At 42.2% G+C, this 111651-nt stretch overlaps 1 protein-coding gene and 1 non-coding gene across 4 annotated transcripts; one reads left to right on the forward strand and one right to left on the reverse strand.

Annotated features, from left to right (window-relative positions):
* Positions 1 to 13986: 13986 nt before the first annotated feature.
* Positions 13987 to 14178, reverse strand: LOC145356713 (U2 spliceosomal RNA). The gene has a single exon (XR_013889190.1). It is a non-coding gene; the product is annotated as a U2 spliceosomal RNA (small nuclear RNA).
* Positions 14179 to 24023: 9845 nt separating this feature from the next.
* On the forward strand, positions 24024 to 97535 carry LOC145356463 (platelet-derived growth factor subunit A-like). 3 transcript variants are annotated; one of them, XM_080209198.1, is made up of 7 exons: positions 24024 to 24556; positions 44286 to 44406; positions 65058 to 65090; positions 80076 to 80216; positions 85400 to 85587; positions 89374 to 89483; positions 97020 to 97535. In XM_080209198.1, the coding sequence occupies exons 1-7, from the start codon at positions 24464 to 24466 to the stop codon at positions 97057 to 97059; spliced, it is 726 nt and encodes a 241-aa protein (XP_080065324.1). In that variant the 5' UTR covers positions 24024 to 24463; the 3' UTR covers positions 97060 to 97535. The 3 variants fall into 3 exon arrangements, with proteins under 3 accessions (XP_080065324.1, XP_080065325.1, XP_080065326.1); XM_080209199.1 differs by lacking the exon at positions 65058 to 65090; XM_080209200.1 differs by lacking the exon at positions 80076 to 80216 and having other exon boundaries at positions 24165 to 24556.
* Positions 97536 to 111651: the final 14116 nt, after the last annotated feature.

Here is a 111651-nt window from a genome sequence, read left to right on the forward strand (position 1 = left end):
GACTGTAATGAATGTTAATAGCTAAGTCTATGCCCAGGAGGGTGGAAAAAATTCAAGCTCTGATCCTTTGCTCCACTGCAGAGGTCACATTTGGACATAAGTGTGAACTTTTGCACTGCTTGTGGTGCTACTGCTTCCATATTACTGTTAGGAAATTTTCGAACATTGCCCAGTGATGACAGAATGACAAACTGTGATGCAATAAGGATGGTATCCAACTTGGAAGCAATATTCCACCTGGGATTTATCTTTGTTTCACTTATGCTTCAATTAATTTTCTTTCTTTATAAAGACGTTTGGTATGTCAGTAATTTATTAATAAGTTAAAGGACTATATGGAGCTCATTGTACTGTTTCTAGTTAGATTATCAGCTGAATGAGGAGCTTATTGTTCACTGCAGATGTACATACACTAAGAAGTACAACACACTCTTATGGGAAAAGAAAACTCCAGTTGGTCCTGTTACAATTCTAATTCTTAACATGGCTTTTTCTCCCATAAGATATGTCTCCTAATAACGCACAATATAAATGTGTATTTGAAATGTTTTATATTATAAATATATATAGAATTGTGAGAATTTTTCAAATAGTATCTTGGGCGTGAGTCCCATCTGGCCCTGCTGATTTCTATGCATTCCATGGCTTCATTTCTCACTATCGAGGAAAATGAATTTGGCTGCTAACAGCTGCAAATGTGAATGGGCCATGATTTATCTTGAGTTGAATCAGCAAATTCAAGGGAAAGCATTTTCACAACAGAAAAAAATCCCTTGCAAGCCAATTTTTTTCTCCGAGCAAGGTTGTGTTTAAAAATAAAAATGCCTCATGGAATAGTAAATCAAGTTAGTGTTTAATGATTAGCTCCGATCTGTTGAGATGAATCTTCTCACCCATATTTTCCCTCAGTGTTTTCTGACATGATGAATATTTTGACCTACCTTGCATTAAATTGATCTCTCTACAACCTGGCTATGACTGTAACACTACATTCTGCACCCTCTCCTTTCCTTGTCTATGAATGGTATGCTTTGTCTGAATAGTATGCAAGAAACAATACTTTTCACTGTATGCTAATACACGTGACAATAATCAAATGAGTTAATTTCTTGAATAGAGCATTGCAGGTGAATTTGACCACCTTGCTTTTTGTGATGGTGTTTCTTTTAAATAGATTACTACTTAGATGGTTGTTTGCCCCCCGCCACCCCAATCATCAAATGCAGCAATAGCTCAAGGACATATACGTATATTCTAGCTGCAGGATATTCACACAGGCCATTTAGACATCTGTTTTAGTGTTGCAGAGTCACCTTCAACTAACTGTAACCTTGTCCTTTTTCAGTACAGGTCTTCTGCATAGTTGGTATCTTTTTCCCCTGATGATCCAGTTGCTTATGACTAATGATGTGCAATTTTTGCTTGAAATACAGTTTTACATAGCACCTTGAATCTAGATAACCACCTTAAGCTGTTTTACAAGTATTAGCAATCAAGATTTGACATTGAGCCACATGAGATATGAGGACACATGACCAAAAGTTTTAAGGAGCGCCTTAAAGGAATAGTGAGTGGCGTAGAGGCTTAGGGAAAGAATTCCAGAGGCTAAGGCCAAGGCAACTGAAAAAACGGCCACCGGTGGCAAAGTGATGAAAATCTGGGATGTTTAAAGAGGCCATGATTTGAGTGGTACACAGTACAGAGTAAATGAATGGCATTAGTTTTAAAATTGTCATGTAGGTTCATAAATAGTAATTCAAGATGTTACTGAATTGGCATTAGAGAAATGGAAAAATGCCACAATTTGGCAGTGCTTTCATGTATACTTAAAGCTGCATAATTGCTTAGAACTCCTTGCAGAAAAAATACCTGATGAATTATTTAAAGACCTGTAAATTACCTCAAGTAAGCGTAGAACTGAGTGCGTAATTGTTTGAAAAATAAATTGTAAAGAAATGTAGATTTCACAGATTCGTTAAGTTGCATGTACTTGATGGGCATTCAAGTGAGTTTTCTTAATGAATGCTCTTGCATTCCTGTGTCCATAACCACATTTAAAAGACTACAACTTTCCAAAACAGCTGGGAACTCTTACTCAAAAACATGTGAAGGATCTGCTGAATTATGCGCCCTAACTTCCCAGCTTATTTTTGTACTTAAACTGTATTAAGATTACAAACAAAGTTCAATACGGACAATCCAAGTTATGCCAATTGAAAAGTAAAAAGTTAGGCACAAGTGATCAATGTTGGGGGAGGAGTGGGTATAATAAGCCAGGTTGGAATGCAGGAAGTAACTATATTGCTTGATGCAGCACTTAGCTGTGAAAGGCCACCGCACACAGTATATATGGTACTGGAGTAAATTGTCAAGTCTGTTGTATCAGAATCTTTAGAAGTTGTTCTTAAATGTCAGTTGTTAGCACTGCTGCCTCACAGTGACAGGGACCCAGGTTCGATTCCTGGTTTGGTCACTGTGCGAAGTCTACACATTCTCCCTGTATCTGCGTGGGTTTCCTCTGGGTGCTTTGGTTTCTGCCCACAGTCCAAAAGACATGCTGGTTAGGTGCGTTGACTGTGCTAAATTCAGTGTACCTGGAACAGGTGCCTTAGTGTGGTGATACGGGATTTTCACAGTAATGTCATTGCAGTGTTAAGGTAAGCCTACTTGAGACACTAATAAATAAATGCTACAATGTTCTGATCAGGCCACATCTGGCTATTGTGGTTATGCACAATTTTAGTTGTTGTGGCTGAAGTGTTCTAGGCCCAAGAGGTAATTCAGAATACAACATCAATGGGGTTAGCTTTGATTAATTTAAGGATGGGCTGGAGCTTTTAAAGCCTGGAAGAAAAATTTTGCAGAGGGAACATAAGTAGACAGATGAAAGAAAGGTATGTACTGGAAAAGGGAGGGTGAATCCAAGTTATGTTTACAGATGTTGCAAGGATAGTGAAAACTGAAGGCAAACGTTCAAGTTTATGAAGGATAAATTTAGGACAAATCTAAAGAAGTTGGTAGAGACTGTCAGCAAGAAAGAGTGAAATCCTGATGTTAGATTTTTAAAATTAACAAATAGATGCTGTAGGGATGTAATGGGGAAATATTATGGTTGGCTTTCTGGGTGGATGAGGTCTAATTGGTCCACCAGCCTCATGATTTGTGTATCTAAAACAACCTGGATTTATCAAATGAATTGACTGGATCATAGACTGACATTGAATACAGATGTGGAAGCTCTCAAGATTTTTCTCAGAGGTATTTATCAAGTTCTGTGTCACATTTAATGGCATTAAGTCATGTAAATTAAACACAGGTCTCACTGCCACAAATTGAAGTCAATTCTTGTCTTTGTCCCTCTTTGCTTGAAGCCCAAGCTGTAGAAATTTGCAATCACTGGACATATGGCCAAAAGTGTAGGCCCTCATTACTTGTTCCTATTCTTGTCCAATTGATCACCTTTATATCATTAAGAAAATAATGAATCAACAACAATGGTGTCAGGAATTATTTACTCCTGTGTTGCTGTTGCTGAGAATATTTGAACCGTCTTGAAGCCAATTTCCCAGCCTACACTACCTCAGCTGTTATAGTCGATCCATAAAGATACTGATTCTGTTCTTCACTATTTGAGATGGCATTACTAGTTATATTAAAGATCAATATCTTATGAATGATCTCTATGTACAGTTGTCATCTATTATTTCACTGAAAAGTGGATGATTTAATTACTTTCATTCTCTTTGATATAGGTAAGAAGACAACAATATGAATCTGTAGGTTTTTTGTACCAGTATATCATTTTTCAAACCTTTTTAAATGGGTCATCTTTCCACTTTCAGGATTTGTCCCTGGAAAAACTTTGCCCAAAGTCCAAACGACATTTACAAATTCTCACCTGTCTACTTTTGGCTTCATTTGTCACTATTTCTGCTGTCCATCTGCTCAACCATTCCTTCATCTCACCTTTGCCCTTATCCCTAGCAAAATTCTTGCCCTCTCCCACCTTGGTTTACTCCCTCAAATTGAAAGGTGCAAACTTGACCATATTGGGCTCACAACTAGTTCCACATTGTCTTGCTAGAACACAGAATCAGAATGGTTACAGCACAGAAGGAGACCATTTGGCCCATCATGTCCATGCTAGCTCTTGGCAGGAACAATTCACCTACTGCCTCTCTTCTGTCCTTTCCTCGTTGCCCTGCACATTTTTCTTTTTCAAATAATGATCAAATTCCCTTTTGAAATTCTCAATGAAATCTGCCTCCACCACATTCTCAGGCAGTACAGTATGTTCCAGATTTTAACCATTCGCTGTGTACATTTTTTTCTCAAGTTACCATTGCTTCTGATGCCAACTAATTAGGATGTGCCCAGTGGTTCTTGATTCCTCCACCAGTTGGAACAGTTTCTCCCTATCCACTCTGACCAGACACCTCATGATTTTTAATTCCTGTATCAAATCTCGACCTTCTCTAAGGAAAACAGTCTCAACTTCTCCAATCTATCCATGTAACTGATGTTCCTCATCCCATGAAACTATTCTCATGATTTTTCCCCCCCCTTTAATGCTTCACATCCTTCTAAAGTGCAACATACAAAACTGGAGGCAATGCAAGTTGAGGCCAAGCCAATGTTTTAGGGCTCATGTATAAAGCCCAGGATACATGTGACAATAATAAATCAAATTGTCACAAATTTTGTGCCCCTCTCCAGACAAAGTCTCAAATTAACCAATAAAAATAGAAAACGTTGGAAATTCTCATCAGGTCTGTCAGCATCCGTAGAGAGAGAATAAAGCCAACGTTTCAAATTTGGATCACCTTAGAGCTCCTTCCAGACTCTCAATGACGGCTCTGTTGTCTCTACAGATGCTATCAGGCTGCTGAGATTTTCCAGCTTTTTCTGTTTTTCATATTCCAGTGTCTGCAGTAACTTGAGTCTTGTATCAAATTGACCAGACTATTTGTAACCTCAGCATCCCGTTGGACCCAGAGCCAAGTATCTGATTCCATATCTTCCACTCTACTTCTACTTTGCCCTTTATGTTGCCCTTTTCCTACCTGGGAGCTGAACAGAGACAGAGGTTAGGAGAGGCATAAATAGATCTGAGGGATTGGAGCGTGGCCTTTTCTACCTGCAAACTAATTAAGAAAGTAATTAACTAAATAACACAGGTAACACTGGCAGTACAGTGCAATGTTGCAGCTGTGGAACGTGGGGGCTTTTGCACGCCAAAGCAATTCAAGGCAAACACGTCTGCAGAAAATATGTGTAGAGGAACTCCAGATTGGGATTATTGATCAGGAAGCTGAATTGCACAACATGAGAGAGGGCGAAATACCAGGACACATTGTTCCTCTTAGCATAGGGTTGGCTGTTTTGGCCAGCAGTGATGTGCCTGTGGGTGTGATAGGTAAAGGGACTAAGCAAACAGGAGTGGAGGAGCCTCAGACTTTGCAATTGTCAGACAGATTTGAGGTTCTCAAAAAATATATGGCCGAAAGTGAGACCTGCAAGGCAGGTAAGCAGGCTGGCATAGCACCATGATACAGGAAGCTGTTAGTGCTGATTGTCCCTTTACGGACAATACATGATCCTTACTCTGCTGTCATGCCATTAAAAGGACAATTACCACTGCCTCTTAAGGGGCAACACACTGTTCAAGCAGGGCAAACAAAAAGAAATGTAGTGGCAGTAAGGGATGTTATAGTGAGGGGAATTGATGCATCTCTGCACCAAAGAGTGAAAGTCCTGATGTCTGTATTGCTTGCTAGGGTTCAGACATCCACTCAGGTTTGGAGAGGATCTTGGAATGGGAAGATTGGGTTAAGTTTTAAGTTTAAGTTTTATTTAAGTTTATTTGTGTCAGGCTTATGTTAACATTGCAATGAAATTACTGTGAAAATCCCCTAATCGCTGCACTCCTGTGCTTGTTCGGGTACACTGAGGGAGAATTTAGCATAGCCAATTAACCTAACCAGCATGATCCAGTTGTTGTGGTCCATGTAGGTACCAATGACATGGGCAGGATGAGCAAAGGGGTTCTGTATAGTTAGTATGAAGAGTTGGGTACTAAAGAAAAAATTAGAATCTCAAAGAAAATAATTTTTGGATTATTACTGAGCTAGGTGCAAATTGGTATAGGACAAATAATATTAAAGTGGCTCAAAAACTGGTGTGGAAGAAATTAGTTCTTGTTTATGGATTATTGGCATTGGGGAAAGTGAAGGCTGTATTGTTGGAACGGTTCACGCAGGTTGGGACAAGTGTTCTAGCAAACTAATTAGGGGTTTTAAGCTAAACGAAGGGGTGAGGGATCAAGCTTGAGTAAATGTTGCAAATCAAGCAGTAGAGTCAAGGCAAGAGGGCAAGAGAGCAAAACAGCAATATGGGAAATGAGGATCAGAGTGTGGCAGGAAAGGATTTAGAAAAATACCTAAGAATTTACCAACAGTCAAAACTAAATGTCCTAAAATAACTAAAAGGCAAAACTAAAAGCTCTGTATCTGAATGTGCATAGTATTGATAACAAAGTAAATTGATAGCGCACATTGAAGTAAATTAATACAATCTGAGAGATTAGAGTGACATGGCAACATGATGACAAGGATTGGATCCTGAATATTGAGGGATATATTGTCACTGTACTATTAATCACAATGTATGGCAATTACATTAAGGGAATTATTAGTTAAACATGTGACATTTATTGTCCTATTAATAGAGACAGTTGGAACACTTTGGTGAGGAGGGATTCTTGTAGCACTGAGAAAGTCTTACAATAAACCAGCTTGAACCTAAAAGACCAGTTTGGGTTGATTCTTCCATCACAGCCACATGTTGTGATTAACATATATAACATTCAAGAAGAATAAGGAGCTGGGTAAAGGTGGAGGAGTAGCACCTTGTTTATCAAGGATTGCGTTGGTACGATAGTTAAGAGATGACGTTGGTTCAGGAGATCAGGATATAGAATTGGTTTGGGTGGAGATGAGGAACGATTGGGGAAAGGGGTCACTAGTGGGAGTAGTCTATAGACTGTCTAACAGTAACCACAATGTAGGACAAAGCTTACAAGAAGAAATATTGGGTGCTTGTGATGAAGGGATGGCAATAATAATGAATGATTTTAACCTACATAGGAACTGAAAAAATCAGCCTGGCAGTAATAGCTTGGATGAGAAGTTCATAGAATGTTTTCAAAGTAATTTCTCAGAGCAGCACATTCTGGAACCAACCAGGAAGTAGGTTATATTAGACTTGGTATCATGTAATGTGACAGGTAACTTCAGAGTAAAGGCACTCCGAGGTAGCAGTAACCAGCATATGATTAAATTTTACATGCGGTTTGAAAAGGAGGATAGTGGGTCTAAGACTTGTGTTTTAAACTTAAATAAGAGCAACTATGTGGGTGTGTCAGTTGAGCTGGCTGAAATGAACTGGGATACTAAGTTAGAGGATAGATCAATAGAGGAACAGTGGCAAAAAATTAAGGGGATATTTCAGAATATTCAGAATAAGTATATTTCTAATAAAAAGAAAAAGTCCTAAAGGAAGGACTTACCATCTATGGTTAAATAAAGGTAAGGAAAACACCAATGTAAGGAAAAAGGTTAATGGCAGGACAGAGGATTGATCAGAATATAAGGAAGAGCAGAGAATGACTGAAATGTTATTCTTTAAAGTTTAAAGTTTATTTATTAGTGTCACAAGTAGGCTTAAATTAACATTGCAATTAAGTTACTGTGAAAATCCCCTTGTTGCCACACTCCAGTGCCTGTTTGGGTACACTGAGGGAGAATTTAGCACGGCCAATGCACAGATCCAGCATGTCTTTTGGACTTTGGGAGGGAACTGGAGTACCTGGAGGAAACCCATGCAGACATGCAGGAGGAAGAACAGTACAAGAGGGGAATGTGAAAATGGATAACAAATGTTTCTACAGGTATTTAAATAGGAAGAAAGTAGGTAAAGCGAATGTTGGTCCTGTAGAGAATGACAGTAGGGAGTTAATTGTAGACAATAAGGAAAAGGCAGATGAAATGAACAAATATTTTGCTCCTGTCTTCACTATAGAAGGTACAAAAACATCCAGTAATAGCTGTCAATCAGGAGGTGGAAAGGAAAGAGGAACTTGGTGAAATTATAATCAATAGGAAAACGGTATTGAACAAACTGATGGAGCTGCAGCCTGACAAGTCTCTGGATTCAGATAAATTTCATTGTAGGGTCCTACTGAGGTAGTAGATGTCTTGGTGTTTTTCCAAAATTTGCTGGATTCTGGATATGTGCCATCAGATTGGGAGGCAGCATAAGGTGGCTCCTTTATTCAAGAAGGGAGGAAGGGCATAAACTATAGGTCAAGATAGCTTGACTTTTGTCTTGGGGGGGAAAGTGTTACAGTCAATCATTAACATCCATGTGGTCAAACTGTATAATAATATGGGGAGAAAGCAGGATTAGGCTGTTGAGTTGGTCAAACAGCCATGATCATGAATGGTGGAGCAGGCTCAAAGGGTTGAATGGCCTCCTCCTGCCCCAATCTTCTATGTTTCATGAGTGTATTATGCTGTTCTGGCTACCCTTCCATCTTCCACCCTTTATATACTTTAGCTCATCAAAAACCCGACTGCTTATATTCCATCTTGCACCAGGTCTGCTCACCTGTCACCCTAATGCTTTCTGACTTATGTTGACTCCTGGAAAATCAAAGCTCAAACTGAACATTCTCATATCTGTGCTCAAATCCTTTCACGGCCTCTTTTCTTCGTATCTTTGGAATATTCTCCCAGCCCTCTCAGAACTCGATTTCTCCAACTCTCATCCAGCTTCTAGTACTTCTGCTCTTTGATTACTTTGTTCAGGAGGTCACTGCTATTCAGCCTGATCATTTCCTTGCCAGGGACTTATTCGGTTCCAATGGGAATAATGAATAAATTCCGAGGGTGGGAATCTGGATTGACTTCTTCACTAACGAGGACAATTTGAACAACTATAACAACCCTGTTGCTGTTGTGACTAAAATCAGAAGGTGAACCTGGAACTTTGATACTACAGATGAAAGCAAACTGGGGAGAGAGCTGGTCATCTGGTCCAAGGTTGAAGTTTTTTAAGTTTGAAGTTTTTTTCTTAGTGTCACAAGTAGGCTTACATTAACACTGCAATGAAGCTACTGTGAAAATCCCCTAGTAGCCACACTCGGGCACCTGTTTGGGTAACACTGAGGGAGAATTTAGCATAGCCAATACACCTGGCCGACATGTCTTTCGGACTGTGGGAGGAAACTGGAGGACCCGGAGAAAATCCATGCAGATATGGGGAGAATGTGCAGACTCCGCACAGACAGTGACCCAACCCAGGAATCAAACCTGGGTCCCTGGTGCTGTGAGGCAGCAGTGCTAACCACTGTGCTACTGTGGCTGATGGAACTGCTGCTGAGCTGTCAGCTGAATGATCAACCTGAATAAACTGGCCATCTTTATTCTCGTACGTAATTACCGAGGAAACAAGGAGAGCGGTTATTGATAATGGAGGGAGGAAATCTCTTAGCACAAGTTGCCAAAAATTTCAGAACACCTTCAGGAATGTTTTTATCAATTTGTTTAGTAGCCATGATTATAATTATGTAAATAACATCATAAATCACCAATGAATGCAACTGTTCAGCAAGGCAGATTTTACAGTGTTCTACAATTGTGGCATGTTTACCTTGTGTCACAGAGAACATTCACAAGTTTATGATATTGGAAGTTTTACTTTTTTAAGAACATAAGAACATAAGAAATAGGAGCAGGAGTAGGCCATCTAGCCCTTCGAGCCTGCCCCGCCATTCAATAAGATCATGGCTGATCTGTTGTGGCTCAGTTCCACTTTCCCGCCCTCTCCCCATAACCCTTAATCCCCTCTCTTATCAAGAACCCATCAACCCGCTTCTTAAAAATATTTAGCGAGGCAGCCTCCACCACTTCAACGGGCAGAGAATTCCAGAGATTCACCACCCTTTGAGTGAAGAAGTTCCTCCTCAACTCCGTTCTAAACCGCCTCCCCTTTATCTTTTTTGGCTATTAACCTTTTCAAAGAATGCAATCAGACTACAATGAAGCAAACTGAACAGTTTATGTATCAGCGGGAAGGTGAGGAATTTGTTTCACTTAGAGTTCTATGAGACTATAAGGTATGGGAGCAGAATTAGACCATTTGGCCTATCAAATCTGCTCCATCATTCAATCACGGCTGATAGGTTTCTCAACCCCATTCTCCTGCTTTTTCCCTGTAATCCTTAATCCCTTTACCAATCAAGAACCTGTCTCTCTTTTATATATGCTCAATGACCTGGCCTCCACAGCCTTCTGTGGCAATGAATTCCATAGATTCACCACCCTCTGGGTGAAGAAATTCTGTCTCATTTCAGTTCTAAAGGGTCGTCCCTTTACTTTGAGGCTGGAATCTCCGCTACTAATGGAAACTTCTTCCCTGCGTCCACTCTATCCAGGCCTTTCAGTATTCTGTAAGTTTCAATGACATCCCACCTCCCCGCCCCCCCCATCCCCCCGCATCCTTCTAAAGTCCATCAAGTGCAGACCCAGAGTCCTCAGACGCTCCTCATATGTCAATGTTCATGCACATCTGTATCATATGACTGACATCTGTGGTTTGTTAATATGCATTTTGTACATCACACTGTTCAGAATGTTCTTGTTTATTAGCCAATGTATTCTATTAATGATCCGGAGTTGAGGGGGTTGAGCTATGAGGAGAGGCTGAATAAACTAGGCTTGTACTTGTTAGAGTTTAGAAGAATGAGGGGAGATCTCATTGAGACATATAAGATGATGAATGGGATGGATAGAATAGAGGTGGAGAGGCTCTTCCCGCTCAGAAAGGACAGTAGGACTAGAGGGCACAGCCTCAAGATAAAGGGGGGGCAGTTTAGAACAGAGGAGGAACTTCTTCACTCAAAGGGTGGTGAATCTCTGGAATTCTCTGCCCGTTGAAGTGGTGGAGGCTACCTCGCTAAATATTTTTAAGACGCGGGTTGATGGGTTTTTGATAGGCAAGGGGATTAAGGGTTATGGGGAGAGGGCGGGAATGTGGAACTAAGCCACGACAGATCAGCCATGATCTTATTGAATGGCGGGGCAGGCTCGAGGGGCTAGATGGCCTACTCCTGCTCCTATTTCTTATGTTCTTATGTAAAAGTTTGGTGACTGGAACAGTGGAATAATTTTGTATGCTACGTCCATGTCCCTACTCCGCTTCTCCTGCTCAATCACCCCATCATTGCCCTAGGAAGCCAGAAGTTATTAGCAAATGGTTTCCAGGTGCAGCCAGATCCAATGATTCAGATTGGCAACATTGAAGAGTTATGTTGATCCCTTTCACAATTGGAGAGACTCTTTGCAATGAATGGCTGGGAGGGTACAAAACTATCCCATTCAGCTTTTAAGTGGGTATCTACTCGCTTTTCCTACATGCAAGAAAGTCTGATAATTGAAGGAGTTATTTTGGTAAGCCTGCCCTTTCTTATTTTGTACCTGGGGTGAAGTACACTGGGGACAAAAGGATCTTTGCACTTATGGTAAATAAATCCAATCCATCTGAGTGGTATTAACGTGTTGATTTAGCTGAATTGGTTTCAGCTTTGCTGAAGGGAACAGCCAAGTGCATAATGTGCTGAGATAATGAATAATTTATCTTTATAGGAAGAGCCCATTTCCAAGTTGCGCTGACTCAAGAATAACATCAATAGAAAACTGATCAAATATAATCTGAATATAATTCAGTTAACCTGGTTCTGGGGATAAATAGATAATTTTGCTGTTGACAAACTTTTATAATTGGGTTTAAGGGAAACCTGCAGGAAATTACCTTACAAAGTTTCTTTACTGAAGTTTACTTCTAGCCTTCTGTCATTTTGCACAAACTAAAAGTTCAACCAATAATTTGATTATCAGGCCAATCCATCCACCCATCTTAGGGAATTCATAAAATTTAAATGATTGTGTTTGTGACAAAATTTAACAATGTATTTGCTCTCTTAAAGCTCAGAATCAGTATGTTTTTGTGGGAAGAAATGTGCCTTTTTCTACTCCCGGAGCTTGTATTCCAATTAAATAATTTAGCAGTAAGCTTTTGTGAGTATAAAATAAAGATGGTTATTTATCCTCACACATTTACCCTGAAATAATGCAACATTGCACACTCAGACCTTTGCAAGCACACACACACAGAGATTGGATACAGGTAGATATTATGCACTTTTACAGATTACAGTTAATTAAGTTTCTGGTGTATGATTTCTGGTCTCATTTGGCAGACCTGTAGTTTCTTGAATGTATTCGTTGATCTAAAGTTGAATTGAGGGTCTTGTAATGTGAAGGAGTAAACTTAGCAGTTTACAAGGCTTCTCAGATTCGCTCTCAGATGAACTTTGAAACTGGAACAGATTGAGCACTGTGGCTGTTTGACTACTTGTTAAGTTTCAGAGCCTGGTTCTCAAACTGGCTGATGCCTGGTTCTGGTAGATCTGCTGGTGTCTGGGGTAATAAGGATGCAGTCACTGGGACAGTCTGTGGTCCACCATTTGCATTCGTTTGTGTCTGATCAATGCTCATTATAACAGCTGTCCATTGGCATCCTGTCAGGACTTCCATTCTTGCATCACGCCAGCGTGAAATTGCCTCTGTCTAAGACCTGATTGTTAAAGAGTGGCATGCAAAAGGCAGTCCTCAGTTCACAAGAGGTTTTGAGATGAGTGCAACAAAGCCTTTCTGCCACAGTGCTGCACTGCTCCTGATGCACTCTTCATCAGTCTGCAGGGGCAGACTGGTCCCTGCCTTCCATTTTCATGCTGAGCTGGTCTACGTGGTCAGCATCGTGCTGATCCTCCTCCTCCAACTTGGATCAGTACCGTGCCTGGGGCTGAGGAATACAGGGATTTCCCAATATCTATCTGGACAGCACTGTGCTGCGGAATTCGGTCATCAAAGGACCAAATTTCTTGACCGGGGTGGGGGAGAGGGTGGAGTGTGAGTTGAAAAGCTTGTTGGTGGGGGGGGTGGAAATGTGGAAGAGGACGGTGCAAGGAAGTGTGGCAGGGTGAGGACTCCTGATGGCAGTGGCAAGGCGATGAATGAAGAGGGTGAACAATGGAAGGCAGAGGAAAGACTGGGAGGGAAACTAGATCCCAACAAGGCTACATTGAAAGCTCCAAAACAAGGGGGGGGGGGTCAAAGGGATGGAACATCCTTTTTTGGAAGGGGATGCACAAAGACTCCAGATGCATGGGAGAAGGTGGGTAAAGGACTAAGTGGGGCCAAGGGGCCTCACAGTGATGGGCTCAAGGGAAGGGTAGTTGAATTGATTTCTTGAGGACGCTAGCCTTTTCCCGCTGGGTTGCTGACATACTGCACCGTCTGGCGAAGACAGCTGTGCTGGAGAGAATGATAAGAGTGTGCTGGACTGGTGTTTCAATACGGCTTCGGGACCTTTGAACCTTGTCTGACAGCGGGTGGACGAATCAGCTGCTGGTTCACCTCTGCATAATTTAATGTCGTCCCAAGTGCAGAATCTGGTGTGGGATCCTGCTATTCTGGCCAGCGGGAAAGGTGCTACCAGAGCTGCCCACCACCACGCTTAGTCTCAAAAACGGAGATTTCCGCCCAATGTTTCCTGTCCCAGCCACTGGGATTTCAGTAAGGTCTGCATGAGACCTCCCATGACGTGACACTTTCTAATGAGCGGATTGTGTAGAAAGATCAATTACTGAACATTTTGACACTTCTTTCACTCATCGGATGTGGGTATTGCTGGCTAGGCCAGCATCTATACTTCATCTCTAATTGGGCAATAATTTTTTTTTTGTTTACTTTATTCCAATCCAATCAAGTCAAATTAAAGCTAATTCAGAGTCCCAACAAGTTGGGACATTCCCGATCCAAGCTGACAAGACAGGGCTCTCACCTCCTGTCTTAGGCTTGATCTACATGATCCAAGCTGATTGGAGTAGGTGTAGCTCCACCTCCAAGGCTTGATCTAATTTGCATCTTAGCCAAAAGGCCGAGATGCCACTTTAAAAAATTGCTTCAAATGAAGCTGAAATGTAACCTAATGACTTCCATCAAGCGCAGCATGTTGATACTACACTTGATCTTAGCCAAAAGGCCAAGAAGCAATAAGCAATAATCGCGCCTCGGTTAAACCTTATCAGCTACGATACTGCCACATTGGGCACTAAATGCTAGTCTAGCCACTGACACCCACATCCCCTAAATGAATTTTTAAAAATCTATGTTGGCCTATATAATGGTCAACCACATTTTTGTGAATCTGAATGTTGTTCCTTTGTTTAAGAAGGGTAGCAAGAATAATCCAGGTAATTACAGGCCGGTGAGCCTTTCATCAGTGGTAGGGAAATTATTGGGAGAACTTCTCGAGCCAGGCTTTATTCCCACTTGGAAATAAGTGGACGTATTAGTGAGAGGCAACATGGTTTTGTGAAGGGGAGGTCGTGTCTCATGAACTTGATTGAGATTTTCGAGGAAGTGACAAAAATGATTGAGGGTAGGGCAGTGGATGTTGTCTACATGGACCTCAGTAAGGCCTTTGACAACGTCCCTCATGGCAGACTGGTGCAGAAGGTGAAGTCGCATGGGATCAGAGGTGAGCTGGCAAGGTGATTACAAAACTGGCTTGGTTAAAGAAGACAAAGTAGCAGTGGAAGGGTGCATTTCTGAATGGAGGGCTATGACAAGTGGTGTTCCTCAGGGACCAGTGCTGGGGCCTTTTCTGTTTGTAATATATATAAATGATTTGGAGGAAAATGTAACTGGATTGATTAGTAAGTTTGTGGACGACACAAAGGTTGGTGGATTTGTGGAGAGCGATGAGGACCATCAAAGGATGCAGCAGGATATAGATCAGTTGGAGACATTGGGGGAGAGATGGCAGATGGAGTTTAATCTGGACAAATGTGAGGTAATGCATTTTGGAAAGTCTAATACAGATAGGAAATATACAGTAAATGGCAGAACCCTTAAGAGTATTGATAGGCAAAGGGATCTGGGTGTACAGGTACGCAGATCACAAAGTGGCAATGCAGGTGGAGAAGGTAATCAAGAAGGCATACAGCATGCTTGCCTTCATTGGCTGGGGTATTGAGTTTAAAAATTGGCAAGTGACGTTGCAGTTTTATAGAACCTTAGTTAGGCTGCACTTGGAATATAGTGTTCAATTCTGGTCGCCACACTACCAGAAAGATGTGGTGGCTTTGGAGAGGGTACAGAAAAGATTTACCAAGATGCTGCCTGGTATGGAGGGCATTATGAGGAGAGGCTGGAGAAACTTTGTTCTCATTGGAGTGACGGCAGTTGAGGGGTGACCTGTTAGAAGTCTACAAGATTATGAGAGGCATGGACAGAAAGGATAGTTAGAAGCTTTTCCCAGGATGGAAGAGTCAATTACCAGGGGGCATAGGTTTAAGGTGCGAGGAGCAAGGTTTAAAGGAGACGTACGAGGCAGACTTTTTACAGAGTAGTGGGTGCTTGGAACTCATTGTTGGGGGAGGTAGTGGAAGCAGATACGGTAATGACTTTTAAGGGACATCTTGACAAGTACATGAATAGGATGAGAATAGAGGGATATGGTCCCCAGAAGGGTAGAAGGTTTTAGTTAAGTTGGGCAGCATGGTCAGTGCAGACTTGGAAGGCTGAAGGGCCTATTCCTGTGCTGTAATTTTCTTTTTTTTTAGACTTATGTGGGGTTATGGAGATAAGGTCTGTGTGGGATTGTGGCTGGTGCAGACTCGATGGGCCAAAAGGCCTCCTTCTGCACTGTAGGGATTCTATGATTCTACATATAGGCCACATTTCTTGCCCTAAAAGGCACTAATGAACCAGATGGGTTTCTCCAATTACTCTTTTATGGTCATCGTTAGACTTTTAATTCCAATTGTTAATGGATCTCTGGATTACTAGTCCTGTGACAACACCATTATGCCGCCCCTCCCCCATTGTTATGTTATCGAAAATGACATTCCATATCTTTAACATTTTTTCCCTCTAGACACCCTATAATGGAAAATGGCTAAGACTGGTATATCACACATTAATGTCTAAACTGCATTCGTGCCATTACTGGGATTTTGTTTTAACCACCTAGCTGGTTGTGAATAAGATCTTGTCAGGGTACAATCATACTGTTGACCTCAACGATGAGCTAACACATCGTGTGGTACTGCTTCCCGGTTGATTTCTCTGAAACATATCAAACATTAACCGATTGGTGTATATGATCTACTGACTTCTGGATCTTGATCTATTGAGAAAATAATCCCATAAACTTGCTTTCGGTTTTCTTAATGTTAACATTCCCTCCAAAATAGATGATGAATTCCAAGAGGCAATGGAAAGTGGCAAAGTAAAAGTTTGAAAATATAAGTAGGAAGTTGTAGAATCGAGGTCACATTTTTTAAATCCATTGATTCATCGGACATGGCATCACTGGCTGGTTAACATTTATTGCCCATCCCTAGTTGCCCTTGGACGGCAGTTGAGTCAATCACATTGCTGTGTAGACCAGACCAAATAAGGACGGCAGATTTCCTTTCCTAAAGGACATTAGTGAACCAGATGGGTTTTTCCAACAATTGACAATGGTTTCATGGTCATTGGTAGATTCTTAGTTCCAAATTTTTTATTGAATTAATTTATTGAATTCAAATTCCACCAACTCTCGAGGTGGGATTTGAACCCAGGTCCCGACAACATTAGCTCGAATTTCTGGATTAATAGTCTAGCGATAATACTGTTACGCCATGGCCTCCTGATAAAATCAAAATGATAGAAGAGAAAGATGGTGAGCAAGAAGTAAGGGTAGGAATAATGAGCGTGACCATAATAAAGAAAGTCTAATGCTGTTTGAATTGCAGGGCATTTTATTTGCAGGGTTTATTGTTACCCCAGAGTGTGGCGACTAGGGGATTTTCACAGTAACTTCATTGCAGTGTTAATGTAAGCCTACTTGTGACTAATAAATAAAAGATAAGTAATAAATTTTATTAAAAAACATTCAGAGCATCTTCTCTGGTGATTTCCCTGAAAGTATTTTAAAAGATTTTATAGCAAAGTAGCCACATGGAGATTAAAAAGCTTATGTACTTTAATTGAAATATTTTGACAAATCTGAAATCAATTTGTTTTTATCCCATTCTAATTGCGTTTTAAATCCATAACCTATTTTTGTAGAAGCCATGTGCAAGCTAGGCCATATGTAGTGTTCAATATCATATATGATGAAATTCTTTGTTTTAATTTTTTCATGGGCATTATCTTTATGGATTTCAATATTAAATCTAAATCTATCTAGAAAGCATTCCATTTTGAAGCTGTTCTATTCTATTTTTTTAAGGAAGATTTAGATGATGGAATCAGTGTGAATCTTCCTGTGAAGTTGTGAAGGGACTATTGCTTTTAGTGAAATCAAAGACTTGAATTCATTGCTGCATCATTTCCAGAACCCCCAACTGTGATCAAAGCTTCATTAAAACTCAATGGAACAATTAGCTCATAACCAGCAGAGCAACAAATGAGATGTTCTGGACTTTGTTAGAATGTTTTCTTTTAACTTTCAGATTAGTAAACTGCCTATTTCATTTTCAAAGTGGTGGTTAGAGCACTGCTGCCTCGCAGCTTCAGGGGCCTGGGTTCAATTCCGGCTTTGGGTGACTGTGCGAAGTTTGCACGTTCTCCCTGTGTCTGCGTGGGTTTCCTCTGGGTGCACTGGTTTCCTTCCACAGTCCAAAGACGTGCGGGTTATGTTGATTATGCTAAATTGCCCCTTAGTGGGAGGGCAAATACATGCAGTTACTGGGATAGGGCCTCGGTAAGATTGTTGTTGATGCAGGCTTGATGGGCTGAGTGGCCTCTTTCTGCACTGTAGGGGTTCTATGGATTCTATTCTATGATTATTCTGAGGACTCACGTTGAACTGTTTGTAGTGCTTAATTCATTAAAGTAATGTATTGTAGACACCTACCCATCTGGGATCTTGGGGGTTAAGTTGCTCCACAGGATTATACAAGTTATATGGCATAGAAACAGGTCAACTACTCCAATCAGTCCATGCCAGTGTTTACGCTGCACTCCACCCTCCTCTCATCATTTCTCATCTAAATCTACCATTGCTCTCCTCTTTCATATGCTTATGTAGCATTCCTTTAAATGAATTGATACAAAGTCCAATGGTGACCATGAAACCATTACTGATTGTCGTAAAAACTCATCTGGTTCACTAATGTCCTTTAGGGAAGGAAATTTTTCCTATCTAGTCCAGCCTACATGTGATCCTGGATCCACAGCAATGTGGTTGACTCTTAAATGCCCTCAGGGATGGGCAATAATAATAATAATAAATACTAGCCCAGCCAATGACTCTCACATCCCATGAATTAATTTTTTAAAAATCACTTCATTCATTCCCTGTGGTGGCTAGTTCCACATTCTCGCCACTCTGTTATCTTCTAAATATTTTATGATATCGATATCCCAAGCTCAATTTTGCACAAACTAATGCTTTAAATATTAGCAAGCAGGTGAAATCCATTACAAGAAGTTTGAAAACTCAGTAAAGATTTGCAAAGGGAGCTGAGTTTTCATGATTCAGGTTAAGATTTGGGAATCAATAGATGTGAGTCATTAAAAAAAGGAAGCAGCTCAGAGAAATCAGCCAACACCATCGAAATGTTGTCTCTTTCCTAAAATAGTCGACTCCACCAATCAGAGTCCAATGCTAATCAGATCATTTGGATGATGTTTCCTGACAGTTAGACAGGGAAAAGGCAGGTGAATCAGAGAATTTAGAGAAAAAGCTTCCAAATAAGCTCTACTCAGAAACTTAAGGAGAAGGTGAACATTCAGAGATTTTTTGTCAGAAATACAGCTGATGAATGACAGTAAAGTTGGTAATGCAGTTAGAGAGGCCAAGGCCAGTCAAAAGCAGAAACTCTTACTGTTTGTTGGGAATAATGAATTGAGATGACTTAAATCAGTACACCCAACACAGAGCTACTGCAGGTACTGATCATCTGGGAAACAGAAAAGTTAGAAAATGTGTTAGTGTGTTTTTATGAATAGGGAGCCATGAAATATTATTGCGCGCTGTGTGTGTGTGTGTGTGTGTGTGTGTGGTTGGTGGGGTGAGAGAGAGGGGTTGTGGTGGAGGTGGGGGTGTGATCACCAACTCTTGTTATATTGTTAGTCGGTCACAGTGGTACGCTGTTGGATTTCGTCTGCCCAGTCTGGACATTAGGATCAAAGGTTATCCAAGATTATTAATAAATACATACAATTATTTTGCGTATCATTGCCAGAGTCATTAACCTGTTTAAAATGAATAAATTACTAAATGTGTAAAAGGAAGATTATGTCCAACGGAATCTAGTCTTCAAAGTAGAATTAATTACATTCCATGTAATGGAGCCTATTACAACAGCCTGATAGACACTCAGAACAGAATCTTAACCTAGATTATGATGGAGAAGTAACTCCAATAATAATCTTTTGTTCCAAATTCTCTAAATTCATGACATTTACTAAAGCAAAGAACTTGCATTTTTGTTGTGCCTTACATGATCACAGGCTTTTAACTACTTTTGATCTGTATATGCTGTTGTTTGCAGAGACTTGTAGAAACCAATTCTCAACCAGCAAGATCTCACAATCAATGGGTTAAGGGATACCACAATAGGTTGATGGATACATAACTTAGACAGTAGACAAATTCGTTTGTTTTCTTCAAATAGTTCTTTCCTATCACCCTGAGAGTGGAGAGGCCTCCGTTTACCATCCCGTCTGGAAGACAGTACCTCTGACCACCTTGCCTTCCCTCAGTGCTACACCAAAACAGCAACTGGGGTTACATGATTAAATGCTGGAGTGGGGTTAGAACCCACAGCTCACTGCACACTATCACTAAACCAGAACTTACACCAATGTAAGTGTTTCTTGTAACTACTTTTTTTTCCCTTATGACTAAGCTCCTCTTTATCACTTGAAGGAAATGTGTCACAATGTACACATCTGTCTGTTGACCTCTGGTGGGATTTTCCAGTCTTGGGGCGAGCATGGCTGGAAAATCCCACCCATACTAGAGTCACATATTGTTTATTACCAGAGTTATTCAATTTCACTGGTTATGAGCAAAATAGTGATGTTCTGGGTTACTGGTCTAATATCATAATGACCAGATTATTGTATCCTTTACCCTGTGGATGACTGTTTTTAAGTTTAAAGTTTATTTATTAGTGTCACAAGTAGGCTTACATTAATGCTGCAATGAAGTTACTGTGAAAATCCCCTAGTCGCCATACTCAGGTGCCTGTTTGGGTACACAGAGAGAATTTAGCATGGCCAATGCACCTACGCAACACATCTTTCGGACTATGGGAGGAAACCAGAACACCCAGAGAGAACGTGCAGACTCTGCACTGCCAATGACCCAAGCCAGGAATCGAACCCGGGACCCTGGCACTGTGAGGCAGCAGCGCTAACCACTATGCCATTTATCTTTAGCGCCCGATGTTCCTCCACTTCTATCCTTTCATTTCTTTAAAGGCGTGTGATTGAAGGAACCACAGAAGGAACTCACTCAGTCCTTTGTACCCATTTGAAAGAGAGATCCCATTAGTTCCACTCCTCCACTCTTTCCCCACAATCATGCAAATGTTTCCTTTTAAGACATGTCAGATTCCCTTTTGAAAGTTACTGTTGGATTATTGAGGCAGAGCATTCCCGATCCCACTATTTAAGAAAGGAGGGAGAAAAAAAACAAAGAACTATAGACTAATTAACTTGGCATCAGTAGCAGGAAAAAATCTAGAATCTATTATACAGGATATGATAATTGATTGCTTAGAAACTAATGGCATGATTGGACAGATTTATGAAAGTAAAATCCTCCTTGATAAACTCTAAGAGTTTTTTTGAGGATGTAACAAAATAGTTAAGGGGGAAATCAGTATATGTGGTGTATTTGGATTTCAGGAAGGTTTTCAATAAGGTCCCACAAAAGAGGCTAGAAAACAAATAGGATTGGGGGTGACACATCAGCATGGATTGAGGTTTGGTTAACGAATCAGTTCTTGGCTCCCAGTTTCTCACAAACTACAACATGGCAACAAAATATAATGGGGGTGATTCCCCCGGCCCACTGTGCTGCTTTTGTAGTGCAGTGGGCTGGCAGACCCCACGGGGCACTCCGGACTCTGTGAGTCTCCGTCAGCCAGAAATTGGCATGGAGCTGCCTGATTTATGGTAATGGTGATTTACATCTACTTTACATTTGATTAGCAGGCCCGGGACAGAAATCTCCAGGCCCGCTAACATCTCCCCCTGCTCCCTGGCAGCAATGGTTCATTCCAGCAGGGTTTACTGTCACTTTGCACTTGCAGGGAGCTGGCAGCCTGACCCTGCTGGAGTGAAAGGGGGGGGAGGGGGCAATCGAGACCTCCCCAGAAGGTTAAATGCGAGGGGTGCCCTCAGGGCATTGTCAGCTTGGCAGTGCTTGCATAGGCACCTTAGCAGTAGCCTCTGGGCATTGTGTAGTGCCAAGGGGGTGAAGCCTAATAGGGGCTGTGCCTAATGGGGTAGGGCCTCTGGGGGTGATCAGTGGGGGTGGGAAAGGGTCCAACTGCCACTCTGCACTTGGGCTAAGTGACAGAGGGAGCGAGGCTAGCGATCAGGGTGGGGATCAGGGCTGCCGGTGGGGGTGGATTGGGAGATTGGGGGCTACAGTGGAGGGGCAGACATTAAGGCAGGCTGAGGGCAGTAGTGGGGGAAGTGGGTAAGGCTGGCACGGACACATCTGGGGAGGGTCAGTGATTGGGCTATGCGGGGGGGGTGGTGCGGTCACACAGCCAGTAATGTGGTGGTCGCAGGGCTGGCCAGCAATGAAGCTAACCAACAATCAGGAGGCTGGCAATGCGGGCTACTGCGCATGTGCCAATCTCCACTCTGACAGATTGGTGCATTTACAATGGCCCACTCAGTGCTATGCTGCTGGCCTCATCAGCGGGCATTGGACTCACCCACTGATTTTTGGAGTGAATCACACTAGGGCACTCTACAGTGCATAGAGTGTGGGAGATTCATTTTGAAACTTTCACTGAAAAAAAATCAGCAGGATTTACTCCAGTTTTTACACATTCGATACTTAGAACTTTTTTGGGAGAATTTAAGAACGTAAGAAATAGGGACAGGAGTAGGCATCTAGCCCTTCGAGCCTGCCCTGCCATTCAACATGATCATGGCTGATCTGAACTGGATCAGTTCCACTTTCCCACTTTCTCCCCATAACCCTCAATTCCCTTGTCTTTCAGAAACCGATCTACCCGTGATTTAAATATATTCAACGGGGTAGCCTCCACCACTTCAATGGGCAGAGAATTCCAGAGATTCACCACCCTTTGAGTGAAGAAGTTCCTCCTCAACTCCATTCTAAACTCCCCCACCCCCACCCCCACCCCCACCCCCACCCCCTTATTTTGAGGCTGTGCCCTCTAGTTCTGTTTTCCTTTCTAAGCAGAAAGAATCTCTCTATCTCTACTCTATCTAGCCCCTTCATTATCTTGTAAGTCTATATAAGATCCCCCCTCAGCCTTCTAAATTCTGACGAGTACAGGCCCAGTCTATTTAATCTCTCCTCATATGCTAACCCCCTCATCTCCAGTATCAGCCTGGTGAACCTTCTCTGTACTCCCTCCAAGGCAAATACATGCTTATGCAAATAAGGGGACCAAAACTGCACACAGTACTCCAGTTGTGGCCTCACCCGTGCCTTGTACAGTTGCAGCAAGACCTCCCTGCTTTTATATTCTATCCCCCTCACCACAAAGGCCAACATCCCATTCACCTACTTGATCACCTGCTGCACCTGCAGACTGAGTTTTTGCGATTCATGCACAAGGACACCCAGGTCCCTCTGCACAGTAGCATGCTGCAGCTTTTCACCCTTTAAATAATATTCCTTCCTACTATTATTTCTACCAAAGTGTATAACCTCACGCTAATATTACACTCCATCTGCCAGGTCCTCGTCCATACTTCCAAGTTTGCGGATGATACAGAATTAGGTGGGAACCTCAGTTGTGAGGAGGATGGACGATGATGATTAAAAGTAGATAATTGCTGCAGTCATGTCTGTAATTAAACCGATTATTTTATTTACGATGAATTTTATTGAAAAATATTGCTTAATTTGGTAGTGTATTGAGTCCTGTCACGCTTCATGAAGGATGGTTTTGCGATCACACTCTATGCTTTTTGAGCTCCTTTTTTAGTACTTTCCCCAAAGTTCTTGGCTGGTACAGGCACATAATTTTACAAAGAGGAGGTGATGGCCTAGTGGTATTATTACTGGACTATTAATCCAGCAATTCAGCCAATATTCTGGGGACCTAGGTTTGAATCCTGTCATGGTAGATGGTGAAATTTGAATTCAATTTAAAAAAAATCTGGAATTAAGAACCTAAGGATGACCATAAAACTATTATCAATTGTTTGGAAAAACCCATCTGGTTCAATAATGTCCTTTAAGGAAGGAAATCTGCTGTCCTTACTGGACTGACCTATATGTCACTCCAGAGCCACAACAATGTGGTTGACTCTCAACTGCCCTCCAAGACCAACTAGGGATGGGCAATAAAGAAATGGTGGCCAGCCAGTGATGTTCATGTCCCATGAATGAATATTTAAAAAATGACACTGATGCTTTGTTGCTCATTTTCATACCTTAATATAGATGCCATGAGGTAAAATATTCCTGACTGGGAGGGGGAAAGAATGTGTAAGGTCCGACACAAATACCCAATCTCGCCCACTGAGCGTCAGAGTTGGGAAAAGGGGTGGGCCATTAGTTATAATGAGGAGCAATTGGGAAAGATAACTCCTCCCTCTCTAGCCAAGAGACGCCAAGGCCAATTGAGGATCTTAGTTGCTGCAGAACACCGGTCTGCGTGGCTCAGTGATACAGTGGGCGGTGTTTTAATCAACTGAGCAATCAAGACAGCCACAGAAATCCTCCTCTTAGTAATTCCGAAAATGTAGTCTTCAAAAGATCTTTTAAAATTTAAATTTGATCTTCAGATCAGTTTAGTCTTATAAGTCTCGATTAGAATAATTCTGTTTTTTCACTAAATCAGATACAAACTGGTAAAAACAGAATTGTTTTAAAAATGCTGCCATGCAGTTTCTGTGATGCGTTGAGTAATGCAAGTTGGCAGTCTGGGGGTTAAAAGGGGAAGTCCTCACTAACGAATTCCACTGGGGTTTTGTGGGCGTGGGTTTAGTGCGGGAGCAGTATGTAAGGATCTCATTTACAAACATTACTGGGTTGCCTAGGAAAAAGGGACTAAATACCTGTAATTATCTAGATTATAATTCAGTTCTTTACCACATACTCGCTGTAAATGGATCTTTTGCAGAAAACAGCTGAAAGCAACATGAAATCCCAGCTCCTTGTTTTCTTATCTCTCTTCTGTTTCTGGACTGTCATCTCTGAGGTAATAAATACTGCTTTGAGACCTAACAGTGTGTAATGTCTAGGAATCTTTGCATGTCTCAGCATCTGCTCTTTCTTGAGTTTATGTACTGTATTGTTAATTGTTATGCAACTCTTAAGTATAGCTGGGATCAACAGCAGATGCAATTGCGATAGAAGCGAAAAGCTTGCAATGCCTTGATCTATGCAAATTATAGTCAGCCTTGCTGTGCGTCAAAGCTGTTCTGAGCAATTTACCAGTACATCCGCGTGTGTTGCAGAGCACACTCTGCGTGCTTTGTTGCTTGTGATGCTCAACATATAACTTGTTTTTATCGAATAGGAGGTGGTTAAGATTTGAATAGATGGTGCTGAGGTTTGGTGAGGGTCAGTATGTGGACAGTTCATGAAGCTGAGAGTACGTGTACGATTCCAAAATCGGTGGGTAATGATGGGTATCTACTTATCTTTTCTTCTACAGAAAAGAGAACTCGCATTAAGGCACATCTCACTACATTGGTGAGAGGGCCCTTTAGTAGAGGACAACTGCAAGAAAGTGGTGGCAATAGTACAATGCAAAGCGAAAGTCAGAAAGGCTTGTGGTTGTACGTAGCATCTTCCATCATCTCAGGACTTCCCAGAGCGCTTTACAGCCAATGAAGTAATTTTGAAGTACAGTCACTTGGTAATGCGAGTGCATGGTTAGAGAAGTTGGTGTTCATGTTCTGATTGGAGCAATTGAAATGTGTGAAAACATACCCTTTTTTAAAAACATACAAAGGTGAAGAATAATTTTTGCTTTGAACCTTTTTATGGGTGAAGAAGTGGAGACTGTAGTTTATATGCTGGCATAATGCTATGTGTAATAATCCATTTGGGGAAAGTATAATCAATGCCAAAAAAAAGCTGCTAATATCAATGCCAATCACGGATGTACAGAAAAGGGAGGTGAGTTGTGATGCTGTACAATGGACAATGTATGACGGAGTAACTGCAGTACTGTGAAAAATAAATTATTTTATAATTTCAGTGCAAACAATGCTGGACTGAGAGGCGGGAGTGATTATAAGTCTTCTGTAGCTCACGAGAGAAATAACATAGTGTTCTAGTGTGTGGGAGACTGTCATTCAAGTCTGTTAGTATTAATGTTTCAGTGAGATCGTGAGTGACTAATATTAGCTGAGCGTTAAGATGCAACATGGAATGGAGGTGAGAATGCTAAGGAAATGCACTACTACCTCTGATCACACCTTTAAATTTCTTACCTACGAGATGACAGAAGATAGAAATGTGCCAAAAATAATTTGCTGCCACTGGCAGCAAGGATGTACAACACATTCATTTGTAGATTTTTTTAAAAAAAATCAGGTTTTGCACAGGAACTTTCTGTAAATTCTGGAGCAAAAAGTATTGTGCTGGCAACACAGCATCTTGGCCCCAAGTGAAGAGGGAACCCACTTGCATATTTCCTTACCCGATCAGATTGTTGTGAATGAGTGGTGCTGAATCTGAACCAAGACGCTTCCATTTGAATAGTGTCAGAGGTGGCTCAGTAGGTAACACACCTGTCTCTCAGTCTCCAGGTTCAAGTCCCACTGAGGGAGTTGAGCACAAAAATTCAGGCTGACTCTTGTGTATGGTACTGAGTGAGTGCCGCATGGCCAGAACTAGTTTATTGGAAGAGGTGTTAAACAGAAGCCCCTTCTGCCCTCTCAAGTGAATCATAGAATCCCTACAGTGCAGAAGGAGGCCATTCGGCCTATCGAGTCTGCACCAACAACAATCACATCCAAGCCCTATTCCTGTGTTTACCCTGCTAGTCCCACTTTCCAATTTCCAATTGGTTTAAAAGATCCTGTGGCACTATTTGAGGAAGAACAGGGAAGCTCTTCCTCATATCCTGCCGAATATTTATCTTTGGATCAACATAACAAAAAGAAGTTATGTTGCTGTTTACGGGAGGGAGGTTGTTGTGTGCAAATTTGAGGCTAGATTTCTTACTTTTCAACAGTGTTATATTTCAAAAGTGCCTAATTGGCTGTAAACACATTAAGGAGGAAATTGCGAGGCATCTTGAAGGGAATTGCTTGATAGAGCAGACGCAGCATGGTTTCATTAAAGGGAAGTCGTGTCTGACAAATTTACTGGAGTTCTATGAGGATGTGTCTAGGGCGGTGGATAGAGGAGAGCTGGTGGATGTGGTCTTTCTAGATTTTCAGAAGGCGTTTGACAAAGTACCTCACAAGAGGTTATTGCAGAAGGTCGAGGGACATGGAGTTGGGGGTAGGGTGTTAGCGTGGATAGAAGATTGGTTGTCAAATAGGAGGCAGAGAGTGGGGGTCAACGGGTGCTATTCAGATTGGCGGATGGTGACTAGTGAAGTGCCCCAGGGGTCGGTGCTGGGGCCTCAGCTTTTTACCATTTATATAGATGATCTGGAGGAGGGAACCGAGTGTAGGGTGTCGAAATTTGCTGATGACACCAAGATTGGGGGAACGGCAAATTGTGCGGAGAGTCTACAGAAGGATCTAGATAGGCTGGGCGAATGGGCCAGGAAATGGCAAATGGAATTTAATGTTGGCAAGTGTGAGGTGGTCCACTTTGGTAGGAAGAATGGTAGGAAGGAATATTACTTACGGGGCGAAAAACTGCAGCAGGCGACGGTGCAGAGGGACCTCGGGGTCCTTGTGCATGAGTCGCAAAAACCCAGCTTGCAGGTGCAGCATGTGGTCAGGAAGGCGAATGGGATGCTGGTCTTCATAGCGAGGGGGATTGAATATAAAAGTAGGGAGGTCTTGCTGCAGCTGTATAGGGCATTGGTGAGGCCGCAGCTGGAGTACTGTGTGCAGTTTTGGGCGCCGCACCTGCGCAAAGATATTTTGGCCTTGGAGGGAGTGCAGAAGAGGTTTACTAGGCTGATACCGGAGTTGAAGGGGTTGAGCTATGAGGAGAGGCTGAATAAACTGGGCTTGTACTCGTTAGAGTTTAGAAGAATGAGGGGAGATCTCATTGAGACGTATAAGATGATGAATGGGATGGATAGGATAGAGGTGGAAAGACTCTTCCCGCTCAAAAAAGACAGTAGGACTAGGGGGCACAGCCTCAAGATAAAGGGGGGGGCGGTTTAGAACGGAGTTGAGGAGGAACTTCTTCACTCAAAGGGTGGTGAATCTCTGGAATTCTCTGCCCGTTGAAGTGGTGGAGGCTGCCTCGCTAAATATTTTTAAGACGCGGGTTGATGGGTTTTTGATAAGAGAGGGGATTAAGGGTTATGGGGAGAGGGCGGGAAAGTGGGACTGAGCAGCGACAGATCAGCCATGATCTTATTGAATGGCGGGGCAGGCTCGAAGGGCTAGATGGCCTACTCCTGCTCCTATTTCTTATGTTCTTATGTTCTTAAAAATGCAAATTTTTTTTACACAATTCTATAACAAATCAAGTATAGAGAGCAAAAAGAGAAGGAAAGAAATATTGGATTGAAAGAAAGGTGAACGAGGCAAAGGAAAAACAACAAAAGTTAAGAAATGAGATTCCCTACTTGTAAATGTTAATTTTCAGTGCTAGAGAGAGTGGTCATCAACAGTTAAAATGTACCATGCTATTAGAAAGGTACCTTGACTGGAATGGACAAATCCCCACCACTTATGGCATATTTAGTAAATATTAATTAGAAATACAATAACTTCATGCCATTGCATTTATTCCCATGGTGAGTCTCTCATTGAGCTGCTGTTACCACAATATTTGGAGGAACAAGGCATCTTGGACAGTAGCTTCCTAATGTATGCATTTACCTAATTTACCTACACTTATGTGGTTGCTAGAAGTTGTTGAATCATTCTACGTAAATAACACGGGTGCTGTTAGCCTCCTCGATCTTTCCATCCAAAAGTGTGGTTCAATAAATTTAACTCACTTAAATCCCAAAAGAGCCTATTCGAACGGATAAATTGTCCTAGCATTCCTTGGGAGTGTTAAAATAAGCAAATCTGTTAATATGAACTCATACATTTCAGAGTTCATCTTGCACAGTCTAATTTTAACTTGCATAGAAAATAGAAGCAGGAGGAGGCCATTCAGCCCTTTGAACCTGCCCCACCATTCATTATGATTACGGCTGATCATCATATTCAATATCCTGATCCCACCACCACCCCCCCCCCCCTTCCCTCCATATCCCTTGATGCCTTTAGCCTCAAGAACTTTATCTCATCCCTTCTTGAAATCGCACAACATTTTGGCTTCAGCTACTTTCTGTGGTAATGTTTTCCGCAGATTCACCATCCTCTGGGTGAAGAAATTTCTCATCACCTCAGTTCTAAAAGTTCTATGACCCTAGTTCTAGACTCCCCCACCATCGGGAATGTTATTTCTGAATCTACCTGTCAAATCCTGTTAGAATTTTATATGTTTCTATGAGATCCCCTCTCGTTCTTTTAACCTCTGATATAATTGTAACGGACTTTGTCTCTCCTCATATAACAGTCTTGCCATCCCAGGAATCAGCCTGGTAAAACTTCACTGCACTCCCTCTATAGCAAGAACATCCTTTCTCAGGTAAGGATACCAAAATTGTGCACAATATTCCAGGTGTTGCCTTACTAATGCCCTAGCAGTTGTAGCAAATCATCCCTATTCCTATACTCAAATCATCTCACTATGATGGCCAACATACCATTTGTCTTCTTTACTGCCTGCTGTATCTGCCTGTTTACTTTCAGCAACTTATGCATGAGGACACCAAGGTCTCACTGAGTATCCACCTCTCAATTTACACGCATTCAAATAATAATCTGCCGTATTTTTGCTACCATTATCCACATTATATTGCATCTGCCATACATATGCCCATTCACTCAGCCTGTCCAAATTGTGCTGAATCATCTCTGCATCCTCCTCGCATCTCATCCTCCCAGCCTATTTTGTATCTAATTTGAAGATAACACATTCAGTTCCCACTTCCAGATCATTAATATATAATGTGAACAATTTGAGGTCCTTGCATTGATCCCTGCAGTACCTCACTAATCACTGCCTTCCAATCAGAAAAAGACTCATTTATTCTTGCTCTTTGCTTCCTGTCTGTTAACCAGCTTTCTATCTATCTCAAGATACTACTCACAATCCCATGTGCTTTAACTTTACATAGTAATCTGCTTTTTGAGATCTTGTCAAAAGCCTTTTGAAAATCTAAATAAACCACATCCACAGATTCTGTCTGGTCAATTCTACTAGTTACATCCTCAAAGAAGTAGCTTTGTCAAACATAATTTCCTTCTGTAAATTCATGCTGACTTTGTCGGATTATTCCCAAATACTGTGCTGTGAAATCCTTGATAATGGAATCCAGCAACTTCCCTACTATTGACATTGAGCTCACAGGGCTATAGTTCCCTGTTTTCTCTCTATCTCCCTTTTTGAATACTGGACTTACATTAGCTGCCCTCCAATCTGTAGGAACCATTCCATAGTCCAAAGAATTTTGGAAAATGACCACCAACAGACCTACTATTTTCAGAGCCAGTTCCTTAAGTACTCTGGGATAAAATTGTCATTTAATTCCAATTGTCTGATAATTCAACTTTTTGACACTGAATTCAAAACTTACTGTTATTTGTTTGATTCAAATAATTGAATAATTCATTCTTAGTGCAAAATTGAATTTTCTGTACGAGACTTTATCCTCACCGGATCCTCACTGTTGATAACCACAGATAATGCAGCCTTAGTTTTTAAAACTTTAAAAAAATTCTTTCCTTTTTCAGGATATAGTTTTGAGTTTTTCTTTACCCTTGCACAAGGTTTGGGAGAACTGTTAATTGATCAAAAGGAGGGGAAAGTTCCCATCTAAAATCATAACATAGTTTGCAAAAACCAATAGTCCAGTATGTGCACAGTTTGTTATTTCTCTATTAGACCATTCTAAATCACAAGAGTACATAGCTTTAGGAAATCTTTCTGATGGAGTAGAAAATATTAAGAGGAAAAAGTAGAGTGGCACAGTGGTTAGCATTGCTGCCTCACAGAGAACAAAGAAAATTACAGCACAGGAACAGGCCCTTTGGCCCTCCAAGCCTGCACCAACCATGATGCCCGACTAAACAAAAACCCCTATCCTTCCAGGACCATATCTCTTCATTCCCATCCTATTCATGTATTTGTCCAGACGCCCCTTAAAACTCACTACGGTGTCTGCTTCCACTTCTCCCCCCGGCAGTTAGTTAGTTTCAGGCACCACCACACTGTGTTTAAAAAAAAAAATGCCTCGTATTTCTCTTTTAAACCTTGCCCCTTGCACCTTAAAGCTATTCCTCTAATAATTGACACTTCCACCCTGGGAAAAAGCTTCTGACTATCCAGTCTGTCCATGCCCCTCATAATCTTGTAAACTTCTATCACGTCGCCCCTCCATCTTCCTCGTTCCAGTGAGAACAAACCAAGTTTCTCCAATCTCTCCTGAAAGCTAATGCCCTCTATACTAGGCAACATCCTGGTAAATCTTTTCTGTACCCTCTCCAAAGCCTCTCATCTTTCTGGTAGTGTGGCGATCAGAATTGAACACTATATTCCAAGTGTGGCCTAACGAAAGCTCTATAAAGCTGCATCACGACTCGTCAAGTTTTAAACTCAATGGCAAGCATGCCGTATGCCGCCTTGGCTATCTTCTTCACCTGCATTGCCACTTTCAGTGACCTGTGTACGTCCAGATCCCTTTGTCTATCAGTACTCTTAAGGGTTCTGCCTGGGACCCGGGGTCGATTCCTGCCTTCAGGGAGTTTGCTTGTTTTCCCTATGTCTGCGTGGGTTTCCTCCCACGTTACAAAGATGTGTAGGTTGGGTGGATTGGCCGTGCTAACTTGCCCTTTAGTATCCCAAGATGTGCAGGTTAGATGGATTAGCCATGGGAAATGTGTGGGATTACAGGGGTAGTGGGGGAGAGGGCCTAGGTAAGGTACTCTGTCAGAGTTGGTACAGACTTTGTGGGCTGAATGGCTTTTTCTGCATTGTAGGGATTCTGTGATTTATGAAATATGAATCCACTCTGGTTTTTTATCAATAGCCCAAAAACTACCCTCTTGACAGAATCTCTGGCAGACATGATGAATCAAATAGTCTCCTTCTGAGCTGTAATAATTGTGTGATATTTACACAAGTAATGTTTGGTGTATGAAAGCCTGCAACAGTTTTCTATCCCTTTGCGTGCTTTCATTAACATAATGATACTTTGTGCATTTTTAAACTATTGAAAAATCTTTGTAAACATGTCAATGACTTTTAATTTCCCCCCAAAGTGGGCCAAATAAGTCTCTTTGGATGATGTTTAAGTTATTGTATAGGCTTGGTCTATTTTAAGTTATTATTGCAGTCTTAGCAGCCACCACATTGTTGTGTAAAATAATACTGGGGAATGTTGTTAAACAGATAGAATTGTTCCATATTTAATAACTAAATTGCTCACAGTTACAGTAATTACCATTTCAGAGCATTTTCTCCAACCCATAAGCAGTTGCTGAAATTTTTACCACAAACTCAAATAGATTTGGAAAATATTATTTCGAGACTTTGCACATATTTGAGCTGCCAAATCACAGTTCAATTGTGAAATTGTCAAAGTATATCCAGATTCAATCTTACTGTGCAATGTACACATGAGCTGCCTTCATCTTCTTGTCCCCAGATCTACAGCGTTTCAATCCCCAACTTTCATTCCTTTTCAATTCTCTGGGAATTGTAATTAAAAAAAAAATCTATTTCTTAATGTGCCATTGGGAAGCTGAATCCATGAAGGAATTAAAGTTTATTTATTAGTGTCACAAGTAGGGTTACATTAACACTTCAGTGAAGTTTCTGTGAACATCCCCTAGTCACCACACTCCAGTGCCTGTTTGGATATGCTGAAGGAGAGTTTAACACAGCCAAAGCAGTTAACCAGTATGTCTTTCGGACTATTAATTTATCACTGACTGATTCTTTCAGTGCCCACTTAGCTGTGATATTGATATAAATTTGTGGCAAAGTTGGTTTATAAATGATTTGTAATGTATTTTTGGACAGTTGTGTCTTTGATTCCACTGCACTCTTTGAGATTAAGGGCACGGTTTCTGGTATTTTCGTTCTATATTTCAGAAACAAGTATATTCATTTCTGATAACTTGCAGCAAACCTTCATGTTGCTTAGAAGCATCACAACAGATGCTGCATGCAGCAAACATACTCCCACGCAGGTCATGTGAATGTGTGCCAACAAGTGACACAATTCACGTAAGATCCCTCTGACTGCTACCCAGGTAACAAACTGCGTTTGCTGTAGAATATTGGATTCTGCATGAAATGATCTCTAAGTGAATTGCTTTTGAACTTTCCTTTACTAATGTGGTTACTTCAGTTAACCAGAAAAATGCTCTTGGATTGCCAAAGTTCTTTGTGTGTACATGTATCTCATTTACATATATCTATTTTGTTTTTCTATTTCCTCTATCAGTTCAATATGTACATGTTCTCCATCACTTTAAGTATAATACTAATTTCTCTATTACATTTCATGCTGTAGCCTCTGCCATTTTTACCCTTGCTTCCTTTAGCAAACTCAGGTGCGTCCTATCCAGACCAGCTAACTTTTCTACTATGAGGGCTGCCAACATTTTAAGCATCTTCTTTATCTATTTTATCATATCTAATATCAATATCTGCCCTAGTGCTGCTACATTGGCAGCATCCTCTTCTCTTGTTCAGTACCTTAACCAAGCTCCTCTACCCTGAGAGAATTTCCCTTATTTCCTTCTATAACTTCTATATTCATCTTGGCCCTTGACTGTATTACAAACCTCACACTTGTCTTTTTTACTTCATATCTTTCATCATCCAGGAGACTCTAACTTTGATTGTTGTTCCTTTACCTTTCATCTGAATTATCTATTTTGAACCCAAACCAACTCCATTTTGAAGGCCTCCCACTAGTTATTTATTTCTTTGCTTACCAAATTTTATCCCAATCTACAGAAGCTGGATTCCTTTCAACTCATTGAAGTTAGTTCCCCCCTATCCAATTACATATTTTAATGCTTGATTGTTTGTTCGTTGGCCTTTTCCATTATGGTCCCAAACCTGATGCAATGATCACCAAGTCTTTCTCATTGAAACGCATTCAGTTTGTTCCATTTCATTCCTCAGAAGTAGACCCAAAAATGTTTCTTTCCTCATGGCTGAGTGCCAAATTCTCCATTCTTGCTGGCAATGGCATGGGGTGTGCGAGACTGAAGAATTCCGGCCATAGAAAATAAAAGCAGGAGTAAGCCATTCAGCTCTTGATCCTCTCACTTAGTCCTTTACACTGTTACTATCCCAGTCCTTGTTAAAGCAACTGAAGCCCCCAATATTACTGTTAGTTATTTCTTACATCTTCTACAACTTGCCTACAAATTTGCATCTTTATCTTTTCCCACAATCTGGTGCTCTATAGTTTACAAACAATAGGATACTGATTCACCAGTTGCTCCTTAATGTATAATGAGAATTTACACTGGAAGTGTCATGCAGTCATAAGAATTTTTACTGCAAGTCTGTGGAATCAAGAGAGTTAACCCCATATTTTAGAATTTTATATATTTTATCTGATACCAGAGTGTGAATTGATTAAATAATATTGCAAGTATGTTGGAGACAACTGGACCGTTGTCAAGGTATAAGATGCATGATTTCATGAGATATCAATCCAATTTAGAAATATGCAACATTTGTTGAAGAACTTATCATTCTGATTTCAATTATAGCTTATTCAGGAAAATCACATTGACTTTAAATGTGGCCTTTTAAAAATAGTTTTCCACCAAAGTTAATGTCAGTTTTGTGGGACCATGGTTTGGCTCAGTTTTTTTGGGCAAGAGAAGAAAAAGGTTCAAGAATATTGGCTGTAACTTTCCTATTTCTCTGTGCCATTTTCTGTCCTTGCAACTTCTCATGTTCTTGTGTTCTACTGTGTTGATCCAAACTGTTCCTTTATGTGAAACATTTGCCTCTGTTTCTCCCCAGCTCACGTTACTTCATCCCTCTTACTTGCAGTTGTCTCTTTGGTACTCCAACACTTTGTCTACTCATTCTGCTCAGTTTCCAAGATGCGTTTTTTTTAAAATGTTTTTTCTTGTACTACAGTCAGTTGCTGGTGTCACAGCTGTGCTTTGTGAGAATTACATAGACTATAAGGCACCTTTGCAGGTCTTTCAGCTTAACTGGTCTATGCTGGTGTTTTGTCCCCACACCAACCTCCCTTCTTACATCATCTAGCCCTTTAACATACACCCATCTCCCTCATGTACTTCTCCATTTTCCACCTAAATGGATCCATGCCAGCGAACTCAACTACATTGTAAGCTGTAAGTTCCACATTCTTCACTCTCTGGGTAAAGATGTTTCTCCTGAATTCTTTATTAAGTTTATTTATTAGTGTCACAGGTAGGCTCACATTGAAAATCCTTACTCTGAAAAATCCTCTAGACGCTGCACTCCAGGGCCTGTTTGGGTTCACTGAGGGAGAATTTAGCACGGCCAATGCACCTAACCAGCACGTCTTTTGGACTGCGAGAGGAAGCCAGATTACCCAGAAGAAACCCATGCAGACGCAGGGAGAACATGCAGACTCTGCACTGACTGTGACTCAAGCTGGGAATCGAACCCGGGTCCTTGGCGCTGTGAGGCAGCAGTGCTAACCACTACACCAGCTGGTGTGACCCGGCTGGTGATTATTTTAAGTATTTTGAAATGTGTGGTAGTCATGAAAGGGAGTACAATGTCCCTGATAGTTATGGAAATAAAAGACAACCGGGGTGTTCAGTAATGTCGCACGCGCGCACACAGACATGCACACACCTGTATGCTTGACCTCTGCCTCTCTGTAATTTGTCCTCTGTTTTTGGATCTGTACTCTAACGGGATTTTACATTATTGTGTTTTGTGTGATCTGTAATAACATAGGGAATGGCAGCAGAAGAGATTCTAGATAAGCTGTTTGCTTCTCTTTCACCTCTTCAGCGTGGATGCTGTTGATTGCTGCACTTACAATATTCAGTTTGGTTTGTTGCCTAGGTACTACAATTTTCCTTTTAAAAATCCCAAATACAGTGAAGGCAGTAACAAATGACTTGGTGCAGGAAACGACTCATCCTAAACATAGGTGAACAGCATCACCAGAAAAATATACAAGCTACTTCTCAGTTTAATAAATATACAAATCGCTCTTGCAGCCTTGTTTGTTCCCCCTTTTTTTTTCTAGTGGTTTCCAGTGGGTGGCCTTGCTCCTACATCCATTAATCCCAGCTTGAGCTAGCAGATGACTGAAATGTATGAACAATCCAGGAATGAGTCTTCTTATTTCTGCCCTTCAATGACTTCTACTTAGCGCCTCCCAACAGTAATGGCTGAGAGTGGGAACTCAAATCTATGGAGGCGGAACATTATTCTCACTACCAATGACATTGTGCATTGGTTCTCCTGTGTTTTACTAACTTTATTTTTAAAGTTGCTGTAATATTTTGTAGGACTGGTTAAGATTGATTATTTAGGGCCTATCATTACAACTTAAACATCAAGAGTATTTTCATTTGTTCAGGTAACCAGTAGGTCATGCAGATTAAAACTTGGCACAGTAATTTGGTTATCGTTTAATATCGTAACCTGCACCCCATGTTCCAGAATTTTGCTGAGTCAAAACAGTCCATTCTACATAAGTTGGTGGTGGGGATGGGGTGCGTCTGGCTTGGCCATGCTAAATAATTGCGCCTTTAGTGTCCAAAAAATATATAAGTAAGGTGGATTAGCAATGGTAAATGCATGGGATCATGGGGATAGATCAGGGGCGGGCCTGGGTTGGATGCTCCTTCAGAGAGTTGGTACAGACTTGATGGGCCAAATGGCCACCTTCTGCACTGTGGTGATTCTATGGCACAGTAAGCTGAAAGTCCATATACATGATCATACCCCTGAATTCCTGGGCTTCCAGGGAGGTGAGGCCTTTCTTCAGGCCGAACAACAGAGATTGGAGCCAATTCTTACACTCGGTGACAGATTGCCTCTGGGGCAAAATTGGCAGTAATCTGGGAGCAGCTGGTTCTGCTATTTGTCTGCTTTCTTTGTAAGAGAACTGCATGGAAGAGGAATTACAGAAAGTGGGGAAAATTACTTTTGGGATTAATGAAAGCACACTTTAAAGATGCAGCATACTGTCTTTCCCATACGTATCCCTAGGAAGCTAGCAGTATCTGACTGTGCAGCAAATTACACACATTCGTAAGCCAGGCATTCGCATTTCCTGGGATAATCATTTTGAGGAAGTATCTGCCTGTGTTCTTGGATGGAAATCAATAGCTGCCACCTTTAGTCAGGGCAATGCTCACCATCTCTGTCCTACTGCTGTTTCTCCAGACTGTACGCTGCCAGTGAGAAGCCTCTTATGGTTAGGAATTCCTATCCCAGAATGATGGCTTCCAATCCCTTGGCCAGCAGCAACTAAAGGCAGAAAGCAGAAGTGGTACTAGAGGGAGAGATGGAAAGCTGAATGTGGTGCCAAGAGGAAAGATGAAGGGAGCGTGACTATAATTAATGGACAGAGGCTAATGGATAGCGTGTTTTTTGTAAATAGGACCAAGAGAGGAAAACTGAAATTCGAGGCTGAGATAGGTAGGTTTTTTAATCGGTATGGAAATCGAGGGATATGGGGATAAAGCTGGAATGTGGTGCTGAGGATTAGTATATCAGATCAGTTATGATCTCATTGAGTCTGCTCTGCCATTCAATGGGCCAAATAGCCTACTTCTGCTCCTATGTCATAAGTTCTTAAAAATCTGGGGAATGTATGTTTAAACTTGGAAATGGCAGTGAGACTGTGGCTGGAATGCTCTAATGTCGTATGCCCTGCCACTGAGAACGGAGAATTTGGCACTCAGCCAAATCTCCATTTATTGGAGAATTCCAGCTGCTAGCGAGGTTGGCGAATCCTTGCTGGTGTATTTGTGAATTGGGCAGAGAGACTAAGATGGGGAGAAATGAAATGGGGGAAGGTTGGACGAGGAGATTTCACTGTATTCCACCCACCCTCAGAATAGCACTGTGACCTTGATGCGGGTGTGTCTGTGACTGAGACTTGGAAGCAAAGAGTAACATTGCTATTGCTGTCCTGGTTAAACTCTGATTTTTATGATATTTCTATTTGTGATTAATTCCCAGCTTTGACATATTTTGTCTAAATTTTCTGCTTATGTACACTTCAACAAAAAATGTTATCATGCTATCGAAAGGGGCAAAACAATTGGTCTTCCTGGTATAAAGTTGCAAAATGTTCCCTCATATTAAATGCTGGGCAGAGCCTGTTGGGACAGATTGCATGTCCATGTTCCGGCTCAGAATTTTCCCAGAGATCCATCTTCATTTCTAGAGGCCCATCTTTCTTCAATATTGGGTCAGTGATATTTGGCAACTTTTCAAATGGCCCTTGGACACAGTGGTGGACTGTGCAGTATCCAGGCTTGGACCATGAAATATCTGGTTACATAATTAACCAGGTTGGGGTTGGGAGATATGGTGTGTCTTCCTGCTAACTTCCACAATAGGACATTGAGTTGTAATTTGGAGAAACAAAGTACACTTTCTGAACCTTTTATCTGTGACGTTTTCTCTGTTTTAGAGTCATGATTACATATTTCACACGAATGAAATACGACTGGTGGCACAGTGGTTAGCACTGCTGCCTCACGGTGCCAGAGGCCCGGGTTCAATTCCTGTGTGGAGTTTGCATGTTCTCCTTGTGTCTGTGTGGGTTTCTTCCAGGTGCTCCAGTTTCCTTCCATGCTTTAAACTTATGCAGGTTAGGTGGATTGGCCGTACTAAGTTGTCGCTGACTGTCAGGGGGACTAACTAGGGTAAATGCATAGGGATAGGGCCTGGGTGGGATTGTGGTTGGTGTGGACTCAATGGGCCAATGGCCTCCTTCTGCACTGTAGGATTCAATGGTTCTATGATCAATTTCTGTTAGTGTACTCTATGCAGCCAGTACTTAATTGTGCAACTGGCTTCAGGGAATTGGTTTGAAGTTTTTACTTTGGTGTGGATCCCTGCTTTGTACCACTAGATGTGACTTAATAGCTTTCAGGGATGAGACCGCTATTTCCTTTGAAAGGCTGATGCTAAGGAAATAGTTCCAAATGCAAGCTGTAGTTGGGGTGTCTCAAGGTCAAATATTTTTTAAAGTAGGGTTTTCTTGTTCTGTAACTCTTACTGTACAGTTCAGCTCCTACTTTGCAGATTCTGTTCATCAGTGCTGTAGAAATGCTCTTTTGACAGTACAAATATGAAAAGACAGCTGTACAACCCAAATGGAGGTTTAAAACATTTCATAGGCAATAGGCCCAAACCCAAGTACAGGGTTGTGCCAGTTAACGGGGTAACCACAATCCTTTCAGCTTATTAGTTTTACAGAGAGGCATTGTAACTGTGAGGCTGACCTTGTCTGTGAGGAGGGAAATTTTCCATTACAAACAAGTTTGAACACAACCAGCTCATCATTAGTCATAGCCTCTACTTATTCATGGAGTGGTGGATGAAGATTGGATGTATGGGGAATGAATGAGGGAGAAGGACCATCAGAGGAAAGTATGGTTGAAGTTGAGCGATTCTCTGAACAGAAGCGTTTATTTGAAAGGGAGTTATTCCAGTTTGGACTTTTCGCCTCCCCCTGTGTAAATCGTTAAACAACCTTTGCCATAAATGGGTTGAAGTTTAGGCTTTGATTCTCTGCAATATTCTCATTGAATTCCTACAGTGCAGGAGGAGGCCATTTGGTCCATCGAGTCTACACCAACTCTCCAACACAGCATCCCACCCAGGCCCTATCCCAGTAACCCTACATATTTACCCCACTAATCCCCCTAACCTACACATCTCGAGACACTTGGGGACAACTTAGCACCTAACCTGCACGTCTTTGGACTGTGGGAGAAAACTGGAGCACCCGGAGGAAACCCACGCAGACGTGGGGAGAAAATGCAAACTCCACACAGACAGTGACCAAGACCAGAATTGAACCTGGGTCCTTGGCGCTGAGGCAGCAGCGCTAACCATTGTGCCACTGCGCTGCCCTAATATTGCATTAATGTAGTGCAGGTGTAAATCTGATTACAGTAAATTGATTGCGAGAAAATATGTAAAATGGTCACGGTATTTCTCATTACCTTAGGTAGCAGAAAATACTACATTTGTCAGATCGTCTCGTACAGGCCAAATGACCCATCTGGATTTAATTACAAGTAAAATGATAGCATGAAGCCTTAGGCCACTGTACAGCACAATGTTTCATTTACTGATAGGAGATGCATTTATAGGATTGATCGGTGCATACAAACTAGGTAGACTGGGTCAGAAATAGTCTGTGGTTTTTCCACATGAACATTACAATTTTTCTTAATGATGAGGCTAAAAACATAAAAGGGTAGAGCCCCAACTGCTATGCTAGAACCTTTTTATAATGGTTCTGCACAAAACCTTTTAGCTAATGCCCAGATTCGTTCGAAAAACCAATGTTCTTAGAATTATGGAATTATCAAATCCCTTAAGTGCAGAAGAGGCCATGTGGGCCCATTGAGTCTGCACCAACTTTGACAGAGTATCTTGCCCAGGCCCTCTCCCCCCACTCTATCCCTATGTCCCACACATTTGCCATCCATGTAACCTACACATCTTGGGACACTAAGGAGCAATTTAGCATGGCCAATGCACCTAACCTGCATATCTTTGAACTTCCTTATCATCCATGTTAAGGAGAGGTGCTGGTCTACTGGTATTATCGATAGACTATGGATCCAGAAATGCAGATAATATTCTGAGAATCGAAGTTTGAGTCTCACTGTGGCAGATGGTAGAATTTCAATTCGATACAATGTATCTGAAATTAAGAATCTACTGATAACCATGAAACCATTGTCAATTGTTGGAAAAACCTATCTGGTTCACTAATGTCCTTTAGGGAAGGAAATCTGTTGTCCTTACCAGGTCTGACCTACATGTGACTCCAGAGCCACAGCAACGTGGTTGATTCTCATATGGCCTAGTAAGCCATTCCTAGGGCAAGTAGGAATAGGCAATTAACGTTGGCCCAGTCAGTGACACCAATGTTCCATGAATGAATAAAAAATATATATTAATAATCTGGTTGAAGGTGCTGTTTGTAGATGACACAAAAATTCATCATAGTTTTTATAACCTTAAAAGAGACAAAAAAATAAAGTTACAGTTAGAATGGGCTCATGTCTGACATATTCATTAAATGTAGTGTTATGCCAAGCATGTGTGTGCCATGAAGGATTCCAACTAAAATCTGTTCAACAGGAGGGAGATTTAGATGTTCTATAATGTACAAGTCTCTGGGGGTTCATGTGCAGTGCTCTGTAGCAATTAGAAATAGAGCATTCGGGTAGAATGATCCTGGACAAAACATTAAAAGCATTGTTATGATCTTTTAAAAAGACCTTGGCTAGGTCTCATGGAGAACAGTGTCCAGCTTTGGTGCAGTCATAAAATTAGCACTGGGAAGATGCTGGAAAACATTTAGAGAATTTAGCTGCTAGTTCAAAGATCTTAAATAGCTTGATAAGGCTGGAGAGTTTGTTCTTTCTACTCTATAGAAGTGTAGTTTTTGGGGAAATTTAGTTGAAGAATTGGGATTTTTAAACATTTTGCAGGATGTGAGAGTTGCTGGAGAGGCTAGTTGCCTGTGAGAAGGTGATGGTGAGCTGCCTTCTTGGACTGCTGCAGTCCCTGAGGTGCAGGTACACCCACGGTGCCGTTAGGAAGGGAATTCCAGGATTTTGACCCAGTAACAGTGATCTGGTTCCAAGTCAGGCCGGTGAGTGACTTCGAAACGTAAAAACTTATAAAATAGGAAGGGAAGCAGCCCATTCGGCCCTTTGAGCTGGCTCCGTCATTCATTATGGCCATAGCTCATCATCCAACCCAGTAACCTGTTCCCACTTTCCCCCCATATATTTTGGTCCCTTTAACCCCGAGAGCTATTTCTATCTCCTCCTCAGAAACAAACAATGTTTTGGACTCAGTTGCTTTCTGTGGTAGAGAATTTCACAGCTCATCACTCTGGGTGAAGAAATTCCACTATCGGAGGGGCATTCTTCCTTTACCCTGTCTTAATCCAGTTAGAATTTTATAGATTTCTGCAAGATCCCTCCTCATTCTTCTAAACTCATTGAGTATAATGCTAACTGACTCAATCTCCCTTCGTTTGTCAGTCCCCCCATCCTGAGAATCAGTCTAGTAAACCGTCACTGCACTCCATCAATAGCAAGAACATCTTTCCTCAGATAAGGAGACCAAAACTGCACACAATATTCCAGGTATGGTCTCACTATGGCCCTGTATAATTGCAGCAAGACATCCCTGCTCTACACTCGAATCCTTTCGCTATGAAGGCCAACATATTATTTGCCTTCTTCATTGTCTGCTGCACCTGCATATTTACCTTCAGTTATTAGTGTACAAGAACACATAGGTCTTACTGCGTATTCCCCTCTCTCAATCTATAACCATTCAGATAATAATCTTTCTTCCTCTTTATGCTACCAAAGTGAATAATCTTACATTTATCCACATTATACTGCATCTGCCATGCATTTGCTAACTCACTCAACTTGTCCAAATCTGAAGTATTTCTGCATCCTTCTCACAGCTCACCCCCCCACCCAGCTTTGTGTCATCTGCCAATTTGAAGATATTACATTTAGTTCCTTCATCTTCCTTGTATATGTTGTGAATAGCTGGCGTCCTAACACTGATCCCTGCAGTATCCCAATAGTCATTGCCTGCCACTTGGAAAAACGATCATTTATTCATAGTCATAGGGGTTTACAGCATAGGACAATTCAACTTGTCCATATCTCCCCTTTTTTTTAACCCCTAAGCTAGTCCCAATTGCTTGCATTTGGCTCATTTCCCTTTGTATCCATCTTACTCGTGTAACTGTCTAAACATTTTTTAAAAAACAAAATTATACCCCCCTCTACTACTACCTCTGGCAGCTTGTTCCAGACATTCACCACTCTCTGTGTGAAAATATTGCCCCTCTGGATCCTTTTGTATCTCTCCCCTCTCACCTCTATTTTAGACTCCCCTACCTTTGGGAAAAGATTTGACTATCTAGCTGATCTACACCCCTCTTTATTTTATAGATGTCTATAAGATCACCCCTCAGCCTCCTACACTCCAGAGAAAAAAGTCCCAGTCTATCCAGCCTCTCCTTATAACTCAAGTCCTGGTAGCATCCTAGTAAATCTCTTCTGCAATCTTTCTAGTTTAATAATATCCTTTTGATAATAGCGTGACTGGAATTATATTCCCACTCCTTGTTTTCTATCCATCTCAATTCACTATCCCCAATCCCACGTGCTTTAATTTTACATGTTAATCTCTTTTGTGGGGCATTGACAAAAGCCTTCTGAAAGTCCAAATAAACCATATCTATTGGCTTCCCCTCCTCAACTCTACTGGTTACACCCTCAAAATTCCAGTAGATTTGTCAAGCATGATTTCCCATTTTTAAATCCATGTTGACTCTGACCTATGCTGCGCTGTTTTCCAAATTCTCTGCTATGAAATCGTTGATAATGGACTAGCATTTTCCCCACCGTTGAGATCAGGCTGACTAGTCTATAGTATCTCTATCTCCCTCTTTAAATGGGATTACATTAGCTCCCCTCCAATCTGTAGGAACTGCTCCAATCAATTGAATCTTGACAGATGTCCACCAATGCATCGACCACTTAGGAAGTGAGCCTGGAAATACTCTGGGAGGGGAGATGGAGGAGAAACTTCAGATGGTAGTGTTCACATTACCATAGAATGAGATTATATGCAAGAGGTGTCTCTTTTTAACGGAGTTGATGACTTTTGGAACAAGTGGTTGTTAGCTCATGCAGTGAATGCATAATTGTTACAAGAATTTGGAAGAGAGCTGACCAACCTCTGGTTGTGGCTCCTGGCATGTTTTAAAAAAAAAAATTTGTAAGATGAGACTGATGTTGTGGTGATCTCCTGAAAGGTTAGAGGAACTTTTTTTTTATTTGTCACCCATCCTTCTGAGTTTTTTTTCTCTCTTTGGTATTACATGTCTGCTGAAATAGAAAATGCTGGATAAACTCAGCAGATTGGGCAGCATCTGTAGAGATAGAAACACAGTTAATGTTTCAAGTCTGTGTGACTTGTTTACAGAACTATCGAAGAGGTTCTGTCTGTGGAAAGTCTGCACGTTCTCCTCGTGTCTGCTCCAGATTTCTCTCTCATATTTTTTAAATTGGGATATAATTGAAATTCAGGGACAATCTATTGCTACCTCCATGTAATTTTTTTTTGTCTCTCGGCATTCATAATTTGGGCGGCATGGTGGCACAGTGGTTAGCACTCATGATGCCAGGGATCTGGGTTCAGTTCTCGGCTTGGGTCACTGTTTGTTTGTGAGGAATCTGCACATACTCCCCGTGTCTGCCTGGGTTTCCTCTGGGTGCTCCGGTTTCCCCCACAGTCCGAAAGGTGTGCAGGTTAGGTGCATCAGCCATGCTAAATTCCACCCCCCACCCCCAATGTATCCGAACAGGCGCTGGAGTGTGGTAACTGGGGAATTTTCACAGTAACTCTATTGCAGTGTTAATGTAAGCCTACTTGTAACACTAATAAACAAATTTTAAACTGTGTTGTGTCTCCAACAGCAAATGCCAAAAAGCATGAATGCAGAAGAAGGTCTCCCAGAGGATGTGTTGAGGATGATCGCTCAAGCAGACATCAGAAGTATCAATGATCTGGAAGACCTCCTGGGTGTTGAGGCCAAAGGTCAGTTGTTTACAAATATTTTACTTTGGACTTTCCAAGATGGTACCACAACTGAGAAGGTACAACAATCAGGAAAACCTGAGTAGGCTGGTGGGGGAACTCTGTTTTTCTGTAGAAAACAGAAGACTGAGAGAGGAGATGAGAGAGGTTTGTAAAATGATGGATGGTTGTGGACTAACAGAAGATATTTCACTCATGGAGGAATCCAAAGCTGGAGGTAGTAGTTACTAATAAATCCAATACGAAACTCAGCCGTAAGTTCTTTACTGAGAGAGGAAGAAAAATGTGGAACTTGCTACCAAGTTGCAAACAGCATTGTGACATTTAAGGGAAAGCGACATGAGGAAGGAAGAAGGGAACAGAAAAATATGTTGATATGGTGAGATTAAGGTGGGAAGAATTTGGTGTGGAAACAAACACCAAATGGCCTGTTTGTGTTATAAGGTTCTGTGTAACTTGTAATGTAATCCATCCGAGGGCATGATTTTGACAGTAAATTTCCAGGAGGGGTGTTTTTGTGGTAGAGTAGAGGAGAATGCCATCTTTTGTTTTTGGAAGTGAAGTCTCAATCTGGCTGGACAAACACAAACCATGGTGGATGCTGGAAATGAAAACAGAAAATGCTGCAAACACTCACCAGGGCAAGAAACATCTGCAGAAAGAGAAACACAATTAAAGATTCACATCGGTAATCTTCCATCAGCTGAGAACCTGCTGTCAAATGAGATCCAACAGTCTCAACATTCTCACTCTACTTTGTGATGGATGAATAGTTGAGAATTGTGCATTGCCATCTTATGACATCCAGATTTTCAGATTCGGAAAAGACTTGACCAGAGATTGGCTGATTTGGAAAGAAGACTGTATGATAGTTAGTGCGTTACTCCCACTTGCAGGTTGACAGTGAACTTAGTTAACAATACATAGGTAAGCTCCTGGCTTTAAAATGGTTTTGGTTGAGTGTGGCTGTTTGTAATTGACAGCACAGTAAGCAGTCTCAACACCAGGTTAAAGCCCAAACAGGTTTATTTGGTATCACAAGCTTTTGGAACACTGCTCCTTCATCTGCTGTGCTCCAGAAGCTTGTGGTACCAAATAAACCTGTTGGACTTTAACTTGGTGTTGCAAGACTTCTTACTGTGACCACCCCAGTCGAATGCCAGCATCTCCACATCATGGGTAATTGAGGAACCCAATGCTGCTGCAGGATTTAAAGGTTTCTGAACAAAGAAGTAGACACTGTTTTGATTGCAGTCTGGTTCTTTGCTTCACGATATCTATAAAGATTGTAGCTGATTTAAACACTGGGTCTTGGATGAGGCTATTGAAATTCATCTGCAGAAAGTCAGCCAGTGGGTTTGGCCATTTTCAGAAATGAGCACTTTTGGACTCCCAGGGGAATTGGTCAGACACAGTGGCATTGGGTGATGGATACAATGAGCACCATATGATGCAGTTGGGAAAAATACTGGACAAAGTCTAATGGCCCAGATTTTGCGGTGGGAAACTGTCAGCATCCAAGCCGTCAGTACTTCTTTGAGGCTAAGAGTAACTTCCAGAGTCTGCACATGTGCCTGGAAATCTTAATGTTGCTGTCATTGATTCAATACTTCTCCAGGCTGTTAGATCTGAGTACTGTGGCATCTCCTCGAGAACTGCTCTACAGTCAGGCATCAGGGAACATGGATTTTTATTCAGTCTCCTCACTCCACACTCCAAACATTGACTTCTCACTCAGGGAAGTTCCCAACTAGCTCACCCCACACCCCAGGTCACCTGAAACATTTCCTTAAAGGAGCCATGTCCCAACATAAATAACACAGTGCACTGTTTAAGTTCTAACAACTTCTAATTGGAAAGATATGAATTGGAGAAATTCCCTCTTAGGCAAAAATGCTTGAAGAAGTTATACCTTATTGAATGTAGTGTAATTCGGGTTTGTAACGGATTAGTAAAGTTATACTTACCAGCCCTACTGGCCCTGAATTAATAATTTTACGTCTGTTGAATGTCAAATTTCTCCATTGTAAGAAATTCCACATTTTTTCAATTTATATAAAAATTGTTTCTAATATTTCATCCTCTATCTTAATCCCCTGCGCATGTCCTAATCATTTGTTTTGCTATCTGTAAAAACTTTAAATTCAGAAGTGAAGGGATTCAGTGGTTTTTGATTTCTTGGAGTGATACGTGAGAATGCTTCATTGTGATTAGCTACTTGTTTGATAACATCACTGCTGCTGGATGCTTGGCAATTCCCATTGTTTTGATGCCTAATGTTTGAAAGAGCAAATCCAAGCAATGTGGAATGGCCAGAGCTGCTTCAGGTCTGTGATGGGCACAATTGCTTTGCCGCTGTCCATAAAATGCAGTCCAATAATTTTACCAGGTCAATGAAGGGAAGAGAAACTTTTTAATAGTGTGTGTGACTTCAGATTGCTTTCAAATCTTGGTTTGCTATGTTATAGTCACATGTATTAACATACAGTGAAAAGTATTGTTTCTTGCCTGCTATACAGACAAAACATACTATTCATAGAGAAGGAAATGAGAGAGCGCAGAATGTAGTGTTACATATGAATGTTCCTGTTACAGTGAACCTGATGAAGGAGCAGCGCTCTGACAACTCATGATTCCGATTTTAACCTGGTGTTGTGAGACTTCTTACTGTGTCCACCCCAGTCCAATGCCGGCACCTCCACATCATGAGTAAAATATGAAGGATCATCATAACACAATCAGAAATATTAGAATTTGTCAATGGGAGCAGAAACTTCCCATAAAACACTAAAAACAAATTCCTTTTTCAATGGATTTCTGCCATTTGTACATGACAGTTACTTTTTAAGTTTTTGTTTAGTTGTCATGTGAGTTATTACAGTGTATTTTGGGTAGTGTAGTTCCACAGAAGCTGAACTACAATTCCCTTGATGTATTTCTTTCATACAGTGATGAAACCACCGACATTAATTATTGCCACCTCGTGTGAGTTCTAATGAAGGAACATCAATCTGAAACATTAACTCTTGTTACTTCCCACAGACGCAGCAGGTTCACACCAAAAAGCACAGAGAGAGAGAGAGAACCGGCAGCTGCTAACTGTTTGAAAAAAAATGACAGTCTTAAAGTGGTAATGCATTTAAAGCAGCAATACATTTAATGTGGCAATGCACTTAAAATGATAGCCACAAGGAGACAAAAACATCAATGGATACGAAAATTGGAGAAGACCCAGATAGAATCAATTCTCAAAAAAGGCCCATAAGTAACAAAAGCCTCAAGGAAGAGGCAACATGCCCTCAAAGGAGGCAATGAAAACCTCAGGAAAGAAGCAATGGAAGATCTCAAAGGAGACCATGAAAAACCCTTGAAAGGAGGACACTGAAAGAATCCAGGAGGGCAATAAAAGACACTAAGTGATCAGATGAAAGGCAATAAGAGAATTGCAGATTGGAAACAAGTTGACACTTTGTCATAGGCAGACTCAACCAACAATTCACCAGTAATTTACCAAAGATCCCTAGACAGCACCTTCCAAACCCATGACCACCTTCATCTAGAAGGACAAAGGCAGTAGATACATAGGAACACCACCACCTGAAAGTTCCCCTCCAAGCCATTCACCTTCCTGACTTGGAAATATATCACCTTTCCTTCCAATCTCTGGGTCAAAATCCTGGAATTCCTCCCTAACACTGTTGTGGGTCAACAATTCAAGAAGGCAGCGCACCACCACCTTCTGAAGGGCGACTAGAGACGGGCAATAAATGCTGGCCAGCCAGCAACATCCATGTCCCAAGGATTAAAAAAAAATTGTGAAGCTAAAAGGGGTTTTGATTGAGGTTAAAACAAGTAGAAAGAAAGATTCCATTTGTGAAATGTATATGTCCTGTAAGAACATGGTGCATTCACCTTGGAAGAAATACAGAAATTAAAAACTTCCAACAAACTTGAACTCGTGAACATAAAGAGGAATCCGTGAAGAGAGTTAAAGTTCTAGAGAAGACATTTAAAGCAATAAAAATAAAATGACTGACAGCAAACTTGGAAAAAAGTTGCAAAAATTCACACAATGAAATTAAGAAGGAGAAGTTAATGAGACGATGGAAAACTAACTGAACTCCATGAAGAACAACCAGAAAAGACCAAGTCCTGTGGAAAAATTGATTCAGGGGAATAAAAGCTTGCAGAAGGAAACTTGGCCATGAGAAATTAACTGAAGAGGTAAAAATGTTGAAATTGACAGCAGAATCAACAATCCAGACAGAAAGAAACTGGGATTAGGTGCTAGAACAAGATTGCTGAAGTGATTATGTGAATGAAAAAGCAGCAAGCCTGTGTGGAAAAGTTCAATACAAGATTATTTGGAACTATGCATGGTTAAAGCCCATCAATGAAAGTGTTTGTTTGGACACACAAGATCTCCATCAATTTACCATCACCACTGCAACAATAAAAAAACTGACTATATGACATGGTTTAATTTGAAACTTCTATAGCGGATCAAATTAGATTCCTGAAATTATTGACCCTGAGATTGGACTCCTGTCATACCCAATAAATATTGAGGGACAGGTCGGATTGTTCAGAAAGATATGGATCATTTGAGGAATAGAGATACTCACCAACAGTTGGTGTTGGCATCAAGAAATATTTTCAAACCTGTAACCACCGAAGTGTCTGATCAACCTATTATGGACAAAACTGATGTCTCTGTGGGAGCAAGTAGTAATGAACTGCCTGTGCCGGAAGAGGTACCTGTTATTTGCAGTTCCTGTTACTGTTGATCCAGTGGAAACATCTCAGAATTATACCTCTCAGCAGAAAGACCCCCTCAAAGACTCAATTTACAATTGTTCAACTTGTGTAGAATGTTTAGTTAGAATTTAGGCTTAAGTAATTTGGTTATTGCACATTTTTTATAAGGGAGTTAAAGGGGCAATCACTACATCCCTCCCCCTTTAAGGGCAACATAGCAGAAGAGGGTAACCTGTTTTGGGGGACCAAATGGGGCCAAGAGTGGATAAACACCCCAGTGGGTGGAGTCCTCTGCCTGGAGAAGACAAGTAGGGACTGGGGCAGCCTGCGAGCTGCTCTGGAGCAGCGAGGGGCTTCTAGCTTCTGTGCAGTTTATTTTCCTTGCTAATAAATACACTTTGATGAAATATGTGCGTGTGCATCATTACAGCAGTATGGACTTGATGGGTTGAATGATCTTTTTATGCTGATATGATACTGTACAAAGCAAGATTGTGTAATTTCACTTGATGGTGGCTCTCACTTGTCTCTCATTTTAATAACTTAAAATTCATTGTTAAAGGTTTCCTGGGAGCAGCTGTTACACTTAAGTAGATGATTAACCTTTGTTCCAGTGACATGCCATTGGAATGGAAATTCATTATATCACTGAAGGAGGATTCTGTATTCATGGAATAGATTTTTATCTTTCTTTTTAATATTAGAGAAGAAACTCCAACGCACCTGAGAAACTATTAATATAGTGTGAAAATATAAGTCACCATTGATTTTGACACAACCACCTTTGAATGTCAACTCTGCAAAGATCTGCACAGTGCTTAACTTTGCAATAAAAGTAGACATAGATCCTGAACACCAGCTGTGATATTTATTTTCTAGACTGCGGCGACATTTAAACCTACTACTAATTCCATGAAGTAATTTTTGCAATCATCATCGGCTGAGGTGCGAGAGTGGAGTGAACAATCTGGGATTGTCAGGGTGATAACTCTTGATGTCTCCCTGCTTATGTGTGAAGTCTGAATATTGTCATTGTAAAATTCTGTGGAATGTACAATGGGGAGCGCAGTGTGTTTTTGCATTGTTTAGGACAGGGTAGCACTAGATATTTTGTTTATCTCCCTGGCGTAGGCTGGAAAATTTCCAGACGCAGTGAAGAGTCTGCATTGTTTTTGAATGTTCATTTTTCTCGTACCAACCTGAAGGATGTAGAAGTATTGACAATCCAAAGTACTTATGTAGCCAGAGAAGCTTGCAAGCAGAAGACTCCAATAACCATCTTCTATCAGCAGCGAGCCTCACCATCATCATTAATCATCAATTTAAACCAACTTGTGAACCTGGCATTCCATTACTCTTCGTTCAAGACTATTTAAATATTGAATAAACTTGCTGCTATCAACAAACAATGAAATATAAATCATGAACCATTCACTGTAAAATCCAAACATGAAATTCCCCAATCAGCATCAAGAAAGTTGCTGCAAATTTGATAAAAGTTAAAAATAGTTTTGAATTTCTCCATAAACAAATACTTAAATGCTGTAATTTTTTTTCCTTAGTCTTTAACTTGAGCCGGCTTTAGACCTGCTGTTACAGTATTTTCACTGCTGTTACAGTATTTTCATGATAGATAAAGTATGGTTCACTGTTGTCATACATGTTAATAATAGTTCTGCTGTACATTGTCACCATTGCCATGAAAGATGCCGCAAATCTCTAACCCAACAGGCTGGTCACCCTGAAGTTTTGAAGTTTATTTATTAGTGTCACAAGTAGGCTTACATTAACACTGCAATAAATCTGTTCGGGTACACGGAAGGAGAATTTAGCATGGCCAATGCATCTAACCAGCACGTCTTTCGGACTGAGGGAGGAAATCTAAGCACTGAGAACAAACCCGTGCAGACATGTGGAGAACATGCAGATTCCACATAGTTGGTAACCCAAGCCGGGAATTGAACCCGGGTTGCTGGCGCTGAGAAGCAGCAGTGCTAACCACTGTACCACCCCCACCTTCACAATCATCCACAAGCCCCTGTCTCATTCCACAATCTACATTCTTATGGAAGACCACAAATACCACAGTTAGCTGACTATTATTCTACTACCCACACAGACAGAGACATTCACATATAGGATTCTTCACACTTAGCATCTTTCCAACATTATTGATCCTTTTGATCTCTTCAGGTAAGAGTGCAAAAAAACCCAACCATGTAATACTTTCGATTCATTCTAATTTCATCTCCGGGAAGGTGATGTCCCAGTGCTATTATTGCTAGACTATTAATCCAGAAACTCAGTTATGTTCTGGGAAGAATGATTCAAATCCTACCACAGCAAATGGTGGAATTTGAATCCAATAAAAAAAATCTGGATTTAAGAATCTACAGATGAACATGAAACCATCGTTGTTTGTTGTGAAAAACCCATCTGGTTCACAAATGTCCTTTAGGGAAGGAAATCTGCCATCCTTACCTGGTCTACGAGTGACTCCAGAGCCACAGCAATGTGGTTAGCTCTCAACTGCCCTCTGAAATAGCCTTTGGAGCCACTCAGTTCAAGGGTGACTAGGGATGGCCAATAAATGCTGGCCAACCATCGACACCCATGTCCCACAAACAAGTAAAAAAAATCCTTCCAAAAGCTTGCAGTATAATTAGAATGCTCAATAATAAGCTGCTGAGTCTGTCATTTTTACTTATGCAGACCACGCATGCCTATGATATTATTCAGTTAGGCGCACATCTGGGATAAATTTTATGATAGCATTTTCAACTTAGAACATTGAGGGTTAAGTGACAAGTCGAATTTATATAACCTTTCATGCTGAATGCTCTGCACACAGCAAAGCTTTTGTGCACTCTATTTGTCATCTGAAATTTATCTTTAACAATAATAACCTGCTTAAGAAACTTTAAAGGCTCAACGAGACCTTTTTAATGTGACTAAATATCTGCCTTTCACAACTGTCAGATTTGTTGCAAATGTTGTTGGGGAATTGTTTCATGATGGCTGAGTGCTTGTGTCAGAATAAGAACTTATTCAATGATTTCATAGAATCCCTACAGTGCAAAAGGAGGCCATTTGGCCCATCGAGTTTGCACCAACTCTCTCTGATAGAGTACCTTATCCAAGCCGTTTCCCCACCCTATCCCCATTACCCCACACATTTGCCATGGCTAATCTATCTAACCTACACATCTTTGAACACTAAGGGACAATTTAGCATGGCCAATCCACCTAACCCATACATCTTTGGACTGTGGGAGGAAACTGGAGCACCTGGAGGAAACCCACACAGACCATCATCAAAGAAAAGACCTTTGTCCTGCTGGTTTGGTTTTGAGTCGATGGACTGAATTTTCTTGCGGATGGACAGGCTGCCTGTCTGTGTGAAAATGTCGACAGAGGCCCGAATCCCAAATTCTCAGCCCTGAACCAGATCTGTGTCATTGTCTCGGGCAGATTCAAAATTACACATCATGGGAGACCAGCTAACCTTTGGGAGGGGTAATGAATTCTTTGGGAGAAGCTAAGAGCCCTCTGGTATTGTTAGAAGTAGACATCAGTGTACTTAAAAAGTGCCAAAACTCATTGAATTTGTCAAAGAACTGTCAAACCATCAAAGAAGTTGTCACTGCTGCCTCACAGTGCCAGAGACCCAGGTTCAATTCCAGCCTTGGGTGACTGAGTTTGTGCATTCTCTTCATGTCTATGTAGGTTTCCTCCTGGTGCTCTGGTTTCCTCCCACAGTCCAAAGATGTGCAGGTGAGGTGGAATGGCATGGTAAATTGCTCCTTAGTGTCTCGAGGTGTGTAGGTTAGAATAATTAGCCATGATAAATGTGTCGGGTTACTGGGATAGGGCAGAGGAGAGTGGCTGGGTAAAATGTTTTGTCAGAGAATCAGTACAGACTTGATGGACCGAGTAGCCTCTTTCTACACTGTAGTGATTCTAACTGTCAAAATCCATTGGAAATGTCAAAGCTAAATGTGGAGTTCAAGAAAGTCAGTGCTGGCTATTTCACTCTTCAGTTTTAATAATTTTGAGTGTTATCACTATAGGATTTGAGCTGTCTGACAGGTCTTATCACCTAACATTCTCACAGTGGGTCATCTGTTAATTGAGCAATTTGATTGATTGCTCCAAGAGGTTATAGGAAAAAGATGTTTGTTCTTATAAGAGATTAAGTACTTAAATCAAATCATTATTTTTACAAGAGATTAGTCAAAGGAATTTCAATTAATGTTTTATTTCTAAATGTTTTACTTCTAAATCCGAGTGTTTTTCTTTAAATAGTGATATAATTAACAAACACAACTTTACTTTAGGTCAGCATGTCCCTTGATGTTTGCTCATTGTGGATACCAGGTGGGTTGGCATAGAGAGGGTAAGGGCAAAAATAGGGAGTGGTGTCATGGGTTGGCATAGAATCTATAAAGGGCCATGGGTGAATGGGGGTGTGGGGGTCCATGGGGTGTGATGAATGGGGGCATGAGGTGTAATGATTGTGCGTGGGGGTGTGAGATGTGTGTGTTGGTACACAGAGGTAGGCCTTCTGCTCAGTTCGCGTTTTCCTCTTTCCCCTGCACTGCAAACCCAACCTGGGAAATGTCCTGACTCTATGCACCTGAACCAGGTGAAAATCCTTGTCTAAGTTCTACAGATTTTACATATCATGTCAGGCCACTATATATTTCTGCTGCCCTTTGAGTTAATGCGTTCAAAGTAATACTCACTGCTAGTTTTACAGTATGACTATTTACTAAAATTGGTGACACAGGCATTTACACATTTTTTTTAGACACAATTTTTAACTTGTGTATAAGAAAAATCTCAGAAGCCGTAACAAACCTAGGCAAGAAGTCAGTCAACTGACTACTTCAATAACTCCCGATGGGATTTCCTCTTGCTGGGAGTTCAACTATTCCCAAGACAAAGGCAATCAAAAATGGTGTTTCTTCAAATCCATGCTGGTCAGTCTTGTGGGGCTCAAGGTTGAACTCCCAGCTATCTCCAGTCCAGAGAAAGGTCTTTTTAGTTTATTTATTATTAGTCATAAGTGCACTGTAATGAAGTTTCTGTGAAAATCCCCTAGCCACCACACTTTGGTGCCTGTTCGGGTACGCTGAGGGAGAAATTAGCATCTTTGGGAGGAAACTGGAATACCCAGAGGAAACCCACGCAGACACAGGGACAACATGCAAACTCCACACAGACAGTGACCCAAGCCAGGAATTGAACCTGGATCCCTGGCAATGTGAGACCGCAGAGCTAACCATTGTGCCACCCTTGGAGAGTAAATAATAATTTGGTGAGTTAAATACTCTTCAGATGTGTGGGGCATCCAGATTCCTGATTCGATTTGACCACTCAGGAGGAAAGAATGAGACAAGGTTGATTTAGCTAGCATGTGAAACACATTGCAGTAAGTTTTAAGAGGTCCTGCTGATGTTTCAGGAATGGGTATGTGGCCTTGCAAACCTGATTTGTAGCACACCCGATTATTGTCCAGTATCTTCAGAACCTGATAATGAGGTTGTGCTACCAGAATTCACAGACTTCCTTACTATGTGGAAGTGAGGTTTGCATCACTCCGTTAGTATCTCAGCCATAGAAACCCTTGTGTATTATTGTTGTTATGATCTAGGCCAGAAATTCCAAGATGTTTTATGAAGATAACCTAAATCCTAAGTTTTTATTTGATTTTGGCATTGGGGTGAGTACAAGGTGTTTCACTCCAGGTATGATTCCTAGTTGCCACACTCAGCACCTGCTTGAGCACAGAGGGAGAATTTAGCATGGCTAATGCACCTAATCAGCATGACTTTCAGACTGTGGGAGGAAACTGGAGAATCCAGAGGAAACCTACGCAAACATGGGAAGATCGTGCAGACGCTGCATTGACAATGGCCCCAACTGGGAATCGAACCCGGGTCCCTGGCACTGTGAGGCAGCAGTGCTAACCAATGTGCCACTGGGAATTGTCTAGCAGATCAGGCATTTTGCAGCTCATATCCAGCCCCACCTCATCTGCTCTTCCACAGTTATCATCCATTAGGACTCCTCCTTTTTTGGTTGGGAGGGCTGCACGTTTCCATCGCTGTCACCATGGCCACTCCTTCATTGGCTGTTAAACACAGCAGGACCTGGAGAGATGGAAATACCACTTTCCCTTGCTGGGTTGCCTTTTTCAAAAGGGCATGCTTGGGAAACAGTGGCGGAAAATGAACTGACGGAACTCACCTTGGAAGTAAGAGGTAGATTCTGCTGAGGGGCCTAATCCTCAGGCTTTAGCTTAAAAACAAATCAAGAGTCAAATATCTTCAATTTGTTTCATTGAAATGTTTCGGTTGTCTGAAGAGGTTCTTCAAGTTTGCTTCAGAAAGCTAATGCTGCCATACGGATCTTATGAGAATATAAACATAACTTGTGGCAGATTTTGTTTCCAGTTCTTTCTATTTTTGTTCTGAAAATGTTTTCTTGCTCTAGCTGGGAATAATTAAAAGAACCTAATTTCAGCCTTACAAAGATGATTGTTTGTTTTTTAAAAAAAGTACAGGCTTCATTTGTTTTACTCCTTAGCCAGTGGAAGTGTTTTATAGCTGACAATATTTGGCTGAGGTTTGAAACAGTCAAGATCTCTTTTTTTTTGCCTCTCTGTTCCCAGGTTACAATAAAGCCCACAGAACTCTAGAGGGATATTGTGTATTTAGGGCTGCAATGTTATTGATGTGAAAAATGAGGTTTGAATGTGTTCAGTGAATGGGGGGAGGGGGTTGGGAGCACAGGGTGACACAATGGTTAGCATTGCCTCCTCTCAGCACCAGGGACCCAGGTTCAACTCCAGCCTTGGGTCAAGGTCTGTGTGGAGTTTGCACATTCTCCCCGTGTCTGTGTGGGTTTTCTCGGGTGCTTTGGTTTCCTCCCACAGTCCAGAGATGTGCGGGTTAGGTGAATTGGCCATGCTAAAATTGACCTTAAGTGTCAGGGGGATTAGCAGGGTGAATATGTGGGAATGGGGCCTGGGTGGGATTGTGGTCAGTGCAGACTCGAAGGGCTGAATGGCCCTCTGCACTGTAGGGATTCTATGAATTTAATAGTTCAGCCCAAATCACGACAGCACTGGCTATCATTCCCTTCCCTGATTTTGAGTCTCTGGCTAACTTGATGTGTGCTCGACTAGCAGGATATCGGCGCAGTGCCCTGCAGAACTTCCTGAAATTCAATGCCCATGTTCTCATCATCCTTCGGGGCTGTCTTTGCTTAACCATCAGACTGGACTTGCGTAACAAACTGAAAATCAAAACCACATTTCCAGCTCCAGGCAAAAGGAAAGTAGCACTATGTTTGATCCAATTAGAAAAGACTGCCACATGTTTACAAGGTCACAAAGATACTTACCGATGAGGGAGGTTAATTCAGTGATCTAGAACAATCTTGAACACATTTCACGGCTGCACTTAATTGGGGTAGAATAGAATAGAAATGTATCCATTTTTACAACCATAAAACCAATGCAATCAGGCCCAATTTTAGTGCGATAAAGTTATCTGGGAAACATCTGACCTGAAGTTTTGTCCTTTTCAGGCATTTTTGGTGCCCATCAGTCATTAGGTCCCTTTAAATATGTAAATGAATAGCCTGATGTCTGCTTTATGTCCCTTCACAGAATTTGGACAGTGAACAGATTTCAAGTCTGTGCCTCTCAAAACTCTTTAGCAGCTGCTGTTGCCACCTAGGCCAGCTTACTCCCCTGGGCAGCAAGGTGACACACTAGTTAGCATCACTGCCTCTCAACGCCAGGGACATGGGTTCAATTCTGGTCTCCGGTCGCTGTCTGAGAGGAGTTTGCACATTCTCCCCATGTCTGCGTGTGTTTCCTGGGTGCTCCGGTTCCCTCTCACAGTCCAAAGCTGTGCGGGTTAGATTAATTGACCATGTTAAATTGCCCCTTAGTGTTAGGGGGATTAGCAGGGTAAATAAGTGGGGTTATGGGAATTGGGCCTGAGTGGGATTGTGGTCAGTGCTGACTCATTGGGCTGAGTGGCCTCCTGCTGCACCTTAGGGATTCTATAATTCACAGGCATCATGATTGCACCTCCCATTTCCAGCTCCAAAGCTCTTCCCAGGCCATTGGGGCGATTTTCCCCCCCCAAAAATTCTAAGTATTGAATTCATGTAAAAATTGGAGTAAATCTGTTCATTTTTCAGCAGGATTTTCAAAATAATTCTCCCACACTGCATCACAGTATGAATCATGCTAAAAATCAATGAGCAGGGCCTATTACCATCGGAGAGGCTGGCAGCATTGCAGAGTGGGTCACTGCACATACACCGATCTGTCAGCACAGAAATTGATGCATACGCAGTAGCCCTGCACTGCCGACTTCCTGCTCGCTGGCCAGCCCTGCAACTCCACCTCGCTGCTCCTCTGACCCCCTCCCCAAAATCTCATTGGCCAGTCCCAATTGCTGGCCACTCTCTATCACCCAGCCACACTGCAGAGTGGCAACAGGATGCCCCAACCCAGTGTGCAGTGCCATTTTGTCCCTTGGGCAGTGCCAAGGTACCAGGTTGGCACTGCCAAGCTGGCTTTGCCCAGGGGACATCCCCATCCTCCCCCCCGGACCTTCTGGGGGGCCTTAATGGCACCCTCTTCACTCCAGCGGGGTTGGGCTGCCAGCTGCCAGCTCCCTGCAAACGGAGAGTTGTTGTAAACCCTGCTGAAGTGAAACCTCTTGTTGTGGGGTGTGGTGGGATGGGGTGGACGCTAGAGGGCTTGGAGACTTCGGTGGGAAAAGTTTCCCTATCGCTCCTGTCAAGGTTTTTTATTGCTAACTGGCTGAATCTGATCACTCCTTCTATATTCCAGAGAATAGCAGCCTAGTTTGTGTAGTTTCTCTTCATAATCTAAACCCCCCCACCCCGCCCCTTCAGGGCCCTAGTATCACTTTGGCAACTCTGTCTTGCTCTCCCCCCAGTGTCAATATATCTTTTGTAAAGTGTGGTGTCCTTGAATATCATTAGCTAACCCACTAATGATATTCAAATTCTATTAAAATTTCTGGTGCTGAGTTGACGCCGTTGGAAATCTGGTGCCCAGAGACTCACGGAGGTTGTGGTACCCAGCAGGAAGCCCATTTCTACAGCGAGACAAAGCTCTGACTGGTCACAGCTGTGGTCATTTGTAAAAGTTAGGACAGTTAGGAGTGATCTGATTGAGCCATTTAGTATTAAAAGGAATTGATAGACGTGATAGGGAACCTTTTCCACTGATGATGGAGTCTAGGACAAAAGGACAGACATAACCTTAAAATCAGGGCCAAGTCATTTGGGAGGTACAGTGGGAAACATTTCTTCCAGAAAATAGTGGGAGAAGTTTGGAGCTCTTTGCCACAAAAAGCAGTCAATGCTAGCTTAATGAATAATTTTAAGTCTGAGGCTTTTGCCAGACAAGGGTATAGAAGGATCTGGAATGAAGGCAGGAAGGTGGAATTAAGCTATGTAAGCTCTGGGCCGGAATTCTCCATTCTTGTTCATCCTGCCACTGCAGCCAGTGAGAATGGAGAACTGAGTGCTCAGCCAAAACTGCAGCAGGACTGGAGAATCGCAGCTGCAGGCGAGGACGGAGAATTCCGGCTCTGACCTCATTAAATGGTGCAACAGACTCGAGGGCTGAATGGCTTCGTCTGTTTCCTATGTTCTAATGTACCATCGTAAGAAGTCTCACAACACCAGGTTAGAGTCCAACCAGTTTATTTGATAGTAATCTCACAAGCTTTCAGAAACGGTGTTCCTTGGTCAGGTGTATGGAAGGTTTTGGTTGGACTCTAACCTGGTGTTGTGAGACTTCTTACTGTGTTTACCCCAGTCCAATGCCGGCATCTCTACATCATGACTAATGTACCATCAACGGACGTGTGATTGTAGGCCTCATGCATGTGAGAATGTCACTCAGTAGTAGGAATAGGAGAGCCTGGGATAAATGTTGGAATGGAATAGTGTGGAGGGAGAAGAGAAACTGCACTTACTGATCTTCAAATGGACTGGAATGGAACCACTCAAGGGCAGTCCCAAGTAGCTGGATGATAGAAGGAGAGACAGTGGAGGGGATGTGTGACCAACCATATTGAACACAGCAAATAGGTTACAGCAATAAGCAATAATCCATCACTATCATTATATCAGGCAATATTCATTATGGCTTTGCCTGGGGCTGTGTGACTGCCTGGAGAAGGGTGGAAGCTGGTTTGGAGGATTTTAACTAAGATTTGGAGAAAAAATCAAAAGGAGCTGAGATGTGATGACATCTGAAGATGATTTATAAAGGAAAGGGAGGTCAGAGGTAGGGTAATAATTGGTCATTTATATAAAGGTTGAGGTGCTTGGGAATGCCGTCAAGAGATCTCCCTACAGTGCAGAATGAGGCCATTCGGCCCATTGAGTCTGTACTGACTACAATCCCACTCAGGCCCTATTCCCATAATCCTACACGTTTACCCTGCTAATCCTCCTGACGCTAGGATCAATTTAACATGGCCAATCAACCTAACCTGCACATTTTTGGACTGTGTGAGGAAACCCACGCATACATGGGGAGAATGCGCAAACTCCACACAGACAGTGAGTGACCCAAGCCGGAATTGAATCTCAGGCTTGGACAGTCTGTGAGATGAACAGCTAAAGGGGTGGCCAAGGTTGAGAAAAGGGAGCTCTCAAGAAAGGTGAGCTGGGGTAGTACAGGAATGTGGCCAAGTCAGTGGGGCATGTGTTAGAGGGTCTGAGGTACAAGTTGAAATCGCTGTTAGTGAGGAATTGTTCAATGCAGCAACTGAAAGAGAACATCTTGGTGAGGAGGTTGGCATGTGGCTTGGTAAATGACAATGTATTAAAATGAAATGAAATGAATAAATAGCACATACTGATTTGGATGCAGTCAGGTTGCCAATATATATTACATCATGTTTTTTGAGCCAAGATGGTGCCAAAAATAGGATGAATAATTTCTCAAAGTAGATTTTAGTTTGAAAAGACCTAATGATTTATATTATTTCTTAAGAACAAGAAATTATAAGTGGTTAAGCCAAATAATGATGTATTTCATGATAAATAACATTTATTAATGGAAATAACCTCACTCTTATATTAATAAATTCTCATGTGTTATCCTAAAGTGCCCAGTGAAGGCTAGGAGCCGGAGTCAGCTATCTGGCCCATCGAGCCTGCTCCGCTATTCAATAAGATCATGGCTGATCTTTTCATGGACTCAGCTCCACTTACCCGCCTGCTCATCATAACCCTTAATTCCTTCACTGTTCAAAAACCTATCTATCTTTGCCTTAAAAACGTTCAATATGGTAGCCTCAACTGCTTCACTGGGCAGGGAATTCCACAGATTCACAACCTTTTGGGTGAAGAAGTTCCTCCTCAACTCAGTCCTAAATCTACTGCCCCTTATTTTGAGGCCATGCCTCCTATTTCCAGTTTTGCCTGCCAGTGGAAACAACCACTCTGCTTCTATCTTATCTATTCCCTTCATAATCTTATATGTTTCTGTAAGATCTCCCCTCATTCTTCTGAATTCCAATGGATATAGTCCCAGTCTACTCAGTCTCTCCCGATAAGCCAACCCTGTCAACTCCGGAATCAACCTAGTGAATCTCCTCCGCTCCCCCCCCCTCCAGTGCCAATATATCCTTCCTCATGTAAGGAGACCAAAACTCTATACAGTACTCCAGGTGGGTGCTCACCAGCACCTTATACAGCTGCAACATAACCTCCCTGTTTTTAAACTCCAAAATGGACTTAAACGGATCTTTAATGAAAAGAACTTTTCAGTAATTTTGTGTACACTTAAAATCCTCTGCTGAGAGTTCTCGACCACTGTTGAGTGCATTGTGTTTAAGCTTGCACCATTGAATTGGTTCTTCACAAGCATAACATTACTTACTCTTTCCAGTAAGTATCCTAGACAGGATGATGTTGCTGTAGTTTTATTAAGTAACTTTTCATTGATCTGAATTTTACATTCAGAATACGCCTGAAGTTGGCAGAGGTGAGCGTGAAACCCAACAGAGATGGCATTGTTAACACGATATTACACTGGTTGGTCAACTAACAGCCATCCAGTGTAAAATATGTTCTGTGAAAGGCTGAGTGATACTGGGGAGGATGGGAGGAGGGTGGGCACTGTGAAAAATGAACGTGCAGGATGGCACTTTGTACATACTCTCCCGGGGGGGGGGTCATCTGCTGCGGAACTGTTTCAGGGAGCTCAGATAGTTATTGTTTAAAGAAATAGTAAGTATTAGCGGAGAATCTATGCTATGAATGTTTGGGCCGCACTATTGTACACAGATCTCAGTCCCCAGGCACACTTGTTAATTTTATTTGAGCCCTGACTTTCACCCCACCCTGGATCAAAAGTAAATGTCAAAAACCTCTGACCTCGTCTGCAGCTGGGATTCTCCACTGCAGTCATTGGAATTGTGGCTGACTGCCAAATTCTCCATTCAGGTTGGTGGGGATGGGGTAAGGATGAGATTGGAGAATCTCGCCTGAAGGCTGCCGAGCCAATTTGCCCACCTGCTGACCTGTAAAGACAGATGGGTGGGCCACAGTGTAAAACCCCACTCGATTGCTGTTCAGTTAATTTAAATTGGCTTCTTGATTGTAGATGGGCGTGATTCCGACTTCCGTCTATGCTGAACGACTGAAATATTGGTCGGAATTCTACTGCCCCGCCAGAATTAGAGTGGGTGAGGGGCGAATGCTGGGCACATCTATAGACGTCGGGTGGGATTTTACAGTTTCGAGATGTGAGGCTGTAAGATCCCACCCATCACGCGAGGCCACGATGACGGTGGGACGTGAGCGTGACACCTTCTTGCGTGATTTTACACACTTCTGTGTTGGGCATGTGCCTGCCCGAGCGACGTAAAGAGTTTGCACATGGCATTTTTACATTGAACTTGATTATTTTTTGGAAAGCCAGCAGTAGTTCAAAATGGAAGGTGAATATTTCGTCAAGTTGGCTGTTTTATTAATTATCAACAGCTCTGTCGACGTGTAAAAGATTTAAACAATTGATTTATGGGATGGTTTGCATATCGCTAGTATGTCGGTCGCTTGTGCAAACGAGGAAACTTGCATGTTGATCCAAATTTAATGATACGTTAAGCTCTCCCATGTCCCTTGAAGTTAAAATTTGGAGTTTATTTATTAGTGTCACAAGTAGGCTTACATTAACACTGCAGTGAAGTTATTATGAAAATCTCCAAGTCACCACACTCTGGTGCCTGTTTGCACACACTTGGAGAATTTAGCATGGCCAATGCACCTAAACTAGCATGTCTTTTGGACTGCGTGGAGGAAACTGGAGCACCCAGAGAAAACCCATGCAGGCATAGGGAGAACGTGCAGCTTCCATACAGGTAGTGATCCAACCTGGGAATTGAACCTAGGTCCCTGGCACTTTGAGGCAGCCGTGGTAACCATAGTGCCACTGCCATAAGTTATATTTTCAAAGGCAACAGATTGTGCCTGTCTGAGAAATTATCAACATTTTAAGAAAGGGGAAATTATTATCTTTATTGGTGAGTATGCATTCATATCAGAAATGTTTAAGAAATAGAACTGCTGCCTGCTTTAGGCATTCTGAGGGATGAAATTTCTTCTTCGATAATTTTACCAAAACAAAATCAATGTAGGTACAAGATGGGAGCTCCGAGTAAGAGGCTGGGATTCTCTGATCTAATTCATTCCTGCCACTGCTGTCAGCGAGAACTGAGAACTTGGCGCTCAGCCAAAACTCCGTTCAGTGCAGCAGGCCGGAGAATCCCAGCTGTGGGTGAGGATGGAGAAATGTGGCCTGTCTTACCTGAGGAATGTGATGAACCTTTCTGAGCAATAGAGCTTTCAGATTATGCTGAACTTTGTTTAAGCGAGAAATATGAAAAGGGGTAATGTATCTATTTGTGTTCACCTAATTAAAGTCCCTTCTATAAATAATTGCAGTGATAAGAGACTGTCGAAAATGTTATGATTCATGTGAGTGTTATATAAGTTGTCCATTTTGAAAGTGTGCTGGGCTTGTGGCGATTTTAAATATTCTGACTGGCGACATTCTCATTGGGCATTATGAGCTTCTCAGAGAAACAAGCAGTCATTTTTGATGGGGGAGAACATGAAACATGAGAACAAGATGTTGGAGCAAGAAAACAAGCAAGAAATGAAAGGAATGTTGTGCACAAAATACTGTAAAACTTGATGTAAACAAGCAAGGCTCCAAGTGCAAGGGAAAATGTTGGCCTGTTGCTGTTTTAGAAGTCCCTGGGGCATAGAAAGTGACGACAGTTGTTCGCATCCATGCCACGTGAAACAGTTGTCTGTTGTTGTGAAACTAGACTTTATTTTGCAGGTCGGTTATTTATTGCTGAGGCACCATTTGTTACTAAATCATCCTCTTTTCTTCAATAGGGCAAAACTGTTAACAATTTGAACCCATTTATTTTTAAGCAGGTTGATGTATTTGTTAAAATGCTTGCCCATGTGTCAATCTTGCCCACATTAGCGCATGAATCTGTGATTGGCTAAAAATTGAACTCCTGAACTGAATTAAGATGGCAAACGTTGACTCAGGAAAGAAGAGGAAGAATTTGTGCAGCTTCCTTTTCGTCAGATCTTGGATGATGCCACACGTATTGAGAAAAGAGAATGGCACGCTTGCGCAAAAGAATGAATGACTGAAGAACTGCAGGCTGTGTCTCCCCAGCTCTGTTGAAAGTCAGTCTGCGGACACTTTTCAGGTTTATTAGCATTTTTCTTTTGGGGTAAGAAGACAACCTGGTGCCAAGTCTAAACCACAAGATCTCAGTTGTCTCCTTCAACTCAGTGAAAGAAACAGCTTGGCTGAATTCCAACCTCCATTTGCAGATAAAAGATGAAATAATCACCCAGACCTGAACTAATTACTCTTAATGTTGGCTCAGTTCCATCAAGCAGTCCACATTTGAGGACAGAGTCGGGACTCTGATTGCACTCGTCCTGTTTTCTTTTAACTTCACGTAAGTTTTACAAATTCGACCAGTTGCTCTAGAAAGTGCTCACTGTGTGAGTGAGGTGATTGATTTTAGATGTTGCCTGAAATACCTGGGGGTTAAGTATTGTAGACATTGGCATTGAAACTACATCAGTGATTAATAATTAATGTCTACTGTGGAACCACCTGCCTTGGCGAAGGAATAACAGATTGGGCAATAAATCTAAATAATACAGAGCTACCAAGAGGTGATATTGCTAGGGGGGTGGGGGTTAAGTGCAAAACTTGTTCAGTCATCACAATTCCAAAGTTGCATCAATGTTATGACATGGGAACAGACATTTCACTCAGATAATAAATGAATCCCATCAAACTTATTTTCTAAACCTCGGTATAATATGTCACTTAGAAATGTTGTTGATACATTTTATTTTCACTTTAGTTTCCTTTTTGCTCTCTAGCAAGCTCGTTAATATCTTATCTGTCAGATTACAAGTTGAACTGTTTGATTGGCTAGGCATATCAGTTCTATTTGCTGAGAGGATTAATACTATGTGTGGTTTTAAAATGCAGACATTTGCTTTGTATTAATCTTGTGTGTGAACTTTGCTAAGTGCGTTTATGTACACTTGTATGGATGTGTCATGCCCTTGCTTATGATATTACAGCTGGAGAAAATCCTCTGCCAATGAATAATGATCTTTTTGACATACTGAAGCTACATTGCAACAAATTAATGTGTTATTCAAATAAATTTATGCATAACTGGATTGCATTTATTTTAGTCTTTCAAAAATATGTTCCAGCTATTTGCATCTTTTTAAAATTTATTTTCTCTCAACAGATTCTCCTGGTTTCAGACCCACATTCAAAATAGGTAGGCCTTGTATATGTACTGTCAGATTGCCTGTTTAAGTATAGTGGGTGGGAAGGTTTAAATTATATCATCAGGATTCAAGCTCAGTCCAGATAAGCAGATAGTGTAAATGATTCAGCATTAAGATTCAATAGTATGATTTGTTTTTAATGCTATGCTGACTGTGTTTGAAGTTTGGTTTTAGAACAATATGACCTGTTTTATAGTTCCATCACACATGCAGCTGGTTTCAAACTGTACCTCTATAATTGGCAAATTGATGTTCGAAGTCTCCTATTAAGCATCCCGTTGCTAACAGTGTCAATTACAGATGTTCAAAATTTCATAGGCCTCCTTCTCAATTAGAGGGATTCTATCGGCCCATGGAGCCTGCACCGACAACAATCCCACCCAGGTCCTATCCCCATAACACCACATATTTACCCTAGCTTGCCCCCGTGACACTAAGGGGCAATTTAGCATGGCCAGTCAACCTAACCCGCACATCTTTGGACAATGGGAAGAAACCAAGCACCTGCAGAAAACCTACGCAAACATGGGGAGAATGTGCAAACCCCACACAGACAGTAACCTGACGCTAGAATTGAACCCAGGTCCCTGGCACTGTGAGGCAGCAGTAGTAAGCACTGTACCACCGTGCCACCCTGATCTTTAATACAGTGAGTGGGTGATGGTAGCAATGCACAAACGTCAAATTACTAATTACTCTTGAGTTTTGAGGCAGAGAATAGAATAAAATGGGGAGGGAAACACATCTTTGTGCAGGAAAGAGCGTAGGAACAAGAAAAATGTGTGGGGACTAAATTCAGTCGAGGTAAAAATGAGTGATTAACCTGCATCACGCCACAGTCAACTAACCAACTTCATGCAGCCTTCTTATTTCAGAATCCAGTCAACACTAACCATATTGTTAATTGGTTGGACACATTATTAGGGAAAAATATGGTAGTGCAGACTCCATGGACTGAAAAGCCTCCTTCTGCCTTACAGTGATTCTATGAACAATACGGCTAACACCATATAAAGCTAGTCTGCACCTCTTAAAGGGGAGCTGCGTTGTGACTGGAGAGGGAGGTGCTGCCATTCTTACCTGGGACATAAAGCATGTGCTTCAAGCTTTTCAGACTGTGTGTACTGGGGAACTTACTGGAGGAGAAGGGAAGGAGAGATGCCCTGTAACCATAAGGGAACCTCCATTCTCCATATGGAGTTTTTCTCCTAATCTAAGAGTCCTCTTCTGCGTGTGGGAGTTGGGGGGTGTTCCCCTTATCCATCGCAGGGGGAGGGGCAATGTCCTGATATTTGTGGGATGGGGCCATGTTTGTGTGGAAAGTTCCCAATGTCTGTGGGGAGGGCACATCTATTGTATGTGTGGGGGTGGGATCCCAATGTCTGTGGGAGGGTGGGGGGGGGAGGGGGGCGTGGGCATGTCCATGGGTGGGACAATGTCTGTTGGTTGGTGGGGAGGGGGGTTTACTTTATAGAATCATAAAATCCCTATAGTGCAGAAGGAGGCCATTTGGCCCAGCAAGCTTGCACCGACTACAATTCCACCCAGAAACCCTATGTATTTGCCCTGCTGGTCCCCCTGACACTAAGGATAATTTTGCATGGCCAATCAACCTAACCCGCACATCTTTGGGGGGAAACTGGAGCACCCGGAGGAAATCCACGGAGACACCGGGAAAACACGCAAACTCCAGAGGCGGCTGTAGCACAAAGGGCAAATGGGATCAAAGATTATGGGGGAAAAAGCAGGAGTAGGCTATTGAATTGGATGATCAGCCGTGATCGTGATGAATGGCACAGCAGACTCAAAGGGACAAATCGCCTCCTTCCACTCCAGTCTTCTATGTTTCTCCTCACAGACAGTGACCCGATGCCAGAATTGAACCCAATCTCTGGCGCTGTGAGGTACCAATGCTGATCACTGTGCCACTCAATTTAACATTGAGATCGGCAGAATCTCAGTGTTGTTGGTGTTTTTAGGCCCCACCTCTTCAGCTGGCTGTGTGATCCTCACCAGCATCAGAGAGATGTTACATTGGTGAGAAAAGGTCTCCGTGAAGCTGGTGAGCTTCTCACGGCTTTTCTCATCTGATCCAATACGCTGTGCAATTTTGGAAAGATTGTACCCAGTGAGTCCAGGGTATTGGTCCAGGGTTATTGAGATTTGCAGCATGGAAACAGGCCCTTTGGCCCAACATGTCCATGGCCCAACATGTCCATGCCACCCAGTTTTTACCACTAAACTTGTCCCATTGCCCCCATTTCCCTCTATACCCTTCATACCCTTCATACCCATATAATTGTCTAAATGCTTTTTAAAAGACAAAATCATACCCGCTTCTACCACTGCCTCTGGCAGCTTGTTCCAGACACTCACCATCCTCTGTGTGAAAAAATTGCCCCTCTGGACACTTTTGTACCTCTCCCCTCTCACCTTAAACTTATATCCTCTAGTTTTAGACTCCTCTACTTTTAGGAAAAGATGTTGACTACCTACCCTATCAATGCTCCTCATTATTTTGTAGACCTCATAAGATCACCCCTAAATCTCCAATGCTTTAGGGAAAAAAGACCCAGTCTATCCAGCATCTCCTTATAACTCAAACCATCAAGTCCCGACAGCATCCTAGCATATCTTTTCTAGTATATTATTTAACTGGAATAATAATATTCTTTCTATAATAGGGTGACCAGAACTGTACACTGTATTCCAAGAGCGGCCTTACCAATGTCTTGTACAACTTCAACAAGATGTTCCAACTCCTTTATTTAATGTTCTGACCAATGAAACCAAGCATGCTGAATGCCTTCTTCACCATTCTGTCCACCAATTACTCCACTTTCAAGGAGCAATGAACCTTTACTCCTACATCTATAACTATATTCACTCCTACATCTCTTTGTTCTATAACTCTCTTCAATGCCTGACCATTAACTGAGTAAGTCCTGCCCTGGTTCAATCTACCAAAAAGCATCACCTCACATTTATCTAAATTAAACTTATTCTCCATATATGTGGCCTGCAGCCAAAGCAGAGGGCAGGAAATTCACAGGTGCCAGTTCGCTGGTGGATGAGATCACACACCAGGGCAGCGCGCAAAAGAATGTTGATGGATATGTCCAGAGATGTTGGGGTGCATTGGGAAAGCTGTCAGGAAGCCTGTGCTAAGTTGGAGGAGCGTCAAGGAGTCTAGCAGCAACTTGGCACAGTATTAGGTGCATTGGCCATGCTAAATTCTCCTTCAGTGTACCCGAACAGGTGCTGGAGTGTGGTGACTAGGGGATTTTCAAAGTAACTTCACTGCAGTGTTAATGTAAGCCTACTTGTGACACTAATGAATAAATAAACTTTTCCAGTATAGAAATGTTGGTAAGTCTCTCTCTCTGTCTCTCTCTCTCGCACTCGCGCGCGCACACACACACACACACACACACACACACACACACACACACACACACACACACACACACACACACACACACAGAAACACGCACATACTTTGTTGGCTGATGTTACAGCTACTATTGCACCACATACACGAGTGAGCTGATGTGGAACTTAAACTGTGCCCTTCAAGATTAACTTTATGACTTATGATATTTATTACTGATCTGGAATCTAGATCTTGGTCTGCAGGGGACAATTTCAAAGTTTGCCAATGACATAAACTGTGAAGAGGACAGTGTAGAACTTCAGAAGGACATGGACAAATTGGTGGAGCGGGCAGATGGTTTGTAGATGAAGTTGACTGTGATGAAATGGTTCAGTCAGCAGTTAGGAAGGCAAATGCGATGTTAACATTCGTGTCGCGAGGGCTAGAATACAAGAGCAGGGATGTACTTCTGAGGTTGTATAAGCATCTGGTCAGACCCCATTTGGAGTATTGTGAGCAGTTTTGGGCCCCATATCTAAGGAAGGATGTGCTAGCCTTGGAAAGGGATCACAGGAGGCTCACAAGAATGATCTCTGGAATGAAGAGTTTATCGTATGAGGAACGGTTGAAGAACTTGAGTCTGTACTCAGAATTTATAAGATTGAGGGGGGATCGTATTGAAACTTACAGGATACTGTGAGACTGGACAGAGTGGACGTGGAGAGGATGTTTCCACTAGTGGGAAAAACTAAAACCAGAGGGCACAACCTCAGGCTAAAGGAACGATCATTTAAAACAGAGATGAGGATGAATTTCTTCATCCATAGAGTGGTGAATCTATGGAACTCTTTGCCGCAGAAGGCTGTGGAGGCCAGGTCATTGAGTGTCTTTAAGACAGACATAAATAGGTCCTTGATTAATAAGGGGATCAGGGGTTATGGGGGAAAAGACAGGAGAATGGGGATGAGAAAAATATCAGCCATGATTGAATGGCAGACAGATTTGATGGGCCTAGTGGCCTAATTCTGCTCCTGTGACTTATGGTCTTAAGTATGAGGTGATGCATTTTAGTAGGAAGAATATGGAGAGACGATATGAAATAAGGGGTACAATTCTTAATTGTAGGAGCAGAGAGATCTGGTGTATATATGCACAGATCATTGGAGGTGGCAGGACAGGTGGCGAAAGCAGTTAACTAAGAATATAATATCCTGGACTTTATTAATCGGGCATTGAGTACAAGAGCAAAGAGGTTATGCTGAACTTATACAAAACACTAGTTAGACCTCAGCTGGAATATCGTGTACAGTTCTGAGTGCCGCACTATAAGAAGAATGTGAACGCGTTGGTGAGAGTGATGAGGTTTACAAGAATGGTTCCAGGGATAAGAAACTTCAGCTATGTTAGATTGGAGAGGTTGGGATTGTTCTGCTTGGAGAGAAGGCGACTAAGGTGGGAAAATGGAGTTGAGAAACATATCAGCCATGATCAAATGACGGAGCAGGCTTGATGGGCCAAATGGCCTAATTCTGTTCGTATGTCTTATGGTCACATGGTCTAAAAAAAAATTTGATGGCGATGCTCAAAATCATGAGGGGATTGGACATAGCAGAAGGGGAGAAATTGTTCCTGCTCGTAAAAAGATTGAGAACGAGAGGGCACAGATTTAAAGTGATTTGCAAAAGAAGCAAATGTGATGTGAGAAAAAGCTTTTTCACTCGATGAGTAGTTCAGGTGTGGAGTGCACTACCTGGAAGTGTGGTGGAGGCAGATTCAATCGAGGCATTCAAGAGGGCATTAGATGAATGTAAGGGGATGTGGGGAAAAGGCATTGAATGGTACTAAATCATAATGCCCATTTGGAGAGACAGTGCTGACACGATGGGCTGAATGGTCACCTTCTGCATTGTAAGCATTCTGGGAAACCCAGACTGCTACTGTTGTGGCTATTGATTAGAATGTGTAAAGAGGCTTTCTGATGGTTGGAGCAGCAAGCTCCCCTCCAGCAGATCAGCAGGATTTCTGAGGTGCCACTCTGGGAAAGAGCAGTGACTCCATGGAGTAGGACTGTCCTGCTCTTTCTCAGGAAGAGAGCATTCACCCCCAAATACCACGGTTTGTGTTCTTGCCAGCTAGCCAGCCTAGGTGGCTGTTACCCTTGCTGAGTTGGTGCAGTCTACAATTGGCCTTGTAGGTCCAGAGCTGCTCAGGGGTTTACCAAGACCACATGCAGTCTCCCTGTTGAATAGACAACCTTCCGTCATTCAAGTTCCAGTCACTGGGGTAACACACGTAGGATCACTAGGGCAGGCAAAGACAGATGGAAGGTAGGCACTAAGGGAATGTACAAGTTGATGTTTGAGTGCAATATGGCATCAGTTGCTTTATACATTTATTTGGAATGTTCAATTTGTGATGGCTTTTATTTTTGTGTTGTGGCCAAGGGGACACTGAGGGGAAGCAAGGTGTGGGCTTGTTGGTGAATTGGGGATTGGGGCTGTAGTTCCTGCATTCCGATGAGTTCTCCATGGACAAACCGGACAGAAAGGGGATGTCTAAGATTCCTCCTGCTCTTCACACTCCTGCTTTAGCAGCTGTTTTGCATTTGGTTGGTGGCATGGGCCATCTTTTCATGATGGCGAGGTGTGCAGTATGTGGCACAAAATTAACATCTGATCTGCCCACTGCTGCAGGGTTTCTCCAGAGCGATTGGCACAGCCGCTGCGCTGTTTCAGTACACCAGTGGTTTCTTCTATCATATATCCGTGTGGCCAAATGGCTTTCATTACACGCATGCTTCCCACATGTGCATGTATTGCATACCAGAATCATTGGTCATGCTGTTAGTGGGTAACCCATGTAACCATGTCGCCACCCTCTGGATTGTCAGTGCTGGCTAAAATGTGACTGGCACAGCAGACTGGCACAGAATGAAGGTGTCCTTGACTGCTGCCAGGATATCGTGCAATGAACATAATATATATTGCATATTGTCATACACCAGCTGGACACTAAAGGAGTGGAATTGTTTTCAGTTCTAGAGTTGATGTGCTCTGCCTATAATATGCATGAATCAATGACCCCCCTACACCATGGAGAAGTCTGCAGTCTTAGTGAAGCCTTGTGTTCGTTCACCACCTTCCTTCTGGCCAGGGATAATGAAGTTTAGTCAGCTCTCATTGAATTGGAAAGCTTTAGTGACCACCCCTATATTATAATAGATGGCAAACTGCTGGATGTTACAAATATCTCCAGCCTGGAAGGAGGCATAAAAATCCATCATCTCAGTTACCTTCATAGCCACTGACAAAGCAATCCTTGCTCTGCTCTATCGGTGCAGTTACGGCTCCAACATGTGGCAAATTTCAGTGAAGATGTCTTTACAGTAGCACAGACATTTCACACATTGATCCAGGGAGAACCATTGCTCCCTGAACACCCTGGCTGGATATAGCCTCCTGTTAAGAACCCATCCTTTCCCTTCCCCTCTTCTAGCAGCTTGTCCTGCTCTCTGTGGTCTCTGCTCATTCTCCGAGTCATGTTGTATTGCAAAGGGAATAGTGACTAGTGTACTTGTGCCTGGAAGCAAGCAGTTTCTGCAGAAGCCTTGATGCTACCAAACGTCCCTCTCCTTGTAGAATTTCTGCAATTTGAAACAACTATGAAAAGTATGAACCACTTGCAAAATTGAGACAACAACCAAAGGAAGTCAACCAGCAATAAAGCTATAAATAGTTGGCGATCACTTTAAATAGCATTGCTGGGAAGCCCTCCTTGTTGATGAAGGTATGTTTAGCAGTGCGAGCTTAAGACAAGGTGTTGGCTGGACAGCAGCATCACTGTTATCCAATGTTGATCGACAAAACAATCTCCTGTTCTCTTTCAGTGGCCATTCATTTCCTTCCCTGGGTGGCCTCATGAATATGGCATGATTTTCCCCAAAAGTCTTGTGAATCTCCACCGACACCACTTTAGAGCTCTGTGGGCACTCAGTGCCCCAAAAACAGATGCAATTGCTTCTAATTTGTCAAACCTCAGACTCCAGGGATGACCATGTTACGAGGTGCCCAAAGGAGAAACTGTCAAAATAATCACTTGGGGAATGAATGACTTGGCATATGCTAATATTTGGAGAATCTAATCTAAATCTTATGAACAATCTGAGGAGGGATAAGAAAAACACAACCAAACAGAATCAATTTCTCTCCCCTTCTCCCAGATACTGTGATTTGAGCTGTGAGCACGAGCGATTCGTCTCAGCTGGAATCAAACTGAGCAGAATTCCATCTATCCAGCAGCTAAATCTCTGATCCCATTGCCAGTTAGTTAAAGCTTAACAAGAGTCCTTAAGTATTAAGTAGGGCTTGCGCAACATTTCTAAGCAACTTGGGATGTCACTCTTGGCTTCAGTGAAACTGACTTGAATTAGCTGCAAGTATCCTCTAGTTGGACAATCTATCCAACTTATTTACTCTGGAATAATATGGGAAACAATGGATTGAGGTGTATTTTTGTCCTTTTTCTGATCTTGATCTAACAAGCTGACTGATCCCAACCAGCGACTGAGTTATCTCCTGAAATGAAAGAGTTTTGCCCTATTTGTTTTTGGGATCAATCCCACCACCAAGACTTCTTACCACCCTCCTAGTGTGGAATTGGAGTCACATATAAGACAGATAAGGTAGTATTGGCAGATTTGTAGTAAATCTACAGAGGCAGAAGTCCCTTCACCAAATCCTTTATTTACAACTCTGACAATAGAACACAGAGGGCTTTCAGTTTAGAGAGGAACTGACACTCCTGGTTGAGTATAAAGCAAAGGCTCCCTGACTGGCCCATCAATTGGCTCTTTAATCAGACAGTTATATTCCAATAGGGCAACCTCAATGACTGAAGTCATTACAAGATTCCAGTCCTAAAAGGCCATTGCTGAAAACACAATCTGGCAATTTTTACATATTCACTTCCTGTGGCCAATCTGAAGGCTTCCAGATTTATTGAAGCCAATTTCATAATTTGCTATGGTGGGATCATGAACACATGACATCCTAAGTTGTTCATTCAGCACCATAACCATCAGACATTTAACTGGAATGTCTTTCTAAAGCATTTTTTGCAACCAAAAATCTCTGCAGGTAACCATGCAACTTATTCCGAGTAGAGATAGTTGAGCTGGTATTAGCTTATGAGAAACTTGGCGAAATCTAGAAAACAGGTAAACAGGAATAATCACTAGATCAGTGCCTCCATTTTCAAACAGCCAGGCTGCAGAATTGCAAACAATACAAGACATGGGGAGGCAGTGGTGTAATGGTAATGTCACTGGACTAGTAACCCAGGCCATGGGTCTGGAGATCTGAATTCCAAACCCACCATGGTAGCTGGTGGAATTTGAATTCAGTTAAGAAGTTTGGAATATAATGCTAATCTCAGTAATAGTGACCATAACTATCATTGTTGTAAAAATCCATTTGCTTCACTCGTGTCCACCAGGGAAGGCAATCTGCCATTCTGGCCTACATGTGACTCCAAACCCACAGCAATCCGGTTGATTCTTAACTGCTGCTTTAAATAGCATAGCAAACAATGCACAGGCAGTTGGCAATGGGCACCAAATGCTGGCCATGCCAGTGATGCCCACATACCACAAAAGAATAAAATATATATCACTGGCAGTATTACATTTTTAAACAAGCTTAAATGTATGTCACCTTTGTCTACCTATTAATGTGAAGTTTTGTTAAACTACAAATAAATCTTGTTAATACAAATGAAATAGTTTCCTATGTACTCCTGAATTGTGCATTGATTTGGAAATGTGCCATTGAAAATAAACAGTTACAATTTTTTAAATAGTACTCTGCAATGGAAAAATTATGAGGCCCACTAGGGAGTTACTGATATAAGAGATCGTGCAAATAGAATCATCAGATGATCTTAAGCTGTTTGTAAATATGTTGCTGAGGAGGACTGACTTTAGCCCCTGCAGTTTTGAGGATATTCTGAAGCAGCAGAAAAGTTCTGTGGATTGACAAAATAAGATGCTTCTGAAGAATTTGTGTCTGCTCTCACCTTGGTTGTTGACAAATGCCGCAAGCCTTATTTTGAGCTAAAATGTATCAACATGCTTTCCAGTTATTCCTCCTGTTGGCCCTGTCTTTTCCTCTGTTTATTTCCAGGTTGCATGATTGAGTCCAGGCATTGCCTTTTTGTCATGCTCCAGTTGTTATGAGAATGGGACAGCTTGGTCTGTGCCTGCCTCTTATTTTCATACTTCTGTGTGTGTTTCCTTGTCAGAGGTGATGAAGACTTGCTCAATTGAATTTTTTTAGAGTCGTAGAGGTTTACAGCATGGAAATGGGCCCTTCGACCCAACTTCTCCATGCTGTCCAGTTACTGATGATCATTTAATAGCCATGTTCATCTCATGGACAGAACAGAGCAAGGCAAGTTGACTTTCGGAATATAAGTTACTTGTTCTTTGGATGCCATGAAGAAACCCAATATTATGACTTTTGTCTAAAACCAATGGATGGTATGCAAACATGAGGACAGCCCAATTACTTGACTTGTCATTTCAGTAAACATTATCCACAGCTATCTAAAAATCAGAAGTGTTCAAACTGCTTGAGTTGCTATGATCCTTAAATACATCTTCTTATGTGGACTTTGTTGGGTACAAATGTGCAAGTTGCAGCTTCATTCTTATCCTTTTTACTTTATTAGCATCCCTTCTTCACCACATCCACTCCCTTCATCATTGATGTTCAGTAGCAGCAGTGTGTACTATCTGTAAGATGTACTCCAGCAATTCACCAAAGATCCTTAGACAGCATTTTCTAAATGCATAAACACTTCCATCTAGAAGGACAAGGGCAGCAGATATGTGGCAACACCACAGCTTACAAGTTCTCCTCCAAGCCACTCACTTTCCTGACTTGGAAGTATATTGGCATTCCTTCACAATCACTGGGTCAAAATCTTGGAATTCCCTCCCTAACAGCATTGTGGGTCAACCCACAACATGTGGACTGCAGCGATTCAAGAAGGCAACTCACCCGCACCTTTGCAAGGGTAACTAGGGATGGGCAATAAATGCTGGCCAACCAGCAATGCCCATGTGCCGCAAATGAATAAAAAGAAACTTCCTCAGGGTATTTTGAAGAATCTGGAAATTCTTAAACAATTCATCAGTGAACAATACAAAAACTACCAGCTCTAGGAGAGTGGCTGTGCACCAAGTGTGAAAATGTACTTTTTTTTAACATTGTAGTGCCTCTTCAATTCTTTATGGCTTTAGGCAAAGCTAGGTTCTCTGTAAAAAGTTTCATTGGATCATTATCTGTTGGTGGCTTTGTTGTTTGGTTCAGTCGACTGATAATGGCCAACTCGATCTTGAACACACATGTGGCAGTTCAAGAACTTCACAAGCTGTTGCACCTGGGAATCTAATTTTAAAAATGTACATAATTTACTCTTGTACTCCGACATCATAATCCAAAGAAACAGCTTCACAACCTTCTGAAACTGCCCTTTCTTCCGTCATTCAACAGCGACAGTGCACCAGTCTCTTGTAATGTTTGTGTTTGCACTCTTCAGAATCAAAAACAGTGTGTACAAAATCCAAGTCAAAGTAAGACTAGTTTACCTTGATTTAGACTCATCTCCACATTATTAAAATACTCTGGGGTTCTTTTTAATTTATAGCTGACGGTGTTTGTTGTGCTTATTCCTCTTTCTGCTCAGTCTTGTTCAATCTTTTCTTGAGCCAGGCCCATGACTCCTGCTCAAACTTGCTTAGCCCTTTCAGTAGAAACTGCTCCCCTTGCTTGATCCTGCTCAATATTGCCACAAGCAGCACCTCTGAAGAAAGAGTGGGAAGCACCTCAAACTCGATGGTGGGAGGAATGGAATGAGTGAGATTCAGGGAGAGAGAAAAAGGCCAAAAGAGTTTGTGGCGAAGGAACAGAACAAGGGCAGAAAATAAAAGCAACAAAAAAAACTAACAGATCATCTCAAAAGATATTCTAAAAAAAACTGATTCAGAGAAATGTAACTGGGAAGAAAATCAAATACCATGATTTCAGACAAAGGTAAAGAGCAATGAACAGCAAATACATTTGACTTACTTATTTCTTTATAGATGCCATTTGCTTCCAACTATTGATACACATCGAAAATAGAAGCAGAAGTAGGCCATTTGGCCCTTTGGGCCTGTTCTGCCATTTACTATGATCATGGCTGTTCATCAAATTCTCTGATTCCTCCTTCCCTCCAGATCCCTTGGTCCCTTTAGCCCCAGTAGAAATATTGATATCAAGCAAAGAAATTTAGAAGTGCCTTCTTTATCTTTCTAGGTAACGTTACTATTTGTCTAATGACACGAGGTAGCCAGGGAAAAGCCAAGAAAGGACAGGAAGAGCATCATATCATTCCACCTTCACTTTTTAAGCAATGCTCAGTGAAGTCTTGGCTTGCCTTGGTGCCTACTGAATATTAAAGCACCCTTGATATCTTTATGGTCAGCTGAGAGTCTCAAATACACAAGAACCATCACTTTGCTGGAGAGTCACAAAAACAGACAAAGTAGTGATTCACAAAACCAAGCCCCTGTTTGCTTATTATGGATTACACACACTTTATCTCCAGGGACACAATCCAACTGCCTGCCTCAAGAATTTAGATGCATGTTTCCAGGAACCAAGGTTTCAACAGCACCTTTCAAACCCAATGCTCCCTACCATGTAGAAAAGCAAGGGCAGCAGGCACACCATGATCTGCAAGCCCCTCTCAAGTTCACAAACCACCCTGAATTGGAAATATGTCACTATTTCTTCACCATCACTGCATCAAAATCCCATGAACTTGTACCTAACAGCACTGTGGGAGTACATTCACTAATGGATTGAATTTGTTCAAGATGGCAGTTTGTTACCATCCTCTCATTGACAATTCAAGATGGGCGATGTATGCAGGCCTTGTCATTGCACCAAATTCCATGATTGAATAATAATACAGAAGTCTTGAAGCCTAAGAGATTTTATTTTGTTTTTTATTTTATTTGTTTATTAGTGTCACAAGTAGGTTAACACTGCAATTAAGTTACTGTGAAAATCCCCTAGTGGCCACATGCCGGTGCCTGTTTGGGTACACTGAGGGAGAACTCAGCCTGGCCAATGCACTTAACAAGCATGCCTTTCAGACTGTGGAAGGAAACTGGAGCACCCGGAGGTAATGCTCACAAACACTGGGAGAATGTGCACATTATGTGCAGACAGTGACTCAAGCCAGGAATCGAAATTGCGGTCACTGGCACTGTGAGTCAGCAGTGCTAACCATTGTACCACCCTGCCACCCCGTATGTGAGCACTGTTTCAAAGGGTTGGGCAATGCCCTCTGTTGCCCTCTGCAGATGATTATTTGAATAGAAAATTTTGCATGGTTAAAGAGAGAAGGCAGGAAAATGGCACTGAGTCATAATGCTCATCTGGAGAGTTGGTGCTGACATGATGGGCTGGATGGCCGCCTTCTGCACTGTAACAAATCTATGATTCTGTTTGGGTGAAGCTCAGTTAAGACGGTGCGGTTTACTGACATCATGCATTGGTCAATGTTTCACAATTGGACCACCCTGCAGGTTGGAGCATTGACTTGCAGGATAATACGGTGTCCAGTATGATGAATCTCAGATCTGTCTGTTAAGGCCATGCCAATGTTCTAGGCTGGCAGCATCACTAGTGCAGAGATGTACTCTGAATATTCTTGACTCCAGTGTCGGATTACAAGCCTTCCTGGTTTAATGCCAAGTGTGCCATCTTGAAGCCATTTAACACCAAAGAAATCTCATTTTAGTATTTTTTATTTTGTTTAATATGGACACACTATATTGATGGACCTTGATTATATTCTGAAAAAAAATCCGATTTTATTTTGTGCCTTTGCCTGTCTAATTCCTATACATTTTCAGTTCTAGAAACAACTGTTGAAATCTGTCTTATTCATTTTACTTTCTCTTAATCAAAATTCTTATCACGTGTTAAATCTAATTACGTTACGATAACTGGTGACAAATTCTCTAAATTTTTCACCACCTCAGTTCACTGGTAAATATTAGATTAAGTATAGTTGCTTCCCGTTTAACAAGCTCCATTAAAAAGGAATTTGCATTAACTAAATTTGCATAATTTTACCATTTGAAACATCTCCTTAAGGCTTGGAGTCTGATTTTCTTTTTAAAAAAGCTTTAATGAGGTTCCCTGGTTCCACCAGGATTTGTTAATGAAAAGTTTTCACTGATAGTCTGCTTGGTAGATGTTGGACCCTTGAGGTTATATAAATATTCATTGTTAAGCATTTAATTTTTAAAAGTTCATTCAAGAGAAGTGGGCTTTGCTGGCTAGGCCAGCATTTATTGCCCATCCCTAATAATTGGATCATATAAAACTCCTTTATTTCAACAGAGGCATTAATCCATTTAAAATAAGTGGCTTAATACATTATTGTAGCTACTGTGGGTGGGGTTTTTCAGCCTTGATGCCAACGAGCATCAATGTGAGTGAGATGAGGAAATTTGGAGAGTCAACAGCTCCCCAAATTTTCTCATCTTATCCATAATGATGCTGGCTGGGGCTGGAAAGCCCAGGCCTATGTGTCTGTACAGGGGTCAGTTAGCTCAGTCGCCTAGATGGCTAAAGTGTGATATCAGTAGTGCACTTCAATCCCCATAATGGCTGTAGTATTTTATGGGGGCTCTGCCACCCTATCTTAGCCTGAGCTTCCAGAGTGGTTCCCCTCAAGCTGCGAATTGCCAGTAACAGTTTCTCTCTCTAATGGAGAGTGATGCTCGTGGTCCTTTGGGACTATGAGTAGATGATGATGAGCCTGTGCACTAATACTTATCCTTTCAAAGCCTTGGTTTATTCCACTACATATTCCACATGGTTGTTGTACTCTTGACTAGCAGCTCTGATATCAGTGTGCACCACTAGTTCCCATAGACTCATGTAGTGATGGAGATAGTCAGAAATATTACCATTTTGATGCTATTGCCATCTTTTTGTTGTTCCAATGTATAGGGATGAAAGTATATGCAGTGTACGTTAAACTTCATGTGTTGCTGTAACTCTGACAATCACTATCATCCCGGCTGTTAAAAAACATGTAATGATTTACTCAGTCCAGCTGTAATCCGCTGTATGTTCATTGATATCTGACTCTAATTATAGCGTCCAAAATGTGGCAAATGATCCACTGTGCAATGGGTAAATTGCCTATTACATATGCTGATGGTGTACCGACTGCCGTGTATACTACATAGAGAACACTTTCCTGTTGAAATCAGAACCCTTTGTTTTGTAGTTCTGTGGGATATTGCCTCATGAAAAGTGGTTCCTTGATGGTATTGCTTATTCAAGTTGCATCACATTTAGCAATCTCTGGAATCTCCTGACTTCATTGCTGGCTGGGTTGCAGGCCCAGACCCATCTTGTCGCCAGCTGAGTAATTTTCACAGCCACACGACGTCTGGTGGTAGATTTGGACTTGGCATTGCGTGCTTGTTGAACTGAGCAGGCTTTTTTGTGCTTTGTGTTTTTTTTTTAAGGTGTGCCACTTAGGCTGGGGAGACACAAAGGTCCCAGTGAACACTCTGGATACATGGCAAGCACTGAAGGACGCTCGCCCTCTCCGCTAGCAGTAACGCGAGAACCACCAGCACAGATTCAGCCGCGACCATTTATAGCAGGTCTGCTAGTATTACTACCAGTTCATGCTCAGCTTCCATTCCCTGTTTGACAGCAAGATCCTACTCATCAACCGGAGCACCTCTCTCCTCAAGTACTGTTGGGTGAGAGTAAGCTAGGTGTTACTTCAACTTGTTTGGGCCTCATGCTGTTTTCCTTTCAACGTTTGTACATGTTGCAATTACAAACGCACTGGCTTAGAGCATTATCCTATCTGCTGCCGCATAATTAAGATATATGGCGGTTTGACTTCCGGCAGCACCTTTTTAAGTTTCTGATTCCAGAAGTGGAAGTTAATATTACCACAGCTCTTCGGGAAGCTACCTCATTCCTGAATCCACTCAAAGTACATTTGAGTGCAAATATAGAGAATGGAGGTGAATGTGGAGCAGACTTTGGAGATTGGAGATGAAAACATCTCCAAGAAGCAATAAGGGCAATAATCAGAGCCACTGAATGGATAAAGCAAATTCCATCTTTAATACATATAATTCAGGGATTTTAACGACTTCTGCAGTTCTATTCTGTCCATTTTCTTTCTGTAAAAATGGCAATCAGTTGCCTTGGCTATGATCTAATAGTCAACTTTCTTCTCAAAACCAATAGGAGTGTTGCTGGTGATAATGCTTGCCTTAGAATTGCTACATTGCAAAGTCAAGCCCTTGTCTTTTCATCAATGGACATTCCTTTTTTTAAAGATGATGTGTAGATGCTGGCGTTGGACTGGGGTGGGCACAGTAAGAAGCCTCACAACACAAGGTTAAAGTCCAACAGGTTTATTTGGCAACATGTTGGTACTGTACTACTACCTTCCCTTTTGGAGTGATGTTCCTTCACCGTTCACCTGACAAAGGAACAGCGCTCTGAAAACTCATGCTACCAAATAAACCTGTTGGACTTTAACCTTTTCTTAAAGTTACTCTGGTCAGAAAATATATAATGGGGTAGATGGAGCAGCAGAGTGGACGTCAGTTGATGCTCAGTCTTGCTCAGTCTTTAGGAGAATGGGGCAGGATTAGAACTTGACGATGTTGCATACAGATGTTGCACTATTTACAATGTCTGACATTACTGTTCTTTGCCTATATGTGGTGTCAGCTTAATCAATGCTACTTCCCAGGTCTTTGACACTGTCTAAGCTATGGCAGAAGCATCATATTTTATAATCTGGAGAAGAATATATTGAAGGGAAGGTGGTGGTACAGTAGTATTGTCACTGGAGTAGTTTTCTAGAGGCCCGGGGTGATATTCTGGAGACCCAGATTCAAATCCCACCATGGCAGATGGTGAAATTTGAAATCAATTAAAATCTGGAATTTAAAAGGTTGATAGTGGCCATGAAACCATTTTCAATCGTTATAAAAACCCATCTGGTTCATAATGTTCTTGAGGGAAGAAAATCTATCATCCTTATCTGATCTGGCCTACATGTAACTCCAGATCCACAGCAATGTGGCTGTCTCTAAATGAGGGCAATTAGGAACGGACAATAAATGCTCACATCCCGTGAACAGAAAAAACACATTATTAGTCCACTGCTAATGTGACCGTGAGTTGACATACATTCAACAACAAAACATACAGTATGTGAATTGTGTCAGGCACTCTGTGTGACTGTCAGAAACTAAATTTCTCCAGGAACATACATGATCCAGCGTTTTTGAAAGTCCAAATATTAAACATGAACTAATGTGGACACAACTGCTGAAAGAATTTGCTTGATTGGAACAAGTTCCAGTAACTGAGTGGATTTGCAGGGAATTTCTTAGTTAGGACCATGATAGTGACCTGGAGTAGATATTGGCCCTCATTGTGCTCATTTTGGGCTGGGCTGTTTCTCAGGTGTTCCTGGCAGCTGTTTAAAACAGGCGGTGGCCCCTTTTACATGGGAAAATGAGCTGGATTGGGCCCATAGCGGAAAATGATCTGGCATCAGACCTGTGCCATTCACGATTCTTCTGTGGACACTATAGTCTTGGCACCTGTTTTTAAAGTTTGTTTATTAGTGTCACAAGTAGGCTTATATTAACACTGCAATGAAGTTACTGTGAAAATCCCCTAGTCGCTACACTCTGGCACTTATTCGGGTAATGAGGAAGAATTTATCATGGCTAATACACCTAACCAGCATATCTTTTGGATTGAGAAGGGAAACTGGAGCACCCAAAGGAAACTCACGCAAACACAGGGAGAATATGCAGACTCCGCACAGACAGTGATCCAAGCTGGAAATTGAGCCCGGGACCCTTGTGCCATGAGGCAGCAGTGCTAACCACTGTGCTAACATGCTACCAGGCACATTTGCTAACAAAGAAGAGGTTTTGTTTAGATTTGGAGGAACCAATGTGTATCCTTTTCTCCCCAGTATTCATATGTGCCATCCCATTCCCCCTCTGCTTGATGCCACCCTGCCCCTGTTCAGGAACCTGCCCTCGGACAGTCTGACATTTATTCAGGCAACATGTGGAAACTGTGTTAGAAACATGACAGTACAAGCAGGGTCTGGTTTACTGGAGGTCTTGGGCCTTTTGATTGAGGTGTGTCCTTGCAATCATGTGGTTATGTGTCCAAAAATAACTGCAACCAATTTCCTACACATCTCTGCTAAAGGTCAGCCTGTTCACACAAACCACTTCGAAATTAGATTCAGAAGATTCTGCCCCTGATACAAACCACTCAAGCTATCAGCAAATGTAATTTCAGTTAACATGACTGAGGCTTAACTGGCAAAGAGAAATAGTTTAAAACTCATGTTTGAACATATGAAGCTGCAATATAGTACTAGTTGAAAATGTTACATCATCAAAATGACTTAGTGAGTTAAAAATGATGTACTGATGATATCTGGAATAATGAATAAGACAGATGCATTCAAAAGGCTGGGATTTATTTGAATGCAAAACCACATGAATGTAGCTCAAGCAATTAGAAATTTTAGCAAGATCAAGAGCTTTTAAGTCCCCCTTCAACATCTGCAAGGCTCACTACATTTTCAGACGTTCAACATTGCAATTAATAGCGTCCAGTGTTGTGACAGTGCCACTGTGGAGATTGTTTTAAGGAGTATGTTAATGATGGTTAGAAGTAGCGATGACATGACTTCCAAGAAAGCATATGACAATTGGAGTGAGGAACACTTCAAATTAAAACCAGAAGGAGATTCATGCTCGGTTCAATCAGAATCGTTCCTGCAGATGTAAATTTGGGACTGTTTCAGTTTCCCGAAAAATGATCTAGTAAAAATAAAGGCCATGTATGCCATCACTAGAAAAAGCTGATTGCACTGTTCACAGCCCAGAGTGGACAAGAGGGGTAGGAGTTGGGAGGATGGTTATGACAAAATTGATGACACAGTGTGCATCATATGGGAGCTAGAGTGCAGAGTCCTATAGACTTTCTGAGGGATTCTTTATTTGAAATGTTGAAGTGCAGTCCATAATTAGTGGAAACAGCTTCAAAAACTGTTTCTGCCTCTGAGGCAAGGTATGTCTTTCGTAAGTAAATACTTGTTTGAGTCACAAGTGAGCCACAAGAACTCCTTGTGTTCAATTATTACAGCATCATACATTCCCTACAGTGCAGAAGGTGGCCATTCAACCCATCGAGGCTGCACCAGCAACAATCCCGCCAGGTCTTATCCTATCCCCTGTAACACCATGTAACCCTGCTAACCCTCCTGACACTATTGACAAATTTAGCATGGCCAATCAACCTAACCTGCACATCTTTGAAGTGTTGTAGGAAACCGGAGCAGCCGGAGGCAATCCATGGGGAGAATATGCAAACTTCACACACACAGTCGCCCAAGGCCAGAATTGAACCAGATAACATGAAGGCATAGTGGTTAACACTACTGCCTCACAGCACCAGCGATCCAGGTTTGATTCCTGGCTTGGGTCACTGTCTGTGCAGAGTCTGCATGTTCTCCCTATGTCTGGGTTTCCTCCGGGTGCACAGTTTCCTCCCATAGTCCAAAAAACGTACTGGTTAGGTGCATTGGCCACGCTAAATTCTCCCTCAGTGTACCCGAACAGGTGGCGGAGTGTGGCAACTATGGTTTTTTCATGGTAACTTCATTGCAGTGTTAATGTAAGCCTACTTGTGACACTAACAAATAAATTTCTAAACTCGTGCTGTGAGGCAACAGTGCTAACCACTGCACCACCGCGCCGTCCATTATCAAAACATCTTTTTCATTCCTCCCTTTTCTCACATTCGTATGGATGGGAAATATTGTCCTTAACTAATAGTTTCTGAATAACAGTGCTTAGAAAATTGCACTCAGGGCACTCACCAGTGTCTGAGATGTGCTGCTGGGCTTTTAGACTTCCTGATGGGAATTCAGTATTAGGAAATTACCCCAAAATTAATGCACCAAAATCATCTTAATTTTCAAAAAAATACATTTCAGTGTTTTTATTATTTTCAACTCCTTTGTTTTATTTTATAACAAGGTCTGAGTTGTTTTATTGCAAGCTACCTGGGGTTTAACTGAAGGACTTACTCTTTAAAGAGGGTAGGAATGTTAATTGTAGATGTGGGAATGGTTGTTATAAGGAACTGAGGTATGTTACAGCACCATCCCTGGAATTGGTAGGAAAAGCAGGTGTTCTTGTAATATACTGCTCGCTTTGCAGATAGCAGGACCATTCTTTGGAGGAAGTAACAGCTGGTATTAGAGTCATAGAGGTTTACAGCTTGGAAACAGGCCCTTCAGCCCAACTTGTCCACGCCACCCTTTTTTTAAATCCCTAAGCTAATCCCAATTGCCCGCAATTGGCCCATATCCCTCTATACCTATTTTACCCATGTGACTGTCTAAACACTTTTAAAAGACAAAGTTATACCCACATCTACTACTACCTCAGGCAGCTTGTTCCAGACACTCACCACACTCTGTGTGAAAAAGTTGCCCCTCTGGACACTTTTGTATCTCTCCCCTCTCACCTTAAACTTATGTCCTCTTGTTTTAGACTCCCCTATCTTTGGGAAAAGATATTGACTGTCTAGCTGATCTGTGCCCCTCATTATTTTATAGACCTCTATTATCTTTATTATTGTCACATTTGATTTCTATAGACTGGTGGGCTGGGGAGTGGGGATAAGGTACAAATGTAATAAAGGTGTAGGTGAAACTGTAAGCGTGAACAGTAATTTTACTGTTTTCTTTTCTCATTAACGAAAGGAAATTCAAAAGCAGCTGGATGCAAAACGAGAATAGTTTCGGTGGAGGTACCTCGATACAAAGTGGACCCCACTTCAGTAGGCTTCTTCCTGTGGCCTTCATGTGTTGAAATACAGCGTTGCTCTGGCTGTTGTAACACCAGAACCTATAAGTGCATTCCTTCTCTTGCAAATTACAAGCCCTTTCAGGTAAGTCATAAGTTGTTGTTTCACATATTCTGTAATGGGGACATTTTAAGTGTGTTTAGGCTGGTTAGTGTACTGCATTTTAATTCTGATGACAGCATCACCTCTACAGCTCTATGGAAGGTCAGTGGCTGTCTCCTGTTACAGTGGTTAGCACTGCTGCCTCACAGCACCAGGGACCCGGGTTCAATTTCCAGCTGGGGTCACTGTCTGTGTGGAGTTCGCACATTCTCCCTGTGTCTGCGTGGAATTCCTCTGGCTGCTCCGGTTTCCTCCCACAGTCCGAAAGACATACTGGTTAGGTGCATTGGCCAAGCTAAATTCTCCCTCAATGTACCTGAACAGGTGCCGGAATGTGGGACTAGGGGATTTTCACAGTAACTTCATTGTTATTGTAAGCCCACTTGTAACACTAATAAATAAACTTAGAAAAAAACTTAATGAAATTGTAGAAAATCACAAAGAAATGCATCCTTTAAAAAGAAAATCAGATGTTTGGCCTGTATGTAATTCCAGACACATGGCAAGACGGTCAACTGTTAACTGCTCTCTGAAATGACCTAGCAAACCACTCAGGTGGTATTCAAGAAGGCAGCTCACCAACACCTCCTTAAGAGTAATTGGGGATGAATACGAAATACTGACTTTATCAACAATGTCCATATTCTGTGAATTTTTTTTGTTAAAACTGTCTTGCTTCTATTATAAATAAAATGTGATTAGAGGAGAAGAACTTGCATTTGTATAGTACATTGCCTTAACTTCAGGATATCGCAAGGTGATTCACAACCAGTTTTTTAAATGTGCAGTCACTGTTTTTCTGTAGGCAAACTTAGCAGAGACACCAAGATATCACAGACAACAAATTGGGCTACTGACCAATTAATCTCTTTTGATGGTGTTTGTTGGGAGTTCAGCTCTCAGCAATTCTTCAAATTGTGCCATGAGATAAGTTACACCTACCTTCACTTGAATGATGGCACCTATGACAATGGGACACTTCAGTGAAGTGTCAATGCATTAAGCCCTGGAGTAGGACTTGAAACCATACCCTTCTGATTCAAAGGTGAGAGCAATACTGGCTGATGACACCACTTTGATTAAATGCAGTGTGGGCGATGGTTAATGGTGCAGTAGGTTACAGCATTGCCGTAAGTTGTACGAAGCTTGGAAGTGAATGTAACACCTCCAGGTCTGTTGAAAGTTGTTTTGATGAATGTCCAAATTCAATGCAAAACAAGTTTGGACAGTCTCAAGTGAGAATGTAATTCATTGAGGTTAAAGCAAAAAAAAACTAGAAGAAACTGGCAGTTGTTCTCAGAGAAGCCACAAGGGTGTATAAAATTGAAATCTCAGCATTGTGAAACAGGGGCTTCTTTGCAAAGTTGTGGCCAACTGCCACAGTGTGGACTAATTCAACATCTTAGTAGCTGGGGCATCAACGGTGTCTAAAAGAGAAGAACGGGTCAAAAAAGAACCAAATCACAATCTGAATTATAGAATGTGAAGGATTCAGCAGAGTAACTGATCACACTTGTTTCTTCCAGAACATAAATATGTACTTGGATAGTTGAGTCAGTGAGCTGAGTCAGGATCTGGTGCAAAAAAACATGAAAGGGACTGTTCATAACTGGACTTGTACATAACACCTACTCAGTATTGACCAAGCTGCAGCAACCTGGCGCTTTGTGAAAAATTCCTTCTATAATGAACACACTTATATTGGATGTGCGTAATGGAGGATATCATTTCCAGAATTTAGACCGTATTAACTGACTGACTTTTTTTAAAAAAAAGTTTTTATACTTTTGCTGGAATCACATTATCTTTAGCACGTAGGATTAATAAATAATAAAGCGCACTGTTATTTAAAGAAGCTGCTGGCTCGGCAATGCAAACCCTATGCAAGTTGCCCATAGTGAAATAAATATGAGGGGGGGATTTTCCCCCTAAAAATTCTAAGTGCCAAACTTGCATTAAAACAGTTTTCTTCAGCAAGACTTTTAAAATGAATCTCCCACACTCTGTATATCACAGAGAGCCTGAGCGTGCATCATTTTAAAATCTGTGGGCAGGACCTATTCCTGCTGGAGAGGCCAGCAGTATAGTGCTGTTAGGGCCATCGCGCATGGGCCTATCTTTCAGAAAGGAGATCAGCACATGTACAGTAGCCTCGCACTGCCCGCCTCGCGATCGTTGGCCAGCCCTGCAATCCTGTATCGCTGGCAGTGCAATGTCGCCACCATCCATGCATGTGTGCAGGACTGTCCCCCCACCCCCCCACCACCTCCCCAAACCCACCCTCCACCGACAACCCAAAAACCCTGTCTCCATAGTCCTGCCGCCTCCTCCCCAGCAGGCCAACTTCCCCCCTCCCACCCCAATGGCCAGCCTTGATCGATGACCTCCCTCTCTCTGTTGCTGATCCAGATCACAGAGTGACAGCAGGATTTCCCCTCCCCAGATGCCTTGGCCATATTAGACCTGTCCCCTGATACCCCATGAGCAGTTGAATTTCTACTTCTGTTCAATGTGTACGGTGGTAGCCCCCATGATAGCCCAGACTTTGTTTAAAGCCACATCCACTCTCAGCTAATTACATTTGTTAGTTCTTTTCTATGTTCAAATCTCACTTATCCGGGCACCTTGGTTGAAAGCACAGTCTCTTCCTGAATCTAAGATGGTCCCTACAGCGAATTGACGCCTCAGAGAATGATACAGCAGCAAACAGGCCATTGGGCCTATCATGCCTGTACCAGCTCTGTGAGACAGCTATCCAATTAGTCCCCACGCCTCTGTTCTTTCCCAAAGCTCTACCAATTTAACCACATCAAGTATTTATCCAGTTACTTTTTGAAAGTTATTATTGAATCTGTTTCCATGCTTGTAAGGTCGCAACAACTCATCCCTTCCACAGGAACGTAAGAAATAGGAGCTGGAATAAACCATACAGCCCCATTAGACTGCTCTACAATCCAGTACAATCCTGGCTGATCGTACACCAAGCCTCCACTTCCCTACCTGCTCGCCTTGATTCTCTGAGAGGTGAAAAATTTATTGATTTCTTTTTTAAACGTATTCAGCAGTGGAGCATCCCCAAATGTCTGGGGTATACAGTTCCAAAGGTTCACAATCTAGCAGTGAAGAAATTCCTTTGACAATAAGGCCAGAACTGTACACGGTACTGTGCGGTCTCACCAAAGCCCTTTGTAGTAAGACTGCCTTATTCTTGCACTTCAATCTCCTTGTCATAAAAGCCAACCTGCCATTTGCCTTCGTAGCCCCATGGCGCAGGAGAGGCCATTCAGCCCATCAAGTTTGCACTGACTCTCTGACAGAGGATCTTACCCAGGCCTTCTTGCCCCCTCTAACCTAACACATTTACCATAACTGATCCACCTAACCTGCACATCTCTGGACTGTGGAAGAAACTGGAACACCCGGCAAAAACTCATGTGTCTGTTCAAACCAGCTCACGCATACTGTGCATACTGTTCATCATGTTATTTTCCTTGATCAGTTGTAAGATAATTAACCAATGTCCAAGAGGGGATATGATTTTGTTTGAATGCAGTGTGTTGTGTGGATCCAGTGGACACTATCTGAAAGGGCAGTCAAAACAGAAGTGTATGGAATTGAAGTTATACATTTCTTCAAAGGTTTGTTTCAATATAAAAATATTTATTTTACAGCATGACGTGATGTTATGTGTTTCTTTATGTAAACTCTTCAATGGATGAAGGCATTGGGATGGAAACTGATATTGTTATCTCTTTTTGATTTGCATAGATAGCGAAGCTGACTTACCGATATGGTAGGAAAGAGCTCACCTTACACACTGTATCAATCAGAGAGCATCTAAGCTGTAACTGTACAGAGCTAGCAAGACATCATCCAAGGTAAGAGCATCTTCAACAGATGAAGCAATGCACCCTATAGATTCATAAGGCACTGTAGTTTTGTGTGTGCGTGTGCGTGTGTGTGTGTATTGCTATTGCAATATAGAAAACACGCTGACCAATCTGCAGTAAAAGAAATCCCACAAACAGCAGTAAAAGAAATTACTAGATCATTTATTTTTAATGATGTTGGTTGGGGGATAAATATTGACCAGGATACTGTGAGAATTCACCTACTCTTCTTCAAGTAGCACCATGGGGCATTTTACGCCCACCCATGCAGGCAGACAGGCCTTAGTTTAATATCTCACCTGAAAGATGGCATCTGTAACTGTGCAGCACTCCCTCTGTGATGCACTGATGTGCCATTGTAGACCATGCACTCAAGTCTCTGGAGTGGGACTTGAACACACAATCTTCTGACTTTGGGAGAAAACTTCAACTCCTGAACCAAGCCAGACAATTCAAGTTATTTGCTCTGAATAAATAAAGTTGATGGAGACATGTAGAATTTGTTACTGTTTACAAGATTTATCTTTGAAAATGTGTTTTTGTGGTTTTCCATGTATGCGAGTTGTGAAGAAATATTTTGTGAAGTATTTATGAGATAGTTGTTGATATGAACTGAGAACAGCTGGGATACATCCAATTAAAATATTTTTATGAGGCAATATTTAAACTTTTAGCCAACCCTGTTGTCTGTGGCCGCAAAATGGCCAAAGTGCATTGCTAAACCGCTGAAGTTTTAGACCAGAGGACCAAACGTTTGGTGAAGGAAATAGATTTTAAGGAGCTTCTAATAGAAGGGTAGACGGACGGAGAAGGATTTCAGAGAAGGATTTCAGGGCACTTGGTCTTGGCAGCTGAAGGCATGGCTGCCAATGATTGGATGCTCAGGATGTCAGCATGGGTGGGGTGCAGTTATCTTGGAGGGTGCAGGGCCACAGGAGAGAGAACAGAGGGAGAGTTGAAACCAAGTTGGGATTTGAAAACAAAGATGAGAATTTCAAAATTGAAGCATTGCTTCACTAGGAGTCAATGTGGGTCAGCGAGTACAGGGGAGATGGGGTCTGGTGCAAGTTGGGACACAGGTATTGGAGTTTTGAATGACCACAAGTGTATGGAAGACAAAGCTAACGAAGCCAGTGGAGCACATTGCATTGTTAAAATTAAAGCAAACAGGGCATGGGTGAGGGTTTCAGCTCCCACCGCAAATCAGGATGTTTCAATTCAAAATTCTACAGTAAGATTCACCCAAAACGGTGTGTGGAATCACATATAAAAAGAAAATGTGTGGAAGTAGATGGTTCTCTACTTGGTAATTGTTTCCCCATTTGTTTAGGCCCCAACAGGGCAGCACGGCGACAGTGGTTTGCACTGCTGCCTCACAGAGCCAGGGACCTGGGTTCCATTCCCAGTTTGGTGACTGTCTGTGTGGAGTTTGCACGTTCTCTCTATGTCTGTGTGAGTTTCCTCTGGGTACTCCAGTTTCCCCTCACAGTCCAGTGATGTGTGGGGTAGGTTGATTGGCCATGCTAAATTGCCCCTTAGCGTCAGAGGGTTAGTAGTGTAAATAAGTGGGGTTATGAGGATAGAACTGGTTGATCAGTGATAGTGATCGGTGCATTCTTAATGGGCCAAATGGCCTCTTTTTGTGCTGTAGGGATTTTATGATGATTCTATGAATTTCTATTGCCTTTTTCTGATCTCAGTGGGTGTGTGGGTGCTCAATTGACTCTCCATCTTGTTTCCCCTCCTTTTACTGTTAACAAGCTTCCTCTGGTATCAGATGCTCCCTGCATTATCCTGCTTGAGTTTAGGAACTCTGTGTGTCCAATCAGGAAGACAAAAATGTTGTTTTGTCCAGAACACTATTACTGGTTTCCTGGCAGATGTGGCTAATTTGGTCTTGTTTACCGGCAGTGCGATTGTATTATCTTTGGCAGCTCACGGAGAAAGTTGCAGAAGCAGGGATATAAAAAAAGAAGCTGCAAAATTCATCTGTGATTTGAATCATCTGTTTCAGATGCATGAATCAGAATATTAAAAGATGCAATTGGATCCCATCCAGCCATGTTGAGCTTACAGCCCACTAATTGAGTTTAGGGACTGGCTGTACGTTTGCCGGTGGAGATGCGAATGGGGATGTGAAATGTTGGACATTTTTTTTAGCGGAAACTATTTTCCTTTATCTGCCCGATCCCTCAGCGTTTTCATGTGGCCGTTTCACCGGTCAGATACACTTTGGGTGTTAACTGCACCTCTCCTGAGAACCACAGGAAAATTGTATTTCCTCCTGCATACTCTTTTAATGTGCTGGTCCAGGTACTTCAAGCCCCACTACCCCCCCCACAAAAAAATGCACCTCCTTGCTGAGTTCATTCACGTTGAGGAAAGCCTGCTGAGGATTTGGCAATAATCTGACAGGTAAGTATAAATTTTTCACACTTTTTCAAATGCCTCCCTTAGACGGTGTGTTTATGATGTGGATGTGTTTTTAAAGCAATGATTCTTCACAGTGCTCTGTCCAAAAAAGGGTGTCAAGCATTACATCCACCCATTGTGTAAATATTGAAATGCAAGCGCCCACAATGCATTCAAAATGTAGAAAAATGTGTTGTCATGTTTGGCTCTTGAACGTATTTAGACAGACAGATCTGCGGAGAAAAATAAATAAGTCTCCAGCTTAAAAATAAACCCAAGGACATGACCCTCTATGTTGATAGATGGACAATCTGCTTTGAAATGGGAAAGGCATCATCTGTCCTTTCAACTGCATGCTATGGAGTTGGGAGTTAACGTTTTAATAGCTGTGGCCATTATGAATGCTTGACTGAGGTTTAAATGCTCAAGGTCTGTTGACACAACTGCTGGAGGGAATGACTTGATTGTTTTATAGGATTGTGATAACATACTCTGCCTCTGATGCAATTTCAGTGTTCGTGGCTATTTGTTCACTTGACTTAATGGGCTTTTAAAGAATTAACTTTTTCAAATGGAGGACAGTTTTTTTCCTGTATCAGTGGTGGTGTATTTGCATGAAAGTTTTATTAGATTGTCACAGGTTTAAAATTTTACAACTGTAATTCCCATTGCTTTGCATGGCTCCTGATGACTGGACATAGTGGATTATGGGTGAATGGCTACGGAGGATACGTGTGGCCTGGAGAGGGCATGGGGATCTGAGAGGGCAAAAGTATCTGAGATGGCATGGAGGAGCATGGGCAATCTGAGGAGGCACAGAAGGGATATTGAATGGCATGTGGATATGGGTGGGTGCTGAGGGGTAATATTTAGGGGGCCTTTAAATTAAAATGAGAGAGGGACAGTTGTTTCCAAGATATAAAGTGGCCCTTCCAAGCCCTATTCTGCACTCAGACTCCTCCTGTACAGCATAGCAGCTCACAAAATACATTACAAACATGAACTCCGTGTGAGGAAAAACAGAAATTATACTTGGGTTGTGTGTGTCATAGAGTCTTAGAATCATAGAGTTTTACAGAACAAAAAGAGGCCCTTCAGCTTTTTGAGTCTGCATCAACCTTCGATTACCCACCCAATGGACTTTAATCCAAACAAATGTGAAGTGGTGCATTTTGGAGGAACAAATGTAGGTGTGAATGATACTGCATGTGGCAGAACCCTTAGGAACATTAACATATCAAGGGACCTGGACATGCAGGTCCACAGTTCCCTAAAACTGCAACAAAGGTGGCCAAGGTGATTAAGAAAGCACATGGCATACTTGCCTTCTTTGGCCAAGGTACAGAGTGCAAGAGTTGTCAAATCATGTTGCAGCTATATAAAACCTTGCTTAGGTCGCATTTGGAATATTGTGTGCAGTTCTGATCACCACACTACCAGAAAGATGTGGAAGATTTAGAGAGAGTGCAAAGAAGGCTCACCAGGATGTTGCCAGGTCTTGAGGATGTTGACTGTAAGGAGAGGTTGAATAAACTAGGATTGTTTTCACTGGAAAGACGGAGGCTGAGGAAAGATCTCATAGAAGTCTACAAAATTAGGACAGGCATAGATAAGGTGGATAGTCAGAGGCTTTTTCCCAGGGTGGAAGTGTCAATTACAAGGGGGCACAGGTTGAAGATGCATCACCTCGCATTTGACCAACTGGCATCAACTTAAGGCCTCGTTGTTTAGTGTAAACTTGCTGTACCCAGCCACAATTTTATCTTCCATTTACCAAACTATGCCTTCACTTCCGTACCACCGAAGTATTATTAAATTACTATATCTGTTCTCTTGTTTCTCTGAAACTAGCCTTATCAATTAAATAATTCCTGGTCCCCAAGTTCCTGAATCCGAGGTCATGTCAAACTTGACAGTTCTGTGGTTGTAGACGCTGTTTCCTGCATTTTGTCTGTGTTCTTTACCATCACCCAGTCAAGAGTTTCTCTTCCGGGTTTCTCTATGACTTTACATGAAGCAGTCAGGCATTGCATTTACAAAGACCCACTCCTGACCAGGTGGCTATTTCCAATTAATACTTCATCGAAGTTACTCACTAAAATAACTTTCCTTCTTGCTGGTATCCATCCTCCTTGTCCTGACCAGTGGTCGAGGATAGTGCTACTGTCCATTTCACATTAAAGAACAGTTCAGTTTGTAACAGTCCATCTCCCACAGGCCCAGCACCATTAACCTCCCAGCTGACCGGGACATGTAAGGTTACACCGCCTCCCCTCTCACCTGCTCTAATTCTGCTGAGAATCGTTGCATAATTTACCCGTTGCTATTTACTGGGAGCAATCATGCTTCCATTATTTCACATCAGCCTCCAGTTCCTGACTCTTCCTGTGCTTTTAATTTATGCTGACAGATCTCATCATAGATTTGCCTCACAGTTGTGGCCCCAAGAGCGGAATTTTATGGCTCTTCCCCTCGGCGGAATTTTCCAGTCCCGCTGGAATCGATGGAGTTTTGAACAGCTTGATGGATTTCCTAGCCCTAGTAACGAGGCCAAAGAATTCTGCCCCACATGACTGCCTGAACCTGGTGCCTGCTTCCTGCTGCTTACCTTTTACAGTCATTTGTTTGGGCTATTCGATTTTCTTTTCTTACCCCCTGCATTCCACATCTGTCCCCAATACTCACACTACCAGGAATCATTCTCCCTGCCCATTTCCTGTATCTTTATTTGTAATGTTATTATCCTTTATTCTTAGCTGTGGCTCACGTGGCAGTATTCTCACCTCTGGGTCACTGCAGGACTGTGGCTCCAAGTCCCATTTCCAGGACATGGGGACATAATTCAAAGCTGACAGTCCCATTGCAGTTGAGGGAATGCTGCACTGTCAGAGATGCTGCCTAAAGGGTGAGGCATTTAAACAAGGCACTAATCCAACTCTAAATTCACCAGTTATCCCTGGTGTCTTGTCCAATATTTTATCGTCCAATAAATCCACGAAAACAGTTTACAATTGGTCATTGTCACTTCGCTGTTTGTGGGAGTTGCACATTTCCGAATTTAAAAACACCAATGCACATTCATTGGCTCTAAAGTATTTTGGGAGGTCCTGCACGTAGTCATGAAAGCTACAATATCATAGGATCATGGCACCCCTGTGGTGCAGAAGGAAGCCATTTGGCCCATCAAGTCTGCAGCGACAACGATGCCATCCAGGGCCTATCCCTGTAACACCATGTATTTGCCCTGCTAATCCCCTTAACACGAAGAAGGAATTTAGCATGGCCAATCAACCTAACCCGCACTGTGGGAGGAAACCGGAGTACCCGGAGGAAACCCACGCAGATGTGACTCCACACAGTCAGTCACCCAAGCTTGGAATTGAACCCTGGGTCCCTGACGCTGTGAGGCAGCAATGCTAACAACTGTGCCACCCATAACATATAAATGATTTTTTTTAATATAGTGAATTGAGCTTAGTTGTCTATGCAAGTGCTTTGATCATTGTGTGATTTATAATCCCATGTTATTTGGAAGAGACATGTTTAATGTGGTTAATGTAGAAAAAATGCATGGTTATTGTAACAAATCCCTCTGCTCAGCTCTCAGATTGTGAAAGGTAACAGCACTCCACCTACTGGCAAGAGTAGAAACAGCCACTCAGTCTGTATCCCTTCTTATAATTGTATACTTCGCGTGCGTACTCCTTCAATATTTGGACTGAAACTACTGTTTTGAATCTACAAGACTTGTAAAAGATAAAGGGGAAGTGGACTGGGGATTGAGGGTGTTGGAAGTACCTTGCATTAATTTGAACTTTCTCTACACCCTAGCTATGACCGTAACAGTATATTCTGCACCCTCTCTGTTCCTTCTCTATGAACGGTATGCTTTGTCTGTATAGCACGCACGCGAGAAACAATACTTTTCACTACATACTAATACATGTGACAATAATAAATCAAATCAAAATTAATTCTCCAAACAGGATTGGGGAGCAGGCCTATTGGAAACAGTTACCCTCCTCCTTTGACCAACTGTTTGGACAGTTTAGATGTCAGAGATTATATTGCAGACTGTGGATTGTGAGGGTCTGGATGAAAAATGATCGGTTTCATTTCTGCTTTGTAAATATTATCACAGACGTATATTTGAAGAGCAGAGATGGGATTCCCACCAGAGGTTAGTTGTCCTATTGCAGCACATTGGAAACTTAGCTCAAGGTGAATTGGGAAGGTATCCTTATGGGGAAACCAGGCTTTTTATTCCAAGTCACATTGCTAGAATTTTTGGTGTAAGTAACAGATGCTGGGTAATAATTTTGAAATCCTGTTATGATAGAATGTATCAATATTTGTTTTTTTTTCCCATTATTGTAACAAGTCCTCGAAGACAAAAGTCCCTTCACCAAAATCCCTTTATTTACAAGTCTGATGACAGTATACAGAGTGCTTTCAGTGAGCAGTCTACACTCAGAGTCCCAGAGGAACTGGCACTCCTGGTTAAATACAAAGCAATAGGCTCCCTGATTGGCCCATTAATTTGGCCTTTAATCAGGGAGCTCATATTCTAACAGGCTCATCTCAGTCGCCGACAACTTTCCAATCAATCCCACATTGTCTGCTTCCCTGTTCGTCGGGCTGAAGGAACTCTTTCACGTTGAGCATCCTTGTCAGCATCCATCCCTCTCCAACTTAAAAAAAACACAGAATCATTGAGGAAAAAGGGTTCCTGTATCGGAACGTCAGCCAGTGAGAACAGCAGCTACTGTGTCTGTGTGAGCTGTGTCCTCACTCACACCGACTAAACCTCCAGCATTTGGAAATGAAAATGCTGACAAGCTAAGTTTTGTGCTTAAAACTTGTGAGCATCAGGACTGCTTGGGACTGAGTGAACACACTGAGTGAATAAATGGTTGTTATAGTCAATAGAGAGAAGAGAGTTCAATAATATCATCCTTAGACGATGTTTTCCAGAAATGAAAGGCCACAATTTAGATTAATTTTATCACTGAATCCCTGACTACTTAATGAAACACAATCTAATGGTGAAACCACACAGTAGTTTGAACTCGGTGCCAGTTACGTTATCTCACCATCTCATTTCTTTTTCAGATTCCCCTCGAAATATTATCGACAATCAACTGACAACTGAGGTGTAATCTCACAGCCAGAATTCAACACTAAAAGGACAGAGCTGAAAAACAACAAACATATTGCATGCATTACGGAGGCCGTCTTCTCTTTCTCTCTCTCTACTCTCTCTTTGGGCTGTGCCGACATCCTTCCCCTTAGATGGTCTAAAGAAGACAATCAGGAGCTGAGGCTACAGAGATGTTTTGTGTGATGGGTTCTCCAACATTAGGGTCTCTGCCCGATCCACTTGCGATGTGCAATAATTGAGAAGAGCTTCCTCATCTTCATTACAATTCTTCTCCATGGTATACAACCAGCCACTTGCAGCGGTTTCCAGTATTATGCAGACCGAATCTCAATCTGGGAACTCTGAATCAAGGACACATTTTGTTTAATTTCTAAACTTTCATTTTGCTGGTAAGGGGCTTATGGTACAAACAGAAGATTTATAACAACAATTTGTAACTGTTAAATAATAAAACCAGAAAAAAAACACTTTTAGTCTGGTCTTCATTTTGACAAGCTAAGAGTTAATGCATCCCCAGATCAGAATATTGAGTTTGATGATCAAAATGAATGGTGGAGCAGGACTGAAGGGCCAAATCCTGCTTCTATTTTCTAGGTTTCTATGTCCTTATTCTAAAATGAATGCACGGAGGTAAGTGACGATTGGGAGTCCATGATGTTCACTAACAAACTAATTCCCTAATTCTTAAAAGTAATCTTATGGAGGCTCTAAACTCTGAATTATTCAGAGTTTGCAGACAAATGTGAGGTAATGCATTTTGAAAGGTCAAATAAAGATAGGAAATGTACAGTAAATGGCAGAATCCTTAAGAGTATTGATAGGCAGAGGGATCTGAGTGTACAGGTACACAGGTCACTGAAAATGGCAATGCAGGTGGAGAAGATAGTCAAGAAGGCATACGCATGCCTGCCTTCATCAGTTGGGGCATTGAGTTTAAAAATTGGCAAGTCATGTTACAGCTTTATAGAAGTTTAGTTAGGCCGCATTTGGAATATGGTGTTCAATTCTGGTCGCCACACTATCACAAGGATGTGGAGGCTTTGGTGAGGGTACAGAAAAGACTGACCAGGATGTTGCCTGGTATGGAGGGCAATAGCTATGAGGAGAGATTGGAGAAACTTGGTTTGTTCTCACTGGAATGACAGAGGTTGAGGGGGTGACCAGATAGAAGTCTACAAGATTATGAGAGGCATGGACAGTGTGCATAGTCAGAAGCTTTTTCCCAGGATGGAAGACTCAATTACTAGGGGGCACAGGTTTAAGGTGCAAGGGGCAAGGTTGAAAGGAGATGTGTGAGGCAAGTCGTTTACACAGAAAGCAGTGGGTGCCTGGAACTCGCTGCCAGGGAAGATAGTGGAAGCAGATACGATAGTGAGTTTTAAGGGGCATCTTGACAAATACATGAACAGGATGGGAATAGAGGGATATGGTCCCTGGAAGGGTAGAGGGTTTTAGTTCAGTTGGGCAGCATAGTTGATGCAGGCTTGGAGAGCCGAAGGGCCTGTTCCTGTGCTGTAATTTTCTTTGTTCTTCATTCTAGTCAAGTAACTTGGGCAACATCTCAAATCAGAATAGGATGATTTGAAATTATTATTTCCCCCGGAAATGTTTTGAGGATCAATTGAAAATTGTTTTCGACTCTTTGGGTAAAATCTATCATTTCTCACACACATTTGAACAAACAGTGATTGGTGCAGGAGAGGCAGGGTGCAGGGAAACAGAAGTTCCCATTGGGAAGTGATTGTCTCGATTTATTGAGTGTGTATCTGTGTGTGTAAATCCTTTTATTACCACCGCATTTCTCTTTTCTCAGTGACATGTTTCGGGTGGACCCCATCTCCAATCTCCTTTTCCTCTCCAAAGTTAAAAACGTGTCTTCACCCAAGTTGTTGCCACTTTTTCCAGGAACTCCATGTTTGAATCTTTCGAATGTAATTTAATGTAATGTAATCGCTGTTTGTAATTTTTCTTTGTTCGAATCCGGTTTCCATCACGGTATCGCAACAGCTCTTATCAAATTTACAAAATGCATCCCATGTGACTGACGAAGTTAAACTCTGTGCCTTTGTTCTCACCTGCCTGCAGCCTCTCATGTGGGTGACCGCACCTCCAGCGCCTCTCCGCCATCATCCCACTAGGTGGGATTGCACTCACCTGGTTTAAAGCTGCAATGTCCTAACTATGATGGAGGCTGTGGGGTTTAAACAAAAATAAAAATATGTGGTTTGCTGATGTAGATTGGCTTAGTTGGATGAACCAAGCTCTGGAGCAAATTGAAGGTTTTACTTCCTATTGTACAGAGAAAAGCTGGTACCAGCAACCTTTTTGCTATTTTATTCATTTGTACCAATTACTGAAAATGCTCTGCATAGGAATTCCATGATTCATTTTTTCAATTGAAAGGATTCTAATTGACCCACCATTTCTCTTACAGGCACTGACAACTTGAGACTGTTCAATATATTGTTTTTTCACTGTCTTCTTGTATTCCCCTTTTTACCCTGGAGACTATCGACTTGATGTATTTTTTATTTCAAATGGCCCAGCGTATAGTAGACCATCCCTTATTTTCAAATATGCCACATACTGCCTGAAATCTCTCGTTCTTTAATTGGAAATACCCCATCTCTTAAATGCATACAGAGTTTTTTTCTTAACTGGTCTTCCTGCACTGGCACTTAATTGTTAATCTTATTGTTGATATTCCCAAACCTTCTAATATTCAAAGTGTGAGGACCCACGGTGTTTTTTTCTTTAACTTAAAGATCTTGATGTTCTTGATGCAACAAGATCCTGCCTCATCGGCAATTTTCTTTTTGCCCTAACTATATTAGGGGTTGTGGGTTTTTAGCAAAAAGGAAAAGATTTGTTTTGCACACATAGATTCAAAGTAAAACACAACATGTTTATTGAAAGAGATGTTCTCTGCACAGAACTGAAACTAAATAACAGCTTGTGAAACACACAAATAACATCACCATCAAATCATTGCTCTTGAAGCAATCATGCAATTACTTAAATGTATAACACGTTCTTATTTATCTCTTTGTAGACAAAGAATCATCCTTAGTGCCTCCTCTTCTTGTGTTAGCATCATTTTCTCTAGCAGACACTAACCTTTTATCCCGGCCCTCTATTTCTCAAGTACTTGCTGTCCCTTGGTGATATCCCACTGTGACAAGTGCTTGTAAATACACTGTATAACAAAGTAGACAGCATTTGGATACCTTTGAACAAGTGTATTGTTTGAAATGATATTTGAAACTTGTACGTCTGACGTGTTAAATTTAAACTGTGCAACAGTTAAACAAGAGAACAAGGATGGCAGTGTGGCACAGCGGTTAGCACTGCTGCCCCACAGTGCCAGTAACCCAGGTTTGATTCCCAGCTTGGGTCATTGTCTGTGCGGAATCTGCACCTTCTCTCTGTGTCTGCTTGGGTTTCCTCAGCATGCTCCGGTTTCCTCCCATAGTCCAAAAGACGTACTGGTTAGATGCATTGGCCAGCTAAATTCTCCCTCAGCGTACCCAAACAGGCGCTGGAGTGTGGCGGCTAAGGGGTTTTCACAGTAACTTCAATGCAATGTTAATGTAAGCCGACTTGTGATACTAATAAATAAACTTTTAAAAAGATCAGACAGTGCACAGGTGTGCTGACAATTCCCAGCTCAACTTCACTATTACCTGTTGTAGCAATGTTTTCAAATGACCAGGCTGCTTGTCCAGCATCCAATACTGGATAAGCAGAACTGTCCTCCAATTAGCTATTGTTTTTGGTTCTCCCTTCCAAACTCTTTTCCTTCTCCCCAATTCCATTCCATTCCTTGGGAATTGTCTCAGGTGGAAACAGACAATTCATAGAATCCACACAGTGCAGAAGGAGGCCATTCAGCCCATCAAGTCTGCACTGACAACAATCCCATCCACCTCCTTTCCCCATTGCCCCACATATTTACCCTGCTAATCCCCCTGACACTGAGGCTCAATTTACCATGGCCAATCCACCTAACCCACACATTTTTGGACTGTGGGAGAAAACTGGAGCACCTGGAGGAAATCCATACAGACATGAGGAAACTCTACACAGCCAGTGACCCAAGATGGGAATTGAACCTGGGTCCCTAGTGCTGTAAGGCAGCAGTGCTAACCACTGTGCCACCCAGTTCAAAACCTTGTTGTCATAATTGACCCCCAGATGGACTTATGATCACATGTCCTCAGCATTGCCAAGTTCCAGCTCTGTAGAATTTCATGACTTCACTCTGCCTCAGCATATCTGCTGCTTAAATCCTCATCCATGTCTTTGTTACCTCCAGATTTGATAATTCTAACAGCTCCTGGTCTGCCTCTACTCTCAGTAAATTTGCAATCATCCAAATTCTTCTACTTGTGTCCAACTTTTGCTAAGTCCCATTCACTGAGCTTAAGCAATGTCTCAATTTAAAAAAAAATCTTTGTTTTCAAATTTCTCCATTGCCTCAACCCCACCCTGTCCTCCCCTAGCCCCACAGCCCTCCAATATCTCTGATCCTCCAGTTCTGCCCCTATCAGCTTCTCTGATTTTAACTGCTGTCGTTCCTTCAGCTGACAAGGCCCTAAACTCGGAAATCCCTCCCTGAGTCTCTCTCTCTCTATCTCTCAATGTGCCTTTAAAGAGCTCCTTAAAACCTAACTCTTTACCAGTGTTAATGTTTCCATTTGTGTCTCCATGTCAAATTTTATAATGGCCTTGTCGAGTACTCGAGGGCATTTTATTATGATAAAAGTGCTATATGAGGAAAAATTGTTGCCAGCTCCTTGAACAGCATCCTCTGGTTCATTAGGATTTTCCCTCCTGATCTGTGCATAGTAATAAGTTTAATAGCTTTCAAAAGAAAATTGGATAAATACTCAAAGTAAAATCACAGGGTGACAGGGAAAGGCCAGGAGTCGAGTTTATTGAGTTGTCTCTGAAAGAAGCTTCCAAGAACCAGTGGATCAATGCTCCCTGTAGATCGTTGCAGATTCCTTAAATCACTGACATCAAGGACGTTCAAAAAAAATTGCGTGACCTACAATAAAACAATCTGACAATACATGACTATTCACGTATATTTAAAGCATGCATTAGGCAGCAACTACTAGTGCATAACCCACTGGTAAAAGAATTGGACTTCAAAAATCAGTTAAAAGCTAAATGGAAATAAAGCCCTGAAGTCCTGTGTTCAGTCTGCTCAGGTACCCTGACTGTGTGATTACACTGGTAGGTGGAGTTGTGTTTCTGTGATCAGTGTCCTCCTTGATAGCAACATTTCACTTATGTGTGTTTGTCAGGTTCAGATTCATTGCGTTGGCCTCTGTAGGTGTTTGCGTGTTCACTGGTGCAGGAGGCTAGTGCTATAAGTTGGATGACTGATGTGGTGTGTTATCTCTTGGCACTGGTTCTGCTACTTGCAGAAGGTGATAGTAATTGTGCACATAATAGGAACCATCTGAGGCTATCACGTAACTGACCAGTTGTGGGTCATTACTGTGTACCACCTCCAAGTGGTCATGGCCATGTGCAGTCTCAATCTATGACTTGGTGCTAAAGTACCCGAATCTGAGTGCAACTTGATAATAGAATCACAGAATCGTACAGTACAGAAGTAGGCCATGCAGCCCATCAAGTCTGCACCGACCATAATCCCACCCAAGCCCTATCCTTAACCCCATGCAAATATCCTAGCTAGTCTCGCTGACCCCAAGGGGCAATTTTTCATGGCCAATCAACCTAATCTGTACATCTTTGGATTGTGGGAGGAAATTGGAGCACCTGGAGGAAGCTCACACAGACATGGGGAGAATGTGCAACTCCACACAGACAGGGACCCATGCTGGGATTCGAACCTGGGTCCCCGGTGCTGTGAGACAGCAGTACTGACCACTGTGCCACTATGCTGCTTTTTGCTTTTCAATCTGTGTTGCTGGAGAGCTTCACTCACGTTGGTTTCAGGTTTAGGCTGCAGCTAGATATTGACAATAGGATTCACAGTCTGGTGTGCCCAGAAAACGTCATTGTGCTGACACAGGTGAGACCTGTTGTGGTAGGTTTCACAGGTTGAGGGGTGCAGCATTAAAGTCTGGGTGATCCATGCGCATTTCTCTAGAGGCTGCTTGGCTGAACGAGCTGCCCGCTTTGCCAAACCACTTGGATGTGGAAATAGGAGACTGCTTTTGATATAATCCAAGTCCTGCGTTCATGCAACATTACGAAATTCAGCAGAGACAAATTGGCGCACGTTGTTTGTGATGAGTCTCTGTGGGATGGTGTGTGTGTGTGGCAAAGTGTCTCTTAATCTTGATGATTACTGTTTTACTCATCATGTTTGGCAGGTAGTCGAGTTCAAACCACCCGGAATATGAATCAACCGTGAGTAAAAAACCTGATTGACCCTGAATCTGCATTTTGCTGGGTTCAGCTTTAATTGGATGGTCCTGATTCTGTCAAGGACAAGACTAATGTGCACATCCTGTTCTTACGTAGTACAATCCCAAGCAAAGATACCATCAACAATAATCTCACAAGGTTGGCCTGCAAAGAATTTCTCCAGGCACCGTAGGAAAACTTCACTACCTGTGGAGACCCCAGAGGGCATAAAGAAAATGGTAGCTGCCTACTGGGGACATGAATAGTTAGTTTCAGAGATTCCTCACCTAGTGGAATCTGCCTGGACTCAGATTTTGCATTGAGAATGCACCTTAGCATTTGGCATGTTTGCTATCACCGGTTCCACAGTCTTCATAGAGTGATGTGGGCTGGTTACTTGCTTCAGTGTCAATCTTGATTTTAAGTCTGGCATTACTGTTAGATATGTTAAGAGTGGTAAAGATCTTGTACCTTTCCCATGGTACTTTCAACACTGTTGCGATAATTGTTGTTGGAGGCTGTATAGCTTCACTGCTTTGGTTGAATACCAACTCATTCACCTTACTGACTCGCCTACCCGTGGAATATTGAGCTGCGCCCCTGTTGCTGATTACAGGGAAGGGCCCCTGTGGTTTCGATCTGCAGCATTCAGCAAAGTGGTTCAATTTCCACATTGGTTGCATCTTTTACCATATGCAAAACAAGCTGTTCTATCTGGTGGGTGCTGGCTGCTGCAATTGGAGCAAGATATCCCCTGCAAATACCTCTGATTTCTGCCTAAAATCTCTGCTTCATTTCTCAACTCGCTCACCTCGCATGCAGATATTGATGGCTGCGTGTAACGTTACATCTTTTTTTCCTAGCAGCTGCTTGTGGACCGAATCATTATATATTCCCCAAACTACTTGGTGCCTGATTAGGTCTTCAGTGAGTGTTCTGAACCCACATTTCTTTACCAATATTTTTAGGGTGGTTGTATAAAATTGTATTGACTCAACTGCTTTCTGGTTCATTGAATTGAACCCATGTCTATCAGGGACATTGGATGGGATTTTTCTCCCTCTCCGCGACATGTTTCATGGCGGTGGGAGGTGACGCACCACTCGCTGGCGGATGGATCTTATGATCCCAGTGTTGCCAACGGGGTTTCCTGTTACATGCACCCCTCCATGCCAGAGGGTTGTGCCATTGGTGGGACTGTAAGATCCTGCTGATGTGAACAGCAGCAAAATTTCAGCTAATGTTTTTCTGGAAGAGAAATGTTCCCAGATAGTTTCGGGATGATCTCAGTGTCTTTTTCTCCTTCTCTGGAAGACAAATGACTCAAATTTTTCAATGACCTTGTAGCTCGCAAAGTTTAATAGGATGTAATGTTGTACCTTTTTTGATTTGTCAGAGAGCTGTGCTGCAGTAAATATGCCACTCCTTCTGGAACATTTCCCAACTATCCACAATATTTTCATCTAAGATGACTGGGCCGATGTGATGAAGTCCTTGTGCCAAACTGCCAACTCCTAACACCACGTAAAAATGTTGTGGGTTCCTTAATTCACTGACATCATAGACTTTCAACGAAGGTATTTTATTTCTAAACTCTCAGTTACAAACAGTACTTGTTCTCCGCCTGAGATCTTGGGGGTAATGGACCCCTGTGCTAACGCCACATGACCTCTTTTGAAGCCACGTCATCATGTTCTCACGTGCCCACCTGGTCTACAGACCCCCAGGCCCCCCCCCCCCCCCCCCCCCCCGCACCTTCTGCACTGTATATTACAAATTGATGCTCACTCAGTTGTAAATTTTAAACCTGGGATCGATACATTTTTAAATAAAATCAGAGGTCTTAAGGAATACGGGGCAAAGGTGGGAGTCTGGAGCAAGATTGCAAATCAGCATTTATCTCATTGCATGGCAGAAAACGATATCAGCCCTTGCCCCAGTTGAGGCCCTTGAATGGTCAATTCACAACCACTTCAAGGCTGTTTTCTGCCCCCACCGTCCAATTTTAGGCTTGCAGGTGTAGTAAAAATCTAAAAAGGAACGGGCTTTGGCTCTGGAAAGAAAGGGTGTGGAAGGGTTGCCTCCATTAGAAAGCTCTCTTCATTCTGCAGGATTAAGTACCAGTGGCCCTTGGAACTTCTTTGTGCCCACCCCTGCCCGCTCGCCCACCCCACCACTGACAGCCGAAGCACCCCACTCAGATTGGCTGGCAGCTCTCTAAAGGGAGTTTCCTCCTGAGTGAGGGGCAGAGGTGCTCCCCCCTCTCCCCCCAATCACACACACACAGCTAGTAGTTCACACTCGAATGAACACTTGGATTTGGTGGGGGGACGTCAGGTGGTGGGAAGGGAGACTCCATCATTTGAAAAAATTCAGGCCGGTGATTTATTTTGCTGGAAGCAGTGAGGGTTCTGGGAGTGAATGATAATGACAGGGCTAATTCTTCTGCGTCATTGAAACAAATTTGCTTCTATTTGGTTCAATATGCAATGCTGCATTTTCAGTGGTGACATCATTGGAAAAGAAATACAAAGTCAGATCAAACACAGAATATGGCAAATACACGTGCTGTCGAATATACCGCAATATCTTCATGGAATTGTTGTTAAGCACCAGTAAGAAGTTCCACATTTAATAATTGAAGCAATGTTTAATTGTATAACCTCTTTTATACAGGACGGCATACTTCCATTGCATCATGAGGACCTGCGGAATTTTTATAACGTTGGAGTGTTAGATGCAAAGAGGTTGAGAATCCCTGCTATACGTAAGGTTTTTAACCAGAGGAGAGTCGGGTCTCTGTGTAGAAATTGTCTTTTTATTGTCAATCATAGTAAAAGAGGATGGAAGGAAGTGCTGTTCCAGTCCAGTCCATCAGTATACACTTGGTTGCTGCAAAACAGTATAATTGGTGTGATACCCATCCAAGAATCCCAACTCTGTCAGGTAGGTGTTCACAATCTATTGTTTTCATTGTGCAGAGTAAACCACAGAGCCTTCTGCTCATTAGAACAGAGTGGGGCTGCGCACATTCAATTACAATTTCATCACAGTTAATATTCTTCAGCTGCTTTGTGAATGAGATGAATTTCCTCTATAGCCTGCTTTCCAATGCCAGGGCTCATACAGAGTTGTAACAAGTGATCGTGACTAAGGTCCATATTTACAACAGAGATCGGGACAATGGCTGGATTTTTACCGCCTTGTCCGCCCCGCAGTCAGGGTGGGTGAAGCTCACAGAATAGAATTCTCCTTGGGTGAGATTTTTTAAGCCTCGCCTGAGTGAGGTCGGAAAGTCTCGCACAATATATTAAGAAGTGATGTGGGAAAGGATTTCAGTCGACTTCTCAATTTGACTGCATTCACCAGCCTGAACCCTCCATACCTTATTTGTGTGGAATTTTATGGCCTTCCTCACCCTGAAACTATAAAATCCCGCCCGAGATCAACAGACCTTTCCCTGGATCCCCCCCCTTGCCTGCTTCGATTCCCGCGTTGGGTGGGATGATAAAATTCCGGCCTATGAGAGGGTTGAATGTAAAGCATGAACCAGTGTAATTTGACTGAAAGCAGGAGAAGGTAAGGCGATATCTCCATCTATTAGAGAGTTTTTACATCTCTGATTTGATGTTGAATGCAGTCTGAAGTCATAAAATAGTTTCAAAAACGTCCAATAAAAGATTTGTTTTAATTCTTTTTCAAGAGGTTGTTTCCTTCATATAAACAAAAAAATTACAATTGTTTTTCTCCAGAAATAAATTGTGAAATTTAATACAGACAATGACAGATTCTTACTATTCCAAACCATGTACGAGTGCCAGAGAAATGAGATAACATTCTGATTCCTATCACTTCTTCAGTTGAGGAGGAGGAGAAATATGATGGATTACGTAGTCAGAGAGGATGTAACTATGAGCAGAATAGAAGGTCAGGAATAGGTGGAATCTCAGGAGAGATTAACAAGTATGTCGTGGACATAAGACAAAGGGAGTGTTAATGAATAGAAGGTGCTAATAGTGGCATCAAGGTAGCAGAATGTATTAATAGCAGAACAAGGGTCAGCGTTTTGTGTAAGCAAAGCAAGTTACCAATAGCCCCATGGGGGAGGGGATTTGAGAATGATAAAATATCAAAATAGAGGAGAGAGTTCATGGTCTAAAGTTGTTGAACTCAATGTTGAATCCAAAAGGCTGTAAAGTGTCCAATCAGAGGATGAGGTGCTGTTCCTCATTGGGCTTGCGTTGGGCTTCACTGGAACATTGCAACAAGCCAAAGAAGGACATGTGGGCATGAAAGCAAGACGGTGAGTTGAAGTGGTAAATAGTGGGAAGGCCAGGGTTGTGCCTGCAGACTGAGAGAAGGTGTTTCGCAAAGCGGTGACCCAGACTGAGCTTCCCCGAACCTTATTGGTGGGGGGGTCCACCACTACCAGTGATTGATCTCCCCAATGCATGCTGTTGGCAGCTGGGTGGAAAGGTTTGTGGTAATGCCAATTTATATCCATACTTTTATCAGCAGATATGCTGTGGATCAGAGGAGCACTGAGAGGGATATTGTTCCCCCGACAGAATAGTGCCTCCAGAAGCTCAGTTTGACAGTTGACGGGGGTAGAGGATCAGGAGTGTTAGGACAGAGGGATACGTTCTGGGGAAATTGGCTTTATGGGGGGGAGGTTTGAGACTCTGGGGTCAGGGAGAGATGGATGAGAGTAAATGGGGAGACACAGTGTGGGATCGCGATGAGAAATAAGGGAAACAGACTGGGGGAGGTGGTTGTGAGCTCCAGCAGGTGGAAGGGGAAATTGGCGACCTGCATTTTCTGAAGTGCTGAAAACTGTAAGAGTGATATCGAGGCGGGGGCTGCAGCGCTGCGGTGGGGGGACAACAACAAGGAGCGGAGCGACAGCGAGAGGGGGGCACAGTGAGAGGAGGGGAGGGGGGTGACCATTGTAGATGTTGTCTGATCAGATGGTCACATGATCAGATGCGATGTAGTCAGAACATCACATGACCAAACTTTCAGGCATGCCAGCTGCCAGCTGCAGTGCTGTGCTTACGTGCAGCATATAGAAGTGGGCAGGACAGAAGTAATCACAGTGGTGTATACGTGGAATCTGACTAAACATCTGGTTGGGTGGCATAGTGGTTAGCACCGCTGCCTCAGGGACATGGATTCGATTCCCGGCTTGGGTCACTGTCTGTGTGGAATCTGCACATTCTCCTCATGTCTGCATGGGTTTCCTTTTGGGTGCTCCGGTTTCCTCCCACAGTCTGAAAGATGTGCAGGTTAGTTGCAATGGCCATGCTCAATTCTCCCTCTGTGAATCCAAACAGGTGCCGGAGTGTGGTAACTAGGGGATTTTCACAGTAATTTAATTGCAGTGTTAATAAATAAATAAACTTTAAGACTGAAACAAGAACCAAGAAGGCTGGAAATACTCAGCAGGTCTGGCAGCACCTGTAGAGGCAGGAAACAGAGTTCACATTCAAGTCCACCTGACTCAACATCAAAACTAAAGAGGGAGAAGTGTTTTGGATATTAAATTGTGGCTGGGTAGGATTGCAACAAGATGTAACAACTTTACGAACACCAGACAGACAGCCTAGTGGGAAGTGGGGTGGTGTTAAAGGGAAGGAAGGGCTTTTGCATTGCAACAATAAATGAATGAGATATTAGGTTTCAGATGGAGGAGAGGGGTCACTATCTAAAGTTGTTGAACTCAGTTTTTAGTCCAGAGGGCTGTAACCTGCTTAATTGGAAGATGAGATGCTGCTGTTCCAGTTTACAGTGGATTTTACTGGTACATTGCAGCAGGCCAAGGATGGAAATGTGGGCATGAGAGCAAGATACTGACTAAAAATGCTACACAACAGGAAGGTTGGGCTCATGCTTGGGGATTGAGCAAAGGTGTTCCAGAATGTGCAAGTTCTTTGCAAATTTAATCAAGTGAAAAGATGGAGGGTGAGGACCTTGTCACCTTCTTGTCTCTGATTACATCTGGGATGGGGATAGAGTTAAGATGGAGCTCTTTTTAAACATGGCTTGTGTACTGATAGCTGCTTCTCAGAAGTTCTTTATTAAATTAGGCACACATTGAGGCCCGTTGCAGATTATTTGTTGAAGGACATTTCTGAGGTTTGGCATGTACTTGTAAATTCTGAGCCCACGAGAATAGGGCAAGTTACCAGAATCACAAAAGTCATAAATAAATGCTCTTCCTCCCACCCACTTCCTTAGGCCTCTTTCAACTTTACAACCTCACTCCTTATTCAAGAGCAGGAGTGGCTTTTGGGAATTTTAAAAAAATTAATTTATGAGATGTGGGCATTGCTGGCTAGGCCAGTATTTATTGACCATCCTCAGTTGTCCTATAGAAGATGCTAGTGACCTGCCTTCTTGAACCACTGCAGTCCCTGTGGTGTAGGTGCACCCATGGAGGGAGTCCCAGGATTTTGATCGAGTGACTGTGAAAGAACAGTCATATATTTCCAAATCAGATGAGGACTTGGAAGGGAACCTGCAGGTAGTGGTGTTCCCAGGTATCTGCTGCTCTTGTTCTTCTAGTCATGGGTTTGGAAACCTTGAGTTCCTGCAATGCATCTTGTAGATGGTACACATGGCTGCCACTGCGTATTGGTGGTGGACAAAGTGAATTTTGGTGGATGGGGTGTCAATCAAGTGGGCTGCTTTGTCCTGGATGGTATAGAGCTTCTTGAGTATTGTTGGAGCTGCACCCATCCAGGCATGTGGAGAATATTCCATCACACTCCTTGTAGATGGTGGACAGGCTTTGGGGAGTTGAGTTACTCACTGCAGAATTTCCCGCCTCTGACCTGCTCTTGAACACAGTAAAAAGTCTGACAACACCAGGTTTTAGTCCAACCTATTTATTTGATAATATTCTCACTAGCTTTCGAGGGGACAGCCTCTTCGTCAGGTGAATGGAGAACTCTCCATTCACCTGACGAAGAGGCTGTCCCCTCGAAAGCTAGTGAGAATATTATCAAATAAATAGGTTGGACTAAAACCTGGTGTTGTCAGACTTTTTACTGTGTTTACGCCAGTCCAACGCCGGCATACCCACATCATGACTGCTCTTGAAGCCACAGTATTTTTTTATGGTGGGTCCAGTTCAGTTTCTGGTCAATGGTAACCCTCAGGATGTTGATAGTAGAGGATTTAGTTATGGTAATGCCATTGAATGTCAAAGGGCAGTGGTTAGATTCTGTCTTGTTATATGTGGTCATTGTCTTGTACTTGTGTGGTACCCATTATTAATTGCCACTTTTGAGTCCAAGCCTCGATATTATCCCAGGATTTGCTGCATTTGGACATGAACTGCTTCAGTATCTGAGGAGTCATGAATGATACTGAATGTTCTGCAATCATCAGTGAACATCCCACTTCTGACCTTCTGATGAAACAGCTGATGACGAGTGGGCCTAGGATACGACCCTGGTGAACTCCAGCAGTGATGTCCTGGAACTGAGATGACTGACCTCCAACCATCTTTCTTTTGTGCCAGGTATGACTCCAACCAGAGAGTTTACCCTCTGATCCCCGGGCGAAATTCCGAATCAATGTCTACCTTTTCACAATTGTAAATCATTTGTGCGCTAAACAAAATTTGAAGTGTTTGATAATTTGAGTGAAGACCCAGAAATGACACAGCAAAATGACAATTTACAGACAAAAAAATGGATTTGTCAGTGTTAAGTGGAGATGACTATTTTTTGACACTAGTGTAGTGCCTGAGAAATGGAAGCCTCAATCAGTGTTGTCATCTGGCTGGTTATGAATGGGACAGGCCAATTTTGTTCTATATGAATATTCATAACTTTCTAGAACACACACTGGCATTTGAAACCAGGGCGAGCAAGGAAATCGCCATTGGTCTCAGGCAGGATTTTATAATCTCACCCGAGGGAGGTAGTAAAATCCTGCCCTCTGACTTATAAAGCAGCCATTCTGTTTTCTCACTCATGTGTGGAAGAATTAGGAATGAATTTAACTCCCACCATCTAATGGCAGAGTGGTGTTCGCCGAGCTAAGATGGTAGAGGGTCAACCAACTGCCCCTTCTGCTCCACCAGCATTTTAACTTGGACCTCCACACAGTGGGCCAAACACTGGCCTGTGTCAGGTGGGAACACCGTCAATTGATGCAAATTAGGGTCCAATCATGCATGTCGGGCCT

Source organism: Carcharhinus amblyrhynchos, chromosome 21, assembly GCF_965287045.1.
Source record: "Carcharhinus amblyrhynchos chromosome 21, sCarAmb.v2.hapA, whole genome shotgun sequence".
Lineage (NCBI taxonomy): Eukaryota > Metazoa > Chordata > Chondrichthyes > Carcharhiniformes > Carcharhinidae > Carcharhinus > Carcharhinus amblyrhynchos.

What these genes read in the sequence shown, in the direction of transcription:
- LOC145356463 (XM_080209198.1), top strand. Translation starts at nt 24,464, where the DNA reads ATGGATCTTTTGCAGAAAACAGCTGAAAGCAACATGAAATCCCAGCTC. An exon ending in CAGACCCACATTCAAAATAG is followed by an intron (nt 65,091 to 80,075) that starts GTAGGCCTTGTA and finishes TTTTTTTTTAAG; the next exon opens with GTGTGCCACTTAGGCTGGGG. An exon ending in CAAATTACAAGCCCTTTCAG is followed by an intron (nt 85,588 to 89,373) that starts GTAAGTCATAAG and finishes TGATTTGCATAG; the next exon opens with ATAGCGAAGCTGACTTACCG.